Genomic DNA, 141,889 nt, shown 5'->3' on the forward strand with positions numbered 1-141,889 from the left:
GGACGAAATGGACAATATATATGACCTTTCAATAAAAGTATCAAACATGAGAATTCACTAATATTGAGACTTTACTATAGTGCGTAACAATTAGGATATATTTGTTTTAAAGAAAAAAAGCATAGGAATTTAGATACTTCATTAGGTTTGAAATGTGAAAATTAACAAACTAATCATCATTGTAATAGTAATATTAAAGTATGATGATGATAATGATAATGATAATGATAAATAATAAGAGGAAGTCCATTCAATTAGGTATATAAAATTATAAATACAGTATCCAAATCTAGAATTTTGGCTGTGGCTGTCTTTCCCCTATTTATATTTTTCTCCATTGAGAGGGAGACTTTTATTATTAATGTAGCCGTTTCATTAATATGAACGTTTTAATAAAAAAAATTATTGCGTAAAGTCCTCACTTTTTTGGATAAACATATCTCCAATCGAAAATGACTAAGCAAGTAATTCAAAAACAACCAAACATAACATGAATTCACAATCTATCATATGTCTAATGCCAACACACAAATCAACAAACAATTAAAGGAGCACACACACTCCTTCAAACTAGCATATAAAAAACATTGCCCGCACGGGCTTAACTCAGTTGGTTCCTGGGTGGTAGATTGTCCCTAAGCAGACAGGATCGAATGCTGGCAGCCGCAGTGTGGGAGTTTCACCACTGTGGTGGCTCCTTGTGTGCTGGTTACCAGTGTAAGTTCCTCCCACCTAATGGGCCGCTGAGGTACCGTGTTTGAACCCCTCCATAGCGATGTCGGGCCGGGTTATGGGGGCGCCTGGGGTGAGCGAATCACCTTTTGTCCCTAAGCATATAAAAAACATAGCAAATCCACGGCACTAAACAACAAAATCGAAGACAAGAAATAGGTCACTTTTTCGGTGGTCTTTGATTGCAACCAGCTTCGTTCTATGTTTCTTATCCGACCCGACCCGACCCGACCCGACCCGACCGTCTTAATCTTTTTGAAGCTCGTGTGGCAGAAACTATAGTGGTGTGTTTTCAACCAGTAGACTATGAATGTCTTTCATGTTTACATTGAATATAATTATTTATTAACTTAAATGAATTAGAAATATCGTCGTGGGAATTATGTGATAGAAATCCATGGGTTCCATCCTAAAACCAATTGATGATAGGAGGAGGGGCCCATGAGACTTATATACTAGTTTCAGTTTTATCTTGACACCGATGTGGGACAGTTATATGTTATATTTTTAGTTTCAATTGCCAACACCCTCCCTCAAACCCTTCAAGATGAACCTTGGAGGGGTTGGACTTTTTTCTAATCGATTGGACAATCGGTCCAATTTTTTTCGATCGGTTGGGACCACTTGGCCCAAATTTTCAGTCCAGTTATACTGTTGGGTCAGTCATTTTTTTTCGGTTTCAGCCTCGGCACTTGAGAGTGCCACTACCTTCTGCTTCTTACTTCTCCAAGTAACTAAGTTTCCACCAACGAAGGTGAAGTATCCTCCGGTGGATCGTTTGTCCATCAAATTCCCTGCCCAGTCGGCATCAGTATACCCGTGAATGTATAGGTGCCCATTCTTCCGAAACAGCACCCCATGTCCGGCAGTTCCTTTTAAGTATCGTACCACTCTCAGCGCTGCTTCCCAATGTTCTTCTTGAGGACTGTGCATAAATTGGCTGAGGACTCCTATAGCGTAGGCAATGTCTGGTCTAGTATGGGATAAGTAGATGAGTTTCCCAACGAGTCTCTGGTATCTTCCCCGGTCAGTAGGTTTTGCTCCTTTTATGAGTTGGAGCCCGTGATTCTGAACGATTGGAGTGTCTGCTGGCCTACAGTCCAACATTCCTATCTCTGCCAACAGATCCAGTACATACTTGCGTTGGCTGATGAAGATCCCTTTCCCAGATCTAAGAACTTCGATCCCAAGGAAGTATTTGAGGTCACCCAGATTCTTCATTTCAAATTCCGCAGCTAGGTGTTCCTTTAGTCGCTCTATCTCAGCGTCATTATCTCCAGTAATAATCATATCATCAACGTAAATTATCAAGCAAGTAATCTTCTCACTTTCTCGTTTGATGAAGAGTGTGTGATCAGAGCTACTCTGTTGATACCCATATTTCTTCATTACTTCTGTAAATCTGCCGAACCAAGCCCTTGGAGATTGCTTCAACCCGTATAGGGTTTTCTTCAACTTGCACACCTTCTCTCGCCCGAATTCTTCTGAGAATCCTGGTGGAGCTTCCATGTAAATCGGGTCTTTCAATTCTCCATGAAGGAAAGCATTAGTGACATCGTATTGGTGGAGGGGCCAGTCTTTATTCGCCGCGATGGATAGGAGTACTCTTACAGTATTTATTTTGGCAACTGGAGAAAAAGTTTCAGAGTAGTCGATACCTTGAGTTTGAGTGTACCCTTTCGCTACTAGTCGGGCTTTGTATCGTTCAATGCTTCCATCTGGTCTCCGTTTGATGGTGAAGACCCATCTGCACCCTACTGTATGCTTCCCCTCGGGTAGTGAACTGATCTCCCAGGTATGATTTCTCTGCAAGGCTTTCATCTCAACTAGCATCGCGTCCCTCCAATGTTTGTTTTTTCTGGCTTCTTCAAATGTGCGAGGTATTTCTTCCTCGTACAGTGCAGTTTGGAATGCCCTTGCCATTTTGGAAATGTTAGCTTCAGCAAAGCTTGCTATTGAGTATCTACTCCTTCTGCCGATCCTTTCAGGTGAATATCTTTTTGGAGGAATTCCTCTTGTGCTGCGTAGCGGAAGTACGTATTGTCCTGTGTCTTGATCAATGGTGGTTTCTTCCTCTGTATCAGGGGGGTTAGGTGTAACAATCACATCCTCAGAATATGTATCAGAGATTACCTCGGATTCCGGTGCGGTTGGATCAAAGGAGGATGGCACCGGAGGAGTCGAAGAGCTCGCTTCTGTAGATGAAATTGACTCATGGATGGTACCAACTTGCTCTGGTGGTCCCGTATGGAAGTGACTTGGTACATGCCACCGAAGGGAGTCGCTTTCTTGGGTCTCCCCCTGTCTCTCACTCTCCCCCTGAGTCCCAAGGTGGTAATAGAATTCTGTTTCGAGGAAGTTACAGTTCATGGTAGTGATCATTCTTTTCGTTTTAGGGTCATAACATCTATAGCCCTTTTGATTGATCCCATACCCTATAAACACACACTTAATTGCACACGGGGAAAATTTGGTTCTTTCTTGTTTTGGGACGTGTACATAGACAGTGCAACCGAAAATTTTTGGAGGAAGGGATAAAGCTGCAGGGATTTGTGTTAAGGTAGCCAGATGATCTAAGGGGGTTTTACGATGCAGTGTTTTTGTGGGAAGACGATTGAGAAGGTAGATAGAAGTTGCAACGGCTTCGGGCCAAAAAACTGGTGGGACTTTGGAATAAAAAAGGAGCGCTCGAGTCATTTCCAGGATGATCCTATTTTTTCTTTCTGCTACCCCGTTTTGTTCTGGTGTGTGTGGACATGAGGTTTGGTGGATTAACCCGTTATCTCTGAAAAACTGAGACATAGAATTATTCACGAATTCTCCCCCCCCCCCGGGTTGTCTGGCCGCAGGATTTTAATGGTTGTTTGGAATTGGGTCTGGACCATCTTATAAAACAAAATAAATTTATCAACAACTTCTGACTTATGTTTCATAAAATATACCCATGTAGCCCTACTGCAATCATCAACAAATATCACAAAGTATTTAAACCCTGAACTAGTGCCAATCGGTGCCGGACCCCATACATCATCAGAATGAATTAAGGAAAAAACAGTCTCAACACGTGTATCAGTGGGTTTAAAGGAATTACGGTGGCTCTTGGCCAAAACACACGATTCACAAGAAAAGTCTTTAGGAACAAAAAGTTTAGGAAATAAAGATTTCAGATAACCCGGAGAAGTATGACCCATTCTTCGGTGCCAGAGCCAAGTCTCCTGAGTGGTGGGTCCGTGAGCAAGCATCGCCGTACCATCGTGTCGAGCGATCTCTTCTACAAAATAGAGTCCACGGCGTTCAGTGCCACGTCCAATAATCTTCCCCGTCCGGATATCCTGTAAGAGACAGAAGTTTGGTTGCATTAGCAGGGTACAATTCAACTCTTTAGTCACATGACTAATTGACATCAATTTCTGAGATAAATTCGGCACATAGAGACAATTTGTAATCTGCACATTCGGGAATATTTCTATGGTTCCTGCCCCTTCGACTGGAGTTAACCCCCCATTGGCTGTTTGGATATGCGACTTATGGGTTTTATAAAGTTTCACGAAATCCCTTTTTATCATAAGTCATGGTATCGGTGGCTCCACAATCAAAAATCCAGCCAGTATCATCAAATTCATCACAATCTCGGGCCTCAAACGCATAAGACAAGTTTGCTAGGGGAGCAAACGAATTTTTACACACAATAGGGTCGAATTCGAGGTTTTTTCTAGTCTGGGGACTATTTTCGAATTTTTTCTTGGTCTGAGGGTCAGCTTTGAGAACAGGTATACCTCGGGGACTAAATTGAAATTTTGTAAACTTCTGGGGACTAAATAGAGAGGAATTAGAAATAGGGTTAGGGTTATTCTTCCCCAACCCTTTACCTCCGTCGTCTGCGCCGTTCTCCATTTTCAGCGACGCCACCATCGCCTCGGCCGTTCGCCCTCCACCGACGTCGCCACGTCGACCTCCGCCGGTCTGGAGGCCACCGGATTCAGGTTTTCGTTCCTGGAATGGTACTGGTTCGCGGTTTCCTTCCGCCCCTGTTCCATCTCGATTTCGTCCTCCTCCTTCAGTTCCGATTGCCACTTTGGCCTTTGCCGCCTTCTCCTCCTCCCACCAATCGGGATACCCGATCAATTGGAAGCAGGTATCTTTAGTGTGTTTGTGCATTCCACAGTGGGAGCACCAAAGCTTTGATTTATCCGGTTTGTTGTTTCCCCTGCGGATGTTGGTCTGACGCGGTGGCGGTGGTTGTTTGAGGTGCTGGTGTTGTGTCGGCCGGTGTTCTCTGGCTCCAAAGCCGAACCCTACTCCTAATGATGAGTCGCTTCCAGCAACGGCGGTGGGTGATTCGGACGCCGGTGACATGATTTTCAATCGAGCTGCCTCACGTTTCACCCATCCGTACGCCTCGTCGACTGAGGGATATGGATCCTCTTTGAGGATTTCACGTCTGACCCAATCGTACCTCTCATTCAGTCCGGTGAGGAATTTGAATAATCTCAATTCAGATTTGATGCTTCGATATTGTGAGACTCCTTTATCACAACAGTCGACGGTTTTGTGTGGGCACCGATCGATATCCATCCACAATCCGTGGAGTTTACTCCAATATGCTTCTAAACTTGTGTCTCCTTGAACAACTCTGCTTGCTTTCTCTCGCAGGTCGTAGATTAGATACGAGTCGGCTGAACTTGCGAAGGTCACGGAGAGCGTATCCCATAGGGACTTCGCCGTCTGATGATGCGCGAAATCGGCTATGATATGTGTCTCCATGTTATCGATTATCCACGAGAAGACTATCAAGTCTATCTCCTCCCAATCGGTATACCCCTTCTCTCCCGGTCGCGGTGGAGTCGGGGTTCCTGTGATGTGACGGTAGACTCCCCTACCGCCAATGGCCACCTTCATTAGGCGAGCCCATAGTGAGTAATTTGATCCGTTTAACTTGAAGGCCACGGTAACGCTTTTGCTCGATCTGATTTTTTCGGCTATGAGTTCAGTATCTGGTTTGGTTTCTGACATTTTTTTTTGCAGATTCTCGCCTGTATTGGTCGAGAAAGGTATTCGGGGCTATGATGATTAGTTCCTGAGCCTTAAACCTGCTCTTGATGCCATGTAGAAATCGGTGGTTTTATTGCTTACTATTCACCAATGTATTACACATCATATATAGACTAAGAACTTCACTATACATGGTAAGATATTCCCTCAATCAAATCTTTATAATTACATGGTAAAGATACTACGTAATCTCCTCATTTACTCCGTGATCTCCTCCTTGATCTTGCAGGATATTCCGAGTCTTTCTAACACTCCCCCTCAAGTTAAGTGACGGGATCTCCAAAACTTAACTTGCCCAACACTTCTTGGAAGTTCCTTGCAGAAACGGCCTTAGTAAGGATGTCTGCTAGTTGATCTTCTGACTTTACATATGGTATCTCCACTATCTTCTCATCAAGATTTTCCTTTATGAAATGCCGGTCAATTTCGATGTGTTTCGTTCTGTCATGTTGCACCGGATTCTCTGAAATGCGGATTGCAGCTTTATTATCGCATAACAGCTTGCAAGTCTTCTGTGACTCCAAGTTCAACTCCCTCATCAACCTTCTGAGCCATAGTATTTCAGTCAAACCACTCCTGATAGGAGGAGGGGCCCATGAGACTTATATACTAGTTTCAGTTTTATCTTGACACCGATGTGAGACAGTTATATGTTATATTTTTAGTTTCAATTGCCAACACCCTCCCTCAAACCCTTCAAGGTGAACGTTGGAGGGGTTGGACTTTTTTCTAATCGATTGGACAATCGGTCCAATTTTTTTCGATCGGTTGGGACCACTTGGCCAAAATTTTCAGCCCAGTTATACTGCTGGGTCAGTCATTTTTTTTCAGTTTCAGCCCAGATATACTGCTGGGTCAGTTAAATATGACCCACAGTCGGCGACCCGCTCTGATACCAAGATAGAAATCCATGGGTTCCATCCTAAAACCAATTGGTGATAGGAGGAGGGGCCCATGAGACTTATATACTAGTTTCAGTTTTATCTTGACACCGATGTGGGACAGTTATATGTTATATTTTTAGTTTCAATTGCCAACATTATGTATAATAGTTCATTGAACTTTATGTTTTCTCATTTTTCTTTCCAATTAAGTTTGTAGTTTGCGTAGTAGTACTATATTGTATTCTGGTGGGTAAAATACTAAACGTTCCTTCAAAACAAAATAGTACTACTACTTACTAATATGTTTAAGTGAACATTCAATTAAAATCCAAGGATTTAGTTAGAGGAAAAGATACGAAAATTTGAAGTCTTTAAAAATAATAAAAGTACAACACAATAGTCTATGCATTACAATCTAACTAAAACTAGTTGGTCAATTGTAGCTTCGTTTTTTTTATATAGTTTGTATATTAATATTTATAAATTGAACTGCCGCTATCAAATGGTAGAAACAATTTTAAAATTGACTGTTTACAAATTTATGCCATTGATATAAGTCACACAAAAATAACTTCAAAAATAAGCCACAATTTACCATGCTTTTTTTTAATTTGAATCATACAGAATTCGCAATTTCAAATGTATATCTCCACAATAGCCCAAAAATGTGAAAATAAAAATTTCAAGAACTTAAATCTATATATCATGCTGTTTTTCTATAAATCAGTACAGGTAAACACTGCCAAAAATAGAAGGTTGAGAGTAAGTGTAACAGCCTCTGTAGAAGGCAAGATTTACAAACAGATGCTCCAAATGCAAAGATCATCTTCCTGTTAGAGAAGAACCAATTTTCTGCATCAATGGATAAACCGGGCTGAACTCCTTATCCCCTCTGACTCGGATATTCGCAGCGTAATCGTCCAAAGTTGCTTTGATGCCCTTCCATATCTGATCCTCCCCTTGGGAATCCATCCACAACGAGTACTGGAGAGGTGTGAGCTTGTTTCGTTGCAGAGGAGACTGCAGTTCTTCCGGGCCTCTTGAGTAGAGATGGTGGAGTATGACACTCGGGGGAAGATCTTGAAGAAGTGGCGATGATCCCAGTTGAGACGTCTCAAGGAATAGAACAGGGCGGAATGCTCTGAGGGCTCGATATGGTGCACCTAGCTGCTCGACTGGAAACAAGTTCTGTGCAACTGCCAGCTCAAGCTCCGCCATGTCCCTGGCCATTCTCAGCTTCCCTGACTCGGACAGTGGCCTAACGAGCGATGCATGTCTAACGAAGAATACAAGGATTCGAGAAGCCATGCTCCTTACTAGCCTTGTGCATATAGTCTCTGTTCCAGCAGAGATGGCTCCAGAAGAAGGCAAGACCTTGGACAAGAACTCGGATCGGAAGTGATAAATACTTTTTTGCAGTTCTTCCATGTAAGGAGATGAATTGTTATCCATGGCAGCATCTAAGCCGAGAGTACCAAAATTTTGTTCGTGAATCTGCAAGATGCAAGACTCGAGATGCTCAAGCATGGCTTGAAATAAGGATGACACCGAATCACCAGCAACACCGTATATTGTGCCAAGAGCTGGGGATAGAACATCAGCAGCAATGGAGGGGAGTCCTGCTATCATGGATGTTACGCGTGTATGAACTTCTTGGAGATGCTGACACAACATAAAGTTCTTCTGCTGTGCATGGGTTGCAGGACCAGATATTTGGCGTGCTTCAGGGCCCGTGGATATCTGTCATCAAAATGTAATAGCCATGTGTAAGCTCAATAATAGTGGAGGAAACTAACAACATGCAAGTGGCTGATAGCACCAAATGCGCCAAACAAGATCTAACACACTGAGGAATGTCTCGACTGGCCTGTTCAAACTTGTTATACTCAATTTTCAAATGCCAAAACTCGAATCTCAAGAACCAATTGTTTGTTATTTGATTGCAAATTCTCCCAAATCATGAGCACAACCAGTTTGTTTAGATAAACATATATGCAGCTGGTTTCAGAGTAATGACTTCTTGCAGTTGATGAACTAGTAGCAAAATACCTCACAGAAAAGTCCAATTTCTGCTTCTACATGCAAACAAAGATCGAGAAGGCAAAAAGGCTCCTGTGATTAAATTTCACTGCCCCAGAAACTCATGTTTTAAGTTTCAAATTGCATATTTGTTACAGGTTTGTGATTTTTTAATTCAAATTAAATATATCAGAGTAAGTTTTTATCCTATAATCTTTTTGCTAAAATTAGTCCACATTACAATTTACAATATGTTTGACATGAACTAAAATTACTTCCACAGTTTGATTTTTAATAACAGATGTTTCTATCCAATAGAATGACATGTTTAAAATTTCACAAAAAAGCGCTAAATAGGAAGAGTTTGCCGGGATATCATATTATAAGAAGTTACCTGGCACTCTGCTCTTTCTGCTAGTAGAAGCAAAACTTTACTGATTTGGCGCAAGACGCGAAGAGTCAAATGTGCATCTGATTGAACGGCCTCGATCTCTTCCTGAATCCGAGAAAGGATTCTAGATATATGCTCTTTGGAGGGAACACTTCCACGGCTTGACAATGGAAATACAGAATTTACAAGATCTGACAGTCTACTCAAGCAAAGGGCTAAAAATGCTGTCTCAAAATTCTCAACAGCAGCTACCATTTGTTCCTTGCCCTCTAAAGTCAGTGCTGGTGGAACTCCTTTCACATCTGTATCTCGAGAGATTCTATCAAGAAGATTCTCAATCATTGGTAGCAGCTTAGGATACCCAACAGTGAATATTTCCTTGACAAAGCTCGATGCAGTGAAAGCAGACTTCATTTGGTTTGCAAAAGACTTAACTAACGCATCCCAGACGCGATCAGTTAGTGTCGGGTCACCATCCTGGGACAGCGTAAAAAAATTTGAGCAACACGCATAGATCAGTAGCAGCATAAACCAAAAAGGAAACATACAAAAACTGGTTATGAACCGCAGCTCATCTTCCCTCACCAAATTATAATTATGGATATGGATCTAGACAGCTACAGTGCCAATGTTCTATTAACATGATCTTATTCAGCAAAGTATTGATTCTTGGGGTAAGTGCTTAAATTCACGAGACATAGTTGCTTTGCAGGTCGAGACTATGTTTGGTGTCACCAGGTGGATAAGAGGGACGGCAAGGTAAGAGGTATACCAAAGCCCCCAAGTTGTTAGGTTAGGTCTAACAAATATAGTTAGCAGGGATGGATCATGGATGGCTACACTTGAGCATGGATTATCATTTACATTGCAAAATCGAACATTACTAAACCCCATTTCTGAAGCACATAACAAAGAATGCCACTCTAAGTTATGCCATTTCTAAGACAATGCAACTCATCAAGTCTAACATAGAAGGCCACTCTAAGTTATGGTATTTCTAAGGAAACACAATTCATCCAGTCTAATGCACAAAATAAATGCTATTAAGTTGATATATGAGCTAAATTTCAAGAACTGAAACAGAAAACATGTAAATAATGACTCATCTTCACTACCTCCATGACTTCATCCAACAACAGAACATGAGTGAACGGATCCCGCTTCTTCGATAGCACCCTCTGCAAGTGCCAAACAGCAAGCATTATCGAATGCAATTGATCCATACAACCACTCATCCTCTGCCAAAGAGCCTCCCTCGCCTTCACCCCACCCCCAATCTGAGGCGTCCCGTGCCTCTGCACCCCTCCGGGACCTCCACCACCATAAACCCCAGCGCCAGAAACCGCCTTCATATCCAATGCGGTACCCACACTCTTCACCCCCATTTGCTTATACTTGCTCACTAAACCGTCCACCGTCCCCCTCAATTCGCCCATATTGTAGAAAACCTGCAACCCTAACCCTACTTCGGGTTGATTCAAACTCTCAAGCCCCTTCTCCAATACCTTCATACCCTCCTCCCGTATTTTCGACCCCATCTCAATCACCCATTTCAATTCAGCATCGAGCACATCAATTCCCGATAAATGTGACTCGTTACAGAGTGTCAAAATCTCGCAATGCAATTGAGCCGCCTTGGAGAGATCCCATTTCGACGCATCAGGCTGCGAATCCACAAGCTGCCTGAGCTTCTGAATTAGGCGGAGAGTCCGGAGAGTGTTCTGAAGCAGCAACGAAGTCGAATGGAGGTTGTTGAGCTGGACGGTCTGTATAGAGATGACACGATGGGGATCGGAGAGCTCCGATCGCGCGCGGCGGAGGGAGGATTGGAGGGAGGAGATGGAGGATCGGAGGGAGGAGAGGGAGGATTCGGTGGATTTGATGGAGGAGAGCTGGTGGAGCAGATCGTGGTGGCGGGAGAGGACCTCGTGGCGGAGCTGAGTGTCGAGGAGGCGGAGGCCTTCCTGGAGCTTCTCGATTCGGGAGGCGGCGGAGCCGGAGGAGAGGGCGGAGGAGGAGAATTGGGTGGGATTGAAGTCGGGAGAGAGGAAGGCGGAGAGGATTGGATCGGAGGAGAAGCTGTCTAAGGGGGAGGAGGCGAGGGAGTGTGGGGTTGCAGCGGAGGAGATGGGAGTGGAGGGGATGGCGGTGGTTTTGAAGGTGGAGGAGCGTTGGAGGGGAGATCTGGGGATGGCCGGAGAAGCCATGGATCTGCGGTTGGGTTTGCTGTCGATTTTGCGTTTCAGTGATCGATTCAGATTTTACTAGTGTACTCAAAGCTGTAATACTTGTACATTAGAGCTAACTCGATGATATGGAATCCAAAAAATTAAGTTGAATAGGAAAAAATACTTTATACTCCTAATATTTCAGTGTACATAATCTTTTAAGATTTCAAATTGTATTTTTATGTAATACTACTGCTAATGTATTACTTTAATTTATCAGTGTCAATGCAATTGTATGAATTGTGTACTTTATGTTCATAATGTCAATGCAATTGTATGAATTGTGTACTTTATATTCAGGGGTGTCAGTTCGGTCGTCATAATAAATTATTAATAGTAGTATTTGATAATTCATTTAGGAGCTGTTCGGTTTGCAAGATTGTAACTCGAGATTAAATATGTAGTATGTTTGGTTCATGAGATTGAATCACACAACGCAATCCAAGATAGATAATCATGTGATGATTAGTCATAGTCAACCTCCTCCAAATACACAGCTTAATCATAGATTATATCTTGGTATTGTTTTATCTAGAAAACCGAACACCACTTTAGGATTTAGTTGTTCGATTATTTTAGTCGAAGGAGACTATAATGAATTATCACATGATTATCCATCTAGAAATTAAGTTGTGAAGATTCAATCTCATCAATCAATCAAAATACATATTTAAAACATGAGATATAATCATGTCAATCGAACAAACCCCCGATGGTATGATTTGTGTAATTTATAATAAATTGTTAAAATAAGTTACTTAGAGTAAATCAAATCACAGTATATGTGATTTCATTTCATTTCATTTATTTTGGAGTATTTGAAGTAGTCTAAGAATATACTACTCCATCAAACAATAAAAAGTGAATATGGCGCGTAATTGGGCTTGTATGCTGCTGTAATGGAGATCCCAGGGCCCAAACCCTTTGTTTTTTTTTATGATCCGAGACATATGAAGCCAAAAATAGAAATACTTATAACATAACATTCCTATGTTTTGGAAGATAATTGTAGCTAGTACTAAACCTTGGTGCATATTTTATAGGCTATAGTAGGCTAAGAAATAAGGATTTAGGAAACTTCTGTGCTTATAGAATGCAATTTTTTGGATGATTTGTTGTCATATTTTGCTTCAGTTTTCATAGAGGAGTTTACTTTTATTTGATATTAATCCATGGGTTCCATTTTTCTAGTTTCAATTGCCAACACCCTCCCTCAAACCCTTCAAGGTGAACTTGGAGGGGTTGGACTTTTTTCTGATCGATTGGGCAACTTGCCCAATTTTTTTTTCGATCGGTTGGACCACTGGCCCAAATTTTTAAGCTCAAATATACTGTCGGATCAGTCATTTTTTTCAGTTTTAGCCCAGATATACTGCTGGGTCAGTTAAATTTGACCCACAGTCGGCGACCCGCTCTGATACCATGATAGAAATCCATGGGTTCCATCCTAAAACCAATTGGTGATAGGAGGAGTGGCCCATGAGATTTATATACTAGTTTCAGTTTTCTTTTAACACCGATATGAGACATTTATATGTTATTTTTCTAGTTTCAATTGCCCACATTATTGATAAGTGTAATTGCATGAAAAATATAAGAGGACTAGATTAATACTATAGTAAATACTACTAATAAAGTGTGTGACAGTGAGTAAGCATATGAGCCCAATGATATAAGTGTAAGATTTGTTGAGTTTTTGTTATATACTGTATAGAATTTCTATATTAAAGTAAATTGAAATTGGACTTCAAATATGATAAGATTATCTATGGAAATTCCATGAGATGGAGGGAGTAAAAGAAAATGAATCCTTGAAATGAAATGAGATGAATAAATAATACTATGAAATAACATAATACATTAATAGATTATTCAGAATGATTCTTGAAACATTTGAGCGATGCTTGGCCATGTTTGGAAAAGATTCTTAAACAATGAAAAAGGACTACATGGAAGTAGGTGATGTATCGATAAAAAAATTGATTTGGAATGACATCCAAACATAGAATTGAAGGGAGCATCAAATTGCAAAGTGGGGAATGAACGTAAACAGGACAAGAAATTATAAAATTCTCAGATAGTATGCACTGCACCAATATGATACAGACCAAACAAGAGAGCCGATTCCAAAAGATTGGTCTGTTAGGAGAGATAGCTCATTTAGTCTATATACTCCACATCAGTTGTTCTCACAACCGATGTGGGAATTGAGTCTGTAACACAATATTTCAATGTGTGCTAATTTTTACTATATTATAAAAATATTGTAATTGGTAAGTGTAGTTATACATTATTTATAGAGGTCGAGGTTCATGACAGCCAAATTTGTCCTATGGACCCCATGGGCACATCTTTTCGGCATTCGCAATAGAGCCATCTAGGGCAGTTGTCTCATTGGTGGCTCTATTGCAACCACGGAAAAAGGCAGCGACCTATTTATACTTTCTATTGTAGCGCCGCGCTAGGAAGGCTAGACGGATGGGCGGTGGGCCACAGTGGCTGAACTTGCAGCGTGTGTTTCTCGCAGCAATTAATAGTTTTCGTAAAAACGATCATAACTTTCTCTACAAAATTTTGACTGAGGCGTGCAAAATATCCACAAAAGATCTTCGGAGATGAAGGCATTGGCTCCCTAGAAACGGCTATTATAAATCATCATTTTAGGCCCTATCATTTTTACACGTCAAACTTCATTCTTTGTTCATTTTGCCTTGAACCACTACATATGAGAATAAACTTCACACAATGAGTTTACAAAAACATTCAACGGGAAAAAGTCATTCAAATGTAATTCACATTAAAAAAAATCGAAACATTGACAAGTAAGCCGCAATAAACCAAAATTAACAAAAAAAAATACATTGCGAAATTACAAACAACACTTATCTTAGTAACATATAAATGTAAGTCGTAATTTATTAATTCATTATTTCAATGCCGCCACATCAGAGTAGTTCGATCAGATTTGGGATTTTAATTGAAACGATATTTATATACTTATTTGGCAGCACTATATTAGGTGGGAATAATATGTTCACAATTTAATTTTTTATAGATAATTTCAGTAAAAAAAATAGAAACTAAGAAGTATAGCATGTGCTTAAAAAAAACAAAATCAGTCTGACGAAACTCCTTAATTACATTATACATTCTTTTTATTACTTGTGCATAGTATAAAGTAATTGGCACAATTAATGGAGACCCCCACAAATTGCTGCATCTAAATAATTGAACACTACTTATTAAATACAGCTTAAATATACATGTCACACTCAGTTACCTGCTGTTGTACGAGCTACATTATGAGATTTATGGGAGTACATTATAACTAAGGCGTTTAAATTATTTTTAATCTGTATACATTGATAATTAAATGAGAACGAAATATTTTGGAGGATATTATTTTTGGAATTGGACCTTGTCTTTTTCCTCCTATTTAGTTATTCTACTCCCTCCATATATAATCAATAATTTTATTTTTCTATTTTCGTTCAAAAAATTAATTAATTTTCAAAAGTTAGTATTTTGTAACGTGACACATGTCATTTTTAAATACACACTAATAATTTCTCTCCTTATCTCTTTCATATTTTATCAAATTTACATTAAAACTTCTTTCGTCTGATGTTAAGACTATTGGTAACGAAAAAAATATTTCTATTCATGTTTTGGTGTTCCTTTCTATTGCTTGCATTCCGAATTCAATTGAGGTGATTTTGCATAAAAAACATTATGTAGCATAACTTAATTTAGATTAAAATGCCAGAAGGCGACTGCTGTCATTTTAAGGATATTTGTTAGTACTATCTTTTATTTAATTAGATCTTATCTAAATTGACTCTTTTAGCTCGCAAATTTTTATAATGGTGGCCCACTACTTATTGTTTTCTTATACCCAAGATGTCAAGATAAAGAGAAGTTATAAATGAATAAGAAATAATTTGGCCACTGAAAAACAGGTGAAAACGATTAGTACAATGTTAGATTATAGCATATTTCAGGCGAACATGTACGATTATATGTGTAAATGAATATATATATATATATATATATATATATATATATTGTAAATAAAAAATTATGTAAATGAACAATAATTATAAGACTAAACTAAAAAAATGTCCCAGGGTTTATCTCGCCCATAGTCCTTGGACTTTAAAAATATCGTCAGACATCCCTGGACTAAGGGTTTATCTCGAAAATGATCATTTTTCACTGTTTTCGGTCGAAAATACCCTTTTCGGGGGTTTTGGGAGGTTTGGACAATTTGGTCTTTTTACACTTTTAACATTTTAAATCTGATATTATTTCAGTTATGTACTAAATCTGATATTATTTCAAAATTATCATTCTTCTTCCCTTTTGTCATCCTTCACTTTGTTTCTTTATTTCAATATTAGATTTAATTTTATAAAATTAAATTTTAAATTTTGATTTTTAAATATCAATAATTTTTTTAATTAAAACATTAATTCATGGACACTATAAATATTGATTAAAACTATTATTTTTTGTTATTTAATATAATATTCACCTGAATTGAAGAAGTACAGAAAAATAATATTAATCATGATGGAAAAATAAGAGCTATTCTATTTAGCCTTCGTTCGGTTGTTATAATTGCTTGTGATTGAATATTATGAAGTTGACTAAAAATTTGATCCTACTAAAATTTTTATATAGGAGTATTTTTGTTGAATTTTTCTAGTAAATTTTGATTGTTTTCAAATTAATAAACGAAAATTATATTAGTCTTACATTAGATGCATATTTATTTCAGAATAAATCGTGTTATGTGATCTATTTATGATTAAAGCTATTAAATATTGATTAAAACTAAGGTGTTGTCATACCTTATTGATTAAATATTAGACATCAAATATTGATTATGACTATTATTTTTTGTTATTTAATAATTTTTATAATTAAAAAATCTATTGATATTTAAAAATTAAAATTTAAAATTTAATTTTGTAAAATTAAATCTAATATTGAAATAAAGAAACAAAGTGAAGGATGACAAAAGGGAAGAAGAATGATAATTTTGAAATAATATTAGATTTAGTACATAACTGAAATAATATCAAATTTAAAATGTTAAAAGTGTAAAAAGACCAAATTGCCCACCCCAACCCCCCCAAAAGGATATTTTCAATCGAAAACAGTGAAAAATGACCATTTTCGAGATAAACCTTTAGTCCAGGGATGTCTGACGATATTTTTAAAATCCAGGGACTATGGGTAAGATAAACCCATAATCCAGAGACCATTTTTGTAGTTAGCTCTAATTATATATTTGATCAGCTATGTATATGAAACATATTTTACGTGTATATATGATATTTTGGCATCAATATATTCCATTTGTAGTCAACTAATGTGACAGCAATTTTAATTCTATATTTTGTGTTATCAACCGTTGTGCTTATCTACTACTCCTTACCCTATGCCACAGCCCATGAGAGTTGATATTGTAATTGGATCATGTGGGTACCAACTACCAAATAATTAATGAATTAAAGTATACTGTTAAAACTAAATAAATTAAGAGTGATACTTTTGATCATATTATAAAGTATTTTATCTCTAAATCTATGAGAATGTGCATAAGATTATACGATTAGTACACAAACTCAAATTTATTATTTTATTAATTATTTATCAATATAATGTAAAATTATGAATATATCTCAAAATCGGCTATATTATAACTTCTGTCATATATTAACGACGATATATCTTAGACAAAAACTCCGATACACACACTTATACACGTTTACAATTATCATCTAAAATGTTTAAGATACTGATTGGATCGATTATCAATTAAGTAGATGGTTAATGCATAGTCTCGTATTGCACATGAGACTATCAACATTATAACACTATATCAAATAAATACTTTTGTAATTTAGTAAATGGAATGCTATATAGTCCTATTAATCGTAAAAAAGGGGGAATTCTTGGGATTGTAATTATTTACTTAACAAAGCCCCATCAATTTGGTTAGTTACCATTAATGTATGGATCAGTTCACTGAATTTTGAAAGTTTGAATTAACTTTGATTGGCCCAATAATTATTAAGATGTGTAGCATGATCGTGCAAGATGGTTGGACCTATAAACTAGGTGCGCCTCCACTCTAAAACTTACTAATATTCAAATTGAAATGCATATGCACAAGTACACTTGCGTTAATCAATATCACTATCACTTTAAAAAAAATACTACTCCTCCATCCCTTATAATTTATCACCATTTAACCCGGTACGAGTTTTAAAAAAATGAGTTACCATTATAATTTGTCATAATTTAACCCGACATGAGTTTGAAAAAATGAGTTGAAAAATTTAGTGACATGTGAATCATACATTTATATATTAGTTCTATAATAAAATGTGAGTGAGAGAGAAATGTGGAGTTCATTAAAAAAATGGTAAAAGTGAAAGGTGACAAATTTTTAGAGACGGACGAAACTGAAAATAAGTGATAAATTTTCAGGGACGGATGGAGTACTTCCTTCTCCCCAATTGATTAATAGTTTCATTTTTCAATTTTAGCCTATCAACGAATAAAAGTTTCAGTTCATTTTTACTATAAATGATAAGGTCTCTGTCTCACACTCTACTAATTTATTATATTCACATTTTAGTTATAAGTTATAACTAACATATATAAGTGTGGCCCGTATTCTACTAACTTTTTTCTATCCACCTTTTTTTAGCATTTTATAAAACCCGCGCAAAAAAATGGAACTCCTAATGGTGGACGAAGAGAGTATCTTTTTAATTTTAGTAAATTTTTAACTTTCCTAATTTGTACCCGTATAGTTTACTCGTAAATATTTAGTAGTGGATGGAGATAGTACGATCGTAATGGGTTTTTAGTTGTTTTTACTAGATTTATTTGGTGTAAAAGATTATATTACTCTGTTTAAATAGATGATAAGAAAAAAGGGAAAAAAACAAATATATACAATTTGAAAGGGTTTAATGGATAAGGTAATTTTTAAATTTTACTAAAAATTTAAAAGACTATTTTAATTTTCCTATGAAAACATTTGAGTGATACTATCAATTTCCATTTGTTAGCGAAAAAGTTTTACATGTATATAAAATGGTACTCTCCATAAGCTTCTCTATAGCTTAATCGTATTCGTTTTTAAAATTATTTCATTTTAGTTGTGCCATTTTCTTTTTCCAGTAAAAAATAATACATTTTCTTTCTCTTATTTTACGACTATATTCTTTTTTCATTTCCCATCCTTTTTCTTTTCTACTTTATTTTTTCTATACTTAATCTATTAAAATATTTTTTCTTAAATTCTATTATTTTTCGTTGTTTTTTTCTAGATTTAAGAGGACTCCAGACTAACTATATTTGAGTAGGGTATTATGGCACTTAACCCATTACAGTTAAATTAATAGTCTTGGAGTGATGAGCCACAATAGTTGGACTGCGTAATTAAAGTATAATTAAGAATGGAAATTGGTAGCCTTCAATTAATTAATAATTATTATTGATTAAGAATGATATAGACATATAAAGGGATTTGTGTGTGACACTTTAATGAATTGGTTATGCTTCAAATCAAAGACTTTGTTCCTTCATCCAATAGTTGCTGCCCTTCTTTATATCTCCATAATTACACCCCATTTCTTAGCTTTTGAACCATTGCAATTCGAATAATCTTTGAATATATCATATTAATAACTCATAATCAGAACTACAACTAGGAAGGTGAATTTATTGACATTGACTTTTTCTTTTATATTATAATCCAAGACATTATCAATAAATTGACCGTCCTAGTCACATATTCAACACCGAATAATAACCATAAATCAAACTATATAACAAAGTTTAAATTATTGAATGTAAAGCCTACAAATTCTGTGTGAAACACAGAGTTTTAGCTCTTGAGGCCATCCACAACGCTGTCTCTATACCGTCTCTTAAACCGTCTCTTAACTACTATTTGAGCACTATTTGAGGGCCCCACTGTCCTTTTTTCCTCCATCTCTTAACTAAGAGACGGAGGCTGCAACGCTCCGTCTCTTAACCGTCTCTATACCGTCTCTTAATTACTATTCATTCAATTTAATTTATAATTTTTTTTAAAACCCAATTCAATTTAAACAAACACACTTTATTAAAATTAAAACAATATTACAACTTAACATTAAAAAAGCGAAGACATAATTAAAATTCTAAAAAAATAAAAATGACATAATTTAATATTCTCCGCCAAAGTTTTCCCAAATGTGCTCAATTAGATCCTCTTGGAGTTGGGTGTGGGCGCGTACTAACCGTGCGGCGGCTTCCTCCCGGTTCCGATTGATGTACTTCCGGGAGCGTCGTGGGGGTGGTGCGGCTTCCTCCGCCTCTCGTCGTCGATCTTCTTCGAGTGATTGTTCCATTAATTGGCGCATTTGCTCAAAAGGATCCATTTGTTTGAGTTGATTGAAGATGGAAATTGGAGTGATAGAGAGGATTTGAGAGGAATAGATGTGTGTTTGTGTTTGAAATGAGTATGGAATAGGATTATTTATAGAGTAAAAAAATTAAAAATTTAAAAAATGAAAATAAATATTTAACGGTAATATTACCGTTTGAAAAAAAAAAATTTTTTTTTATTAAAAATCGATTTTTTTTAAAAAAAAAATGAATTATTGCGTCATCAGTGACGACGCCCACTCGCGGGCCAGCGAGTGGGCGTCACGCACGCATGGGGACGTGCCACGTGTCTCGGGCGCGTGGCGAGACAGCTCGTCTCGTGTCTCTCCGAGACGAGCTACGCGACGAGCCGGTCGCGAGCTGGAGACGAGATGGCCGCTGCAATGCGTCTCGCGGGGGTCTCGTCTCTCCGAGACGAGACGCGAGCCCGGCGCGAGACGCGTTGTGGATGGTCTGAAATTTTTTATTAATAACAAAAAAAATTGAGGATAAATTATTGGGACTCTACACTCTACAGTGATTTAAACCATATGGAAAAAAACAATAATTTGATTACACATTGATTAAGCACTGGTCAAACTTCACATATCTGTCTGTGTCGTCAGGAATTCTGTGATAACCAAACAAAAATAATTTACATTCTCTATACTTAGCATATGAATAACAACCTTACTTTAAATTTTTTATTTTGCAAATTATAATCATGAAATCAATTAATAATAAAATAATTCATTTTTCAGACATTAAGATCACTGTAGAATCATACAGAGATGACATCCTCAAAAAGGACAAACTTGTAAATGTAGCTCCTCTGCAATAGCCATAGATCTGCTCTCTCTCCTCTCTCTCTCTCTCTCACACACACACACACACACACACACACACACACACACACACACACACACACACACACACACACACACACGCATACACACTTCAATTTTTTTCTTTTTATCACATTCCACTTTTGTCTGGATTTCACACTTAATCCACCATTTTTTTTTCATATTTTCTTTCACTATAGCTATAAATGCAGTCTTTTACTAATCTCTAATCTCATTTTTGCTTTCCCTTTACTACTCTCTCTCTCTCTCTCTGGTTTTCCTCCATTGCAAACCAAGCAATTTCTTTACAGCTTTACTGATGTGCCTCTCATTTGCAAAACCCTACCTACCATTTCTCCCATCTAACTCTGATTCAAATCCCAACCAAATAAGGGAATAAAGATGAACTCTTCCCCTTCACAAAGATTGGATTTTTGGTCTGCCATTGTTTCCAGAAGTTAAAGAAATTAGCTTTTCTCATTTCCATGATTGTTAGTTTCACTTTTCTTGGCCCACTCCACAACACAACCTTCTACTTCTAAACTACTCCTTGCTCAGCTCCATCTTTCTTTTGTCATACTCTTTTCTCTCTCTTTTTTTGTGGGTTATTGGTATTTCATCTCTGCCTTGGCGCATCTACGCTCATTGTGCATCCGTTGAGGAAAAAAAGTACCCTTTCTTCGCCTCTTTGGATTCTCAAGGAGGAAGATCAGGGGGGTTGAATTCGGATCACTTGCCAAGGTCAGGTCTTTCTCAATTTTGACCTATTATCTGTGTAGATCAATGGTGGTTTAGCTTCTCTTTAGCTCTTAGATTTCTGTAATGCAGTTGATTGTGTTTCTTGCAATAGGTTAAATTTGGTATCCTTGAAAAGAAAGATGTGTTGATGTTGCTAACTTGTGATCAGAGTAAGCTCGTTTCTTGTTTGGTTTAGTTTGTTTAAGAAATTAGAATTCGAGCAGCATTGAATTTGTTGATGCTTTGACTATACTGACATCTTGAATCTTGATAGAGGGAAGTCTTACAGTGTATAATCATTGAACTCTTAGATGCACATTGTTGTATATTGTGTGTTTTCTGATAATGTGATGCGATTCTCGGATTTAAGGTCCTCGTCCGGGAAGTCTTACTGTATAATCATTGCACTCTTAGATGCAGATTGCTATATATTGTGTGTTTTTCTGATAATGTGGTGCGATTCTCAAATTTAGGCTTCAATGAAGTAGGCCCTTGTTTGGGACTTACTGAGTGCGGATTTACTTCGTAGTGCTGAAATATCAGGAATGGCTTCTGGAAGCTTAAATGCTGAGTTATCGAAGAAGTATGGGGCTCTGAAGCTTTGGGTTCTCATAGGCATATGTGTGGGTGCGTTTATAGTTCTGATTTTGGGGATCTTATCAATATGGATCATGTTCCAACGGAGATCTCGAAAAACCTTAGACAAGTACTCCTCTATATGCCAGATTCCTAACATCTCAAAAGATATCAGGGTAGATAGAGTTGAGGAAGAAAGCACGCGCGATCATCCAGAATCATTATACTTGACTATTAACGATAACCATAGTGATAAGAAAACGGAGAAGATGTTAGTTCATTTGGCTAGGAGTAAATCAGGTGATACTGATAATATCAGCCAGACCAGTTCAGTTTACCATCACGAGAGTGGTAGCCATCAGTCTGGAGACGAGGGGAGTTCTGGTAATACGCGTAAACAATCTTCAATGTCGTATGGAATTGCCATGCCGTCTCCTTTGATTGGTTTGCCAGAAATATCTCAGCTTGGGTGGGGCCACTGGTTCACACTTAGAGATCTTCAAATTGCAACGAATCGTTTTTCAGCAGAAAATATCATCGGGGAAGGTGGTTATGGGGTTGTTTACCGGGGCAGATTGGTCAATGGCTCGGAGGTGGCAGTTAAGAAGCTTCTTAATAATCTGTGAGTATCCTCATCAGGTTTTCGTATCTGAAGCTTGTGGAAACGGTCTGTTTTTTTAATAAATGACATCCTGAATTGCAGAGGTCAGGCAGAGAAAGAGTTTAGGGTCGAAGTAGAGGCCATTGGTCATGTTCGACACAAAAACCTAGTCAGGCTTCTTGGCTACTGCATAGAAGGAGTTCAGAGGTCTGTAATATTGTGTTCGGTTCTTGTTTTCGTACTTTTTCATGGTCCTTTTTTTTTTCTTGTTGGACTTTGTTTGCATATTGAGATAAGGTGGCATATCTTCTCTTTCAGGATGTTGGTATATGAGTATGTAAATAATGGAAATCTCGAACAGTGGCTTCATGGGGCAATGAGGCAGCAGGGCTCTCTAACGTGGGAAGCCCGCATGAAGGTTTTACTTGGCACCGCCAAGGCGTAAGTCAACACTATCTTTAACAATTTATACCATTAATTAGAGTTTTCTTCTCAATGAACTGCTGATTTCTGTTCGTTCCGATTCTATTCCTCAAAGCATCTACGTTAAATAATTGGAAAATGATAAATTTAAGTCTAGTGGATCGAATAACCATCTCCCTAACTAAACGGCAACTGTTTTTAATACTCAGACTAGCTTATTTGCACGAAGCTATAGAACCAAAAGTTGTACATCGTGACATTAAATCAAGTAATATCTTGATCACTGATGACTTCAACGCTAAAGTTTCCGACTTTGGTCTGGCTAAGATGCTGGAATCTGGGGAAAGCCATATCACAACGAGGGTGATGGGGACTTTCGGGTATGCTTGTCTTCAAAGTTTACTCGCTCCACTTCGGTTTTATGATCCATTTTTAGTGTAGTTTCTCCTCGTAACATCAGGTGTTTTTGCAAATTTCAGTTACGTGGCTCCAGAATATGCAAACACCGGCTTGCTGAATGAAAAAAGCGACATATACAGTTTTGGCGTTCTACTTCTTGAAGCCGTCACCGGAAGAGATCCAGTGGATTATGCACGTCCAGCCAACGAGGTGATAATTTAAATTTTTTTTGAAGGGTAAACATAGCTAGTAAATTCGGATGTATGCTAATTCAGACAGAATGACCGGGAAGCCAGCCCCACCCCCGTCGAGTAACAATCCATAATTGTGTCTGCTGCAGGTTAATCTTGTCGAGTGGCTTAAGATGATGGTAGGGCACAGGAGAGCAGAGGAAGCTGTGGACCCCAGCCTTGAAGTCAGGCCTACTATCCGTGCTTTGAAACGTGCACTTCTCGTAGCACTAAGATGTGTAGACCCCGAGTGGGAGAAACGGCCCAAAATGAGTCAGGTTGTCCGTATGCTGGAAGCTGACGATTTTCCTTATCGTGAGGTGAACCTAAATAAACGATTTTTTGTCAAATATATTTTCGTTCCATTGATTCGTCTTGATAATAGACAGTGTTTCGGTAGATCTAACTTTCATTAACTGCAGGATCGTCGGAATAGGAAAACTAGGACGGTGAGTATGGAGATCGAGTCGTTGAAGGAGGCTAGTGGCTCGACGGAGCTGGAAAGCCGGGAGGAGCCCTCAGAGAGCCATACTTCCAAGGCAATGGATTGAAAGTTGAAACTGACTTTTTTAGACATAATCTCTCTCTACCATTCACATTTGTTAAGTTTGTTTTCTGGGAAGATTCCTCCAGTGACAGACTGACTGAGAGCAAGCAGGCATGGCCCAGTTTGGAATCTTGAATCATTGGCATCTTGTCTCCAGGATCCCTCCAAAAATAACGAATATGCGCTCCTCGAGTCGAGCTAACATTGATTCGGTAAGCGTTTAGGGTTCTGGTGGGCGGACCAACGTGCCCATTCATTGTAAAATTATGGTTTACTATATCATTTGATCATTCAATTATCGACTTCGTTTTGTGTTTCGTTGGTACGGTTAGGATACTTTCGCGCTGATTCTACGGCATCCCTATTTATAGTTCACCTGTTTTATCTGCATCTCTTGTAGGAGTATGATTTTGTGCAGAAAGATTGTTCTTGCATTATGAGATTTGAATGTGCAAAGATGGGTTATAGATTCAAAGAAGCTGTACAATGTCTGAATTATGGCCCTAGATAGATTTACAACGGCTATGTTTTTTTTTGTTTTTTTGTTTTTGTCATTTGGAGTTATCATCATATATCCTATGATTCTAGTTAGGCCTATGAGTGTATCATATGTTTAGTTTCTTAGATAAGATAATAATAATAATATAGTACTATAAGATTCGAGAAGATAAGATTAAATTAGAAACTGAGTTTGAAAGAAGATTAAATTGGTATTGGTTTTAATGTTTTTTATTTGGTGGATAGGAATAAAAATTGAGTTAGGACATTCAAATGCATCCATCACAATTAGATTCTTTTGGATAATGAATACAAACCTGGATAAACCAACATCTTTAATCAAAGATTGTTATTCATCCGCAAATATGAGTACCATTATTTTTGTAAATTTTTTTAAAAAATATAAAAAAAAAGTGGATAGAAAAAAGTGAAATATGAGTCGCACTTACTAGTTTTAAATAATACGTGAGTGGAATGAATTAGTAGAATGTGAGTTCTATTTAACATTTATAATAATTATGAATCGAAACTCTTATTCGCGTATAGACCAAAATAGAAAAACGAGAATCCTATTGCGGACCGAGGGAGTATTAGTTAAAGTTTATTGATTCTAATTAAAATAAGTTAACTAAGTTCTTCCCCTATATTTTTGAAGAAATATCTTCTTTTGTCTATTGGATAAAAAATGAAAAATATTACTAGTATTCATTAATCATTATTATCCGCTCCGTACATCTCGAAGTCGATTACATTTCGAAAGGGACCACTCGACAAATTGATATGCTATTTTTTTCGAAAAAAGGGTTGTGATAACACCCATACATACATTATTTAATAATGACTCGTGTAAATTGGAATCTTGTACCTTGATACTAAAATTTTAGATCCGTCGTCATCTAAATTAATTATGTTGATGGTATTATTAAAGAATGTTTTGACATAAGTATTCATATGACAACCTTTTAAAATGACCAAAATAATTAAAGAAGAAACATGAGTAGTCATATGCTTTTAATAACTCAACTTAATTATTTATGAATAAAAATGTTTAAAATTCATCTAAAGATTATAATAATAATGAATAACTAGTTATTTGGCTGAGCTTATTTGAAAGAAATAAATCTGATTTTGTTTGGAAAATTCTATTTATTGCCCTTATTTTTGACAACAACTTTCATAGTAGTATAAAAATAAATATAAAGAAACTAATCTAATTTTGTTTGGGATTGGCTGGGCCAGGGCCAGCCCATTGATACAATCTGGAAACATTAACACATAAAATAACGAATTTAATTAATGGGCCAAAAATATTGTTGAATATGTTTTATTCGGGACTATAGAGGTAAAACTACATTTGTTAGTGCTTTTATTATTTTAAATAAGGGGTGGATTGAATAAAATGAGCTTAATCCCCTACCATTTTTCATCTTTTTCTTTTTTTTAATATTGTTGAAATTATTGAAAATTTTACTAGTCTTTAATTTATTAAGTTGATGCTACTGAAGACCAAATTGCAAGAGGCCAAAGAATTAATGAATGATTAAAATTGCATAAAGATAAAGAAACTTAGCTGTAAAAGACAAATTTAAGAGAAGAAGAAAAATGTGATTAAGGTTGAATAGTACTACAAAATTCTTTTTATAGCTAGCAATTATTTCACAGTTAATGTGACTATACATATATTATATATACAACAATTTATTCTGTCCAAATTCTGAACTTTTCATACTACAATAAAATTGAAGATATTAAATTAAATTCGGATGGATGATATAAAAAAGACGAAAACTTATGTGAGCGCACGCTCACCATGCACACGACCTATTGAATATGTCACTTTTAAATACTAATATTTATAATATTAAATAATATAATTAAACATGAAATACACGAAAACAAAGGCAAGAAAGTCACCTTACCAATTTGCTCTTTGCCTAACCAATTCATCTCCATGTAGAAATTTTGCCACATAAATTAATTTATATTTTCTAAATTATATACTACCAAAAAGATCACCTTCATATCTCCATAAATACAAATGTTAAATTTTCACCAAAAACACAAAAAAATAAATTTGTTTTAGCAATTTCATTAATTGTACAATAATATTCAAACTCATAGTGTTGAACATCACTATCCACATCTGTCTCTCTCTCTCTCTCTAGAAAAAAAATGATGATAGAAGAAAAAGAAAGGCAATAAAGTATGTCAAAAAGCACAAGCTATTCTATCTCCAGCCCACATGAAACCATAGTCTTTTTGTCCAAACTATCATTATAATTTCTGCTTCCTTAACCCCAAAATCCTCCACCAATCCTCCCTCAAATCCCATGTCTAATGACCAAAACAAGATCAATAATTCCAATCCATTCTTTGAATTCCACCATGATCATCATCATCATCACACCATGTTATCAGAAGGGTTTGCATTTCCCATAGTCACAGATCACTACAACCCTTTTATGTACAACCTCCCACAGCAGCAGCACCAAAACCCTACTGAATTTCATTTCCAAGGGTACAACACCCTTGATGCACCACCATCTCCTTGTAATACCACTAGATCAAATGATCTTGCTGCAGCTGGTGGTGGTGATAGTTTTCGTTTGACGCCTAATTCGTCGGCGTCGATTTCTTCACAGGAGGCTGGAGTTGAGGAGGATTCTTCCAAGAGTAAAAAGGAGGTTGAGACAAGAGCTTGTGAAGAAGGAGATGCTAAATCTAAGAATATTGTGTATGTTTTTGTTTAATTTTTTTTATATATTTTTGTTGATCTTTGTGGAAATTGATTTGGGACAGATTTAATAGTTGAGCATGTGTTAGTTACAGTTGAGGTGTGGACTTTTTTTTTAAAATTAAAAATGGTAGGTTTGGTGATTAATATTATTATAGTATATAATTAGCTTATTTTCAAAGCAGAAGAATAACATGCCAGATCCATACATAGCTTAAATTCTTAACAGTTTCCTACTTTAATTACAAAGTATTCACACATACATACTTGATTATTCAAAGCTAATGATATTATAATTTCCTGTTTTAGTTTAGTACTAAAACTTATTGTAATGAAAATGATGTGGGAGAATAGAAGAAACCCTAGTTAGTGCAAATGGTGGATTTGTGATCTTGCAATAGCAAATATTGATGAAAACATTATGTAGAGTGTATGTGTTTGATGAATTGATTTGTCAAGATTTGGACTTTGTGTGCAGCAAGGCAAAAGAAAAGGAAGTAAAAAAGCAAAGACAAGCTCGATTTGCCTTCATGACTAAAAGTGAGGTAGATAATCTTGAAGATGGATATAGATGGAGAAAATATGGCCAGAAAGCAGTCAAAAATAGCCCTTTCCCAAGGTAATTTGGTTTGATGAAAAAGTTGTTTGGTCACTATGTGGTTAGACATAACGTGATATGTTCGTAATTTAAGAGTGAAATAATGGATTTGAGTTGATGCACTACTTCAATTATCATATATAATCCTAAGCACATTTTCTTAGATTTAGAGTGAATTGTTATGGATTCTAATGTTGTTTTGTGGTGTAAACTAAAGCAATAAATATGTGGTTTAGAGACTAAATGTGATTTTTCTTCTAATAGAATTAGTATTTGTCGATGTATTCTCATGTCTGATCAGTAATTTTAGTCTTTTTATTGAGAGACCCGACAACTCCGAGTGATGACCTGAAAAGTGATCCAGTCATGACGAACTAGGGTGCTTAGTAACCAACTTATAGTGATAGACTAAGATGTGAGATTCATAAACCAAATGGACGTGACCAATGAGGATGTTTGGTAGCCAACTCGGAGTGGTTTATATAGACCATATCAACTCTCTCAACTCATAATATGTGTTATCTCACATAAGTTGTGTACCCAACAAATGTGGAATTTATAGATCAATGTGACTAATGAGTAGCCACTTTAAAGTAAGTGGTGGGCTGTTTTTAAACCACTTGAACTCTCTTTGCTAATTAATATCCTAATATTTTGGGATGCATTCTTATATATGTTTTTTTATGCATGTATTGAGTGGTTAGTCAATTTCAACTCATTTTTTGTTCAGACGAACATATTATTTTGGACCAAAATATGACTAGTGATCATGTATTTGTTCAGGAGTTATTACAGATGCACTAGCCAGAAGTGCATAGTGAAGAAGCGCATAGAGAGATCGTACCAAGACCCTTCCGTGGTGATCACCACCTATGAGGGCCAGCACAACCACCACAGCCCCGCCGTGGTACGGGGAAGCGCGGCCGCCGCCATGTTGGCCCCGTCTTTATTCTCGCCGCGGCCTACACCGGCATTTCCCACATTCCCTCAAGACATGTTATTCCCATCAACTAATGAGAGAGGCCAAACAAGTCCTGCCGCCTTCTACACACAACTGACTGATTCCGGCCATCACCAGCCGCCGCCGCCGCCTGATATTCCTGATCAATATAGCTTCTTAATGCCCGGCGCCGCCATGACTTCTTCTTTCTTCCACAAACCGGAGCCATGAGTATTGGTGAGAGAGAGCTTCTTGATTTTGAAGATTAATTGTATCTAATTAATTAATTAAGGGATAATTTCTTTTACTAGATTCTTGAATTATTGGTGGATTTGGTGAACGATTAGGGTAAGTGAGGATATTTTAATTAATGCAATTTATTTTGACTTACACGAGATTTGATTTGTAGCTATAAATATTGCACGAATCAATAATAGTAGTGCAACATTTCAAAATTGTGCATATATTGATATAATTCAACCGATTCCATATTCGGCTCATGAGGGCACGAAAATTCCACTATATTCACCTTTGTAGTTGTTGTGGAAAGGTTCCTTCTAGATTTGGATTCACTTTCGTTCTTCGTTCGACATTCATCGCAAGCGAAAACTGTCAAACCGCTTTTGACTTTCGATGTTGTCGATCACCTTCTTTACTGTTTCCGGCCTCACAAGTTATGTTTTCTAGGTCGGTCTTTGTAGCATTAATTAGCATCTATTTGGCTTGATAATTATGTTCTAATCTTTTTTCAAAAGCTTAAATGTTTTTTCTATATTTAAAACGAGTATTTGTAAATGTCCCTTTACATACTATTTTGAAATTTCAAAATGAAAGTGGAAACTAACTTTGATTGATGGCCAAAGTTACACTAGTCCAACGCAGTTAGTTAGTTAATTACTACTAACATTGACACTGACAGTGACAAAACAAACGTGTGTATGAGAAGATGAAATAGAGGTCTATTTAATAAGTTCTTATTTTAAAATTGTTTACTATCTATGTTGATGTACAGATATTCATAAGATTATAATTTAGTAAATTTGTTTTTATATTCTATTTTTGCCTTTTTGGCCGTATTATTGATTAGGGTGGCATAGATCTTACTACAACACTACAAACTATAATAATATGTACTCTCTCCGTCCCAAGGTAGATATCACACCTTCTTTTTAAGTTTGTCCTACAAGAGATGTCATATTTCTTCTTTTGAAAAAAGTTCTCTATCACATCAATTATAAAATTATATTTTCTCTCACCACTTAACACACAAAATAACATCTCTTAAAATCTCGTGTTATCTCTCAAGTGTGACATCTACCTTGGGAAGGAGGGAGTATAATTTTTATATTAATGAATGGAATTTCAATAATTATAAACTCAGATCATAACACATGGTTTGATTACTCGATTCATCAAGAGCTTGATATTGTTGACCCTTTTAATGTTACATGAATATATATGGGGACCAACTATCTACCTTTGTATATGTCATTTCTAAACACCCATACACATTTGTTGGGATAAGTCAATCATCAAGTCACAATTTTTATTTTCTTAAAGTATTCATCTATGTATTACTACTACCAATGTTTATTAAAGGAATTAAGGTCCGCAATTAGTTAGTGTAACAACTAACAAGTGAGTTTATAATTTTCGTTTCTTAAAAATTATTTCTAGAGCTAGTAATATATGAATTAATAATAGGGAAATAATAAATTAAGATAGCAAATTTGAATCAATACTGATGTGTTATTTAAATTATAGTAATATAGTAGAAATGATTCTATATTCAATCTATTATTAAAATTTGGAGTTTTAGGATTTATGTTATTTGGATAGCTAGTAATCTCATAATTAATGCCATGAAGTTAATTAGACAAGGATTGATGTGTTTAGTTAGCGTGTGTAAACAGATTAGTGAGAAGTAGTGACCATACCATATTCCAAGTTAGGTAAAAGAGCTTCTCAAACAGATTATATTCAAAGTAGCTTACCTACCCTATCCTTTGAACAAATCCCCCATACTTTCTAGTGCTTAATCATTACTAAAATATTGATTAATACTTTCATATAGATTAATATTGGTCGATAATCTGTCTTCCACATGTTATACTAATTAAGTAATTGCATTAAATAAAATGAATATAAAGGAGACATTGTTTCATTAGGAAAATGTGCGGTGGCTAATATTGGGTAAACTTTACTATTGTGGATTAGACTAAAACCACTCATTTCATGTAGGGGTGGGTCGGTACGGTATACCGTACCGATCGTGCCATACCGCATACCGTACCGGAAAGTACGGTATGACAAAATTCAATACCGATACCGTACCGAATTTTCGGTATACCGAAATTCCGGTATACCGGAAATTCGGTATGATATTTTTTGATACCGTTACCATACCGTTATTACGGTATACCGTACCGTGTTTCGGTATACCGTTAAAAAACGGTATACCGAAACACGGTACGGTATACCGTAATAACGGTATGGTAATGGTAACGGTATACAAAAAAATAATTGGTTTCTTGATTTGTTCATTTACTAATTGGTTTCTCGATTGTTCATTATTTTTTGCTATCGGTAATTCGTCCATCACTCTATTCAATTTTATATTTTGGTTAGCATGTTATCAAGTATCATATTATATTTGTTGTTGCCGATGATGTTGATCTTTAAGTATCTTTTATTATATATTTTTGGATTATTTTGATTACATATATTCAGAATTTTATCCCATAATCGTGGTTAATGATAAAATGAAGGTACTTATTGATTATTTTTGGCTATTTAGACCAATAGTAGTAATAATTGGTCTTATAAATAAAATCTCCAAATAGATTTACAAGTGTGATGAAATAAAGATTCAATTTTTTCCCCCTAGACTTTAATTTAAATCTATCATTATAAACATGCATACAAATTCTCAAAAATATTAACAAGGCACGGTCTTCCTTTGATTTGAATAAATTTTTAAAATACTAGCAAATAATATTTTTTTTTAATGTGAAAATACTAAAATTCAACATATATCAAAATTTGGCTCATTTGTTGGTTATGATGAGTATATTTTAAAGTTAAGGGTTTAGGATTTAGGTTTCAAGGTTTGGGTTTTTAGTGTATAGGGTCGCTATATTGCAATGAAATGAATCTCGACTAGAAAGTATCTCACCAGTGCAATATTAAATTATTGCAACGTAAACTTGCTCCTACAGTTATAACTCAACGGTTAATTCATATTTTCACAGATTTAAAATGCTTTTTAATTTTAAGTCTGATATTTAAATGTCAAGACAGTTTATTAAAATGTCAACACAAATATGTGTTGAAATTTTAATGTGATCGTATTGACATTTTAAAGAAAAGGTAGCATTTAAACACACTCTTGTGTCTATGTGGGGTTAATGTGATTGAAAAAATATAATCCAAAGTAAGAGGATGTCGAATATTCTTTTGTTTATCATTTCACAACTTTTATTTCACAAAATGAAATAAATATGAAGAAATTAAAATGACCCGTGCATCGCACGGGCGTGACACTAGTTAGTAATTTAAATTGGACATTTATTTCTCTTTAAGAATTAAGAATGACTGATCAGTATCCTATTTATTCATCCTTCAATTTAAGTAGTATATAAAATAAGATAGCATACAATGAATTAAACACTAATTAAATGATTTGATTCATTTTCAGCTGCACATATTTGTAATTGACATTTTATGAAGTGGGACGAAGAATAAAATAAAATTTTTAATTACTTTGTATATTTGGAATATGACATTACACAAAGAATCATATACTAAATGGTGTGAGTTAATACAAATTCTTTCAAATGTGCTCTGTTGAAACATATTCTCGATATCGTATTTCCAATCTTCTTTCGGTGTTATGTGCTATTGTGTTTATTATATTTAATAGGATGAGTTGATAAAAAAATAATTCAGGTTAATTTTGAATTTGTTTGAATAAATTATCATTTGAATGTTTAATTTTATTGTATTAATTGATGTATTAAATTTTTTTAATATAATATATATATAAATGTAATATATATATTACAACATATTTAATATTAATATATATATATATATATATATATATATATAATAATCTATCGGTATACCGGTATACCACGGTATACCGTGGATTCGGTATACCGCGGTATAGAATCCACGGTATACCGCGGTATAGAAAAATTGATACCGTTACCGTACCGAAACACTGCGGTACGGTATCATACCGTACCGAAAACTGCGGTATACCGAAAAATCGGTATTTTCGGTATTTTTCCGGTACGGTAAGTCCGGTATTACGGTATTTCGGTATAATTTCTCACCCCTAATTTCATGGCAGAATCAATTTTACCTTATCATCGGCCCATGAAGATCGATAAGCTCCATTAAATTCAGCCTCGGAGTTGATAATTGATTCATGGTGCGACAATTTTGTCCCAATCCCGAAGGGTTCATGAGTTCTTAGGCCGTACTTCACTTTGTACAATCCCACAAGTTTCATTTCCTGAATTCGCCATTCTATAACTAAAGTTCTACAATATTTTATGAACCGTACGCTTTCTAAGTGTGTCCGCTTTGACATTCATAATCATTTTTACATGTTTGACTTCTCGACTAGATTGCTAACATGAATTAGTATATTTGTCAATATCGTCAGAACAATCCCTTTTATTTCTTTGATGTGGGAAGGAAGGATTAGAGAGAGTTCTCACACTTTGCAAAGTTTTGTATTTATTGGGTATAGCCGTATAGAGCTAGCAATTGTGTTTCCTTAATTTGAGATAACAAAATTGGAAGGGTTTGGACACAAAATGTCACCCTATATATAGGGCTTAGATCGGGTCCATAAGGGTGACACTCCATAATGATATGATGTTGCAATGAGTAAGAGTGTCCACAATGGGGGAGCCGCGGCCCCCCATTGCAGAGAGCCGAGAGCCGGGGCGCAGGGCCGAGAGCCGAGGGTGAGCCGCGGCCACGGCTGAGCCGTGTGAGACGCGGCCCTCCACTGCAGCGGGCCGCGGGAATTTTTTTTTTTTTTTAATTTTCGAAAATTATTTTATAAAACACTACACTTCCATTCCATTTTTCCAACTCCATTTTACTTCCATTTTCCTCCAATCTTTCCTTCCAATTTCAATTCAACCTTGGAACTATGGATTCCGACGATGAACAATTCCAACAAGCGGTAGATCTGGAGTTCCAAAACCATGTTGCAGCGGTGCAACGTGAAGCCGACGAGGCGGAAGATGCGGCGGAGGCGGCGGCTGAGGCGGCGGCGGCGGTGGCAGTCCCTCGGCCATTTCATCATCGGTAATTTTTCGACCGTGATCATGCCGGGGCTGACCGCCGGTTGATGGAAGACTACTTCAACGAGAACGCCCGTTATCCGACAGAAATTTTCCGTCGGCGATTCAGAATGTCGCAACGTCTCTTCGTCCATATAGCGACGTGTTTGGCGCAGCGGTTCAGGTGTTTCAACTTGCGATATGATGCCACCGGCCGACCCGGCTTGTCGACATACCAGAAGTGTACGATGGCAATTAGACAGTTGCATATGCCGGGCCCGCTGACATGTTCGACGAATACCTACAGATGGGTGAAACGACTGCCCTACAGACGTTGAGGCAGTTTTGCAAGGGCATTAAGGATATCTTCAAAGGGGAGTATCTACGGAAGCCATCGGCTGATGATTGCCAACGTCTGATGGATATGCACGGGACTGTACATCATTTTCCAGTTATGTTGGGGAGCATCGATTGCATGCACTGGGAGTGGAGGAATTTGCCCGGTGGCTTGGAAGGGGCAATTCACTTCTGGTTTCAAAGGCCGACATCCCACGATGATTCTTGAAGCAATTGCTGATTACCGCTTGCGAATCTGGCACGCGTATTTTGGGGTCGTTGGATCGAACAACGACATCAACGTTCTACGATCGTCCCACCTGTTCAATGACGAGAGCCGGGGTGAGGGTCCGCAAGTTAGATTCATGGCCAACGGCACTCAGTACAACATGGGGTACTATTTGGCCGATGAGATATACCCTCGCTGGCCAGTGTTTGTGAAGACGATCCGACAACCCGTTGGGCCGAAGCAAACCTACTTCGCGAAAAAACAAGAGGGTGCTAGGAAGGATGCTTTTGTTTTTTGGAGACTAATAAAATTTATTAGACATAAATTAAAAAATATTATTAAAAAAGCAAATAAATTAATTTTGTTTTTTGGAGAGGGCCACATTTCGTGGCCCTATTATTTTTATTCATTTTACCATTGTAAAGGCCACAAGAGAGCCACAAATGGTGGCATGGCCACATTTGGTGGCCTTCAAGGGCCACCATTGTGGACACTCTACCATTTACTATCTTTTAATTATTGTTCTATTCAAATTTTAAAATTGATGTGAGAAGAAATGCTTGAGGTTCGTGAAGTGAAGGGGGCGATCTCCAACACTAAACCCGCAAGAATGGGAAGTACGAGCACCATCCTTCCACCTACATTCTAAGATGTCAAAGAATCGTTTCTTCTCAAACTCCTAGTTAGACTTGAAATCTTGGAATGTAATTTTTTTTCAGATGTTCCACCATGAAATGATATAGAACATGACTATCCAAAATTGTTTATCAAATTATCTTAAGGGAGTACCAAGCCTTGGATGAAAACCCACATTTGGTTATTTATGTAATGACCCAACTCTCAAACCGACGGTTGTTTTTACATACCAGTACAATCTTTTCAACAACTCTATTCCTCACTTCTCAACGTGTTTTGGATATTAACCAAAATATTGTTTGAATAAATGAAATATATTGGCTCATTGTTGTGTGTGCTTAAGGTGAAATGACTATTTTGAAGACACTTAGAGAAATATTGAATTACTATACTAGTATAAGGTCAAGGGACCATTCCAATATTGATTCATCATAACATATTATAATGTGTCCACATACTGATTTAAATCAATTTAAAAGCTCATTTCGATATTATTAATGTTACACAGTGTTCATGGTTTAACAAACTATCCTCAAACACTTTCTTGTGTTACAACATTAATATTGTAATCAATCACATAGAAATACTTTTAGCAAAAAAGCTCATAATTAAAAAGGTACATGATATTCAATTATCACAAAACGGTGTGTCTTTTTTTGTAGGGTTATTTTGCTATCACAAGTTGGAATTTTCCGTGGGGACTTAATGAAATGATTGATCTATTGATTAAACAACAAAGCAAATTCTATTTCATTTTGAATCGACAAACCATTTTTTCAAGAAAAAGGGAAAAATAGAAAATGGTAAGGTGAATATCAAATCAATAGGCCTAGGTGTTATGAGAAGTCTCCACTTCAAAATGTGGTCCAAAAGGGTAAGTATATTTCAGTGATGAAATTAGATTTTAAGATAGATACATGCCCCACTATATAGGAATTCAACCTAAACATATTTGATTGATTTGAAATAAAAGGCATAAATGGGCAAAACCCCACACATTTGTGCATTGAATCTAATCTCTTCTTCTCCTTTCAATCTTTTCCACTATTATTTTACTTTCAATTATTTCTTTGACAATTGAAAACAAATTAAAAAGGGAGACATCAATAGGGGTCAATCTTCTAATGATTTCCATTATTTTGCATGCCTTTCAACGATATTTAATTCGTTGCATTCTTTAAGCATATGGAATCAAGACCTTTTTCTTCCTATAAAAATGTTGAGTATATAATCTTTGACCACTATTTTGGGAATTAATTGAATAAAGCCTACACGAGGGGAGTAAAATATTAGCTACTATATTAATTTTTACTGAAATGCCTATTTAATCTAAAATCTGAAAATAATTACTAATATATACTTAGGTTAAAACACGAGGTTCACGTCATCGAATAAATTGAATAATTTTGTGTACTATTGTTGTCGATGAGTTGGCACAAACTCGTTATGAGCATTGAAGATCATATTTTTTTTGAGTTCATGTTAACATAAATTGTTTAACTGCGTGATGACATGAACATGATAAAAAATTTCCGATCTTCAACGCTGATAACGAGTTATACTCGATGAACATGAGAAAAATTTCCGACCTTTAACGCTAAACGAGTTGTACTCGTGAGCAACTAATCAACAACAATGGTATAATAATAATTGCAGTTTATAATACGTAGATGATTTTTTAAGGCTAATATAGAGGATGAACTTATTATAATGTCTCTCAAAATATATTGAAATCAAGGTTCATGTATTTGGGATATCAAAATATATCGAGAAATAGGCTAATTTGGGTTGGGCCATGGAGAAAATTAACTATCACTAATGTAGATTATTTATAAAAATGGTAAATACACAAATATCCTATTTTATAGGGTATATACTTTGATAATGGCCCAAGGGTGAGGATTTAAAAAATGATAAAAAAAATTTAAAAATATTAATATTCAAATTGAATCATACTATCAAATTTTAAAATTTAATAATTCAGAGTTTAATTTAGGTGGATTCAATTTTCGATTTTTCAATCCATTTTGGTTTGGATGAAAAAAAAACTGACAATTAAAAGTTTATCCGAATAATTGAAAATAAAAATTTAGAATTGTATAATTTGAGCTTTGTTGAAAGGAGATGATACTGGATTGCGGAGTAGTGGCACTTCAATGGCGGCCGCGTCGGAGCATTAAGACTCTCTGTAATTCGGCTTCTCCGTCTCTTACGGCGGAGCAGCTCCGCCAACAGCTCGATACTCTTCACAAGGAGGCAGACACCACAAGGATCAAAGGTCAATTTCTTCCCCTAAATTAATTTAATAAATCGCATTTCTTTTCCAGTTTATTTTTAAATTGGCTATATATTGGGCATTTAGGTTGCTATTGCATCGATTTGGCGTTGTAGCAAGCTTAGGATTTCCTTTAATTTTTGTTGAAACATCCTTAATTTGTGAAGGAACCTTCCATTGGATCAATCTATATATGATAAAATGGCTGAGATTACTAGGGCTTTAGCACTCCTTGACTCCAGGGGTTAGGGTTTAGCTAGCCAAGATTGGAACTTTGAGATAGGAAAAATACACAAGAATGTTTAATGTCAAGAATAGTTTTATTAGTTTTCTGGTATGTATAGCTTTCTCTGTGGAAACGCTGAGTTAGTTTGTATTGCAGCCAGTAATGCAAGGCTGAGACTCATTCGGTTATCCGAAGCAGTTGAGAAGATTAGACGGCAAGCAGCGGTTAGTGTTCAGACGGGAAAGGAAAATGAAGCAAGGGAGTTACTTTTTCAAAAGAAGAAAATCATGCAAGCCATGGAGAAGTTGAAGACTCGTATCGAATTGTTTGATCAGTTTTCTGTGAAACTGAATGAGGTATAGCTTCATATCTGCATTTGGGGGTGACTCCACTAGTGGAACAAATACATAAGAGTCTGAAACCTATGGATCAAACAGGGGTGGAAAATGCTTTTGTTGATCCCTTTTGAATAGAAATCATTTACCAAGAAAATTTGAAACGTGATTGAATATTTTGGCTGAATCAGACGTAATTCCAAGTAACATAGCTCTGATAGATTCTTTAGGCGTCTTGCATGTAGGGTGTGTGTGGCACTAAAACTTTATTTCCATTGGAAAGTAAAATGTGTCTGAAACAAGTGCATGGTAGTGATGGATATAGTATTTATTTACTTCCTTATTTAAGCATCAACATTCTTGATCAGTTGATTGGTAGAAAATCTGCATGTAAAGTTGATTATGAAAACTTGTTCGAAGCTCGTAACTAATTTTGTTCGCATCCTGTAGCATTGAGTTGCTAAAGCTCATTGCGCCTAGTCCAATTTCAGTCATAAAAAGCTTTTTCTATGATTCAGAAGATTAATTGTCGCAAATTGCACAACCATCCTTGCAATTACAACGCTGATTTTTCAGTTTGTGCAATGACAACAACCCGAACATTTAAGAGGTGATTAGTGGAAATACATTGTTCTACTGGTACTGTGGTGCATGCCTGGCAAACTTGGTTGTGATTGAAACTTTTGAACTGTAGCTGCAACTTAGGGTGAATGCAGTGTAGTTTTATTTGCAGCACTTAACTCGAATTCAAAATTCAAAATCTTGCATGATGTGAACTGCGGTAGAAAATCATACCACAATTGTGACAAGCCTTTTCGTTATATTATTAATCTGTCTCTTTTAGCTTAGTGTTTTATGTTTATTCTGGATTGATGGAGGTAGTTTTCTTTCTCTTATTTGTCTATCTGAAGCTTGGTCTAAAGAAAAAGATTAAGTTTCAGGCAATCTCCATGAAGGAAAGTCTACTTATTGGGAATATGACTCTGGACCTTGAGGTTAGTGAGTCCGAACCATCTAGTCCCGTTCGAATTGTATCACCGACAGAGGAAAACATTACAGATGACGACCTGCAATTGGATTCGGATAACATGGAATTCGAAGAAGATCAGGAAATGCAAGTTTCATCCGAGAATCAAAGAACCACCCACAGTGAAAATGGCTGTAACAGCCTCGAAGATTCTGTCAGTGAAAAAATGTTAAATGACGCTGACGACGTCCGGGATCCGAGGGAATCCTCAACTTATGAGGATTTCGTGACACACATAGATCAACAGCTCAAAAAAATCCAAGAAGAGCTTGAAACATTTGTAAGGGTTTCAAACTTGTTTCTGGAAAGCAAAGAAAGGCCAGAGTATTCGAAGGTACAACATGCTACGGAAATTCTCGAGGGCGTTTATCATATAAGAGAAAGGTAACTATAGCTCAAGATCTCCATATTTTCATTGGATCCTTTTTAAAAAAAATTTAACCTGTGTGCTTAACAGGATTGCCATTACCAAGCAAACAAAATGAGCTCTAGGTCAAATTGCCATTTTGATGGTCTCTTTTGTTTCAGAAAATGACATGATGAAGGTAAGTTGCCTCTTCTTTTTCTTTTCTGTTTTCTTTTCATTTTTTGGGGGTAACACTCTTTGTATTGTTTTAAGGATAATTGGAGATAAATATGTTGTATAGAGTGATTTGTGATCTCCAATATTTGATTCCAACTTGTAAAGAATAAGTTATTCATGACTTACAAAATTTTGATTATCTTATCAATCATAGAAGTAACTTCTGGGTTAAAAATATTCTTTATAAATAGAATCATACTGCTGTTTTCTTCTAAAGATGTAGATGATCAATATTTTTAAAATCAAATTATATGCTATTCTTTTAATATCATGGAAAAATGCCTCTATAAAAAGGTTGCTGATTTGATTGTTAAACTAGTGTTAGTTTGTGCTATGTAGGAAATAAAACTATTTTAAGAAAAATTGAAAAGTACATTCCTTCTTAAAAGGAATACACATCGATTTGAAAATTAAATTTGCTCCTTAGCTGTTTGATGTCTTCCTCCGTTTCCGTCTCCTATAGTAGATTCCGGTGAACCGGTCTACAACTTGTCTTTCATCACTTCCTTCCGGTGTGTCTTCGGGCACTTCCACTATGTTTTCCTTTCCCTTTCCTGATATGATTCCCGATGAAGATGACACAGTACCAACCCGTTGCAACGACTCCCCACGCTTCTGCAGTTCCGTCACAAGGTCAACGATGTTGCACTCGACTTTTGACATCATGCACGTCTTAAACTCGTGAAAGCTGTCCGGTAATGAGTTGAGAATGATATCCACCTGAGAAGTCGGGCCAATAGACCCTCCCAATATCTTAAACTCTTCCAACGAGGCCATCATTCCCCGTACATGGTCATGTACGGATGAACCATCCTCGAATCTAGAGTTCATTATCCGAAAAATCACCAATGATCTCAAAGGTCGATTTTGTGGCTCAAACATATCCGCGATACTATTCACTATATCCGACGCTGTCGGATAAGTATCATAGAGACATCGGAGTTCCGGTGACAAAGAGAATAGAACAATATTTATTGCCATGTTATTAGCAAAACTCCATGTGTTGAATTTGTTGGTGGTGTCCTCAGAAGTATTTGGTGCAAAGACATAAGGACATGGATTTGTTAGTACAAAACCAACTCCTTCACAATCGAGAACGAATTCTAGAGTTTTTCTCCAATTAAAATAATTTGATGAAGTCAGTTGATGCTCAGCTAGGAGTTCAGCAAGTGAATACATTGTAAATAGTAGGCTAAGAAGAAGAAAAAAATATTCGTCACAAACATTGTTGCATGCATGGAAACAAATCAAATAAAAAAAATTCATGTAACTTAAAAAACAATTTAAATCAAGTCAAGCATGTCACTCAAAACCAAATGAGATTTATAACAAATTTTTTAGGTCACATAATTAACATAATCTAGAAACTGCTAAAGTAACTTGGGACAGGTAGAGTATGAATATCGATTTGTTTTCTACATTAGCTATTACTATTTCGTGTTTGATATTCAGGACCAATATCTCATTTGATCACACTCCTATATGATGAGAATGTTTGATGAAGAATACTCCAACGCCAAAGATCTTGTTTAAGATGCTGTAAAGATCATCGATTTTACAAATCTAATTAAAATGAAATTGTATGGATCTAGGATGTGCATTTAGTTAAAAAAAAGGATTTAAAAGATATTACTCATGCTTAATAAGTGATTAGGATCTTACCCTTATAGCCTTGAGTTTGACGATAGCTAGCGCCTTCTCCTCAAGCTGATTCCTTCGATTCAATGTTCAATCTTCTATTCAATTTCAAATATAGCACTTTGACTCTTGTTTGGTGAGAATTAGAAAAAGGGTGACGAAAATGGGGAGGAAAAAAAATACTCAACTTGTGAAATTTTTTTACTATAAGATAAACCAATTTTCACCTCAAAATACACCCTTTTATAAGCCAAAATGAAGTCTTTAAAATCTGATTGTAAAACATCATCAAGATAATATTGGTTCATAATATAATATGATTCATAATTTAAAAATTACATTAATATTTCAAATTAAATATTACTGAATTATGATTCATAATTCATTTAAAATCAAATTAAGATTCTTTAAATTAATTTTTAATTTATAATATTATTATTGTTGAAAAAAATAATATTAAACACTAAATATGAAAAAAAAGAATCTATAACAAAAGGTGATATAAGAATTCTAGAAAGTTGAACACCTTTTCTTATTTTTAGAATTCTGATCACCAACTTCTTGGTTTAATTAAAAAAACTAACAAGCATCAAAATTTTTAAAAATTAAGAACGAAATTACTTTACCAAGCATAATCCTAGAAATACATATATATATTACAACTGGATTTCAAATAAGATAAATACTAAGAGCTAGAGTTGGGACAAATACTTATTTACGTATAAAAATCATGCAATTTAAAAAGACTACCCAACTCAAAATAAAGCGATAGCTTTTATTTATTGATTTCATTTGTTGCTCACAATTTTTCAAAAAGGTGCCAAAGATCCGTCCGACTTCAACATATTGTGTAAGTTCATTTCTAACTTATCTCCAATTAGTAGAAATGCTTCCCTTGAATGTGATCTTCCGCATGTAGCCGATTGAGCATCGAGCATGATAACCATATCGTATGTCACGTGCTGTTAGAGTCGCTACGAAGAGAAAAGATATATTGAGAATGTATATTTATCATTTTTTAAAAAATAAAATATTTTCTTGAAAAGTCGTACTTTCCAAAAAAAAGAAGGTAAATGATAAACAATTATTAATTGTCATATTCATCTTGTGTTGTGAATGATTATATATAGCTCTCCAAAATTAGAAAAGGAATAACGCATTCTCAAATACATTGCGGGTTGAAGAATTTTTTATTAAGAAAAGATAAATATGACATTTATTTATCTTTGTCTTTTTATTACCTCTTCTTTTAAAGTTGTTCTTACAGTTACAATTACAAATAGGTGTGCTTTGTACCAATACAAATAAGGGATAATATAGGATTAATTTATTAAAGGAGCTTGTTTAATTCTTATATACATATTTAGTTACATGATGTGTGTAATTATAACTGGTGTGCTTTAATTTGTAACAATACACATAGGGGTGTTCGGTTTGCAAGATTGTATCCGGGATTAAATTTGTAGTGTGTTTGGTTCCTGAGATTCAATCTCACAACTCAATCCTAGATGGATAATCATGGGATAATTAGTCTTAGCTAACCCCCTATGACTAAAATAATCTCATAATTCAATCATAGATTATATCTTTGTACTATTTACCTAGCCAACCGAACACCACCATAAAGGATTGATTAATTAAAGAGCTTGATTCTTATATAAATATTTAGTTAGTCAAGACATCTTCAATTAACAAATAGATCAATTTATTTGCTCTAAACAATAAATATTGCGATCCTTTTGCAAATTCATTACCAACATGGGCACTACTCAGTTCTATATTTCTCGTTTATAAAAATATTCGTATCCTATAAAAGTATCATAGATTTATTCTTATTATTTAATCCAGTTATAAGAAAAGTATAAAATTATGAATTTCAATATATAATTGTAGGTCAAATTTATTCCCCTTAATTAGTATGTAAAATTCTGAATTTCAAATTTTCAATATATAATTGTATGTCATTAACAAAATTTATTCCCAACATCCATATACATTTTAAGTAGGTCAAATTCAGAATCCCACTTGCCTTTCTCATCAGGATTCCCCAAAATAAAAAATGCAATTCGCATTTATTGATTTTAGCAATTTTATCTTTAGCTTTGAATCTTTAATAATTGTAGCAACTGTATTTCAGTTTTGTCAAACTTACCGGTTTTATCCCAATGTTTTCAATTTCTATATTGGAGTGACATATCCAAATATTTTCTAGTATCAATTTCTATATCTGTATTTCACACCAATTTTAGAATAACTTAAAAATAAATTTTATGCGCTAAATATTAGTAATATTTTTAAATTTGTGATTGACTCAATCGATACATAGTCAAAAGATTGAAATAGAATCTGTAAAATTAAAGAATATGACATAGAATCGATAAAACTAATTACTGAATATTGTTGATAAATTTGGGATGAAATTTGATTATCAATTTGAGTCAACCTTTTAAGAAAGGAAATCAGCCATTTCATGGCATAATGAACGGCGTTTCTTTCTTCGGATCATGGAATCAAATAATGGAAAAAAATCAAAATATATTTTTTCCAAACAATTTTTAAGTAAAAAAAATATATAACTCTATATAAACCACAACTCCATTATCTTCTTCCATCACTAAACACTCCAAAAAAAAAAAGGAAATGATAACTGCAACACTACTCTTGCTTTTGCTATGCTACATTGTGAACGTTTCATGTGTAGCTCTGCCACCGAAAGTCTTCAATGTGATGGCTTACGGAGCCGTTAACGACGGCACCAAAGACAACGTAAAGGTAAAAAAAGAAAAAAAAAACCTCGTACCATCTGGTACGAGGATGAAATTAGTTTTTTTTTTAAATTTAAAGGATCAATAATGGTTCCCCATTTAATCTGATTAAATAAGTTAACAATTGTACTTTTCAAATTTATTATAGGCATTTTCGGCGGCATGGAAGGATGCGTGCGAGTACGAAGGGAGAGGCAGGGTTGTGATTCCCCGAGGGGTGTATGCATTGGGTTCGATGATATTCACGGGCTATTGCAGAGGTACGGTGAGTTTCATCATCCATGGAAGTCTTAGAGCCCCGACCGATCGTAAGTCCTTTTCCACTGACACGTGGATTGGATTCCGATATGTTGAATACCTGACCATCAAAGGCGGCGGCTACTTAGATGGACAAGGCCATGTTGCTTGGCACTATAATGACTGCAGTACCAATTATAAGTGTGGCAAGCTTCCTGCGGTTAGTTTTCTCTCTCTTGTCACTCTGACTTTCTATTTTTTGTGAAGAAATTTGGGAGTGTTGTTTGGGGTAGGAAATGAATTTATTACATTAGTTTAGAGTGGATATATGAATATTGGATGGAATTGAAGGGTATTTTGGGATTAAAAAGGAATTTATTCACATAATTGTGTTTATGGGATATTAATTATTTGATTTGATGTAAATATGAATAGTCAATTGGATGATCTTGTGATTTTTTCTAAATCTATATATGTGGTCTTGGGGTTTTAGTTCGGGTTGACAATTTAAACATAAGGCATACTAGTAATAAATTATTAATAAGGCATAGCATATCAATTCTCTTTGTTTCTTTATGTAATTGTACATTCGATATTTTTGTATTCACATAACTCATTATCATTAATAATAGTTACTACTACTATTTTTGTTAATTGATTAGTTCTTGTGTAAATCTCTTGCCAAAGTAGTTTTTTATTATGTGATAGTATCTTTGAATCGGTATCTCATTGTTATTACGTTGTTACTGTGTATGAGTGAAGTGGGCTATGTTTGTTGCGTCGAGTGTTTTCTTAAAATATCGTACATACACTGTTTTCTTAACAAGTCGTGTTAGTGCTGAGTTTGTCGCGTTAAAACGGTTACGAACCCGACCGTTTTAGTTGTTTTTACAAACAATTATGATATTTACATAATTTTTGCAGTCATTGAGGCTTGATTTCGTGAGAAACTCATGGATCCACCACATCCGATCCATCGACAGCAAGAACACACACTTGAACATCTTCGCGTGCCACAACATCACCATCAGCAACGTCCGCATCAACGCCCCGGCCGATAGCCCCAACACGGACGGCATCCACATCGGCTCCTCGGCCGGCATCCGCATCCTCAACTCCACCATCCGCACCGGGGACGACTGCGTCAGCATGGTCTCGGGAAGCCGCAGCATCGAGGTCGCCAACGTCCGCTGCGGCCCCGGCCACGGCATCAGCATCGGCAGCCTCGGCCGCAGCCACGCCGAGGAGCCCGTCACCGACATCACCGTCCGCAACACCACCTTTGTCGCCACCGACAACGGCGTCCGCATCAAGACCTGGGCCCCCTCCGACACCACCTCCGCCTCCAACATCACCTTCCAAGACATCGACATGATCGCCGTCGCCAACCCCATCTTGATCGACCAAGTCTACTGCCCCTCTGGCAACTGCTTAGAGGTACGACCATACCTCGTTTATTTGAAAATATGTCTGGACTTATAAGTCCTGTCTACCAGACCTGACCATACCTCGTTTGTTTGAAAATATGTCTGACTTCTAAGGTTGTGGTGTGCAGGCTCAGTCGAACGTGGAGATACGGGACGTGGTGTTTAAGAATATAAGGGGCACGTCGAGCTCAGAAGTGGCGGTGAAGTTGCAGTGCAGCAGTGCTCGGCCTTGCAGGAACGTGAAGCTCGTCGACATAAACTTGCCGTACAGAGGCCTGAGAGGGAAGAGCAGGGCTGTGTGTGTTAATGCTTTGGGCTCTTCTTCTGGAATTCAAATTCCAAATGGATGCCTATAGCTCTTTCCTCTCTCTCTCTTTTTTAATCAGTTGAGAGAGATTTCTGCCACACTAGTTTCTTCTTCTAAGATTTTGAGTTATCATGTATATTTGCCTTCTATGTAGAAAAGAACCTCCTCTTCATCATTCCATGTTGTATTTCTGAGGATGTGTAGAATTAGAATTCAATTCCAAATGGAAATATTTTTTCCGTTCTCAATTTCATGTTACCACAAAAAAGAAAAAACATAATTATTGAACACATAACACAGATCATTATAATCTCATCTACATCAGACAATGCCAATTCCCAGCAGCTACAAACTCATGAACCTCCCCATTCACTTCAATCAAACTACAACCAGGTTCCTTCTCCATCTCCTTCCTTTCCTCGACCGCCTTCTCGAAATCACCCGACCCCGCATACACGTTTGGCATCAGCACGTGCGCGCTCGTCTCCGTCCCATCCAACAGCCTCAAGTTCCTCGCAGCCCACTCCGCGACCTCAACGCTCCCGCCGTGGTTCCTGCACGCCGCAAGCAGAGAACCCCACACGACAACGTCCGGTTCCATAGGCATACTCGCCACAAACTCGGCCGCCTCCTCCACCATCCCCGCCCTCCCCAGCGCATCAACCATACAGCCACAGTGCTCGATCTTCGCCTCCATCCCATACTCCTCTGTCAACAGCCTGAAGTACCTCCTCGCCTCGTCCACTCTCAACGAATGGCTCGAGGCCGTCAGCACAGCGACGAAGCTCACCCCATCCGGCCGGAGATTAGAACATTCGAGCTCATTGAACATATCAAACACTTCCTCGTAACATCCATTCGTGGCCAAACCTAGCATCATCGAGTTCCAACACGAAAGCCCTTTCCTCGGAGCATTCTTGAATGCTACTCGCGTGGCCTCAACGTCCCCGCACTTGCAATACATGTCTACGATGGCAGTAGCAACAATCACATTCATCTCAAGATCATTCATCTTGATGTAGTCATGAATCCATCTCCCCTGCTCAAGATCTCCCAATTCCCCACAAGCATTCAACATACTAACCAGAGTAAACTCAGTAGGCTTAATCATATTCCAAGAGATCTCATTTCTAAATGGGATCTTGCAGAACAACCTCCAAGATTCCTCAATCTCCCCACACTTCGCAAGCCCCATAATCATCGAGTGCCAAGCCACAACATCCCTCTCAAGACTTACATCAAACAGCTTCCACGCATTTTCAAGAAACCCCCAATTCTCATACATGTGAATGATTGAGTTCCGAATGAATGGATCCGATTCCAAACCTTCCTTCACGATTCTCCCATGAAGCTGAGCTCCATCTCCGGCCAGCCCCAGCTGAGCGTACGCCTTGAGAACGGAAGGGTAAGTGCGGCGTTCGGGGAGAATTTCCGAGCAATTCAGCGTCTCGAGGAAGAGTAAAATCGCAAAATTAGGGTCCGAGCTCTGGGAGAAGCCTCGGATTACGGTGTTCCAAGTGAATTGATTGGGTTTTTCGATGCGGCGGAAGATGGAGAGCGCGTAATGGAGGTCTCGGGCGGCGGAGAAGGCGAGGAGTCTGCTAGCAGCGATGGTATCTTTGGCTAGGCCGGTTTTGATGAGGCTGGCGTGGATTTTTTTGAGGTCTGTGATTGTTCGGCAGGTGGTTTCGAGAATGGAGAGGTGTGGGTGGTTTGAGATAAAGGTTGAGATAGAGGTTGAAGGTGGATTGAAGGAGCAGAAACATGCTGGCATTCGTCTCTTTCTCTCTCTCTTTGTGTGGTTGTTTAAATGAAACAGTAATTGCAGAAGAAGAGAGAAAGAGATGAATTGTGAGTGCTGTTGTTACCATGAAAGGATTGCTTCTGCTCTCTGTAAATGCTTGAGTTTATCGATGGAGAAAATTGTAGTTGCAGAATTTCAGTAATGGATAAGGTAGGATGGAGGAAGATAGCCTTCAGTTTGTCAGTTTTCTGTTATCACCGGTCATCAAAAATTACAAACTGTAAAATTTGTGTCAATTTTTTTTCTACCGCCGGTCATTCTTCAAATCCAACGGATATACGAGTACGAGGCATATTTTTATCTATCAGCGTCCACTATAGGAATAGTCCAGCAATAATCCAGCCACAAACTCCTCCTACCACATCATCAGTCCTAAAAATCCTTCTGCCACATCATCAAGACAAGCAAATATCCCAGCCATAGCACAGCCATAGCCTAGCCACATCACTCAAAATTATATAAAACAAATAATTAACGATCACACAACATACGGAATTAAATTTAAGACACAGATACGAGAAAATTTAATAATACTATTAAAATTTAAAAAAGTACATTAATTAAAAAAATTACAATAAAATAAAAAAAAAGTACATTAATTAAAAAAAAGTACATTAATTTTAAAAAATTCACTCCTTGTCTCCGTCGCCTCCGTCGTCGCCGTAGCCACCGTCGTCGCCGCCGCCTCCGTAGCCTCCGCCTCCACCCAAATCGTCACACATGCTCACGAGCAATGCGTGAAGAAAACTCTTCTCCTCGGGGTCCGTCGCCGCCCGCCATTCAGCTAACGTCTTGACCATCTGAGCGCGCGTTTGTTGACGCGCGAAGAATTTGAGATCCTCTGTGGACTAGCCAAGGGGGAATGCCGACTGGACCTCCTGGGAACCCCCGGTGACCCCCCCCTCCCGTTGCGCCCGCTTTTGCCCAGTCGGGCGAGGTTGACGAGCGAACGAACGAGGGGTGGGGATCACCGCTGCTGCCGCTGTAATCACCGGTGTAGTTCAGTCGTTGCTTCTTCGGCCAGCCAGCGTCGACACCTGCTCGAAACTTCTCGGGTTCGTTCAGCACCACAAAGCAGTTCCAGTAGGTGAAATCCTTATATAACCCGGGCTGGGGGAAGGTTTTCTCCGTTATCCTCCTGCAGGCATCCTCCGTTTGGCCACTGTTCTGCATGCGGAGGGCGTTGGTGTACAAGCCCGAAAATCGGGAGATCGCAGCCCTGATTCGGTCCCACGCCTTCCGGCAATCCTCCCTGGTGCATGGCCTCCCCTCCGGGCAAAATGTCTCGTAGGCTGCTGCTATTTTAACCCACAAGTTGACGATCCTCTGATTGTTCGAAGTGAGGGGATCATCGCAAACACTCACCCACGCCTTGGACAGCGCGACGTTCTCCGCATCCGTCCACCTCCTCCGTACCGAGCAGTCGTCCTCACCCGGCTGCGACGACTCGCCGACCCTCTTCCCCCTGCCCTTCTTCTTTGGGGCGTGACGACCCCGCACTGCTCCCCCTGTTTGAACGGGAGTATCCGGAACTCCGAGAATATCAAACCCCAACTCCTCTAAGGAAAAAGTCTCAAATTGCGTGAACTGCGCCTCCGTTGGGGTTGATGTGTGCGAAGAAGCAGTCGAAAAATCAAAACTGGGGCGATAGACGTTTTCCTCCCCCGGCGTCCCCTGCGTCGCCGGGACCCCTCCTGTCGGGGGCTGCATCTCCATCCTCCCCCCCCCCGGCATCATCTGCATCCCGAGCACCCCTCCCGGCATCATCTGCATCCCGGGCACCCCTCCCGGCATCATCTGCATCCCGGGTTGCATCCCCGGTACCCCCTGCAACGCCGACATACTCCCCCCAGCTGCCATCCCGGGCATATTCCCCCAGCTGCCATCCCGGGCATCATCCCCTGCCACGGGTACATGTTGTAGTACCCTGGCATCTGACCCCATCCACCTCCCACGGGTACCGGGAGAGTTTGAGACCTGCTCGTCACTGGAGTACCTTCGTTGTTGTTCTCCATTTCGCGTTGTTGCTCTTGTACAGAAATTAAGATAGAGAGAAAACTCGTTAAAACAAGTGGTGCGAATGAAAATGACGTGCAAAGCGCGTATATATAGTGTTTCGAAAATTAATAAAAAAAATCCGCTTGGCGATGCGCTCGGTGATCCGGACCCTACAATGGCGCCGAGCGGATCGCCGAGCGCATCGCCGAGCGCCCGTATATCGCCTAGCGCTAGGCGATTTTTTTTTTTGGAAAACCGCTAGGCGGTTGCAATGGTTCGCCGAGCACACCGCCTAGCGCCGTGGCTCGGCTAGGTGGTGCACTAGGCGCCATTGTGAGCGCACCGCCTAGCGCCGTGGCTCGGCTAGGCGCCATTGTGGATGCTCTAATACACACATACGATTCAACCTGAAGTTCAAGAATTAGGGCATCGATACGACGTTGTTTCATTTGTAATTGAAACTATATTGTATTGATTTCACGGCTTGCCATGTCGTATTGATTGGTACAATTGGACACTTTCAAAAATTTATAATTTTAAAACCACTTCCCTCAATAAACCTATTTATTTTAAACTTTTTCCAATAAGGCTAAACCAGTTTTTTTAATTATTCACTTTTAGCTAGCAATACTTGAATCCTATTTTTATTATTTTTACTTTACTAATTTTTCAATAAAATTCGTATTGTCTGTGTATGCTGTTTAGATTATTAATTGTGGACTTATGAGAAAATGTATTAATGCTTTTTAAAATCACAAAAAATAATTAAATGGGCCTGTAACTTTTTAAGGTCATTGGAGTAATGGGCTCGAGGAGATTTTATTTGGGTCTAAGATGTTTCTCTCACTTGGATTTGGGATAGGACCATTGAGCAAATGGACTAGAATTAACCTTAAGATGAACATCAGTATAATGTTGAAATACTAAATTCTCTCTCTTTTTTTAAGATTATAAGACGGTAAATTTGTGGCATAATATAAATTTTGCATTATTCATTTTGTACTGATTCCGTAGATATTTATGTTATAGTAAGATTAACCTTATTGATTAGTAGTAGTGTTTTGCAAACAGTCAACATATTTAATGAATATAATAAGTATATTGATAAAATACAGCCAACATTTACAATCACTAATTCAATTACATAGTATGTTTTCTTTTAATATGAATTCACAAGTTTCATGAGAGAGTTTAAATTTTTGTTTCCAGTTTTGTCCTTCCACATGAATATGTATGCAAATACAAATATTGCTTTCCTTTTAATCTCGACCATCTAGATCATAAATCCAACGCGAAAGGGATTGGCCTTAGTAAATATTAAAAAAATTATAAATCGAGACTGATTATCCGATTTTTTAGGACTGGATACTCAATTCGGGTATCCAGTTACCCGAATTCAATTTTGAATTGTATATCGAGTATCAATTTTTGAAAAATTCATGATCGGATATCCGCGAATGTCCGATTTGACAGGCCTACATGTAATAATAACGAACGTGATGATAAAAGGATGGCGCATAAGATGATGAAGGAAATAGTGTAAACTATACAAAATTCCCAGCAATTAAAAAACTCATTTATTTTATCACATGAGTTGGTAAACTATAAATTATTTTGTATACTAGGGGAGTGATTAATTGTTAACTCATCATTTAATTGCTAATTATAATTAATTTAAGACCATATGATTTTAGAAATCTTGTAGTCTACTATTTGTCATGTGTAATTTCATTTTACATTTTTTAATATTAAAAAAATAATAACAACTATCAAATTTAGGGTTTAGAAACATAATGTTAATACAGTTATGAAGTACATCAACACAAAGACATGACAATGTCAATACAATTTCATATTGACATTGTACAAGCATTGTATTGACATATTATGAGTCGTGTATTGATATAAAGCTGTTAACGAAATTTATGAAATTTTTTGAATTTATTTTCAAATTTTGACATCGGAACTTATGCAAGTGAGATCTCGTTAGAATCCTTATGAAATTCTCTTTAATTTGATATATGTTGTGCGGAAAAATAATTTAAATCTTGAAAGTTATATGCGTTTTAAAGTTATGAGATATTTTTCAAAATGTAGTTATAACTAATTTGTTGTAAATTGACCTTAATACTCTCATTGACGTTTTTTTGTGATTTTTTGTGATCGTATTGACATTTTGAGATTGATGATCGACCCTTGATTTAAATATCTAATGACTGTTATTTAATTGTAGTTAGCAAATAAGTATTGAATTAACCATATAACTCCCCTTATACTATATGTATAACAAAATTATGTGTTAAACCTACTTACATTATTTCCTACATGAACAAGTAAAAATGCAAATGCAGGAAGCCGGTTTATTGTCTTCTTTTGGGTTGCAAACATAATCAAGTATATTTCGACCAAATGCTATACCACAATTGCCTTGGCATTTATCACCGCCATCACAAGTTCCAACTTGTTTTGAACATGTGCAGATCCTTCCACTAACTGCAAGATTATATCAAATTTAATGACAAAGAGAGTAATTAAATAAAATATCATGCAAAAAGAATAGTTATAGCAATCGAAATATCGATGTAACAGTCAAAATTACACGTTGATTATCCGATTTACACATCAATTACTTAATCGACGTGTAATTTTGGCAGTAATGTCCATATTCTGATCGCTTGAATTTTTTTATGATGATGTATTCACAAAAATGAAATACTAAACGAAAATATTTTCAATAAACAACTCAAATAATAGGATAAAATGGACCACATCACCAACAAAGTCGGTGAAATATAGTACTTTAATTGTGTAAGGGAATAAAATTAAAATGTACATTTATTATTTAAGCATGGAGTAAGAAGGAACCTGATGATAAAAGGATGGCAAATAACAAGATGAAGAATTTTGAAGAGGTGGCCATTTTCTTTTGTGTATATTTAATGTTGGACTGTTTGGATATATATAGAGGAAAAGTGTAACGTTTAATTAATCAGTTAAATAAATGCAGAAAAGAATGTGTATTAATTACGATCAACGTTTTTTTAGACCGGTGTTTAATTCTTTCCGTTTAATTCTTCTAATTAATTTATAGTCAGTGTCTTTTTTGTAGGAGTGAGCAAAACACTCCAACCGAACATCCAATCCAAAATTTATTGATTTATTTTGTTTAATATCGGTTTGAATAAAGTGTAAATTTTTTATAAAATTCAATTTTGTAGTTTGGGTAATATTATAAAATAATATAGACAGAAACATTTTAAAATTTGAATATTATAAATAATAAGTATAATGACTAAATATAAATATTGATAAATTTAAATATTAAAATTAGTAGTAGTATTTTATTTTGCAAATGTAATTATTTATTAAAATATAGAATTGTATAAGTTTTTATATAGAAAGATATTAATTCTTATAAAAAAGCTATTGTTCTATTTTAGATAAAGTATATAATTTTTAATCTTGAAATTGAATATGATATAATATTAAATAATATTGAAATTCGGTATTTCCATTTGGATCAACTTTTTATATTTTTGTTGGATTTTTAGGTATGGTTATTCGAATGGTTCGCTTCGGTTTGATTTTCACAATCCAAAATTACATCTACTTATTTATAATTTATATATCAATCACAACAATAAAATAATAATCAAGGAATTTAATGTTATTAAAGACGCTAACTTGTGTGTTTAACTATACCACCTATACCACCAGCGTTCGTCATTTTTAAAGTTAAAAGAAAATAAATTTGTGGCATAATATATATTCCACTTAATTCTCACGGACTGAAAACCCATCAACTTTCACAAATTTATAAATTTTGCACGTTTCGATTTTGTTACGTTGTCATAAACGTTTATTACACACATATAGTCATAGAATATTAGTATACCTATATGTTTAGATGATAAACTAGAAATCCACGTTTAGTGTTTTTTTTTCTCATAATTGTGAGGGTTAGAGAAAAAAATTTCTCTAAACACCCATGCATTTTACAGTTTTATTTTTTTGTTATTAGACCAAGAGCTATTAAATCAATGTTCTTAAATATTCTTATTTTTAAATTTATTTAGTTCTAATGATGTACGAACAAAGTAATGAGATCCGAATACTCAGTTTTAGATTTTAATGGTCTCTTTTTGATACATTCTTGATACGACCACGCCCGGAAGGTCTATGACGAGGCACCTACATGAGGGAATCTCTATTTTCATTCGAAAAGTCATGCTGGAGGAGTCTACGAAGGTCGAGGAGCACGCGACAAGACTCGTGCTGAAATTTGAAGGCTGGGAGCTTCCACCCGGCCGTGTGCCATCCACTGGAAGAGCCAAGGCCAAGCTACTCCACCCAACCGGGTATCCATTCTGCCACCCGCCCGGGTGCCCCATCCAAGGCATGAGGGAGTCAGGAGGTTTCACCCGGCCGGGTGACTTAACACCACCCGGCCGGGTAGAGTGACGAGGACCAGATTTTGTGGGCCTTTTCCTTGGGAATTGGACCCTAGTATAAATACATTTTGATGTCGTTTTTTTCTTTGGATTTTGCTGAATTAAAGTTTCTTTCCTAGTGAGTTTCCTCTTTGAGGATTGTATCCAATTCCTTCCTTGAGGTTGCTTGGTTCCATCCTAGATTGATTCAAGTAGAGGTATGCATCAATGGAGTGTATCCATTGAGTAGTGGAGCCAAGGGGTGATAGAGCTATTGAAAGTTGACAAGGGTTGTCTCCATTCTTTTGGTTAAAGTCCTATGGTTGTAGCTCTTTTATCTCATCATTATACACATGCTTTCCATTTCTAATCTACCATCCTTTCTTATTTAGATTCAATTTTTGTGGTTGGATTTCTTTTTATCCTCTTATTTTTATTAAGAAATTGAAAATCAATCTCACAAAAATATCTAGATCAAACATCACAAATAAGTAATTCCTTGGGAAATGGATCATGAATTACATGGATCCACGTCAATTCTTTTGTTATTTATTGCAATATTATTTTTATTTCGCTACAGTCAATAGCCCACTTTGTTTCTACTTTAAAAAAAGCAATAAGAATGAGTAAATTATAGTAAAGTGAGACGAGGAAAATGAAATACTATAAAGCAAGCCTAAGTAGACTTTAAATATTAAATATACCTGGGGCAAACTGATCGTATAATTTAGTTATCTTTTGCTAATTTATCTTCTCTTTTCCTCGAAAAAAATTAAAATTCTACTGTCCTATATGGACAAACAACTATACTATAAATAATATTCAACGAGAAGGTTCATGTTTTATGTTCACTTCTAAACGAATAAAACATACAAAAATTAGTAAATTAATGACAGGAAATGAGATCCACACACACATATATTGACTTTATTAAACTATGAAGAGGGGACAATGAATAAAAATTACGTAGTCCAAGACATATTGCAATTATAATTGGATGAAAGGCATATGTGACAATATGTCTCGACTACTAAATTTTTAGTTTGCTATAGATGAGTAAAATAGATCATAAAAAGAAAAAACCAGACAAAGAATCAAGAAAAGTACTTATGAGATTTTTGTTGGAATGGAATGAAATGGAATGCCATCATTCAATTTGAGATTTTTGTTTCTAAAATATATTACTCCCTTCGTCCACTTATAATATCCATAAACCATAACTGAAAATAACACGATTTTTAATAACCACTTATAATATCCATAAATCATAACTGAAAATAACACGAGTTTTAACAAAAAGTTATGAGTGAATAATGGTGTGATTATAAAGATAGCATTAGCCATAATTAAAAATATGGAGTAGTATTATAAATTTATAATTCAGCATATTGATCTCCGGCCTAATCAAAAGACGATATGAGACTTAACATGGCATCTATACCGAAGGAAGTGAATCGAGAATGAGTCGCACCACACCATAAAATATGACTTTTTTTTTAATGTACATATGAAATACATTGTAAGTTTGTTATACTATATCCTATTTAACATATCTTTTTTCAACAATTGGATAGTAAAAACACCAATTAAAACATGTGAGTACTATTTAAACACTTGTAGTTCATGAATTCTGTTATGGTTTATCAGGTTCAAGCTCCAAATTACCAAATCACATCAAATTTCAAGAATCAGTCAAATTTTCCACTAAACATTTGGACATAACAACCCCAATCACAACAGTTCCAACTGCAAACAACCCTTTCCCAACAATAACAACAAATCCAACCCTAAATCCAACCCTGATTTAACCCCCACCACATTGAACCCTAACAATCCACAAATGACCACAAACTCACCCACTCCCTCGGGCCGGAGCTGGTGCATCGCCACCTCCTCCGTCTCCCAAGCCGCGCTGCAGCTTGCCCTCGACTACGCCTGTGGCCACGGGGGAGCCGACTGCCAGAGGAATCCCATCCCTACTAGCTGCAACTTTGGCGGCGCGCGGCCACCACCAGCACTGATCCAAGTAAGAAACCTACATACATAGAAGTTGCATTCAATCACTTGCAATTTTATTTGATGAGTGTTGGTTAATTTGTGCAGGTTATGATACATGCAAATATCCATCAATTAGGTGAATGTTACTTTCATAATAATAATATGTAACTTGTGACATTTTAATTTTATTGATCAATCAATGGCTTGATTTTGCAGCACAAGTTCATCTATGTTGAATATAACTAACTCAAGCGGATCTAGAGTTTTTGGAGGCGGTCGGCTGGTCGCTCCGGCTAGTTCAGCAGCTGCTAAACAGAGCTGCATCCCCTATTTTCACTACATAGCATATTTGATTGTTATAACATTATGATGGATTTGATTAAATATTTGAGATATGGGAGCCTTTTTGTATGATATTTGAGGGTTAATTTGAGGTAGGGCTTGATGTCAACTGGTGCTTATTTTTCAATCATTTGACATCTCATATTCGGCTCGAACGTGAAGTTTATTCCAATATCATGTTAGATTTACGGGCCTACCTACAATCTCATTCGTTGAAGCGTAACATATTGGTAAGTAAACATAAATTTAAAGGTCGTGTTACAAAGAACAGAATTAGACCTTTGGCATCGGGCATTAACCACTCTATCACTCGACCAACACACGCACACTAATGAGAATCTTGGTATGGAAATCTATAAGTAAAAAGCAGTCTTATTCTATGTGTGTAGATGAACTTTGACAATATAACTGAGTTGAGTAGAAAAGGTGAGAAAATAGAGAAAAGCGGTGAAGATAAGAAAAGCAAGAATCAGTCTAAAACCTGTGAATCCTATTTTGATAGAGGTGAGGGTGCAACATCAATCAACAAAGCAAATTAAATACATCAAGCTAATTCAGGTAAGTTCTTATTTGTTTGTTTTTTTCGCAGTTTGATAATTAGTCTATTCTTGTTAGGGCTTATATATCCCCAAATATTTAATAAAATTGTTTCTCAAATGAACTTTTTATGATTACTCAGATAGAAAAAGTGCATTATCATCTGGGTCCTTCCAAAAAAAGAGAAATAGCCGTGAATTAATCTGATGAGTTTTGCAAATGAATAGTGGAGTACTAGTAGATTATTTGACGATGGACAAAGTAATATTATGTATTTCATAAGTATGTAATTTTATTAACCACGTTACTCTTGGAGTATAAAAATTGAAACACATGTTCCAGAATTACTTATCATAAATTTGACAACTAATGAGTGCCAAGTTGATCCATAGACACAATTATAACGTGTCACATGTCACTACTCCCCACACCTTTGTGACACTAATTGCCCAATTTATTACACAATTATAACGGGTTCTCATAATAATTTCCCACTTTAATCTCAATTCTCCACCACCTACACACATGGACGAGCTCGAGCGGCGCCGCCTCCTCCACCATCCACTTCTATCCCCCTCCACCACCGCGGCCTCCTCACCGCTCGGCGACGACGACAACATCAAGCTCGTCTCCTCAAATTCCGCCATCTTTTCCCGCCTTTTTCTGGTGGCGATCATCGCCGCCGTCTCCGTTTGGGCGAACCGCGAAGCGTCCAAAGGCTTCGCCATAACCGTTGCCAACGAATCGGCCGACGCATTCCTCGCGAGCAGATTCAAGCTCTTCTACGTGTCCAACGACGGAGCCGCGCGCGCGGCGATCAAGGCGAGTGACAGCATCGAGAAGCTCCTCTTCCCCGATTCCGACGTGTTTAAAAAGCCGATTAAGAGCATCGAGATCAGATTAGTCGATCGGAACTTCACCGATAACGTCGCCGCCGCGGAAATGGACGGCGATCGGGATCGATTCGCGATCAGCGTGAGCTCTTCGGTCATGAGAGGCGCGGATTTCGATCGCGAAATGGCTCCGGCGATCAGGCGCGGCGTGGCGCGTGTTTGGCTGTGGGACGGTGGAGGCCACGCGCCGAGGAGTGTGGTGAGCGGCATTGTTGAATATTTAGTCGATCGTTTGGGTGATTCGGCGATTGGCGACGCGGCGGAGGAGTTCGAAGCCGCCGCCGCATGTTTGGACTCTGGAAATCCTAGATCGGTGGCGGAATTGCTTCGGCGTAGCCCTGGATCTGTCGGAAGGTTGAACCGAGCTATGAAGGAAGGGTGGAGCGATGAGAAATTGGGCGGCGCGTTGGGTTTGCCGGTTGAGAAACTGTGTGCCACTTCCGATTACGAGTCGTTAAGGTACAAATCTTCCAGCGTGTAGTACCATAGGCTGCTATCCACTTGTTCAGTTGTTATAATCGTGTACATCTGGCGTAGAGCGACAGGGAAAAGAGTGGGGAATGGTTGGAGGGTGAAGATGATATCGGACGGCTGAGAGTTTATATCGGGGTCTAATATTATGGTTTATTACTTTATTTATTATGGCAAGGACTTAAGGAATTTTGTGTATAAATGCAAGGCAATTCTATTTAATTATTAATTGTGTTAGTTATTTTATTTGTAACATGTTGGCTGTTTAAATTAGTAGTAGTAGTAGTAGTTGAATTGTATAGAGATATCGACTTACACGTAATTAAATGTGTGACATCAGTATTTTTTATTGTCGAAATTGTTAGCATGAGGATAAAAGTTCTTACAATCAGGCAAAACTCAAATATTAATAACAAATTCAATAAAGAAAAATTACGTCTGGAATGAAAAAATAAAATAAATCAAAATGAACAACATACATACTATGCCACCTTGTATGTGGTAATTTCTTTAGTTGCATGGTTCACAACTTATAAATGAATTTTCCATTTTTTATCAAGTATTTCTTTTTTGCTTACATAATTCGATCATATGCAGAAGAGAGAGAAAAGTTCACACGTATATAAATGTAAACTATACGTGATTATATAACAAGAAAATGTACAGTCTTTATGTGTACGTAGGTAAATAAGTTCAATAATTTGAAAGATATATCATTGAATAGTGATTTATCATTTATTTATATGTGGCGACAGGAAATAAATGAGAGCATCAGAGATAGTGGAAATAAAAGAGGATATCTGCATGCGTTTGAATAAATAAATTAATTGTTTATCAACATTATACATTAATTGCAACTACAGTCATGATTGCAGTTGCTAGCTGAATTTCCCTGCACTCACTGTATAAGATTTACTTTTTCCTTTTTTATTTTATATAATAAACTTATAACTAAGTGGCATGGCTTGCCAAAATTAACAACTTTTGTTTCCATTTAAATTTTTTAGCATATATAATTACTTTTTTATGCCAAATTGTTTTCCATGAGGACTCTCAATCTCTCTATTTTTTATGCTTGACACATATGTTTGATTAAAAAAAAATTGAACACTAAAATTGAATCATAATTCATTTAGAGGGTAATAAATGATCGAACATTTTTTTAGAGAGAGATGGATATATGGACATGGTTTTGAACTTTTGATGAGGGTTCGCCCATGTTTTTGTACCTAACTTGATATATGGGGTGACCCACTAAATAAATGCAACTCACTCAATGTGGAAAAGGAATTATTAATTTAATGAATAAAATAATATTCAAATTAAAGCACTAATTCGATTTATATATAGCACATTCTCATATATTTAGAGAAACAATGTTTTATATTGACTCATAACTCATAAGTCATAACAAAATAAGCATTAATCGATAAGTACAGAACTAATAACTAAATTAATACACACAATTACACAATCCTCTCACTGGCTGCCTCTTCAGCCCCACATTAATGTTACGTTGACTTTTTCCTTTTCCTATTTCTGACATTAATTCCATAATCATCGCTTCACAGTAAATCATCTTGAAAATTATACCCACTTTTTACATCCACATGAAACTGTGTGCATGTCCATTAACTTCTTAGGTTTGACTCCATTATAGCTATTTATAAAATTATTTGTCGCAGCTTTAAAAGTCAACAAAGAACCAAAAAAAAATTATCTGTATGTCACAACAAAATGTTCAGATCGTTTAAATGTAATACTATGGAGTATTACTATTGACACCTCAAAGATGATGATTTGAGTAGGTGTCAATTGTGATGAAGATTTCAAATAGTACGAAAATTTGGACGAAGTTATAAACTCAAATCTCTGAGTATCAAATTATATTCTTCCCGTTCCACAGTATTAGAGTCATTTTTCCATTTTGAGCGTTCCATAATATATAGTAGAGGCATTTCTTTTCTTAATTTATGTATCGAAAAGAAATGCATTCACTACTATGGAAGGAGAAAGGAGAAAGTATATAATTTCAATTGCGGGACGTACAATGGCAAACACCATTAAATTTCATGATTTTCCCAATCAAATTTTAAATACACTAAACTTATCATAGGTTTATCAATTTTATAATTTTTCGCGCCCTAACAATACATACTATTCGATAAACATCTCTCTCAGAGCATCCCCAACCATTTACTCAAAACTTAAACTCATTTTAGTGTAAATGTCATATCAATGATTCTACTCCAACCATTTACATTAAACTCAAACTTAAAAGAATATTCTCTATATTATGTTTTTTTACTAAAAAAATTTGAAAAACTTTTGGGTTTGAGTTTAGTGTAAACTTAAAGATAGGTTTTTTTTCCCAAAAACCAGAAATGAGATTGGTTTTATAGTACTTCCTCCGTCCCCGAATAAGAGTCGCTAATTTCCATTTTGGGTCGTCCCCCATTAAGAGTCACTCTTGATTTTTACCATAAATGGTAGTAGGCCTCACATTCCATTAACTCACTCCACTCACATTTTATTATAAAACCAATATAAAAATGTGGGTCTCATATTCCACTAACTTTTTCAACCAACTTTTTTCTACATTTCTTAAAACTCGTGCCCGGTCAAAGAGCGACTCCTATTAGAAGACGGAGGAAGTACTATATATTGGAGCTAATTACCTAACTCATTTTAGGTTTTAGTGGCACACACAAAAAACTCCACGACTAACAAAGGTGACATGGCATGGTTTATTTTTGTTTTTACTTGATCAGTTGCATGCCAATGTGGGAACAAAATAGTGTTTCCCAACCGTCGTAAAGATCCAAACACAACATATTTAGTTTACTAATCATTTCCAATTAGATGTAATTTCAAATTCACACACACAAACCAAAACATTAAAAGACTATATTCATATAAACTAGCCCAACATTAACATATTTCCACTCTAAAAATTCCAAAAAAAAAAGAAAGAATCATGCATTACATCATCATAACATAAATATATATGTATCAATTCTCAGTCCTCCTCTTCTCCGGCACGACGCCGTCGTTTCCGGCGAGCATCAAATACTTATCCCTCCTCGTCAAATTGGTGCACTCAAACCCTAGCGCCGCCCCCAATTCTCCCTGTATATAATTCGCCACCTCATGGCTCGTCCTCCCCCCGCCGCACGTCAGCCGCCTGGGCACCTTCCCGAGGATCCTGAGGCGGTAGACGGGCCGCGGGTTCATCAGGAAGAAGATCGGGTCGAGGCACTTCTGCCCACTCGCCGTCGTGCCGTAGAACATCGTCACCTCCGTGTCCACCGCCACCGGCACGATCTCGTCGGCGAGCTCGGCGAAGAGGGAGCTGAACCGGAGGAGGTACGGCTCCCGGCACGTCGTCCCCTCGGGGCACACCACCAGGTCCCCCTCCGCCAGCAGCCGCTGCATCGTGTCGCCGTCGCGGCGCCGGTCGCGCGTGAGCCTCACGGTCTTGATCGGCGCCATGATCTCCGACATCTTGCTCAGGCTGTAGGTGACGGCGGTGAGCGGCTTCCGGAGGGCGGTGCTCAGAAACACCGGGTCGAGGAGGGTGCGGTGGCTGCACACGTATAAAACGCCGGCGCTGCCGGCCACGCGCGGCGGTGCGTGGCCGGAGATGCGGAGGTCGATACCGGTGGCGGTGCCGAGGGCGATGGCGAGGGGGTAGGGGAGGCAGATGCCAATGAAGAGGCGGAAGACGGCGAGGAGGATCCCGACTGGGAGCCACACGAACATCGCGAGCGTCGCGGCGGGTGTCGGGAGGAACGCGAGGCGGCCGTCGTGGAAGACTAGGGGCTTCGGGTAGCGGCTTCTTGGCATTATGCTGCTTTTCGAGTTATTATCTTCTCGTGTTATAACATATGCTTCCTGTTTGCATAACAATTTACATAAAATTTAGATAAATTTATTAAAAAAATAAAGCTTTGATCACTTGATTTGTGTCGGCAAGTACTTAGACATGACAAAGATTACTAAAGAGTGGGTCTAGAATTTAAGTTTTATTTAGAAAAAACAAAACCAAGATTCTTTGTTGCAACGAGATTGTACTATAGTGAAAAGTACAAACATCATTTTCAATGATTAAGGAAAACATCAATCTTAATTTGACTCCAATCATTTATGTCAAACTTCTCAAACAATTTTGAATTTCATTATTTTTTAACTAATAAATCAGAATTCGACTAAACTTGAGCAATACCTTGCAGAGAGAGATCATGAAATGATCATGAAGCGTGGAGGCACCGATGCCGACATCGGGCCTCTTATTGCCGAAGAACTCCTTGAGAGCTCTATGCTTGACAAGCAAACCACCGGGAGAAACCAAGCCGGTGAAAAATCTCCCGGCGGTTCGCAGCTCGGTCCCAACGACCGAATCGACGTCAAGATACTCCTTCAGGAATCCCTCCACCATAACCCTCGGCACGGCGGTGAAGACCGCCTTCGATCCGGCCGATTCCAAGGCCTCAAAGGCGTGGAGGTTGAGGTTTTCGAGGTAGAATTTGGGGAGCACAGCTCTTGAAACGCTCTCCACATCCTTCACCCTCATCCCGCAGAAGGTGATGAAGATCATGACCTTCATCTCCGTGTCGTGGTTGAGGAGGAGGAGGAATGGGGAGGAGAGGAGGAGGAGGAGGGCGCGGAGGAGGCCGCCGCCTTCGAAGGCGACGAGCATGAAGTAGGGGAAGAAGGAGGGGGAGCGGAGGAGGCAGCGGTGGATGTCGCAGATGAGGGTTTGGGATTTTCGATTTTGGAGGGTGAATTTGGAGATGCTTGGGTGGTGGTGGTGGAGGGGCGGGGGCGGAGGGGAGCGGGGAGGGTGGTTTTTGAGGGGGGAAGTGTGGTGGCTCTTGAGCTTCACGGCGGAGAGGAAATGGTGGAGAAAGGAGTATGCTAGCTTGAGGAGGAGCATTGGGAACTCCATTGTTCTCATTGAAACTGTCATTTTTTTTGTGTTTTTTATGCTTTGGAGGGTTGTACCTTGGGATGGTTTTGGTTGTGTTTGTGCTTTGGAGGGTTGTACTCTGAATGCTACAAGAGCAGAAGTGATGAGGATGGAGAGAGATGAGGGGATTTATAGTGGTAGTTAAGGTGGTCTGAAGAGGGATGGGAGCGGGTGGGTGGGTAGGGTGAGTGGGGTGGGTGGGTAGGGTGGGGGGAGGTTGACCATGCAAATTTGGTTAGCCATACCGGTGGCATTTATTAGGGTTTCTTCTTCTTGTTCTTCTTCCTTTTAACGAAGTTACATAGTTTTTTCTTTTCCTAGGTGAGCAATATTGGGTAGGTCATATGTTGTTCACCTCCATCTTTTTTTTATGTTTGAAAAAGTGGGAATTTAATTTAACGTATGGGATTGTGTGTAGGTGTTTAAGTTAAAGCTACTTCGTGGATGGATCATTATTGATGTTGAGATAAGTTTGGACATATATTGAAATTTAATTTGATTTATGATTTTGTGGGGCTTTGACATTTTTTTAACAGGGCCAATAATAAGTTTGGTTTTATTTTGTTTCAGAGTAAATTAATTGCAGTCGCCGCCCATCACTAGCTGTTGACTTCTTGTTTTGAATATTTTTCTTGCTTTAACTATTTTTTTGGGGTAGAAAGTAACAAATTCTTAGGCCATCCACAACGCTGTCTCTATACCGTCTCTTAACTACTATTTGAGCACTATTTGAGGGCCCCACTGTCCTTTTTTCCTCCATCTCTTAACTAAGAGACGGAACCTGCAACGCTCCGTCTCTTAACCGTCTCTATACCGTCTCTTAATTACTATTCATTCAATTTAATTTATAATTTTTTTTAAAACCCAATTCAATTTAAACAAACACACTTTATTAAAATTAAAACAATATTACAACTTAACATTAAAAAAAACGGAAATAGGTATCTCCCCAAATCGGGTTATCGCAGAAGTAGTCGCGTACTAACCGTGCGGCGGCTTCCTCCCGGTTCCGATTGATGTACTTCCGGGAGCGTCGTGGGGGTGGTGCGGCTTCCTCCGCCTCTCGTCGTCGATCTTCTTCGAGTGATTGTTCCATTAATTGGCGCATTTGCTCAAAAGGATCCATTTGTTTGAGTTGATTGAAGATGGAAATTGGAGTGATAGAGAGGATTTGAGAGGAATAGATGTGTGTTTGTGTTTGAAATGAGTATGGAATAGAATTATTTATAGAGTAAAAAAATTAAAAATTTAAAAAATGAAAATAAATATTTAACGGTAATATTACCGTTTGAAAAAAAAAATTATTAAAAATCGATTTTTTTTTTAAAAAATGAATTATTGCGTCATCAGTGACGACGCCCACTCGCGGGCCAGCGAGTGGGCGTCACGCACGCATGGGGACGTGCCACGTGTCCCTGGCGCGTGGCGAGACAGCTCGTCTCGTGTCTCTCCGAGACGAGCTACGTGACGAGACGGTCGCGAGCTGGAGACGAGATGGGCGCTGCAATGCGTCTCGCGGGGGTCTCGTCTCTCCGAGACGAGACGCGAGCCCGGCGCGAGACGCGTTGTGGATGGCCTTATGTGCAATAAATGGAACTGGATTGGTTATGTTATGTATACTCCGTGTTTTAAATTGTACCTGCCGGTTCAGTTCGATTTAGATATAAAATCATTGAGCATTTTCACAGCCGTAAATCGGAAAAATTGATGGGTTCGACCTTGAATCGGCTTGTTGATTAAACCTTGAATGACTCGGTGACTTAGAAACGAACCTAATAATATCAACGATGACTTTAATGACTTCAGTCGTATCAATCTTCAAGTCAAAAATAAGATTAAAAGAGATGAATATTGGATAGTGTGTTTTAGGTTTATTACTTATGATATTTGAACTTGTTTGTGTATAAGCTAGCTAATTGACTTGTTGGCTAGGGATGTCAATTTAGCCCGCAACTCGTGGGTTGACCCGAATAGCCCGCCAAATTTATAGGGTTAGGGCTGAAAATTTCCAGCCCGATAAAATTACAGCCCAATTAGCCCGCACCCGATTAACCCGCAACCCGTTAGGGCCAGACCCGAAAACCCGATGGGCTGGCCCGGAAACCCGATAAAATTTATATTGTTCTATTTGTTTGACTCTAATTCGACACTTCATTGATTATTTTATAATACAGATTACTGAAAAAATAACTTTCCATTTTATATATTAAATATATAAATTATATATTAAGTTTTTATTAATATAATAATAGATAAATGAATTAGAAACTTCAAATTCACTAAAAATATATATTTAAATTTCTAAACATGCTTTAAAATTTCTTGATGTTTATGTTTTATGTTGCATAAATCTCAAATATTAGTATTTGATCATGTTAATATTTGAGTTTACGCATATATCTCAAATTTATTATAATTAAATATTTTACATTTTATAAATATAACTAATTTTCACTATTATTTATTGGATTGATCGCATGTTAATTTTATCGGTAGCAACCCGATTAACCCGATGGGCTAGCCCGAAACCCGAGCTTTTAGGGTTAGGGCTGAACTTTTATAACCCGAAAAAATAACAACCCGATTAGCCCGCACCCGATTGACCCGCAACCCGAATAGGGTTGGCCCGAAACCCGGTGGGCTGGCCCGATTGACATCCCTATTGTTGGCATTTATTGTTATTGAGTTTCAAGTTGTTGGAAATGTCTTTTTTATTCACTAAATTTTACAATATTTTTTTATATATAATAGTACTGTATTTACTTAAATATTTTATGAATTTGATACTCCATACAATATTTCGGCTTGATCAGTGGTTAGATTGGTCTTACCGCTAAATCATGAACTAAGAACTTCGACGATAGCTGACCACTCCGATTTTCTAAAACATTGTATTGAGTACTAGTTTGTTATTCATACTGCTATAATTATTTACACGTCTCTATATTTCTAATTTAATTGTATCTCATCTTGTGTAGTAGGCTTAGCTCTCTCTCTTAAGTGTAACTATTCTAGATTGCACGCTTAAATTGCGGAAAAATTAAAAATTCGTTAATAGTAGTTGGAATACCAACTGCATTTCACCAAGAATTTGAAGTTTGTTTCTCTTTTTTTTTTTTGGTATTTACCTAAAGCCTAGAGGAGATGACAAATTACTTGGAACAGTCGATGCCAAAATTGGGATGTTAAGGGATAAATCTTTTTTGGGTTGAAAAAATCTTGCAACGGTCGAGTTAAGAAAAATAGATCATGCAATAGTTGTCAATGAGTTTGGTGAATGTTCAATCATTCTATGTGAATGTAATGTCTGCATACCATTTGCATGCTCTCTCTCTAGTTTTGAATAGTCTTACAACGCGTTAAGTCACCTTTTATTTCTTTACTTCCCTCCAATAACATGTGTAGTGCCTTCGACAGTTCATGTGAAAAAACACGGTTCATCAAATTAATACAACAATGCAAACACGCGTAAGGAGTTACTATTTAGTGTAACAGAGAGAGAGAGAGAGGGAGTGTGTTTTGTTAGAATCCTAATTTGATGTTTCATGTATGAGAGCATGTTGAATACGAACAATAAAGAAAACGGAAGCGTACTTACGTTCACGTCGTTGATGAATTTCCGAAGTAAGGGACTCTTCTAAGTGAGTATATGTGCGAAATTGTAGAGATAAAACATTAGGTTCTTATATATTACGTTCGATTGATAGAAATGAGATAATATCAACGCATTTATATGTCTACATGTGTTCACATCGTCAGTGAAATGAGATACTTGCTACTTATTTATACTCTTGTATTTATATTAGAGGCGATTGATTGAAAATAAGAAGTTTGGTCAAATTCATCTCATTGTATTTATACTCTTGTATTTATACTAATGTTTTTACATATCTTAGAGACTAATTTGAATTTCTTCATCTCATTGTAACCTATCTGTTGAATTAATTCAATTATTTTTGTTTTGAAAGCTTTTATTCCAGGATTAAATATGTATTTGGGATCATGCGATTATATCTTACAACTTAATTATAGATAAATAATCATATGATAATAAGTCATAGCCACCATTCTTCCAACTATAATAATCTTACATTTTAATTTTAAGTGTAATAATATATGATAATTAGTTATAACAACTGAACAACATCTAAATGGATACTGAATATCCTTTATGTTCTTACGGGTAACTTTTTAAATATACTAAAAAATGCCTAGAGTCAATATTGGCAAATAGCTATACATATGAAAGCAATTTGAAATAGAAATATGTAAAAGTAATAAAATGTTCTATCCAAAATCACTATAAAAGAACTTAGGCATAGTTTAGGATTGACAATTTTGACAAGACACGAACACGCACGAAATTAATAGATTTAGGCCAAAATTTGTTGGGTTCGTGTTTTTATTGGGTTGACTCATTAGGAACTCCATAATTTTCAGTTGGATTGAGTTGAATTCAAGTGAGCAATTAAAATATTATATTATTATTATTTTTTTAAGAAAAATATATATTTTAGTTTTGTTCTCTATGTTAGTATAAATCTAGTTTTTGTTGTATAAATCATGCTTGAATAGTGTAAATCGCGGTTTTATTGGATGATTATTTATTGAACTACAATAGTAACAAGTTTTACTTATAGAACTCAAGTCCGGGTTGTCAGGTCCGGTTCGAGTTTAAATATAGCAAGTCGAATTTGTGTTCACACATGAGAATTTTTCTCCACCATGTCGGATTCAGATTAGGTCTTAGTTAGGCCATCATCAAATTGATCCAATAATGACCCAACCCACAAGATTTATAATGATCCCATCTTTTGTGTGTTATCAGGTTGGGTCGTAAGCATGTAAAATTTGTCACCCCTAACGATATCCGATTACCTTATAGTAGTATCTCTTGCATCAACTTTACATGGAATTCATGTATGAAATTATTTTACTAATCTAGATTCATACACCTAAAGTCATTAAATATTTTTATATTAACCCATGCTACAAATTTAATCCAATATCTTACAAAAAGTTTTTGTTATAATGGTCATAGTTGGCACTGATCATTGTACTTGATCCTTATCACTTTGACTTGCAATGTGATATCCTTTTCACTTAGGGGAGGCAATGTGAATATCTTTAATGCAGAAACTAATTAATTATACAGATTAAATAAATTGATAATTATCGAATATTAATGTGAGTATCTTCTTTTGGAAAGGGCCAGAAGAAGCAAGACGAAGTGTGAGGTGGGGCCCTGCTTGCGCCGTCATGATCCGAATTCCGGCGACATGGATAACGATTGACTCTCTTTTTCCTACAAGCTTCAAAGTTCAAACCTCTTTAAAAGATAATAATAGAAAGCATTTAAGAGAGAGAGATTCGGTGAACATAAGAACAAGAATGAGCTCTATATGCATCATGCATGCATGGGCATAGAAAAACCATTAATTATACAGCTGACCACAAATTAAAGGCTTTCACAAAGTGAATAAATCAATATATGTTGAAATATTTGATTCTATTTCTAGTAATTATTTAGGAAATTATGAAGATGTGGATCGACCTTGATTGATTGTTATACGTTTACAATGTTAATATAAAAGATACTAAGAAAAAGGAAAATGAACTTTAAGGACCGATGGTGATTTGTTATTGTTGTTTGGAACTTCTCCTTCTACTTAGAGTTGTGACGTCACACCTCTGTAGTGGAAGACGCTGGCAGACAATGTCATAACGCGTGTTGTCCATTTACTGGGTTGTTGTGTTTGTTCGTTAATTTGTTTTATTATAGTCTTAGTCTTGGATATAGTGTTTGTTTTTGTTTTAATTTATTTCTTAATTTATTTATTTTTTTGTTTTTTATGCAGAAAGATTTGTCAGCTCTCCAATTTTAGACTCCCATCATTTCTTTTATATCAAACAAATTGTAGAATATACTTGATTGAGCGTCCATCAATCCATTTGTATCACTTTCATTTTTCAGTTAACTCATAGTTTATGTACTTTAATTCAATTTTTATTACTACTTGTTATCAAATATTTATTACTTTGAATTAGAGTGTACGGAGTATGATTAATTATTTTAGATTTTATTGAATAACTATTAAAATTGATAATCTCAAAAAAAAATAATTTATATATATTTAAAATATTAGTATTAAATAAATAGTTGTGACACTAAATCTCATTATTTACTAGTGTTTCTTTTTCCCAAGCCCATTGACATTTTTAAAAGTAAAGAAACAAGAGCCCAAGCCTGTTAATTATCTCCAAGCCCATGGATATTATTCTCAAAAGCCCAATACAAAACTACAGTAATTCCAACCCACTAAATAATAAAACAATAAAAAATAAAATAAATATTTATAACTTTTATTTCAAAATAAGATTTCTAATAATATAAGAAATATTTCTCTCTTCTCACACTTTATCTGTCTAATTCGTTTCTCTTCTCAGAATTTCCGGCGAACTCACCGCCGCCGCCGACTCAGCCCCCTTTCTTCCTCATTCTCGGCCGACCGACCAGAACGTGAGCTCTTATCCGCTGCCGCTGTGGACTTGTCTTTGCGGCCTTCTTCACAGCCTCAACTCAGCATCAATAAGCCTTAATTCTACTTGTTCATCAGGTCAACTTTCTTAACGGATGTCGTATCTCCTTCTCCGAGTGTTCTTATTTTTACGAATTGAATTATGGATTGGAAGATTGGATTAATTAGATTTGTGAGATATTGTAATTTGAAGTCAAATTCTTTGATTTTGGCTAATTGGGGCTAATTGAAGTTGTGCATTTTGGTTGAAGCTTTTTGATGTACTAAATTTGACTGTGATATGTACGTGTTTATAAAGGAAAGTGATAACCAGAAATGTGTGACAAAACGCCCAAATCTTATGCTCCGATGCTTTATCTCATGCGTAATAACCGCTAAAATACAACAGATCTACACCAAACTCATGGCATTAGTAATACTTATTAATTGTTGTCAAACTTTGCTTGAATTTGATGAATGCATTTTGGTTATCTGTCAGGAACTATATGGTTATCGTTTCCAATCTAGTAATCTGAGTTATGAATTGCGTATTATACCATGTTTGGAATCTTATAGTATAGTTTTTTATTTCTTCGATTGAATTGCTGTGAGAAAGTCTTGACTGATTGCTAATGCTATTGTTTTGAATGAATGATCAGTTACTCCACCTCTTTTGTCACTGTGAAATAAGAAGCAAAGAGTTGAGCCATGTTTATTAGTATGTAGTTCTTGCAGCGCAGAAACAGATTTCTACAATTGCTAATTGAAAAATGATTCGTTCGTTAATCTGATTGCTCGCTTAGATTAATTAAAACAAGTTAAATCTAAATACCTTGCACAGCTCATGTTATGGGAAGTTGGGAACTTAGACAAGGCAACTAGATATAGACTACATTTTGATAGAATCACTGATGTATACATTTCTTAGAACTTTATAATCTAAGGGTGATAAATTGAGTTTTAATCTTCATTATGTTACCATTGATTATGTGTTAGCACTTAGCAATGCGATTCATACAAACTACTTGGAAATCCTTCAATGAAGGATGGACATGGTTTCATTGCTTGTCCCCCTGTTAACTTTATTATATAAAGGACGTCCAAGAAGTGCTATAGTTGTATTGGTGGTGTATTTATGGACTGTTGTGAATGATACATGTCATACTTTTAAATTTTTCCATTGGTTATTTGATGTGGTTTATTGTAGTATGTCACTACTAATAGCTAAATCGTTTCTCGAATATTCATTTACAACTGCAGGTTTCTAGTTTTCAGATGTTGCTTCTGAGGAAGTCAACTGTCTTTACAACTGCCAGAATACTTCTGTAGTGTTGGGTCTTGGTTCTGTACTATTTCTTCTCCACACACGCGTGTGCGTCGTCATAAAGAAATTAACATGCTGGCAGCTACCCAGATCCACCCTGTTATCAATGTTTCCAAAAGGTCCTTTTTATTTGCTTTATTTTGCCCCCTTTGTATTTCTCTGTGTTTCGGAACACGGTAGAATACTATATACAGTAATTTTTTAATTCCTTCTAACCTTTTTCCCTCCAAAATCCCTGCAGAGGAAGCTTTATTAATAAAAGTAATCCTGCAAGAGTTGCATCGTTGCGCTTCCAGTACCTTGCTGAGAAAGCTAGTTTTGCTGAAGGAGCTAAGACCTTGAAGCTTTTATCTTCTGTTCAACCGAGGGAGCATAGTTTTGTCCTGAACACAGATGGGCACACAAGTGTCTCCATGCAGGGAGAAGAAGAAATAAGTGAAGCACCCGTATTGAATCTTGAGTTGAGTACATTCTTGAGTACATGGTCACCTCCTCGGTACTTATGGAGAGGATTGTCGGTTCTAATTTTGGCAGGGCAGGTGGTTGTTAGAGCTATTAAGGGAAAGATTCACTGGAAAAACACTCTTCAGCAGCTGGAAAGAGTTGGGCCTAAATCAGTAGGTGTCTGTCTCCTGACAGCCGCTTTTGTTGGCATGGCCTTCACCATCCAATTTGTAAGGGAATTCACCAGATTAGGGCTGAACAGATCCATCGGTGGGGTTCTGGCCCTTGCTTTTTCGAGGGAGCTGAGTCCTGTGGTCACATCAATTGTCGTTGCTGGGCGGATTGGAAGCGCCTTTGCTGCAGAGCTGGGGACTATGCAAGTTTCAGAGCAAACCGACACACTGAGAGTTCTGGGTGCAAATCCCGTTGATTATCTGGTGACTCCAAGAGTGCTGGCTTCATGTATCGCTCTTCCCTTGCTAACTCTGATGTGTTTCACTGTGGGGTTGGCGTCGAGTGCCCTCCTAGCTGATAGCGTCTACGGCATCAGCATTAACATAATCTTGGATTCTGCACAGAGAGCCCTCCGAGGGTGGGATATAATCAGTGCGATGATCAAGTCGACTGTGTTTGGTGCAATAATATCGATTGTGAGCTGCGCGTGGGGTGTCACCACCTTGGGAGGTGCCAAGGGCGTTGGCGAGTCGACCACATCAGCTGTCGTCGTCTCCCTTGTCGGGATTTTTATCGCGGATTTTGCTCTTTCTTGTTGCTTTTTCCAGGGAGCTGGAGATTCCCTCAAGAACTGTATGTGATACATAGTCACCATGGATGGCTGCATCCCTTTGTTTGACACAAGCACTTGAAATATGATCAAAGTGGCATCTAGAATTTGCTATATTCACTGTTTGCATCTCTAAAGCTTGAGGCTTGAAATGTACAACACCATGTTAGAAAATGGTACACAACAGCAATTAATTTTACGATAAATGTGTTGAACATTTAAAAGTTAATTTCACGTTATGACCAAAAAGTATATACTTGTAAGAAAAACTTATCGTCCTTGGAAGTCTCGAAACATCCGATATCGCAGACATTTTGTATATCACTATTCACTAATACAGAAAATCATCAACGTAGGAAATATCGATAAATACTAATCTCCTAAGGAATATTTTCCATTAGAGATTAGTCTACACACATATGAAAAATAAGCTAATTTATCAAAGAAATTCTAATAAGAATATATCTTCACGTCTAGTGGTTTTATTACATTTATTCTAATTTTCAAATTTCATCAAAAAAAAATTTAGATTTTAATATTATAAACTAACTCTTTCAATTTACCAATATATCTCAATCATTCAGCTTTTATTACCGTGATTTCATTCCAAATGTGGAATCGTGACAGAAAAAAACCTATATTTTTATCCAAATCTCACAGAACACAAATATATTTTTGTTAATTTTTATTTTAGACACAATTATATGAACGAAAGAAAAGTAGGACCAGTCCGCCGAAAGCATCAGGCCCGCATTAACAGCTTTCTGAGGTCTTCGGGCCGGTCAGCCCGGCCCGAAAGCTTGCCCTGATAGCTTTATTATATATGCGGCCCATTGGCAAATGCAGGCTGACAGTGCTCAGACTTTCTTCGTTGAATTGAAGAAAGTGGCAGTGTCAGCCCCGTCCTACACGCTTAAAGAAGAGAGAGAGAACCCAAGTCATATCCTCCCCTACTCTCTCTGTGTGTGTTTGTGTGTGATTGAAAGGGATGGAGAGGACAAAGAAGAAGGTGCTGCTTTTCTACTGCGTGGAAGCTGAGGATTTGGCGCGTAAAGTTGCTGCTCAATCTAACCTCATCCAACTTCAATCCATTAACTGGAGGTATATCCAAATCCCCACCCTTCAGATGTTGCTACAAACATTTCTTCTCCTTCTTCTTATGGAAAAAGATTCGTTTTTTATTGTGTTAGCCTGCCATTTCCTCTGCTGTTGTATGTTGTAAAGTGGTTTATTGTTATTTTTTGTCCTTTCAACGAATTCATGTTGTTTTGTTTTACCTTCTGATAAAATTGATTTGAATAGTTTTGGTTGTTGGTATAAATCCCTTTTTTTTTGGCCTCATGCTTAAAAGATTTAGTTTTTTCAGGGTTTCACCATGAGAATTGATTAGTTTGACACCACATTATGCTGTATGAAGCCTCACTTTGAAGTTACAAAGTGTAGTATAGCCATTAGGATTGATGGTTAGATAAATTGTCTTAAAACTTATCTGAGTGAGAGGAAACAATTGTTCTCTGTGTTGATCTTTTGGTTTATGCAGGAGCTTTGATGATGGATTTCCAAATCTGTTCATTAACAATGCACATGATATTCGAGGCCAGCACGTTGCCTTTCTAGGATCCTTCAGCTCTCCTGCGGTCATATTTGAACAGCTTTCGGTCATTTTTGCACTTCCAATGCTGTTCTGTGCCTCCTTCTCCGTTGTATTGCCTTTCTTCCCTACTGGCTCCTTTGAGCGAATCGAAGAGGAAGGTGACGTTGCAACTGCGTTTACCTTGGCCAGAATGCTGTCTAACACCCCTGTCTCGAGGGGTGGTCCGACCAGTCTGGTTATCTATGACATACATGCTCTGCAGGTTCCTTTCTTTCACCAATTCTATTATTCATGTCTTTGTTTTACATCTATTCTATCCATTTCTCGCGGTATGTCTTTGCAGTATATTCGATTAATAGGAGAAAGCTACACATTCTGTGTGTTTAGTCTTTGGATTTCATAGTTTTACATTTCCTTCATTACCTACAACTCTGATCATCTGCTATTGGTGTTAAGCAAAAAGCCGGTCGTGTCTTTTATCCTTCAAGAATGCTAGTCAAGTCCGAATGATCTTAGTTCCTTACGAGAACTCTACATGTCTGAGATGGGATGAACATACTTTACTTACGTCCGCTCCTTCCTTTACAGGAGAGGTTTTATTTCGGTGATAGTATTCTACCTGTTTTCGAGAGTGGGATCCCACTATTAAAGGAACGGCTTCAGCAACTTCCAGAATCGGACAAGGTCGATGCTTTAGTTTGCTTGTTATACGATATTGTTGCTTTTCTCAATGATTTTGATGATCTGAAACACAATTAGGATATTAGAGCCTGTTGTCTGACTTCTATTTCTTTGCAGATAGTCGTTGCGTTTCCAGATGATGGAGCATGGAAACGTTTCCACAAGTTACTCGATCATTTTCCTATGGTTTGTCCTTCAGCGAATATTAAACCTTTTCTTCTTCTGCCTTGCGTTTTCTGATGCGATCATTTCATGTCCGAATAAATGGCCTTAGGTCATCTGCAACAAAGTTCGTGAAGGCGACAAGAGAATAGTGAGGATAAAAGAGGGTAATCCCGCTGGTTGCCATGTCGTCATTGTTGATGACTTAGTTCAGTCGGGTGGCACCTTGATCGAATGTCAGGTATTCCTCACAGCCCTCTTCTTTTAGTAGCTTGACAGAATTCTTGAGTTATCATCTATTGCCAAACAAATTTGTCATGGATTTGAAAAACATATCATTCAATCTGTTGCATTTGTTGTTTTATCAGAAAGTTTTGGCAGCACAAGGTGCAGCAAAGGTGAGTGCATATGTCACTCATGGCGTGTTTCCAAAGAAGTCTTGGGAGCGATTCGTTCACAAGAACGACAACGGTAGGGTTGCTTCGTTTCGTCTCTTGTTGATGGTACCTGAACGCAAATATACATATTACTCTTTGTGACAAGTTTTCGATGCATCTGCAGTTTCAGTGAAGGCGTTCAGCCACTTCTGGATCAGCGATTCGTGCCCCCTCACCGTTGAAGCCATCACCGGAAAAGCTCCCTTTGAAGTGTTGAGCCTCGCGAAATCCATATCCGACGCCCTCCAAATCTAAGGCCAGCTCGCCACGGTCACCGGAGGAATCAAATCCATTGCTGAACTATTGACTCTTGTGTTGAACTACAGAATTCACTTCCTATTGTTGCCAATTTAACATGTATGAAAACAGACAATCTTGTATTTTTGTGTAAGATCTATTTAGAGTATATTCTATTCAAGATTGAGTTTTTCAAGATCATTTTTTGGGGGCATTGACTTCTTGGTGATTAATGTCACAAATTCAAGATCAAATAAGGTGAAAACACAGACACAAACTAGTAAGTAACAAGATTAATGTCATAAATTCATGATTCCCTTAGTAGTACAATAAAGGAGCAACTGAGCTATACATTTTCTTTAGAATCTCAGCCAACTCTAGACAGTTCTATACATATAGCCAGAAAGGAAAACCAACTCAAAACAAAGATTAGATTGGAAAATGCAATTGACAGCTTCTTCTCCCACTGTTAAACCATTAACTTATGTCTTTTTTTAGTTTTTCGCCTCCGAGGATCGAGCATCCGTCACAAAAAGTGGACACTGAAGTGAAGAACACGGAACACTTAAGTAAACGCAAAAACTGTACAAGAGTCGAACACATACTCTACCACGAAAAGTGTTATTTGAATCGGTTGCTCCACGAGCATGTTAGCTTCCGTACAGCTTCTCATCTGGGTCGCTCCTTGGGCTGTCGAGGGAGTCCCCTATGTATGATCCATCTGGCTGGCGGACAAAAACGTTCAGATTGCTGGACGAGAAGGCCGCCTGAGTCACCAAAGACGACAGCAGGTTAGCAATTCGAATAGCATGACAAAAGGTGCAACTGAGAAATTTGTGCACAAGAGCATACCATATCGTCAGATTCTTGGCCCTCGTACTGGAAGAGAATTGGTCGACACCGCTTGTCTTCATTCATCAAACTTGAGTTTTGAAAGTGTGAAATGAGAGCGGCTTTTCCCTGGATTCTTGCATAAGCCAACGAAGCAACTTTTTCACTGTTGAACTTTTCCCATTTCTTTCCATTAAATGCCTTCAAAGACACGTTGCGCTAGTCAAATATTCGGATTTCATGGAAACAAAGGCGGTATGTGACCGGGGAAGAAAGCAAATACCTCAACGAAGGAGATGATGTGAAAAGGAGAAACCATATTGATGAAGGCGTATCCAACATTGCACTTATTCTAGATCAAGATAAATCAACAAAGTTAATACTGAATCGGAATTTAATATCGAATCACTGGTTGAGGGAACACTTTCTCTAACTAAACATGTGATTACCTTAAAGTCAATTGGCAAATAGAGAAAATCATATGCACCCTTGTGAGTTTCATCGATAGCTAGGAGAAGCATCTTCGAAGTGTACCTTCACACATGGATAAGAAGACAAAATAGGAAGTAAATAAGCGTTCGGAATACAAACACCACATATAAAGCAAGCATTACGGTTTCTTACTTGTTCGGGATGTTTTTAATCATCAAAGTAGTCCTAGAATCTTCACCATTTCTGATCTTTTCCAAATCAAGTTGGTATTGCCTTTTGTTATCCATTTGGCTTCCGCTATCACCCCTTCTTCGACCACGATCTATTGTTCCATCGTTGCTAGCAGATCCCATTCCTCCAAAATATACAGGTCCATTTCTGGACATTGGCATCATTCGGGAACTAGGAGAACCACTTTCAGCAAAATTTCCAGCATAAGCAATGCCTAGGTTGATAGACACGGGGACTCTATTCCCGTTAGTGTGGCTAAAATTTGGAACTCCATATGCCGCCTGATTTATGTACGACGAAGGCTCAGGCGAGTCGGGGAAAAAACCAAAATGTCTTTCCATCGGAATACCAGACGGAGCAGATCCAACATGAAGATGATGCGAACCGCGGAAAGAGCCATGCTGAGTGGTGTATGGGAAACCAACTCCCGGTGCTCTAGATGGAAACGGATGGCCTTTCTGCGAAGATGCCCACGCCGACGAACTAACATGGTCGGAGTGGATAGTGGGACTTCCCCACAGAAACTGAGGACCGGAAAGAGTTCCGACGCTGGATGGCTTGGAATCACTAAATGATGAAGTAGCTCCAGGACTTAAATTTATCATCGGGTCCGGAACAGAAAAGTGTTGCTGATAGGCTGCTCCGTGCGTGCCATTAGGGAATACCTGGTTCGAATGGCTTATGCGTGCAGTGTCTTTACCGATGGGTGAAATCTTCACAGGACTTGATACATGAGAAGGAAGAATTGAAGCCAAACCAGACAAGTGAGAGCTTCCTACAGGACTGAGCCCACCTAAAGTAGGCGACTGGCTGTAACCGTGCAAGGAGTTTTGCTCGACCGGGCTGCCAAAATTCGGCCAAATACCTGCGTAGACACCATGATTGTTAGTTAATAAATTAAAGTTGTAGGTGGAACTGATAAGGAGACCAGCCATTAACATGCCTGGGGGAGAGTTGCCTATGGGTGAACCGATTGGGTGTCGGAGACCTCGAGTTTCATCTAGTTCTTGATCTTGGCTCAGTTGCAGCATTAAGCTGGAGGAGAGTCATGATGAGTTAAGGAACCAAGATTCCAACTTTATGCCCAAAGCATGGTTTTTCTAAGAGGTTACCTGCGACGAGCACCACCAGGCCGGCTAGGTTCAAGCTTTATGCGCTTTCCAGCTATGTCACATCTGTTTAAAGCCTTCAGGGCCGCATCTGCACCTCTAACATCATAAAACTCGATGAACTTATGGTGTCGCTTATGTGGCGTTTCCCTTATCTACATTTAATTTAAAACGTATCCATTTCAGTTCATCAAATACGAGCAAACTAAGTAACATTTAGATGCATGTTACTACTTGACATGGTAAGAAGAATGTACCTCCTTCACTTCCCCATAAGCACCAAAAATTTGGCGAAGGTCGTCGTTGGAAACAGAAGCATCCAAATTGAACACCACTAAAGTTCCCTGATTCACGTCTTTTTCAGATGGATTGTCCTGTACATGAGGTATAAACAATTGAGCAAAACGTACAGCGAAAACCAAGAGAAGACAGGGGTTCAGACCTTTGGAATTGAAAAATGGATGTCGAGTTTCCTTCGCCTCAGGGGCTTATTTTGTAAGCCACGCATTGCACTTCGAGCAGCTCTGATGTCATAGTAAGATATCATCACAAATCCCCTATGCTTACATGCAGTATAAAGAGTTCTGATATCTCCATATTGCTATTCGGCACGAGCAGAAAGAAAAAGTAGAGCACAAATTAGTATTTGAGTGCTTTCCACATTTTAGTAATTTGAATCTTGTTAACCATACCTCAAAGAGAGACTTCAGTTCAGAATCTTCCACATTACTGTTGATATTGCGAACAAACAACGTCCTCGAAGGGTGCTCTCCATAAGGATGTTCTCCGCTGACGGATCCAGCAGCACCATTGGCGAAACCAAATTGTGTAATGCTACTAATGCCAATAGCGTCAGTACTCATCCTCGGTATTCCATTGACTGAATTTTCTTGATTTTCAGGTTCGATTTCCATTCCCCCTCCACTTCCAAAGAAATCATCGTCCAAGTCCTCAAGTTGAGTCGGCAAGCCAGAGAGGTCGAAATCATCCATAAGACCAGCCAAAAGTTCATCTTCATCACCAGGGAGCAAAGTTCCTGTCATACTCGGATCAATTTCTTTGAGTGGATCCAATGCTTCATCTCGTAGTTGTAGTTTGCTAAGGCTCGGAAAGCCATCATCCAGCGAAAGACCACTTGGATTGGATCCATTAAAGTTAACTACCAACAGAAACAAGCAAATCTGAGATTTCACCACAACATAGAAGAAAACCAAAATAACACCATCGGGATTTCAACTGCTTGCACTTACGCTTTCCATGCAAAAGGACAGGCAACGACGAAGAAAACAAGCTGGCATCACTAGATGCATGATATGCATCAGTTCTGCCAGGAAGTCTCCACGCGTTTTTTTCTTTCCCTCCAATACTCATGACTGGCTCGGGTTTGATGAAAATGTAGTCCTTCGCGTAAATGCTTCGTGGTGTATCAAATCAATGAGAACTCGTTAATGACCCCGGAACTCATATAAATTACTGCAAGAAACACAGCATCACACACTGGACAATCTTAAATCTTGTCGTGGCAAGTCAATAGCTACAGTTGATGTTAGCAATCAATAACCCGGGAGAATAAACCGGCAAAATCTTACTTTAAATCTCTTCAATGTGCTAAGCTAACCACACAATTTCTGGTAAATACGAGGAACAGCAAGACTGCCTACTTCTCACTAAACAAGACACCACAAAAACAGTAAATTAACACAAAGAAAAAGGAAAATAAACATCAATAAACCAAATAGAAAGGACAAAGTAATGGCCAGGGAGAAAATCAAGCTTTAATTAACCAAACAACCAAAAGAGGAATAAAACACAAGGCCCATATTGAAAACATCACGGTTGAGTTCACCGAAAGTTTACACTTATCAAACTGTATTATTAAAGCTTCCAAATTAAAGCATACTTAACTCAAGCTCTGATCAGAACTTGGTGCAATTAACACAACACATATTTAATTTTGGTCAACCATCGGTAACTGATGAACACTGCTATAAACAGGAAACCCATAAATTCCCCAAATCAAATAAACAACAAGTCCATGCCCAAAGAAACAATCTTGCAAACAACTAGGCAAATTCAAAGCTTTACTCAACCACATGCAACAATTGAACAAAATCAAGAAAAAGATTGCAACTTTACCACATAAAGATCGCAAATTTTCACTAAAATCCAGATTTTGAAATCACAAGACGGTTTTTTTTCTCCAAAAACGGACAGAGAGAGATGAGAGAGAGGGAAAAACCAGAACCATAACCAGAAAAGGAAAAATCTTGGGCTTGGTGGGAAAGAGAAGAGAAGTCAACAAGGAAGGGGAAGAGAGGAATTCACAAGAAGCTAAAGATAAACAAAAACAGAGCAAGAAAACGAAACAACAACGCTTACGTATAAGCAGAGGAATTGTTAACTTCCACTCCTTCACTTCCTTCTCTCCCGCCGCAACGCAAGTTAATAATGTTTGAGAAGAGAGAGAGAGAGTTGTTTTTAGAGAGATAAATAACACTCGCAGAGAGAGGGGAGAGAGAGAGGCCCCACAAAAGCCAAAATGGTCCAAAGGGAAAACACAGTGGGAAATGATTGCAGGGAAAGAGGTATCTGACAATCCTATACGATTATTAAAGTGAATTGAAATTACTCCCTTCCTCCCAAGATAAGCGACTCACCTTCCCTTCCCTTTAGAAATGTTTAACTGAGTCATTTTCATTCTTTCTCTTATTTTTTCTATCTACTCTATTAACTTTTTTACTTTATTCACTTTTCACTTTACTAACAAAATCTTATTTTCTTAAATCTCGTGTCGAAAATTTTTGACTCATTTATCTTGAGACGGAGGGAGTATAGATTTTTTGCTATGAAATCTTAATGGCAGAAACCTGAGAAAAATATTACCATTGCTTTCAATTCCATCTTCGGTAAGCTCTGTTTGGATTGTGAATATTAAATTGTATCCAAAAAAATGATTATTCATAAAGGAGTGTAAATAAATTAGGTTTAATGTTACTTGTAGTTGTGAAAATTAGTAAATTTTATTAAATTCAAGATTGAGTATGTGAATTAAATGAAGGTTACTCGTGAAGATAATCTAACACTGCATATTGCCGTATTACTATTATTACTTCATTGGATAAGGGTTATTAATGAAGATAATCTAACACTGTATATTGACGTATTATTATTTTGCTGGATAAGGGTTATTAATGTAGATATTCTAACATTTATAATGCCATATTACTATTTGGTTTGGTAATTTATATTTACCATATTATAAATTATTACCTGAAGAAAAATATATTATGACTTGGTGTGTGGTCGCTATCCGTGATGGTTTATGTGTAAATATTTTCTAATGGATAATAATGCATTACTTGAATTAATTTTTATTAATTGAAACACAAAGTACGATAAGCTGATGATAGGCATTGTTGAGAAATTACTGAGTCATCCAATATGTGAATGTCCTAATTGTATTATACTATTATATACGGAAAAAATATTATCATAAATTGAATGCCAAAAAAAATTGACTGAAAATGATCGTTTTTAATGTAACGAAGCAAAATCAATGATCATTATGAGTTTCTTTCATTAGTAATAGTAGTAAACTAGCGATGGAGTTATGGAATGGTCAACTTATATATATCTAGTTGGGTATCAATTATTGATCATATATAGTGTGATAAATGGTGGGTCTAGGTGGGGTTATGTGGGTCAATTGACCACATAATCAGTTAATGACGGTCGAAAAATTACGTTAAATTTGGTATTTGGAGCTGTCATCGACCTACTGTATAATAGTTTTGCCTTGAGTATTTGAAGTTGGGGTTTACTTTCGTTATTCTTCTGTCATTTATTGTCAATGATGATTCTCTTACAGGATTTGCGTATAATACCGGCTAAGACATTATTAAGTTATGTATAATACCGGCTAAGACATTATTAAGCTATTAACTATGCACGATTCTACGAGTTCCATTTTTAATTGTTAACTAGAGTTTTCAATACCAACTTGTTATAGAGTGCATTGTTTTTTTTTATCTAAAATAAAAACAAAAAAATAATATAAAGCCGTGAACGTTTTAGAAAGAGTGAATGGTCCCAAATGATTTTCCCATTTTATGACCATTTTATTCCTTTTTTTGAAGTACTAATGTCAGTTTCATTTATAATTAACGTCGTTTTAATCGTGTATGACCGACAAAACTACTTTGGAAAAAATATGCAAAAAAATTGGTAATACCATCAAGTTATAATTGCATAAAGAAATTTAGCCATTTTAAAGTAATTTTTATTTGTTTATGAAAATAACAATAATTAATTAAATAAAATAAGAATATTTTTGTGGACAAATAACACAGAAAATCGTATCCACTTTTTTCTTGTTGTATGAATTTTAATGATCATATACGCTTCACAATTATATACATAAGTTTCACAACTATCATTATAAACAATATCATTATACGTAAATACATTTACCATAGTGGAGCACTATAAGCACTTTTCACCAACATAAGTATTTCTTTATTATTTTTATAATATGCAATTATATATATAATAATATTGATATGATATACAAATTAATTACAAATAGTATTTTTATTATAAGAAAACTACATGATTAAAATCAAATCATAATTTACATTAAATCAAATCATAATTTACATTTAAAATTAGTTAGATCTTTTAGGTAAAAAAAGATTCAAACTATTAGAAAGTGGCGTGGTTTTAAGGCCATCAATAATGGGGCGGACGATAGCACGCTCGATGATGTCGCACCGCGGACGGCAGACGATGCGTCGTCCGCGCCCGACGCTTAGTCCGCGGACGAAACGCGGACGATAGGGCATAGTCCGCGTCATCGTCCGACCACTGTGGGCGACGCGGACGATGCAACGCGTTTTAGTTTTTTTTTTAACTTTGAAAATTTTGTTATATATATACCTCCAGAGGTTGAGCGATGAGTTGAGCCGGAAGTTGGGGCTTTTGTAGGATAGTCATTTTTTTATTTCTAACTCGTGTAACTTTTTTTTTAATCAATGAATTTTTTGTCGTTCTTTTAGTTAATCGTTGTGTTTTTTTAATAAGTTTGCATTTATATATTTGAAAACATTTAAATTAAATAATAAAATAATAGTAAAATGCTTAGGGCGCCCTACTGCAGGTGGAAGGGCAGAAGGATAAAATGCTGACGTTAAGGTGCATAGGGCGGGCTTTAGGGCGTGGCGCGCCTTAGGGCACCCCATTGTGGATGACCTAACAATGGATCTGCAACAATTTGTAAAAAAAACAATAATAAAACGAAATAGCTTCCAAACAAATCATAGTGATTTGCTTATTTCAACCTCGTTTAAGGTAACGACAAGCAATATCTGGCTGTATTATTAAAATTGAAGTGTTTAAGACGGCTTTGAATTTAAAATTTTGAAAATTTTATTTTAATATGTGGGATAAGTAGTTGATGAGATGATAACTTTAGGGATAAGATTTTTGGGCTTGAATTATAGAGTTAAATACGAAGAATGCCACTGGTTGGTATGTGAGCATGATTGGTGGATAGAGACAGGATTATGATTAGGGTTGAATTGAAATGTATTGAATTCTTTATTAAACCAATCCCATGCTTAGTATAATAATAAAAAAGTTATTTATCAAAGGAGTTGTGGTTATTTTATCAATGAAACTCCGCAAAAAGAGCAAAAAAGGGACTAATAATTTAGGGGGATTATAAAGATGATTAGGATTAGGGGTGGTCGACTAGTCTCGAGATTATCCAAATTAATTAGTTGATTAATTTTGTCATGAAACAAGATCAATATTTATAAATCAAATGCATTTATTTCTATCATTATCACTATATTATTAAGTATTGAGTCTTAATCATCCAGCAAATAATATTTATAAAATTAAATTTTAGTAGTATTAAATATGATGGACAACTTTAAGTTTAATTACTTTGCTCACGAGATCATATATATGTTGTCAACGGTATTTTCAAAATTCTTCACTTTTTAAATACCAATTGCACGGTTGGAAAAAAGTGACTAATCGTGTTACTTTAATTATTATATAGAAATATTAAGGGTGTCCAATATCTAGCAAACTTTCGGGGAGAGTTTTTAAAAATTTGTATTATAGTAAATTTTATAGGATTTATAATTTGGGTGCTAAAAATTTCTAGATTTCCTTAAATTAGGATATTAGCGCCCGCAGGGGCAGCGTAATTGGCAATGGAGGGGCCGATCTTGCTGCAATGAGCTGGGTTCAAATCCCACTACTGTGCGTGTAGTTCATTTCATCTCTCAAGCACAAATGTGAGGTCTTGGGAGATGGGCTTCTGACAGCCAGTGGGTTAAGGCCCCTTAACCGGCTACTGCGTACCCTGATTGAACCCCACATATGATATTGGGTCGGAGTGTGGGGGCAGCCAAGGCAACAGAATCACTTTTTTGCTGCAAAAAGGATATTAGTGTGTTGAAATTTGGGATTAGAGATTGTAGATTTATAGAGATAATACATATAGAAAAATTTTAAGGACGACGCCCATCTATATTAAGGGCATCCACTACGTTGTCCCCCCACCGTTCCTTAACCGTCCCTTAAACTACTATTTGAGGGCCCCACTGTACATTATTCCTCCATCCCTTAACTAAGGGACGGAACCTGCAACGCTCCGTCCCTTAAATTACTATTCATTCAATTTCAGTTTTTTATTTTTTTCCAACAAATTCAATTAAAAAAACAAACTCCATTAAATAAAATAAAATTACAACTTAAAATCCTAAAAAAATACATAATTAAATTTGTGGCAAAATAAACAACATTAAAAAAACAAACTTCATTAAAATTAAAACAACATTAAAATTCAAAAAAATAGAAAAAAAGACATAATTAAAATCCTAAAAAAATTAAAATGACATAATTTAATTTTCTCCGCCAAAGTTTTCCCAAATGTGCTCAATTAGATCCTCTTGGAGTTGGGCGTGGGCGCTAGAGTCGCGTGTCCTTGCCCTAATAGACAACCGTTCTTGTATTGACGGATGCGCTCCACTTCGCGGCGGACTACTTGCGGTTGAGCTTCCGGGGGATTCGGGGTCGAACCAATTTCCCGCCTCGGGTCCTTCGTCTTGGACAATCATGTTGTGCAAGATTATGCACGTATACATGATGTCGACCATGCTCTCCATGAACCACGAACGAGCCGGGGCTTTGATGATGTTGAAGCGCGCTTGGAGAACCCCGAACGCCCTCTCCACATCCTTGCGAGCAGCCTCCTGCTTCTGCGCAAAAAAGCCTGCTTTGGGTTCGCAGGCCTGCTGCACGTCTTCACGAAGGTCGGCCACTTCGGGTAGATGCCGTCGGCGAGATAGTACCCCATTTTATACAGCCGGTTGTTGGCGACGAAGTTGATGGCCAGCGCTTTACCATCCAAAACTTCGGTAAAGAGTTCGGACTGGTGGAGCACGTTTATGTCGTTGTTCGAGCCAGGGACCCCGAAGTATGCGTGCCAGATCCAAAGCCGGTAGTCGGCAACGGCCTCGAGTACAACGGTTGGGTGGGTGCCTTTGTGGCCGCTCGTGTAGGACCCCCTCCAAGCCACCGGGCAATTCTTCCATTGCCAGTGCATGCAATCGACACTGCCAAGCATCCCGGGGAATCCGTGCACTTGTTCGTGCAGGTCGAGGAGGAACTGACAATCGGTCGTGCTTGCCCTCCGGAGAAATTCATCGGTAAAGGCTGCCCGGACGCCTTTGCAGAATTTGAGCAAGCACATGCACCCAATTGTGTCTCCGATGTGGAGGCATTCTTCGAACATGTCGGCCGTTTGTCCAGTCGCAAGCTGACGGATTGTTGCAGTACATTTCTGCAGCGTCGTGTGGCTGGGACACCCGACCGCGTCGAACCCTTCTCGGAAGAACTCTTCCCAGGCCGCCAAAGTATTCGCAATGAGGAGAAATAACGGTTTACTCATGCGGAAACGGCGACGGAAGTAGGTTTCTCCCCAAATCGGGTTATCGCAGAAGTAGTCGCGTACTAACCTTGCGGCGGCTTCCTCCCGGTTACGATGGATGTACTTCCGGGAGCGTCATGGGGGCGGCGCGGCTTCCTCCGCCTCTCGGCGTCAATCTTCTTCAAGCGATTGTTCCATTATTTGACGCATTTGCTCAAAAGGATCCATTTGTTTGAGTTGATTTAAGATGGAAATTGGAGTGGATATAGAGAGGAATTGAGAGGAATAAATGTGTATTTGTGTGTGAAATAAGTATGAAATAGGATTATTTATAGAGTAAATAAATAAAAAAATTAAAAAAATTGAAAATAAAAACAAAAAGGTAATATTACCGTTTGAATTTTTTTTTAATTCGATTTTTTTAAAAAAATAATTATTGCGTCATCAGTGACGACACCCACTCGCGGCCCAGCGAGTGGGCGTCACGTGTGCGTCGGGCGCTCGACACGTCGCCCGGGCACGTGGCGGGACGTCGCGTCTCGAGTCCCGCAGCGACGGGCTCCGGGACGGGCTGGGGACGGGCGCAACGCTGCAACGCGTCCCGCGGCGGAACCGTCCCTCCGGGACAGAACACGAGCCGCGCGCGGGACGCGTAGTGGATGGTCTTATTACTCCATTGTCACGGTTTTTGTATTTTCAAGAGTTGGCCGATTCACTATAAAACTCGCCCATATAAAGAATTGTCATTATCTTCAATTGCTAGTAGAGGAGTATATTTAAATCCTTTTTAAGTTTTTTCATTATTTTCTTAAACATAATAAAAAAATATATCTAATTTAATAGTAAGATATGTAATAAAAAAAATTAAAAATAAATTCTGACATGAATTTTGGATTCTGGCTTAGAAACAAGGTTTAGTTTTTGGCTTGGGAAGTGAGTTTTTACTTATGGCTTTGGAAATGAGTTCTTTTTTAGGTTAAGGAATTCAATTTTGACTTTTTTGTTTAGGAAATGAGTTTTTTCTTGTGACTTAGGAAATGAGGTATGACTTTTGATTTAGGGAAAAAGTTACAATTTCTGACTTAGAAAATGAGTTATTATACACTTCTAACTAAGGGAAAAATTGTGAAATCAGATTTATCAAAGTAGTTTTTGACTTATGACGTAAGAAAACGAGATCCAAATTTTGGATTAGAAAAGAAGCAGTGATTTATGGATTTTAAGTACTAGTATTGATTATTGATCTAACATTTTCTTAATTAAATTAGTTAGCTAGTGATTGTGATTTTTTCAATAAACAAAATCACCATTAAACGTCACACACCCTCCTCCCCATTTCCATGCCGGTTTGAATTATTTAAATCCAAAAATCCAACTCACTTGTTATTGCTCTTTAATTGTAGGGTATATTTAAAGTAAGATCGTAATTAATAACAATAATTGTATTCTTCTAAAAAATTAAACTCGCACGAAATCGACGTCTGACATTAAGCATATAGTATTACTGCCGACACCCACAAACCAATAATATATCAATGTACAAATTTTATTATTGTATTGGATGACAAATAAGTTAATAAACCAATGATTATGAATACAAGTTAATTAAATTTAATTCAACTATCGTTTCTAAAGTTAAAACTCGATCCCTTTGTTTAATTGTTTAGACAGTGGCAATTTTATAATTATAGTGATTGTGAACAGACTCAAATTTGTTACAAAATCAAATTCATAAATATAAAAGCCCAATAATATGAATAGTAGTATGCGACAATTATGTTATGTCACTATTTTTAAACTGTGACAAATTATTAAAACAACACTTTAATATTGATAATGATGTTGTGTGGTTAATTTGCATTTTTATTGTTTTGATTTGAGCTTATACTGTAGCCATTTTTTATAGATAATAATATAATTGTATAAAATACGGAGTACTAGTTTTTAAAATGTGTAGCTATAAAATTGAATAGTGATTAAAGATGTATTATTTCTAATATTATTTTATTTTTAATGTATACACAATTTTTAATGGTAATAAATAACACGATGAAAAATATATGGAGAAATGTAGTGTATAAAGCCGATCCAGAAATTTAAATCTTGTGAGAAATATAAAACAAAACTAATCCGAAAATTTCAAGAATTTACTACTCCACAATCCAAAGCAAACCAAAAAATTTGAAATATCAATAAAGTACATACTACTTAGGTTCCAACATTTTAAAAAATATGATTTGAATAAAATATTTTATTCAAGTATTTAAAAATACATTCATAATTATATACACTAGGTTATAATACCTTTTCCTTGTTTTTTAATTTTAAAACACAAATCTGAACCGAACGAGCAACTCAAATTTTGAAGAATAAAAAATTAAAAATTCAAATCAAATTAAATATATTAATTTAGCTTGGATTACAAATATTTCATCCACTCAAAATAGTACTTATAAAATTGTTTTGATGGGCAATTTCGCCACCTGAATGTTCAAACAAATGTCGAGTTCCGATACACACTGCCCTAAAATGCAAATTAACAAACAAATCAAAATTGAAGAGTGAAATTGTAGGGATCAGACTTATTCCGGATTCACTAATTACCGAGACCTCTTTGGTCTTGTACAAGATAGCCCAGTCAAACTATCAACCAAGCGACTGATGTTACAAGAAATCTAGCTATTACAGTTGTCAACAAATAGCTAAATCAGAGAAGTAATCTTGGACTTGGAAGCTCCAAGATCCTATTGAAGAACCTGCACACTCAATACCCAAGTTAGTAACACAAGGAAAACAGATCCAAACGGATCTAGTGCAATATTCAAGGAAGATAACAAGAAACAACTGGAAACACCAATAGATCACAGAGAATAGCTCAGAGACCCGCCAATAGAGTAGATCTATTCATCCAGATCGAAGATCCAAGGGAGCACAGGAGGTTCCAACTGTGAATCACCTCACACACTAGAGAACAACCTCAAACGTCTCCTCTACACCGGATCTATGTTTCTAACTGAACAAATCTCACAAGAACACTCTCAAACAGAAACCCTAGTTTTCCAGAAAGTAAGCAACCGAAGTAGTTGTCTTCACAAACACTCACACAAGATCTAACACTTGAAAAACCATGAAAGATCACAGAGCAACACACAGGAAATCATCACACGGATGAAGAACACTTAGGGAATCACAATCGCCAGAGAGCTTAGAGAGAGTGTGAGAATTAGAGAGTAAAACGGCTAAGAGGAGAGACCACAACACTAAGAACAAAGTTCACAAGCTTTAGGAAAACCACCAGGTTTGCCTAATAGGCTCCAGAGGGGCTGGCACCCATTAGCCTATAGGACTTAATGCCTCCAGCCACTAGTCACCCTTACCACAGTAGACTAAGTGACTGAGGTCTTTAACCCCTGGGACATGCATCTATCCTAGGTCAAAATGTAAAAACTTAATGCAGAAAATTAGTTTTTCAAGAGGTAAGCATTTAGTACCCATGTCAGCTGGGTTCTTATCTGTATGCACTTTAGAAAAAAAAACTTCACCTTTTCTACAATATCCCTAATGTAATGAAACCTAACATCAATGTGCTTGGTTCTATCATGGAAAACATGATTTTTACACAGCTGAGTAGCAGATTGAGAGTCAGAGAACAAAAAAGAAGGATTTTTCACAAAATTCAGTTCAGAAAGTACTCTCTTTAACCACACTGCCTCTTTCATAGCTTCTGTAATGGCAATGTATTCTGACTGAGTAGTGGATAGGGCCACTATGTGCTGCAGTTGTGACTTCCAACTAATACATGACCTACACACAGTGAAAACATAGGAAGTGGTGGACTTCCTCTTATCTCTGTCATTAGCATAGTTAGAATCAACATAACCAGCAAGTTTGACACCTTCTTCACATTTAGAATAGCACAAACCATACTTTGCAGTATGCTTAAGGTATCTCAATAACCATTTCAAAGCTTCCCAATGCACAGGACCAGGATTGGACATATATCTACTCAAGCAAGACACAGCATATGCAATATTAGGCCTGGTGCTAACCATCAAATACATCACAGATCCAATAGCATTAGCATATGGAACTTTCTTCATAGCATTGATATCATGTTCAGTTTGAGGACAAAGGTCTTTACTTAACACAAAATGACCAGCAAGGGGCACTGAAACAGGCTTAGCTTCATGCATGTTAATTTTTTTTTCAGAATTTTGTACACATAAGGTTCCTGATGCAAGACAAGAGTATTTTCTTTTCTATTTCTGAAAATATTTATTCCTAATATTTTCTGAGCATCCCCTAAGTCTTTCATATCAAAATTCTCACTCAAGGCAGCTTGCACAACACTTATGGTTTTCAAACAAGGACCCATAATCAACATATCATCAACATACAATAGCAAGAAGACAGGAACATAACTAAGGTTCTTCACATACAAACATGCATCAAAAGTACTTCTCACAAAGCCCAATTTATGCATACAAGTATTAAACTTAATGTTCCACTGCCTAGAGGACTGTTTTAGACCATATAAAGCCTTTTTCAGCAAGCAAACATGATTAGGAAACTTGGGATCCACAAAACCCTCAGGCTGTCTCATGTATATAGGTTTATCTAGATCACCATGCAAGAAGACAGTTTTAACATCCATTTGCTTTAGTTCCCAATCAAAATGAGCACACAAAGTGAGCATCAACCTCACAGTAGTGAATTTAACCACATGAGCAAATATTTCGGTGTAATCCACCCCCTCTTGTTGAGTAAAACCTTTGGCCACTAATCTGGCCTTATACCTCAGCCCCTCCACCTCATTCTTTAGCTTGTATAACCATCTACAGTCAACCACAGAAGCACCCAGATGCAGAGGCACAAGGATCCATGTAAGGTTTATTTTCAGAGAGTTCATTTCCTCCACCATAGCATTATGCCATCTATCCCAGAACTTAGACTTTGTAGCCTGCTTGTAGGTTTGAGGCTCATCCCCATCAGATTCATGCACATTGAAAGCCAAATTAATCAAAGCAACAAGCCCTACATATCTAGCAGGTTTTTGCACATTTTGCCTTCTAGGCCTATCTCTGGAAAGCACATAGTCATTCAAATTTGGTGCATCAATAGCATTTTGCACTCCAGAAGGACTATTTAACACATTCTGGGCAGGTAAGGGATCATTTACATTCATAGGACTAGCATGCACATTGTCATCAGGTAAGGGCACATTGTTCACATTATCATCATGTAGGTTTCCCTCATAGGGTGTATCACTATGAATATAGGCTGGCACTGAGTTCCAAAAAGGTTGTTCCACCTCACTTGAAGCATCCACTGGATGCACCACATCAGTGGGTATATCTGTGGACTCCACCTCACTTGGAGGGTCACTGTTCACACTCTCTAGAGCTGAATTATTAGTCAATCTCAGACAGGGGAATTCATTTTCATTAAACACCACATCCCTGCTAATAATGACCTTAAAACCAGGCTCATCTCTTAGCCAGACCCTATATCCTTTGACACCCTCAGGATATCCCAAAAAAAATACCCTTTCTAGACCTAGGTTCAAGTTTGTCAGTCTTAGTATGCACAAAAGCAGAACATCCAAACACCCTTAGGTGAGAAAGATTCAAGGGTTTTCCAATAAACACATATTCAGGGCACTGCCCCAATAAAGGCACAGAGGGAGACCTATTTACCAGATATGTAGCAGTTAACAATGCTTCACCCCAAAAATTCTTTGACAATCCAGATTTTGAAAGCATGCATCTAACTTTTTCAAGCAATGTCCTATTCATTCTTTTAACTCCATTTTGTTGAGGAGTATAAGGTACAGTTTTATGCCTCTTAATTCCAAAACCAGCACACAAGTCATCCATTTGTTTATTACAAAATTCAAGACCATTGTCAGTTCTGATTCCTTTAATCCTCTTTCCAGTTTGGTTTTCATTCAAGGTTTTCCAAGTAGTAAATTTTCCAAACACATCATACTTATGTTTCATCAGAAAACACCACACTTTTTTTGAGAAATCATCAATTACAGAAAGAAAATAGACTGAACCAGAGTGAGATGACACAGGAGCAGGTCCCCAAACATCCATATGCAGATATTCCAACACATTTGTACTAACATTAGCAGGAACAGGTGTAGGAAAAATCACTCTATGTTGTTTGCCAAGCACACATGTGTCACAAAAGGCAATTCACCACAAACATCAGAATCAGACAGAATGGCATGTTTTTTCAGAATATTCAACCCCTTTTCACTCATGTGACCTAGCCTATTGTGCCACAACAATAATTTGTCAGATTTTAAAACATTGGCAGAAGCTTTATCACAAGTAAGATGAACTGCATTACAAACATACAAACCACACTTTCTTTGAGCCTTAAACATGCACATTGAACCTTTACAGATTTTCATACAGCCTTCCCCCCACTTGCCACTCAATCCAGAATTTTCAAGAGCAGTACAAGACATCAAATTATAGCATAGATCTGGAACATATCTAACATCCTTCAAATTCAGCACATAGCCATTATTAAATTTTAAACACACAGTGCCAATCCCAAGAATTTCACACTTCTTGTCATTAGCTATTGACACATAAGTATTTGAAACATGTTTTATCTCAGAAAACACTTCTTTGAAGGGACTCACATGATAAGTACATCCAGAATCACATAACCAGTCATTTGAAGTATAAAGACACATATGGGAGACATTGATATTCAACAAATCATGCACCATAAACACAGATTCATTGTCAGTTTTATATTTGGCCACATTGGCAATGTTTTCAATCTGAGAGTTATTGTTATTATGGTGAGGATGCTTATTCTTCTTAGGCTTGGTACATTCCTTTTTATAATGCCCAGTTTCTCCACAGTTATAACATTTTCTGAAGGATTTAGGGTCCCTACTGCTGGATCTGGACCTAAATTTCTTTTTGGAGTTAGATCTACCCCTAACATTTAACGCCTTGTTGGCAGTAGATTTTTCAGAACCCCTTTCCCTTAAGTCAAGTTCCTTAGATTTAAGGGAGCTAATTATCAGGTCAAGATGGGCAGAGTCTCTGCCATATTTAATGGCAGCCTTTACATCACTAAAGGAATCAGGTATGACATTCATCAGGGCAATGCTAGTATATTCATCAATGGTTTTATCACCAGATCTTTTAATATCCTGAACTAGCTTCTGAAATCTATCCACATTATCATCAATATCCCTAGACAAATCAAGCTTAAATTTGAACAGCTTTTCAAGCAAATACATTCTAGAGGACATGGAAGTTTCAGTGAACAGAGTATCAAGTAATTTCCACATTTCAGAGGCAGATTCCACATGATCAACCTTTCTAATCACAGAATCAGACAAATTGAGAATTATAGTAGCCCTGGCCAACTCATTCATTTCAGATTGTTTTTCTTGAGAAACATCATCAGACACAGTACCATCAACTGATTTGAAAACCTTTTGTTGAATCAGAATACACTTCAATTTTTGTTTCCAAATCATGAAATCATTTTTTCCATTAAATGGAACCAAACCAATAGGTTGAGACATTTTGGAGACAAGTTCAGCAAGAACACAGTGAGCAAGGTAAGAACACACAACTTTACACACAATTTAGAACAGAGACATACACACAAGGACAGAACACAGATTTTCACATAAGTTACCCAAGAACACAGTGAGTACATAAGCCACACATGTCAGACCTCAAGACCCTGACTGTCACGAGCAACACTGGCTAAGGCTATCCCAGCTCGCAATCACTCACTCTTGGAGGGCGCAGGGGGTCACTTAAGCAGTATAAGATGCTTGGTGGCCAGATGAGATGAGATCAGAGATCAGAGAACACCAAGAAAACCACGGAAGCAAGCAAAAGCACACAGGATAAAGACAGAGAAAACCTTAAGCCTTGCCAAGGCTGTCTACCAGCAGCAAAATTCCCAAACCTATAGTGGCACTAAACAGGAAACCAAAAAAAAGGAAGTTACAACCAATTTACCAGAGCAAACCCCCACTCGAGGAAGGGTTCCACTTGCCCACCTCCTTATAGCGACTCAGCGTGCCGGAATAGTCCCCCCGTGGCTCTGATACCACTGTAGGGATCAGACTTATTCCGGATTCACTAATTACCGAGACCTCTTTGGTCTTGTACAAGATAGCTCAGTCAAACTATCAACCAAGCGACTGATGTTACAAGAAATCTAGCTATTACAGTTGTCAACAAATAGCTAAATCAGAGCAGTAATCTTGGACTTGGAAGCTCTAAGATCCTATTGAAGAACCTGCACACTCAATACCCAAGTTAGTAACACAAGGAAAACAGATCCAAACGGATCTAGTGCAATATTCAAGGAAGATAACAAGAAACAACTGGAAACACCAATAGATCACAGAGAATGGCTCAGAGACCCGCCAATAGAGTAGATCTATTCATCCAGATCGAAGATCCAAGGGAGCACAGGAGGTTCCAACTGTGAATCACCTCACACACTAGAGAACAACCTCAAACCTCTCCTCTACACCGGATCTATGTTTCTAACCGAACAAATCTCACAAGAACACTCTCAAACAGAAACCCTAGTTTTCCAGAAAGTAAGCAACCGAAGTAGTTGCCTTCACAAACACTCACACAAGATCTAACACTTGAAAAACCATGAAAGATCACAGAGCAACACACTGGAAATCATCACACGGATGAAGAACACTTAGGGAATCACAATCGCCAGAGAGCTTAGAGAGAGTGAGAATCAGAGAGTAAAACGGCTAAGAGGAGAGAAAGAGATATAAATCTCACAGGAAATTGGGCTAGGGCAAGTTACAGGCCCAAAGTCATCTGAGCCAATTAATTCCCAGGCCCAAATGATATCCACCAATTATAACAGCCCAATATAACCAACAAAAATATTTGACCAATTGTGGTGCATTTAGAATTACATTACCGATTTTGCGTATACACACAAAATGTGACTGAATATAAGTAAAATAACGGACTAGAGATTTTGCCGACAATTTTGATAAAAAAATTACTACAAAATTTCAATTATTGATACGCATTCATTTGTGATGATTATTCGTTGCGAAGATGAGACCACTATCACTATATAAGGTAAAGTTTATCTGAACAAAAATTAGATTAAATTCGATATCTCTTTCGCTAAAGAGAAAATTAAGTGACTCGACTTAATCACGACCCATTTTTATAACTCTATAGTTCTTCTTTATCGGTAAAATATGATGCAGCATTTAATAATTTCATTCGATATTAAGTAAGTTGAAAATAAATGTCAAATCATGTTGATGTGACAAAAGTAGAAAGTGGAAGTTAAATGGATCAATAATTTTGGTGAACGAAGAAATATCAATTCTCGATTAAACGGACAAGTTTTGATCAAATTAAAATATGCTTAATTTATTCAATCAAGAATCTAACGTTTTAGGTGTATAAATATAAGCATATTTTCAAAATTTTGTATGAATTGTACAAGTATTATATTTTTAATAAAGACTCAATATCAATATTTCATGTTGGGATCAAATTATTTTATCTTTAGTCCCTTAATTAATAAATAGTCGGGCCTATGTGGTCATCGGAAAAAGGCAATTATCACGTGGTTAATATTCTCAACAAATAACTTTGTCGTATATAATTAATTACAAAAACCATAAAAGAAGATAGAGAGAAGCAAGAAGCCAAAAGTGAGGGAAAATAATAGTAATAACAAAATCGAAATAATCGAACATAGAAAAATATATTGCAAAAAAATAAATACATGACAGAGCGAGAAGTTGTTGTCGGTCGTTAGATTGTCCGATTATCAAAATATAAATGTTTACTTTTACATGGTTGTTAGAGTTCTTATTTGTATTAAAATCCCAACAGTTTTTTTCTTCTTTCGGAAACTTTTTTTGTTGGTCAATTTTCATGTTTCTTGCAGCATTGACTTCAATTTTTTAATATGTATATCATCAGGTATCAATAATCTTAGTAGTGAACAATACAAATTTTAATAAATACGAGAGAAAGAAAATAGAAGTATTGTTAGTTGAAGTTGAATACAAGTACTTCACTATATAAAAGAGAGAGAAAACTTAATGCTCGTCTAAAATGGAAAACGACTAATTTTTATGGATATATTAAAATGAAAAGGCAAGACTACGGGTGTGGATTGGAAGGAGTGAAATATATAGATTTTGAAATAATAGTACCTTATTCATGCATCTGATACATTTTTTATTTTTGAGACGTCTCACACTCAACTTAAATCATTTTCTAAAATAAAAACACTATTTTTGAGACGTCTCCATTTTTTATTTGCATGTTTCTTGCAGCATTGACTTCCACCTTTTAATATGTACTCCCTGTGTCCCGGATTAGGAGTCACTTATTGTTATGGCTCGGGTTTTAAGAAAGAATTGACGTGTGTAATAAATGAAGTGAGAGGGTGGAGTGTGTAATAAATGAAGTGAGTTGGTTGAAGGTGAGTCCCTTTTGACTTTTTGGAGTGTGAAATAAATGAAGTGAGATGGTAGAGTGTGTAATTAAATGTTTGATTTTTATTTTGGTTTATTTAAATGTAGAGAATGACATTTTTATGTAATTTTGACGAAGAATGAGGTAAAATTGTACGACCAAATATGAAAAATTTTAAATGTGACTCTTAAACTGGGACGGACTTTTATAGTAAAAAGTGACTCTTAATCTGGGACGGAGGGAGTATATCATTCGGTATCAATAATCTTAGTAGTGAACAATACAAATTTTAATAAATACGAGAGAAAGAAAATAGAAGTATTGTTAGTTGAAGTTGAATACAAGTACTTCACTATATAAAAGAGAGAGAGAAAACTTAATGCTCGTCTAATATGGAAAACGACTAATTTTTATGGATATATTAAAATGAAAAGGCAAGACTATGGGTGTGGATGGGAAGGAGTGAAATATATAGATTTTGAAATAATAGTACCTTATTCATGCATCTGATATATTTTTTATTTTTGAGACGTCTCACACTCAACTTAAAGCATTTTCTAAAATAAAAACACTATTTGTTGTAATTATTCCATTCCATACTACACAAAGTTTCATGACAAACATAATCTGAATGAAATAGAATAAGACGTAAAAGTACAATAAACGTTTAAAAAACTAGTACTCCCTATAAACTAATTGAGTTTCATGATTTATCTCAAGTTGGTACATCTTTTTCAGCTTTCATAGTTTCGATTTAGTAAATGGCCTCTCTTAATCAAATTGAACGTGACTGCCCATAATATGTAAGTACTATATACATTCTAGAAGGTAGTGAGCTATAATGCAAAAATAATTTGGTAGGAAGTGGTAGGTTTCACCCACTTCACTATTGCCAAAATTATAAGCTATCACCAATACTCATAATTCAATATATATACTTGCATGTGTCCTAGCAAATATTTCCACTTTAATAATTGAGGCATATATTTAGATCTTCACTTGTCTGTCCTATTACTAAGGGACCCTCACTCCAAACACAATAAGGTTAAGGTCCTTATTCAAGCCACCCCTTACTAATGTACATGTTTAAGGATTAAGACTAAAGACAACTACGATGAAGCCATTATAAGCTATGCTTTAATTAACACTGATCACAAAATAAAAGAATATTACTACATGCACATGTTTTAAGGATTAAGAATAAAGACAGCTCGGATGAGGCCATTATAAGATATGCTTTAAGTAACACTAATCGAAGCACTTGCCTGAAAAGGGTTAGGTTGGAGCCATTTACATACGTGGGTCCGACCGATAGCCATTTGCAAGGTGCGCCGTGGACCATTACGGACTATTGTGCATATATGCTAAGTTCTAATAGAATTAAGGCCTAATTGGTCGTGAACATATTACTACATGAACCACTTCATATACGGAAAAAAAAAACAATATTACTACTATTATTTGATACAAACCAAAAAAATCACAATTTTCATTTGAATGTGAAAGGCAAATATAAAAAAAAGGGATCAACTTTTCTACATTAGTAAGATGTTTTCGTCCCACACTCCCACTAATTGAGGTTGCAAGTCATCGTGAATGAGAATGGATCAACTTTATTTTATACTAATAAAAAAAAGTTAAATCCATAATTCTAAATCTAGCAGGAGATAATCCAATCGTATTAAACTCTAATCACTTCACTTGGAGTATTTCTCAATCTAAATAAGTTAAAACATTAACTAGAAGCAATAATCAAACATTTACTAGATAACAAGCTACAAAATAAGAATAAAGTAAATAAATCGAAAACTCAAATAAAGTTAGAATATTGTATATACCTTAAATAATTAAAAGTATCTCTAGTTACCAAAATGAAATAATGATGCACCACCCATTATATATAGTCCATTCATTATATACAAAGACAAAACCGCTAAAAAATCATTTTAATTTTCACTTAAAATCAAAACTTTAAAGCGTTATAACAGAAAAACATACAGACGAAAAAACACTTGGCTTAAAACTAAGTGACTAAGTCCATCTTGATAATTAGTTGGAAATAATAATTAATTTAGTCATTAAATAAGTAAAGACGTCGATAAATTTTCCAAACTAAAATTTCATACTAATCCCGTAACTGCGATTATCTCTAAAATCGTAGTATAATTATTAATTGTACCCATAAAGGAATTTAAAACGAATTCGTAAAATAAATAAATCATAAATTTTTGTTAAACTGTGAACAAACCTATGAATATTCAGTTAATTTTATAGTTTGACCAAATTTTATGGCTGCCAAGTAGAAAAGGTAATATAATATATGAATGAATTGTGTAAAGATCATATCAAGGCCTTCTTATCATAATGTATTAATTACATCATAATTATATCTATACTACTCCCTCGGTCCCACTTTAGGAGTCTCAATTTACCATTTTTGGGTGTCCCACTTTAGGAATCCCGGTTGAAAAATACCATAAATGATAATAGGCACCACATTCTACTAACTTTTTTCGACTCACATTTTATTATAAAACTAATATATAAAAGTAGGACTCACATTCTACTATTTTTTTTACCAACTTTACTTTACATTTATTAAAAACCCGTGCCAAACTTTAATGAGACTCCTAAAGTGCGACGGAATACGGATTAAGATAAAATAATATAATTAATGGATTAAAAATTAATTTCTTATTAATGGAACCATCAACGGCTCGGCTTATTCCTCATCTGTTTCAGACGTATTTATACACATCTCTCTCTCCAAAACGTCCAACTTCGCCTCTCTTTCTCTCTCTAGATTGTGTCGGTGTCGGTGTCGGTCTCGGTCTCAGATCTCCCCCCACACCAGCTGCTACAGCATAAAGGGTTCCTTCAGATCCACACATTCGGGCACTCTTTTACATTGTGCAAAAGCCCAATTCTGTATATAAATAACATTGGAGGGTTTTCGATTTATGGGAGGTTTTGTTGCGGAGGAGATGTTGTTTTCTGTCGCTTTTGCTCGTCTATGATTGCGGGCGAGGAGGCGGAAGAAGACGAAAGAGGAGAAGCGGTGCGTTTTATGATTGATCGCTTTCTCTTTGTCTTCAACGATAATTCGAAGCGTACGAGGTGGGACTGCTCCTTCGCCGTCCGTAGCCGCAGTCGATGGGGCAAATGCGGCTGAATGTGTGCTGAATCGTTTCCGATTGAGGTCTGGAGGAACGTTAATTGAATTGAATTGAATTGAATTTTATTTATTCATTCAATTCGGTATTTCGTAAGTGCTGTTGGTGAATTGAATTTTATTTATTCATTCAATTCGGTATTTCGTAAGTGCTGTTGGAAATTCTTCTTCGGGGGGAGATCTGAGTTTTCTTGGCAATGCAGCCTGATCAGCGCAAGAAAGTAAGCTCCTTGATTTTAGTGTGTGGCCTTATTTTGTTGTGTTATTGTTTACCTGGATGAAATTTGAGTGGAATTTGAGAATTAGTAGACTACTAGGGCTTGATGTTTATTGATTTGTATTAGGATTTGTATGTTATTGGTTATTGGATTTCTCATTTAATCAGTCGTAATGTTGTAATTGACGAGTAGCCAGTGTCTTTCCATTCTTCTTAATTTGTTCTTCTGTATCATTGAATAATTGATTTTATATGTCTATTGTTGGAGGTCTCTGATGGATTGACTCAATTATCGTCTTATGTGATAGATCTCTCTGTTTGGACATTTTTGTTTTAGGGATAAAGCATTCTTTTTTCCAAAAGTAACAGTTTGTCTGATTCTTACTGATTAATCAATGTAACAGATACTAAGCTCTTCATCCACTAGGTGCAGTGTTCTTATTTATATGATTTGTTGACTGCTAAATTTCCAATACCATACTATAATTGGAATTTTTACTGTGCAACAATAACGTAGGATCTGTTTGACCTATTACACAATATTACATTTCTGATAAACTAAAGTTTGAACAGTAAGCTTAACTTAATGGTCATTGTGTTGCAATAGACTAACATACTTAATATTTTATGCAACAGGGTTCGGCGGAATTGGAATTCTTTTCTGAATATGGTGATGCAAGCAGGTTTAAGATCCAGGAGATCGTAGGTAAAGGCAGCTATGGTGTTGTTTGCTCGGCGGTCGATACTCATACAGGTGAAAAAGTGGCAATAAAGAAAATACATGATATCTTTGAACACCTTTCTGATGCTGCTCGAATACTTCGGGAGATAAAGCTTTTGAGGCTGCTCAGACACCCAGATATTGTTGCAATAAAACACATTATGCTTCCACCTTCAAGGAGAGAATTCAAAAATATATATGTTGTTTTTGAACTCATGGAATCAGATTTACATCAAGTCATTAAGGCTAATGATGACTTGACACGGGAACATCATCAGTTTTTCCTTTATCAATTGCTCCGTGCTCTAAAATATATCCACACTGGTAAATCTTTTGCAACATCTCTTTCTCATTCCTCTTTGTTTTATACTTTTATATAAGAAATTCACGAATTTCATTGCCAATTGCCATATCTGGTTGTTACTAAGAACCTCTTACTGGGCACCGGAATTCAATGTTAATTTACTGCCTAAAAGTTAGATGGTTGTTAAGAAAATGCTTACTTTGTCTCCTGCTATGTGTCTTGGCTTGTTGTTCATTTGATGGAAAGATGTTTGCTGTCATGTCATACTAAATGGTTAATTGGTTAGTGTTTAATAGTGAGTTTGCGATAAGGTCAATTTACTATTTATATTTTTTTTTGCAGCCAATGTATATCATCGAGATTTGAAACCGAAGAATATTCTGGCAAATGCCAACTGTAAACTAAAAATATGTGATTTTGGATTGGCTAGAGTAGCATTCAACGACACACCTACAACAATATTTTGGACGGTATAAAATATCTCAAAGAGAATTTGCTGTGTTATTGAATTTTCACTATTTATCCATTTCTGATTTTTGTTCCGTGTTAAACACAGGACTATGTTGCTACAAGATGGTATAGAGCTCCGGAATTATGTGGCTCATTTTTCTCTAAGGTGGTTTTATAGCCTTTTGACAATCTGTTGATGAGAATTTCGTAATGGTTTGCTAAGTGATGTCTTGTAACAACAAATAGTGGTCGTTATCACCAAGCTGTTTGCTTTTATTTATTTGAAGTTTGACATCAAGCAATTTAGCCTATGTTTTTTGCATTCATAGGTGCAGTTTGTTCCCGAAGTCTATTTTTCTAAGAAATATCTCTCTCCATTCAATGACCCACCTTTTTTTATGAAGAGGGCTTAGTTTCGATCAGCACCATTACTTTTAGTAAAAATATTATTGATGTTTAAACTTCATGTTTATTCAGTATACTCCAGCAATTGACATATGGAGCATTGGCTGCATTTTTGCTGAGGTTGTAACGGGGAAGCCACTTTTCCCTGGGAAGAATGTTGTTCACCAGCTGGATATGATAACCGACCTTCTTGGAACACCTTCTATGGATACCATTTCTCACGTATGCATTACTTTTCCTTTTCATCATCAACTGTACCTTCAAAATATTTTAATTTCCTTAAATTAGACCTACTCCTGATATTATTTTTTCTTCTATTCTTTTGTTAGGTTCGGAATGAAAAGGCTAGAAAGTATCTTACAAGCATGCGAAAGAAGCAGCCAGTTCCTTTTGCTCAGAAGTTTCCAAATGCTGATCCTTTGGCTCTTCGGCTCTTGGAGAGGCTGCTTGCTTTTGATCCAAAGGATCGTCCAACTGCTGAACAGGTTTGCTATAACCTATCTATGTTTTTGCTTCATAGGAGATCAATTTGTTTAGATTCCTTCCTTTGTTACTGGGACCTTTTGCGCGTGCAAGTTTACTTATATTCTTTTTACACTTTCTCACATGATGATATTGTTGAAGCAAAAAGTTGTATGAATAAACTCTTTTTCTTTAGGGCATTAATCATCATTGATTTTTTGTTTTTTTTTTCTTTTCTTTAAATTACTATTAATGAATTTGCAGGCACTAGCTGATCCTTATTTCAAGGGATTGGCTAAGGCTGAGAGAGAACCATCCTGTCAACCAATCTCTAAAATGGAATTTGAGTTTGAGAGGCGAAGGGTGACAAAGGAAGATGTAAGAGAGTTAATATATCGGGAGATACTGGAGTACCATCCTCAGCTACGGAAGGATTATATCAATGGAATCGAAAGAACTAATTTTCTTTATCCTAGGTGAGTTATTTTGATGCTGTGCCTTTTTTTTGTTTGACTCCACTGGATTTGCTAAAATGGACATGTCTCTTGTGCAGTGCAATCGATCACTTTAAAAATCAGTTTGCTCATTTGGAAGGAAGTGTTGGTAAAAGTGGACCAGTGATTCCACTTGAAAGAAAGCATGCTTCCCTTCCTAGGTATTTATGCAAACCTATCCCTTTTTTCCCTTCCTAGTTTGAGTTATGGTTACTTCCTTCTTGGGTTGCCTTCATTATAACGGTATAGTAGATACACACACACACACACACACACACACACACACACATATATATATATAGCATACTACATGAATGCTATCCTAGTGTTGTGTGACTAAGGTCTGTTAGAATTCCCATATGACACCACTTCGGCTAGTTCTCATATTAGTGCTCGCATACAATGGTACAGGTCTTCTACCATTGTACATTCCACTAGAGTGCCTCCGAAAGAGCAGCCTGCTGTTGCAAACGCAAGGGATCGGCATAACTCTGAAGAATCAGGCAGCAAAAACTCGAGAGATTCTGAAGGGCCTCACAATAGTTTGTCAAGACCCTTACATCCACCACAGAGGATCGCACAAGGTACTTTCCTGATAGAGTGTTAATCCTACGAACTGTTATGCTTGTTTCCTACGTGATAGTCTCACTTCCTACATTTAACACATACGATGCACAGCTAAACCAGGCAAAGTTGTTGGTCCGGTGTTGGCGTATGAGAATCCTAATGGTGCCAAAGACTTTTATGATCCTAGAGCGCTGGTCAGACACACCGCACTCCCCCACCAGGGTATCCCCTCGGTTCATCCCAGTAGGAACGAGACAGGGAGGATGGAGAGACCGATGGGTGAGACCGGGAGAGACTATCCTACTAATACAAAACAAGCAATGAACTGCGGCATAGCTGCCAAGTTAGCCCCTGCTGACGTAAGTCACGTGACAATAGACATAGATACCCATCCATATTTTACGAGCCGAGCAGGGGCAACAAAGGTGGATCATCCCGATGACAGGGTCATCGTGGACACAAATCGGCTGCATGCCAAAGCTCAGTATGGCGGGCTTGGAGTCGGTGCAGCAGCATCGGCTAAAGTGGCTGTACACAGAAAAGTATCGGTGATGCAGTACGGTGTGGCTCGGATGTATTAGCCGAAGGTTTTATGTAAATCTCAGGTCTGTGCATAAAAAAAATGGTAGTGTTGTGAAGAGCGAAAACATGCAGCAATCTTTCTGCAACTCTTGGCTTTGGATGGTTAGGTCTGGTTAGATGTGAACAGTTCTTTTCTTCCTTTTTTGTCATGTGAGTAATAAATATGATGATAGTTGCAATTTCACATCTCAATTCTTGGCAAACTCTCTCTAATAAATACAGTATTATTTTTTTGTCAATTTTATTACATTGGGATGTTAATTATTTATATCAATGCCATGTAGATAATATAATTTTGATGCAATAACATAATTTTTTTAATGAAATTTGAAAATAACAAAGTAGTTTAAATAAATACCCCATATGAATTTATTGAAAAATGATGACGTGGCATAACTAACCCTTCTAAGCCAGCTAGCATTTAAATACTGAAATTAAATGTAATCAAACATGCAAATTGAGTGATGAACTTCTTCGTGAATTTCATCTAAACCCTCAACTCTCGAAGCAGTTTCTACTTTCTACTCGATCAGAATCTCGATCGCCGTTCCAGATCCGGTGAACTTACGTCGGCGTTGCAGAATAGGTGTGCCTGCTTTCTCATCTTCCAATTTCAGCCAGCGCAATTCTCAACAATGAAGCGGTTATAGAAAATATGGAAAATTCGTTTATTTTCTTTGTACTCTGTTTGGCTGCGTAGAAACGTAAACTTCTGATTCCTGTTGTTAAGTTAGATGTGGAATTCATTTTGGTTTATGTTAGAATATGGAAATCAAATCATATGGGAATCAAATCATGTAACTAAGGAAATGATCATGTAATTAATGTATAATGCTCACTATTTGGTAGCTGAATACTGCGATTCTTCTTTGAATGTATGTTCCTTTGACCTTTGTTATTCATCGTTTCAATATTGATTTATCAAGCGAGTAAATCGAACTATCTAAAAGAGGTGTTGTGTCAAGTATGAATAATTCCTTTAGTTTTTTGGTTATTTTGCTCTTAAAGAGATGTAGAAACCTAAACTTCAAATTCTTCAATTTCATTTGTATAGATGTTTCTTGATTAGTTTCTTTGATTTTCTGTTTTAATTGTCGTGTCCAGCGAAATATTTAACTTTTTGCTTAATATTTTCTCCTATCAATGCTAATTTGTATTGATATTCTACGTTAATTGTCTTAAAGATGGTAATCGAGAGAGGCGAGATGGCTATACATATTGAGAGAGTTTGGGAGTAGAAGAAGATTGAATATTTGTATATTTTTGTGTTGTGTTTTCAACGTTTTACACCCCTCATTATATAGGGAAGATAGTGTCCCTAATTATGGAAAACATATCAACCTATTCTAGGATACAATATTATTCACATATTCCTAGTCAATCAATTATTCCCCAAATTTTCTCCTTCTATCACTGATTCCTCCTTTAATTCTATTGATTTTGTTTGACACTTCCCCTCAAGTTGAGCAACGGTATCTCCGATACTCAATTTGTCCAAAATTTTCTTGAAGACTTTGGGATGAACAACTTTAGTCAAGATGCAAGTTGTTCTTCGGACCGAACAAAGGGAAATTCTATGATCCCCCCTCGAGCTTCTCCTTGATGAAGTGATGATCAACTTCAACATGTTTGGTTCGGTCATGTTGCCCTGGATTCTCTGCAATACTGATTGCGGCCTTGTTATCACAGAACAGTTGACTTTTCCGTGTAGGCGGAAAGCCAAGTTCTGTCAATAATCTCCTTAGCCAGATGATTTCCATTAGTCTACTTTTGATTCCTCGGAACTATGCCTCTGCACTTAATAGAACTGCCACCTTTTGCTTCTTACTTCTCCAAGTGACCAAGTTCCCTCCAATAAAGGTGAAGTAACCCCCAGTGGACCTTCTGTCAATAGGATTACTTGCCCAATCTGCATCTGTGTATCCTTCGATCTCCAATTTATCCTTCTTGGCTAAAAACACTCCATAGCCAATGGTTCCCTTCAGATATCTTACAATCCTCAACGCTACATCCATATGGTCGACTTGAGGTCGGTGCATGAATTGACTAACTATACCGACTGCATATGTGATATCTGGTCGGGTATGTGATAGGTACCAATCATTGGTATCGCTTTCGATCTGTAAGAGCAGCCCCTTCTTCTATCTTCAATCCATGATTAGGACTCATTGGAGTTTCAGCAGGTTTGCAATCCAACAATCCTATCTCTGCAAGTAGATCCAAGACATATTTTTTCTGTCTCAGAAATATCCCGTGCTTGGATCTCAACACCTCTATCCTAAGAAAATACTTTAATGCCCCTAAGTCATTCATTTCAAACTCTTTGAATAAGTTCTCCCTTAGGTTGTGGATTTCCTCTATGTCGTCTCCAGTAATAATCATGTCATCAACATAAATAATCAGACATGTTATCTTTCTATTCCTTCTTTTTTCTGAAGAGTGTATGATCTGAGAGGCTTTGTTTAAATCCGTGTTTGAACATTGCCTGGCAGCACCTTCCAAACCATATTCTAGGAGACTGCTTCACCCCATACAGAGTTTTTCTGAGGCGACATACTTGCCCGAGTCCGAAATCTTCAGAGAATCCAGGGGGGACTTCCATGTATACTTATTTGTTTTCCCCCAATTCACCATGTAGAAACGCATTTGTGAAATCGAATTGATGTAGAGGCCAATCCTTGCATGCTGCTACGGAAAGAAGTGCTCGAACAATGTCTAACTTGGCAACTGCGGAGAATGTCTCTTCATAATCTACTCCATATACCTGTGTGTATCCTTTGGCCACAAGTCTAGCCTTATATTTCTCGATTGACCCATCTGCACTCCTTTTTATAGTGAATATCCATTGACATCCAATTGGCTTCCTCCCTTTTGGCAATGTACACTTCTCTCATGTCTCATTTTTAATGAGAGCTTCAATTTCCTTTTTCATGGCCTCTCGCCAATGTTTATGTCTCGAGGCCTCCTCAAATGTTTGTGGAATCTCCTCTTCTTTATACATGGAGGCTTCAAATGCACGAGCCATTTCAGTGAGTTGGGTTTGTGTAATATTCGCCACCGCATATCTGGCCTTATTTTCTTTCCAGTCCTGAGAGTACCTCCGGGCAGGGATTCCCCTCGTGCTTCTATGGGCAATTTATATGGTGATTCCCTTGGGTGAGCATCTCTACCACTTGTTGACAGTTATCTCCACCATTCCTGTCAGGATTAGTATTCTCCACAATTACATTATCCATATCTGAACTATTTACCTTCGACATCGAAGATGGGGTTGATGGTTGAGCAGTGTCACCTAACTCCACGTTCTGTTCAGTGGGAGAAGACGGCTCGGCGGTACCACTACTTTCCTCTGTTGGACCGACTTCTGTGACAGGGCTTGACTTAAGCGTCGACTCTCCTCTGACTGGTTTCTCCTTTGACTAGGTAGCCAATTTAGTAGGTCACTAGTTATGGTCAGATGATATCTCCCCCTGACTACTAGATTGGTTGTAAAAGTATTCCCCTTTCACAAAATCACAATTCATAGTAGTGTGCATGTTGCCTGTAGTCGGATCATAGCACCGATACCCCTTCTGATTTTTTCCATACCCCAAAAAAACACATTTACGAGCACATGGTGAAAATTTAGTACGGTCATGTTTAAGAATATGGACAAATACTGAACAACCAAAGACCTTGGGCTCTAGGGAAAGAGAGGAAGATAGCTCGAAGTGTGTGGAAAAAATATCTAAGGGTGACTTGAAGTCTAGAATCCCAATGGGTAGGCGGTTCATGAGGTAGACTGAAGTGGCTATGGCTTCAGGCCAAAAAGTTCTCGTTATTTTTTACTCGATCAAGAGAGCTCTAGTAATCTCAAGGATGTACATATTTTTCCTTTCTATTACCCCGTTTTGTTCTGGAGTGTAGGGACACGAGGTTTGGTGGACTAGACCATTCTGTCGAAAAAAGTCTTGCATTTTCGTATTCATAAATTCTCCCCCATTATCCGACCTAAGGATTTGGATTTTGTGGTTATACTGGGTTTGGATGAGAGAGTAAAAAGTAGTGAATTTTTCAAACACGTCTGATTTATTTTTAAGAAATATACCAAAGTCATACGAGAATAATCATCCACAAATAACAGAAAATAACGAAATCCTTATTCCCCAGTAATTGGTGCCGGGCCCCAAACATCAGAGTGAATCAAAGCAAAAGGAGTTTTCATTCAAGAATTGTTCAACTTAAATGAATGTCTGTGGCTTTTGGCCAATAAACAAGTTTCACAATGAAAGGAATGCATAGAAGCAACTAAATTAGGATAAAGTAGACGAAGATATCCTATAGATGAGTGTCCTAACCGACGATGCCAAAGCCAAGACTGTCTTTCAGTTGGTCAGTGAGTCAGCATTGCAGTACTCTGTTGAGCTATCTCGTCCACATAGTACAACCCGTTTCGCTCAGTGCCACGGTCAACTATCGTCCCCGTCTTATATCCTATAACATACAAAATTGCGGTTGCATTAGTAACTTGCAGTTCAATTCCTTAGTCACATGACTAACGGATAGCAACTTATGTGACAATGATGGAGCATAAAGGCAGTTAGATAGGCATAAAGTGGGGGAAACATTAATGGTTCCCGCTCCTTGGACTGGCGCTAGGTCCCCACTGGCTGTTTGTACATAGGTTTTGCTAGTTTTCAGTTTGGTTAAGAAGCCTGAGGCATCAAATGATATTGTGTCGGTAGCCCCACAATTGAATATCCATTGGGTGTCTTTGGCATCTGATTGTGAGGTAGAGGAACATGCCAATGCTTCAAGGGAATTTTTGCACGGAATTGAGGGCTGAAATTTTTGGGTCTGGGGTGCAATTTGTAGAGTTTTGGCAGTTTGGGCGTTATTTTGTGACTAGCCATTTTTCTGGGGGTCAATGTGGTATTTTTGGAAGTTCTGGGGCTGATTTCGAGGTAATTTGGGAGGAGGGGGTTGGTTTCAGAATTTCTGGAATGTCTGGGGTGGTTTTGAGAGTAAATGGGGTTTAATATTTAAATTTGGGAATGTAGAGGGGTCAGATTGAGATTATGGGAAATTTGGGATATTTGAGGGAAATAAATCCCTTTTCTTTGTAACCCTAGCCGTCGACCCCAAATTGGGGAAACCTTAGCGCCGCCCTGTCCATCGTCGAGACTCACCGTCTCCTCACCGCCGGTGGCGAGAATCTCCGATGTATTACCTTCGGACTATGTCCTTGCCACAGAGACTGATGCGATTGCCGATTTCTCCTCGTTTTAGTTCTTGCCTCCACCTGCTCCCGATGGGCCAACGCCGCCCGCCGGTTTCTCGGCGTAGGTGGCTCGGTCCATGGCGACTGCTGCTGATGCCCTACTGCCTCCATTGTTTCAATTTGAATTTTGAGTTTGTCGGGCCTTCTTCATTTCTTCCCACCACTCTGGGAACTCATGGACGTGGAAGCATGAATCTTTGGTATGTTTCTTGCCTCCACAATGACTACACACTAATTTGGACTTGTCCCCCTCTTTCCGGTAGCCATGGTTGCGTGGTGGTGGTTGGTGATTCTGGGTGGTTCGACTCATGTTGAAAACGGCGAGGTCGACTCCTATTCCGGATTCTTTGGGTGGTTCCGGGTTCATCAGTTTGGCATTTACCACTTCTCGTCTGACCATTCCGTATGCCTTCCTTCCTATTAGTATTGGATCCATGTTCAATATCTCCCTTTTGATCTTGTCGTACTAATCGTCTAACTCCCAGACGAATTGGTACAGGCGATGCCTTTGAGTGTTCTAGTTGTATTTTTCAATGCTTGAAGGAGTATCCATTGGGTTTGGATCACGGGTGTCGATTGAAATCCATAGATCCTGAAGCTTCTGCCATAAATTTTCTAATGACAGATTTCCTTGTTTCAAAATATATGCTTGTCTGTGCAGGTCTGAAATTTGGAACTGATCGGCGCCGCTTCCATATGTAGTGGTCAGACTCTCCCATAAGTCCTGAGCCGTTGCATATTGGGATACCTCGTTCTCGAGGCTGGCGGCGATGTTGCTTATAATCCAGTTGAAGCAACAATCATCTCGTTGCTGCCATCGATCGAAGTGTGGGTCAGTCGGTGGAGGGGGGTCTGTGATGCACTTTTTATTAGCACTAAAAATACCTGCAAGTATACATGGTAGATCTAGTATAGCTAAAGGTCAGTACCAGGATATCGAACAAGGGAAATATAATTGCAACTGACTATCATGTACTAAGCGCCATATACTATCTAGAGAAACAAGAGATTTGGTTTAACTAAGCAAAAACAAATAAAATAAAGCAAATAAATTAGGCAAATAGGGCCAAGAATAGTGGTTTCACAATTATGGTTATACGAATTCCAACTACAACACCCTAGCACAGTTCATACTTCGATAGAACGAGTCACATAAGTTTTGCCCATGCGGCACAAGCGTAGATTACTAACACTAGGGGCGTCAATCCTAGATCCGTAACTCCCAAAAGCTCCTTAGACCCTTATAAAGTCCCCACTCTTAATTAATAGTGCCGTTTTAAGGGAAGCTAATTGTAGTGTCTACTAAGTGGATCTAACTTGCCAACCTCCTCTCACGATTATGTAGCAAGTTATATTAAATCATCACCGAATGTGTCACTCAAACGTGAAGTATTATAGAACAACTTAGGGAAGAAACGAAGTAAAAACAAAACAGATATTAAATAGAAAACGGAGTTGTATAAACCAACAAAAGTTATTAACACATCCAAAGAAGTCTTATAGTTTAGCTACTTATAGACAAATAGCAAAAACTACAAATTAAAGCACAAAACATAAAGAAAACGCAAATAAAACCCAATGATGAATTGTTGTACAATCTTTAGTCTTCTCTTGTCTTACTCCAATCTCCAAGAATGGTGATGGAATGATGGATGTGGGAATTAGGGTTAGAGAATGGAGGGGGAGCCATGAAGGCTCTCCTTTTTGGGGGCTATGAATTGGTGAATTCTATGAATTAGGTTATGGGGTATTCTATGAATTATATGAATCTCCAAGTAATAGTAAATATGGAATTTTCGTGCCCCATAGGTTAAGGAAAAGATTTTGCTTCACAAGGTAATGTCTTCTTTCCTTCTTTCAATTTCTGCCACCAACTCTGCATTTGACAGCTTTGCGCGACTTTGATAGAACAGTCATAACTTTCACCATAGAACTCCGATTGAGATGATCAAGGTATCACCGCGAAGCTCTTTCGAAGAAAAAGAGAATGACATGTAGAACACTCTGATCGGACTTCAGGACCGCCGGTAAATTGAGTTTGAACACAGGCTGTCGTGAGCGACCGGCCAAGCGGGCTGCTGTACAGTTCCAGAACTCTCTGGACTCGTTGCAGTGGCCGCTGGGTTGCGCTTCAGTTCCAGCTTCCAGATTTGACATTTTTATGCTCTTTTCAGCTATATTGCACATTTTTCACAAAACACGTCAAAATACCAAAATGGAGAAAATATGCAAATAATGGACATGTAATGCAACTTTGACACTCAAAACGGACCAAAAAATGGCCTTAAAATAGTGCAAAATCCGAGCGTATCAGTTTGTAACTCCGATATATGAGACGCCAGACCTTTTCCACCAATGGCTCGTCTTATCAGTTTTACCCATAGGTGGTAATTATCCCCATTGAGTTTGTCCGTCAGGCGCACCTCACCTAACGATTCCAGGGACGAAGGTTGATGGTTGGAGGTTTTCTGAGACACATTTAGTCTCGTAAATTCAACGAATTGCTCGGCTGAGAGAGTTATTGATTAGTTGTTGTGAGGGGTTTCAGATTCAGAATCTGACATCTTGTTGCTTGGTTTTTTTTCAGGTTTCAAAAGGTCGAGAAAGGTACTCAAGACCGTGATGATATTTTTCCGAGTCTCAAGCCCGAATAAACCTGCTCTGATACCATCTTAAAGATGGTAATCAAGAGAGGCGAGATGGATATACATATTGAGAGAGTTTGGGAGTAGAAGAAGATTGAAGATTTGTATATTTCTGTGTTGTGTTTTCAACGTTTTACACCCCATTATATAGGGAAGATAGTGTCCCTAATTATGGAAAACATATCAACCTATTCTAGGATACAATATTATTCACATATTCTTAGTCAATCAATTATTCCCAAATCTTCTCCTTCTATCGCTGATTATTCCTCCTTTAATTCCATTGATTTTGTTTGACAAATTGTTGTTTCCAGCAAGTATTTACTTTATTAGTAATATTTTCTCCTTTTTTTTGTTGCTTTAATTTTGGTGGTTTTAAGGATCAAAATGTCTGATGAAACAGCGATCAACATAGCTCAGCTGGTTGAAACTGCTGGGGATGACGATTCGCCAAAACTCTCAGTTCATCAAAAGATTAGTGATCTTCAGAGTGAAAAGGCGAGGATTACACAGCAACATGAAGATTACAGGAAAAAGATCGATGAACTGGACAAGGCGGTTCAAAAAGCTGACGAGTTGAAGAGATTATCCGAAGACTTGAACACGCGTTTGGGAGACCTGGAGAGGGATGTTGCAGACATAGATAGGGGTCAAGCAGACTTGGAGAGGGGAAAAGAGACTTTATGAAGAATTGGGAGGAAGTGGAAGAGATGGCAAGGTGACCCATGATGAGTTCAATGCCATGATTATAGAGATACACTTGTTGCTGGCTCATACTCGGAAACTGGAGGAAGATGAAATCAGTTTGAGGTGTGAATCAGACGAGGAGGAGGAGGAGATTCAGAGCCTGAAAAGGGATTTGGAAGTGGTTTTGGAAAGCAATAAGGTTCTGGAGAAGTCGAGGAGAGGTGTGGAGGAGACAGCTGAGCAACTTAAAGATAAAATGAGTGCCCTTGAGATTGGTTTGGCCGATAAGGAAAAAGTGATCACCGAGCCTGAAGCGAAGGAAATGGAGGTTGCATAGAGTTTTATCAATGATGATGGTAGTTTGAAGGAGAAGAACTGGTTGGTTTCTGTTGTCTCAAGAATGATAGAAATCCATGGGTTCCATCCTAAAACCAATTGGTAATAGGAGGGGTGGCCCATTAAAATTATATAGTGATTTCAGGTCTATGTGAACACCAATGTGGGATAGTTATAAGCCAACACCCTCCCTCACACCGGAGTGGCCCATTAAAATTATATAGTGGTTTCAGGTCTATGTAAGTGACTCATTAGAATTATATAGTGGTTTCAGGTCTATGTGAACACCGATGTGGGATAGTTATAATTTTATATCTAGTTTCAATTGCCAACATCCTCCCTCAAACCCTTCAAGGTGAACTTGGAGGGGTTGGACTTTTTTTTTCTGATCGCTTGGACAACTGGCCCAATTTTTTTCCGATCGGTATGACCGCTTGCCCAAATTTTAAGCCCAGATATACTGCTGGGTCAGTTAAATTTGACCCACAGCCGTCGACCCGCTCTGATACCATGATAGAAATTCATGGGTTCCATCCTAGAACCAATTGGTGATAGGAGGAGTGACCCATTAAAATTATATAGTGGTTTCAGGTCTATGTGAACACCGATGTGAGATAGCTATAATTTTATATCTAGTTTCAATTGCCAACAAAGAAAACACTTATTCAAGCACTCTTAGAAGCTCGGTTGTTGGGAGACTTTTGATTGTGTGTTTGTGGAGTTTGGTATATCAGTTTTATGTGTTTGTAATGTTTATATCCCACTTTTGACTATATTCTACCAGTCTTGAAATGAACTATTAGCTCTATATCACATATTGCCTATATTCTACCAAGTCTTTAAATTTGAAATATTATTACATTTGGGAAAAGTATTGCACTTTAAATGCTAATAGTATGTTTCTTGTTTCATGGTGTTTCTGTGATGGGAAGTAAATCGTGAGAGATGAATATTTACTATTTAGAGTGGAATCCCAAATATGAATATTTAGATAGCAAAGTGTATAAATGCTTCTACTTGGGTTGATTATGCATCATTTATGCCATATATTTTGCTTTTTCATAGGGTTTGATTATGCATTATTTTATGCCATACATTTTGCTTTTTCACAGGGTTTGATTATGGATCATATCTTCCCGTATTAATGCCACTCCTTGTGATGGAGAAACGCTATTTGACAGACTATAATATGACCAAATAGTGTTACTCTTTTGTGACGTCATCAACTTCTAATTAAAACAAAATTTCAAAACTATAAGAGCATCCGCAGCGGCGGACGTCCCGGCAGACACCGCAGATCCGCGGCTTTCCGACGACGTCTGTCGTGACGTCCGCCATTGCGGGTTCCCGACGGATGTCCCGGCGGATGTCCCAATTTTTAATTAAAAAAACTCTATATATACAGCTCGTTGAACTTCATTTCATTCGCACCACTTGTTTTAACGAGTCTCTCTCTCTACGTTTCTTTTATATATCCAAAATGGCTAGTGGTAGTGGTAGTGGTGCTGATGGTAGTGGTGCGGGCGGTAGTGGTGGGGGTACTGATGACGTACGCCGGCGAATTAAAGAACAGTTGTGGGCCGTTACGTCCAGGGATATAAACCGTGCGATACAAGCCCCCTTGCAGCCGGCGGTACCTTGACATCCATCGTCAAACTATAGTACCCCGGGACCACATCGCTGCACACCGTCGGTTGTATGAGGAATATCCGTAGCCGCGGTTTGGGGAGAACATGTTCCGGCAACGTTTTAGGATGCATCGTCCGCTATTTCTGCGTATCGTGGGCGCTTTAGAGCGTCGATACGAGTATTTCAGGATGAGGGAGGATGCGGTTGGTAAACTCGGCCACACGCCCATATAGAAGTGCACTGCCGCAATCAGGTAGCTGGCATATGGAGGTGCGGCTAACATGTTCGATGAGTACCTCCACATCGGCGAGACGACTGCCTGCGAATGTCTGATGTATTTTTGTGAGGGCGTTAGGGAGATATTCGGGGATAGGTATCTTCGGAAGCCTACCCCCGAAGATTTCCAGACTCTGATGGATATGCACGGGAGTCAGCACGGGTTTCCGAGAATGTTGGGCAGCATAGATTGTATGCATTGGGAGTGGAAGAACTGCCCCGCCGCCTGGAAAGGGGTGTTCACTACCGGTTTCAAGGGCAAGAATCCCACGATGATCCTTGAAGCGGTAGCTGACTACCGGCTGTGGATTTGACATGTGTATTTTGGAGTAGCCGGATCGAACAACGACATCAACGTCCTCCAGTCTCGCTCTCGCCCCTTTTCAACAACCAGTGCATGGGTGTTGGTCCGGCAGTCTGTTTCGTCGCCAACGGTAACCAGTACAATATGAGCTATTATTTGGCGGATGGGTTATACCCTATGTGGCCCGTCTTTGTGAAGACGATCAGATGCGCAACAGACGAAAATAAGATCTATTTTGCCGGTCGTCAGGAGGCAGCGCGCAAGGATGTGGAGCGGGCATTTGGTGTGCTCCAGGCTCGATGGGCGGCAGTGAAGGGTCCATCACGGCTGTTGTATATTGACAGGATCGATGATATCATGTACGCATGTATTATCATGCACAACATGATTGTCGAAGATGAAGGTCTAGCACTAACTGATTGGGCCAATGATGATGTTGATGCTGCCGGTCCAAGCCACGGCGTGGCCACCGCCAATATACGTATGGGGATACCCATGAAGAGGCCGATCGAGTCCGTGCATTTGCCGACATGCGCCAACGACAAGCCCATATTCAACCCCAGAACGATATAATTGAAGAGCTATGGACGCGGAGGGATCGTCGTTGATATTTATAATGTAATTTGTTTAGACATTTTTTTGTTGAAATGTAATTTTTTTATTTTTTTTATTTAATGAAATTATCATTGCACTTTCTCCGTCCGTATTCGTGTCGAAATTTTAATTCCGTAAATTGTTTAATTTAGTGAATTTGTATATTTTTATTACTGTGGATGTCCGTGGAGATGTTCTTAGGGATGTCCGTCATTGTGCAGTAGGATATCCTTATGACGTAGCAGTGCAGTGGGATATCCTTATGACGTGGCAGGAGGTATTTTTGGGAAGTCCGTCGGGATGTATGCTGGGACATCCGTCCTCTTGTGGATGGTCTAAGAGTTTGAAACATGTAGCGTTTATTGTTAACAAAAGACGCAAAATTACATTAAGTTGAATGCCATAAATTCAGCCAAACGACTGACTGGAGTTGTTCACTATATCAATATAAAAAAAACTACTAGCTTTTAAATTTCTTTACTTGTAATGTACGATATTCCTTTGATCATTTCTATCAATACACATATATGTTACATGCATATAAATATACTCAATTAGATAATTTTCCACAATATTATGAATTTTTATATAAAAAACAGAGGCTGTGTTTTGATCATATTAAGAAGAGAGTCAACATATAGCGATAATGCATAGTAACTTAGGAACAATAATCTTTTCTCTTTTGCAAATAAATACTAATGTTTTTCTTTTGTATTTTGAGACCATCAATTGTAGTATTTGATTAGCATATTCATTTTTTAAAATAGTATTATTTCATATATTAATATACTACAAAAATAGTACTAGTATTAAAATTAAATTACACTGTTTTGAAAAATAAATGGAATATGAGTACAATACATTAATCTTATAATTAAATGTAAGTGAAATAAAATAATAGAGCATAAAAAATTTATGTAGTATTTATTTTAATAAAAATAAAATACTAGTATTTTATTATTGGAACACTATTATGGGGGTGTTCGGTTTGCAAGATTGTATCCGAGATTAAATTTGTAGTGTATTTGGTTCATGAGATTCAATGCCACAACTCAATCTTAGATAGATAATCATGAGATAATTAGTCATAGTTAATCCTATATGATTAAAATAATTTCACAACTCAATCCTAAATTGTATCTTGGTATTATTTTATTTTGGAAACCGAACATCACCTAATATGATATATGAAACTTTAATGACCGATAATGATGCAATCTGTATTTAATTTAATACACCTTAAGAGCATCCACTATATGGGCGGCGCGCCGGCCGCCCACGAACCGCCGTCGTCGCGCCTACTTGTAGCGTGGGAAGCGTCCGTCCCGAGGCGGACGCATTTTTTGGGGCGGAAGGCCCATCGCCGAGAAGGCGCCGAGGACGCGCTGGCCTATAGTGCGCGGGTCATCGGCGCGCCGGCAGAGGCCGAACACTTTTTTTTAATTATTTTTGAAAATTTTATTATAAATACCACTCCTCCACACACATCTTCACACTCCATCCATTCATCCACTCTCAAAATTTTCACTCTCTAAAAATGCACGGTGGAAAAGACGAATCACTCGGCTTTGACGAATCGGGATATGGCGACTATCCTCCTTCTCAGCCGTGGGGATCGAGTCAAACTCGCCCTATTCAGAGGAATTTGGGTCGCTCGGCATTTGGAGATTACAAACCCAACATGAACGCTCTTAACCAACCGCGACCGGAGACCCATTTCCAATCCAACCAATCTCCTTTCACCGATGCAGATAGATTCGCACTAGAGCAGATGATGGGGTTTGTTTGAGTCCGGGATTACCAGATACTCCGCCAGCCCGTGTGGATACGCCCGTTCTGACGAGAGTCGGCGGGTTCGGTGGGGCGGGTGGAAGCAGCGGCAGGGGAGGAGGAGGTAGCGGCAGCGGCGGTGGCGAGGGCAGCGAGGCAACGGGGCCGGCGGTAAACGGTCCACGCACTACACCAAAGCGGAGTCCATTGTTGTGGCGAGGGCGTGGGATGCAGTCACATCGGACCCCATAGTGGGCACCGATCAGACAGAGCCTAGCTTTTGGAAGCGCGTCCTGTTGGCATACAACGAGTTCAATCCGAGAGGCGCCAAACCGCGTGACTCGGAACAGCTCCGCAAAAAGTGGTCTAGGATTCTGAGAGCCACCAAGAGGTTTGCGGGCATATAGGAGAACAACCCGCTCCCAATTCAACATGGAAGGCTGGCCGAAGTTCAACTCCTGGGAGGAGTATCTCGTTCTCGAGAACTGCCCGAAATTCAAGGCCATCTGTGAGGAGGAGAGGGGGACAGGTCCTGGGGCGAAGCGAACTAGACACAACATAGCCGAGGACTACAACAGCGGCAGTGGCTCGCAATCAATCGACCTCAACAACGCCCAAACGGAAGAGCCCTCCGCTACACACTCTAGGCGCCCACACCCTCCGGGCCAACATGCCTCTATCTGAGGGCTAGAGTGACTGCAAGTTCCTCCCGCCTCTCGTCGGCCGCGTCTGGATCGCGCATCTCGCAACCCGCCCCTATACCGCACTCCGTGGGCACTGGTCCCCACGAGGTCTTGCAGAGGAACCTTGATGTGCAGTTGATGAAACAACTGCAAGAAAACTGTCGTTTCTACGAAACCGCGACCGACCCGATCACCAAGGATATATACTACGCGCTCATGTGTCGGATCAAGGATCAGCTGGGGTTGTCTGGGGTTGGGGCAGCGCCGGGGGGCGGCGAGCGGCAGCGGGGAGGAGGGGAGGAGAGGAGGCGGAATCCGACTCGGCCACCGAGTAGACGGTGGCGGAGTTTTTATTTGTATATTTTTTTAAATGTTCGTTGAATAATTTTACCGTTTCCGTAATAGAACGAATATTTGGTCCCAATACTTTTTTTAATTATTTACATTCAGATAATTTTAATTAGAATTGAATTAAAATATAAAAATAAAATAAAATGAAAAGTGGTTTAAAAAAGTGTCCACTATTACTATAAACATTTTTTTTGTGGGCGCGGACAAATAAGAAGTGATTATGGATAAAATAAAGTGACGGGACTATTGGAAGTGTCCAAACATCCTGGTTTTATAACTGAGTATTTGAAAAGCGCATCATTGCCTTTTCGCACGTGCTACGCATAATTCAGTCAAATTGGTTTCAAAATAAATATTTTCCAATAAAAATCTCAAACCCTAATTTCGCTGAAACATTTCCAACTCTTCCGCAAGAATACGTATGCGTGCTGTGCTTCCTTGCTCTTCCAATTTCAGAGCAATTCTCAGAAATGAATTAATTAAATATTGGAAATTCCTTTGTTTTTTTGTTCGTTATTTTGTTCTTCACTGCGATCCTTTTTGTACTCTGTTTGGCTTTATATAGCATAAACTTCTGATTGTTGTTGTTAAGTTGGATGATGAATTCATTTGATGTTTCTTAATTAGTTTCTTGAAATTCTGCTTTAGTTGTTGTTTCCAGCGAAGTATTTGATTTGATTTATTCATATTTCTCCTTTTTTGTTGGCTAATTTTTCGGGGTTTTAGGAATCATAAATGGCTGATGAAACAATTGTCAACGGAGAATTTTCTGATGTTAAGTCCGTGGAAATTTCTGAGGGTGATGATTCCCCAAAGATTTTAAGTCTTACTCAGAAAATCAGTGATCTCGAGCGTGAAAATGGGAAAATTATCCAGCAAAATGAGGATTACAGGCAGAAAATCGATGAACTGAAGGCATCGATTGAAGAAGTGAGCGGTGAGATTGTAGAGGGTAAGAAAGAGTTGGGAGAATTGCGGTCGGAGAATAGGGCGTTGGGTGCAGTGGCAGCTCGAGCAGCAGATCTGGAAGGCGAGGTGTCGAGGCTGCAGCATGATTTGGTGTCCGCGATGAGTGATCTGCAGGAATCGAATGCTGAAATCTCCAACTTGAAGAGGGATTTGGAGGGGGTGATAGAGAGGGAGAAGGCGAAGGATGTTGAGTTGGATGCTGTGGGGAAGGAGAGGGACTTGTTGCTGGCTAAGGTTCGGAAACTGGAGGAAGAGGAAATCAGTTTCAGGGGTGAATCGGAGGGGAAGGAGAAGGAGATTCGGTTCTTGAAAAAGGATCTTGAGGAGTTGGAAGTGGTTTTGGAAAGCAATAACGTTCTGGAGAAGCTGAGGACCGGTTTGGAGAAGACGGTTGAGCAGCTGTCGGAGAAAATCAGCTCCCTAGAGACTAGTTTGGACGATAAGCAGAAGGTGATCACTGGGTTTGAAGCGAAGGAAAGAGCGGTTGCAGAAAGCTTTATCAATGGCGATGCTTTGCTTCACGCTGAAACGAGGGATTGCTTCAAGGAAAAGAACTGGCTGGTGGTCGGAGGTTTGACCGTTGCTGCAGCTGCTGTTGTGGGGGTGGCGTGCTACACACGTGCCTCGAGAAAACACTGATTTGAAGAACACGCGTAGATGCTCTGTTGCTGGAGGCAGTTAGAGGTTAGGATGATTTGAACATGAATCTACCCTGAATTGATGAGGATGAGTTTCAATTTTGATGTTGATTTTGTGTTGATGGAGCTTTGTTATATACTACCATCAGTTTTATGTGTTTGGTTGAATTTGTTGTGGAATAATGCTTGATGAAACTGCATCTATCAAGTGTTAGTTTCTATATTCCCACGTTGGCTGTATTGTATGAAGTCTTGAAATTTGGAATATTATTACATTTTAGAAATGCATTGCACTTTACTTGAGTTTGATTATGCATTATGCTTATAACTTTGATAATGATGTTATATTGCACCTCTTCTCTTGCTAAACTAGATGGATTCTTTAAATGATCATCCCTGTTTTGATTTGGCATGGTTGTCGTATTTGAGTGAGGACACGGGATTGGAGTCGTTAGCTGTCGTATATTTGGGGGTGTTCAGTTACTCGAGATTATCTCTTTTCGAAAGCCATCAAGATTTTTAACCCCTTTTAGGCCAAATGCTGCATATCACTACGAAAAAAGTGGAGTTTATCGACGGATTTGCTGTAAAATCACCGACCGAGAACTTTCCAGACGGGCGTTGGCGCGATGCTTGGCGCCAAAGTTCCGATAATATATGTAAAAGAATATAAACATATGTTGTTGGTAGGAGGGAATGGAGCAATTGGTCTGGAAATTGAAATGCATTTTAAATATTTATCATAAAGTTGCCATAATATATGGGATTTGTAAGAAACGAAATTATAGCTCCGATTATTCGAAGACTTAGTTCATCAAATTATTGATATGTAGCATAATGTTGAAACAAAATAATTAAGATAATAAACTGTACTAAATTATAGCAAAGCTGTAATAATATGTAATCCATTATTAATATTCAACATATATTGATATAGTTCTAAATGTGGGTGGGTGTATTGAATCTGAATATGCAAACTCTTGCAAATACGTAAATCAGATTAAGGAAAATAAAATAATAATAATAAAAGGAATATTTGTTGGTTCCGGAGTATAATGAAATCAATATATTATTAAGATTATTGTTGTGACATCAATTATAGGTATAAGGCCATCCAATACGCTGTCTCTATACCGTCCCTTAACTACTATTTGACCACTATTTGAGGGCCCCACTGTCCTTTTTTCCTCCATCCCTTAACTAAGGGACGGAACCTGCAACGCTCCGTCCCTTAACCGTCCCTTATTCCGTCCCTTAATTACTATTCATTCAATTTCATTTTTTATTTTTTCTCACAACTCAATTCAATTAAAACAAACACACTTTATTAAAAAGCACACAACATAAAAAAAAACACACAACATAATTTAAAATTCTGGTCAGGTAACTTTAAACCATACAAATTAAACCATAAATTTACCCCAATTTGCAACTGCCTCTATGAGCATTAGTTTTGGCATAATCCAATAAGTAGTCTCGTGGGACAATTGCAAACATGTAGTAAAATTACAGTTGAATTTGCAGGGTTTAAACGTTATGCGACGATATTTTCAATGGCACTTTCCCTTAATTTTAATACTTTAAAATATAACTGAATTGATATAGATATGCATCAATGAGAGCAATACAGAGAAATGGCTGCTGACATATTGGGTTCTCTACTCCTACGTTACATTATTTGAGATCTTATGTTGGAAGATCCTTCAACGGTAATAACATTTTTCAATTTCTTCATAAACAAGAAAACAAAATACTCCATACTTATACAAATGAGTTATATAACTATATCATACTGTAGGGTTATGATCACTAAATTTTGGAACTACGTCGGCCAAAAACAACGGCATTCCTAACTCATTCTAGAATTCTCTACATAATTCTTTGATATACTAAATATCTAGATTTGTCTCTATAAAAATCTAGATATTTTCTTAAATAATATTTATAATCTAGAGAATTCTCCTAAAATGTCTAGATATTTGTACAATATTTAAATATTTCCATTACAAAATCAAGTCTATTTATTACTCCACATTCTATCAGTATTTAACCTTGCTTTGAGTAACTGACTCTACTTCCATTTCTTGAACGCCCTCTGCATCCACAGCCAATTCTTGAACGCCCTCCCCATGAGCAACTGCCCGGTACAGGCTGCTGCGGTCGATGTAAATTCCCGAGAATTCCCAATCCGAATCGGATGTAGCCTGCGGCGTCTCCTCATAAATGTACACCGGAAGAAGCTTGAACTCGTCGCCATTCCCAGAATCCAGGAAGAAGCCTGAACTCGTCGCCATTCCCAGAATCCAAACTTGAACTTGAACTAGACGTGGATTGCGCTGATTCAGTGTTATAACACGTTAAGCTTAGCTTCGCAAATTTGACTGATAACAAGTCAATTTCATCGTAAATATGTAGATCTTGCAACTTCACGGCTAATGCGTCCATGTCGCTCAAGAAAGTTGACTGTGCGACGGCAAGCCTTCGAAACACATTATTATCGAAATCGGAATTGAAATTCCCGAAACCGTGATTCTGAGCTTAGCAAATTCACGATCTAAATGCTCCATCGCTAAGAAACCTTGATGGAGGAATGAGAGAGGTAGGTTTTCAGTAGGAAAAGTTGGGGAACTATATATAAAATTAGTCTGAATTTTAATCAAATGTTTATTTAATTTTGATAAAAGGAGTCCAAAAAAAGAATTTTATCCCATTTATTTCTAACATCTCATTTTCTCATTTTCGACAATTTTTATGTCATTTGCACTCAAACTAGGTTAAGATGAATAATTAAATAGAAATCGGATTCAATCAAATAACGGTTTATGGCTGAACCAACAAATTTTTTCCGATTCAAAGCATTATTTCCACTTATTTTAGAGCCGGCTGAAACGATCCATATCATGAAACAACTCACAATTCATTTTATATATAAAAAGAATTACTTTCTTACTATATTATATTTTCAGATTTTAATAGTATCTCACAAGTCCCTTATCCACTAACAAAATTTATAACTAGAAGTAAAAGTGGTGGGCCTCATTTATGCAGATTCGAATCGATTGTGTCGGCCCAACAAGAAGCCCATTTAGGTACCGGTCGTCACCTTCGCCATAAAATTAGCTCCATTTTTCCGATTATCCTCTCCACCTTCTCTTTCCCTCACGCACTACACACAGCGTACGGAACAAATTCTCCCACCATCAATGCAACGCCATCTTTGCTATACATAATTCCAATTCGAGATTTTATTGCCTTCCGTTTCCCTGTAAGTTTGCTCGCTTTTTTTTCCTGATTTTGTGGCAGATTTGGGTGTTTTCATGTGTAATTTGTGTTTCTTACCCGAATTCCGAATTCTGTTTTTTCGTTTGGTTTATTCAGAGAATATAATGTGATTGATGGGTAACGGGTCGGTATTAGGGTTTATTTTATTTGAGTTTCCCGATTTGACCCATCTCGCTATAGCATAAACGGGTCGGATTGTTCTCGTGTTTAATCGGGTTATACAATTGGCCTTGTTATTTTACATCGCAACATGTTTTGCCTCCAAAATCTCAATTTAAGCTGATTGTGTATAGTTTCTCAGATTCTGGAAGTGTTCATTTTTCGTTATATAATTTATAATTTGTTTGTTTCTTTTTATCTGTTATATGCGATGATTGATTTCAAAATGGATCCTAATGAAAAATTGCTTTCTTTACTAGATTGATTATTAACTGGCTTTGTTTTGTTTTTATCTGCCAATTATTGAAGAATGAAGTGATTTTGTTTCCAACGTATGACTTCATGCATTGCCTTTGTTGAGTAGGTCAAGTTGTGAGCTGATGGAGATCACAGAAGAAGCGGTGATTGTCAATTCTAGTAGGTTGAAATCTGTTGTATGGAATGACTTCGACAGAGTTAAAAGAGGTGAAACTTTTGCGGCTATCTGTCGGCACTGTAAGAGAATACTCAGTGGGTCGAGTACCAGTGGGACATCTCATTTGAGGAATCATCTGATCAGGTGTCGCAGACGTTCAAACCATGATATAAGTCAATTGTTGACGAGGGGGAAGAGGAAGCAAACCACCCTAGCCATAACCAACTATAGTTATAATCAATCTGCGATGAAGAATGAGATGGTAACCGTTGCAAGTACAAGTTTTGAGCAAGGGGCGAAAGTCAGAAATATGGGCCCGGGAAGCTTAAATTTTGATCAAAGGCGGAGTCAGCTAGATCTTGCACGTATGATTATAATGCATGGATATCCCTTGGGTATGGTTGAGGATGTTGGCTTCAAGACATTTCTTCAAAACCTGCAACCCTTGTTTGATTTCGTGACAGTTAATGGAATTGAGGCTGACTGTATAGAGATCTATAAAAAGGAGAAGCAAAGAGTGTACGAGGAGTTGGATAAATTACCCGGGAAGGTCAGCCTTAGTGCTGACAGATGGGCTACTAATGGAGGCTCAGAGTATCTATGCTTGATAGCACATTACATTGATGATTCTTGGGAACTAAAGAAGAAAATTTTGAACTTTTTGTCTGTTGATACTTCTCAAGCAGAAGACATGCTCTCAGAATTGATCATGACAAGTCTTAGGAATTGGGATATCGACCGAAAGTTATTCTCATTGACTATTGATAATCGTCTCACATACGACAAAATTGTGTGTAGAATCAGAGACCAACTCTGTCAGCACAGGTTCCTCATGTGTGAAGGGCAATTATTTGATGTAAGATGTGCAGCAAGTACCGTGAAGTTATTGGTCCAAGATGTCCTGGAAACTTCACGTGAGATAACCAACAAAGTTCGTGAAACCATACAGTACATTAAAGGTTCTCGTGCAACACAAGAAAAATTCGATGAGATAGTGCAGTTAGTTGGCATCAATGGGCAGAAATGGCTGTCTACTGATAATCCATTTCAGTGGAACTCGACGTATGTGATGCTTGAGGCTGCTTTAGAGTACAAAGAAGCCTTTCCTCAGCTGCAAGAACATGACCCTGACTTTTCAATGTGTCCTTCTGGCATAGATTTTGACAGAATGAGGGGCATTACGAGCATCTTGAAGTTCTTTCATGAAGTCTCTAATGTCTTTGTTGGTCGCAAACATGTCACTGCAAATTCTTATTTTGCTGAGATTTGTGACATTCATTTACAGTTGATAGAATGGTGCCAGAAGTCAGATGACTTTATCAGCTCTTTGGCATTGAAATTGAAATCGAAATTTGATGAGTATTGGAAGAAATGCAGCTTGATTATGGCTATTGCAGCCATCTTGGATCCACGATTCAAGATGAAACTGGTGGAGTACTATTATCCCCAAATTTATGGTGATAGTGCTCCTGATTGCATAGACATTGTTTCAAATTGCATGAAAGCTCTTTACAGTGGTCATGCTATCTATTCACCTTTAGCTGCTCACGGTCAAAATTCATCTTCTGAAACTAATGGTAGTGTTGTTAAAGACAGACTTAGTGGGTTCGACAGATATCTCCATGAAACCTCAGTTAGCCAAAACACAAAATCAGACTTAGACAAGTATCTAGAGGAACCACTTTTCCCTCGTAGTGCTGATTTCAGTATATTAAACTGGTGGAAAGTCCATGAGCCAAGATATCCTGTGCTTTCCATGATGGCCCGCAACATATTGGGGATTCCAATATCAAAAGTTGCACTGGAATCCCTATTCGATACTGGAGATAGAGCCCTCGACCATTCTTGGGGTGCTGAGAAGTCTGATACTCTGCAAGCTTTGATGTGTTCTCAAGATTGGATGCGCAACGAAGTGGAAGGTAGATGCCTTCTACCATATTTTTTTTTTGTAATAATCATGCACTTGCTGCTCACATACTCTGCATTTTGTGGCAACAGATCCCAAACCTCCCGTCTTTGCCTTGCGCAGCGATGCAAATTAACAAAATTCTGGTATGGTCCTTTATACATGTTCCAGCTATGTTTTAAAGTGAATTTGTTTTCAGTATTTTTATTCTTGTTATTTTGAAAATTGCACAGTGCAGATCTCCAACTAGTTTTCGGGCAATGGATGATTGTGACCTCTCATCCAGATACAAAACTAGTCTTCGTCTATTTATTTTGGCCGCCTGTTTCAATGGCGAGACGAAAGGATAACATGAATGGAAAAGTGGTATTCATGTATATAATGAGGGATTCTTTGTGTTTCACCTGAAGATGTATCTGATATGCAAGGTACTGCATACGTACCGGATTTTTGTCAGAGTTCAATATGCAGGGTGATATAGCAAAAGTTCATATTCGTTCATATGCTTTAGCTATGTATACGATCTGTTAAGATAAGGTGGATGGCAATGGTTTCCAAACTTTTTACCATTTTTCCAATAATTTATCCCATTGTGCTTAACGTAGAGGTTTATTTTTACATTCCTTTGTCAGTTTCTAAATGTGTATTTAACCTTTTTGTTTAGAGCAATGGCTGGATACTAGTTTACTCGTTCTTACAATTTGTACTTTTCAACAATCAATTGTTCGAGCTTCATGCTCCTTTGAGTCAATAATAAGCACTAGTTGTTACATAGAAAATACATGTTTTGATACCTAACAAACACACTTGTAAAAGCCTCGCAGCTTCTTCGTGGAGATATGCTTACAGTGCTCGATCACCTACTACAACATCAGAGACAATGAAAAGGTCAGTGCATATAACCCCACCCCATGGATGCTTAAGAATTATTGGAGGTGGGCATGGGCACCCAAAGAAGGTGCAATATTAGTGTGACCTTTCCACTCCATTGTTTTCTTGTCTGCTTTCGTTTCCACGTACCTTTCGTTGCTTCCTTATTTATGTTAATACAAGCACTATGATTGTGCACATCTGGGAGAGCCCACCACTCTTAACCTCTAAATGCATACACTTTGGTTATGGAGATGTTGCTCAAGCAAGGTGGAAAGTGGGGACTCCTTTTCTTTTGCATTAATTGAAATTTGGTAGTTTTTCCATCTTTTGCTATGGGGAAAAAATCCTTTTTGTGCTTAGCATAACTGTCTATCCCTATTATGACATTTTTGTTAGTGCTTTCTTTGTAGAGTTATGCTTGTGTATTAAGTATTTGACTTGACCATTTTTAAGATTCTAATTTTGCCAATCCTGGTTTTATGATTTATATCACCTGAAACCTGAAAAAAGTGTGATTTGGTTCTTGGTTATGACCCAAAAGATGTGAATGAATGTGTTATTTAAGTAGGTTAGACCAATAAGTATATCCTAGAATTAGCCCCTAGTATGATATTGGTTGCACAACCAATAAAGTTGAGAAAGAGAATGGGTTATTACCACTTTATGTTCTCCTTCTCTCCACCTTTCAAATAATTCCTCATCTCAATGCCTCACTATTTTTGCTTGCCCATACATCTCTTTTTTCTCTCTCACACAAACACACTAAATAGGAGTATAGTAAATGCAATGTGGCAAAGTCACTTTTTCAACCTTTTGTTGCATATGATTTTTGTGGAGTTATTATTATCAATACTACTACTATTACTACTTGCGTATGGGCAGTTTAGTGTTAGTTCTTTAATGATAATGAGTGTTGTATTCAATTAATTTGAATATGAATCACTAACAATAATTTTGTTGGTCGTTGCGTCTTTGTCATAAAAGTTAAATTCGAATAAAAATAAGCAATTCTTGACAGTTGTTCATAAAAAGTTTTTGGAAGTTTGAAGCTGCAATATTCCAAGTTAAAGACATTAAATGTTGTACGTATATTGCGATTTGTAATTAATGTATTTTACTTGAATTTATTTTTAATGGAAAATAATTCGATTGAATCCATGGTTAGAGAAAATATTTCCTAAGTCACACTCAATGTAGATCAACATTTGCATGATTTCCATTTACTTATGAAGCAATTTCCATTTACTTATGAAGCAAGCAATTCGAAAGGTAATTGTCCAAATCCATATGTTTAATTAAAATAATGATATTTGAATTTACTACGTCGATTAATGGCAGATTTTTCCGTCGGTAATTGGTTCGAAATCAGCAGTATACAAGTTGACCTACACAGATTTTTCCGTCGGTAATTGGTTCGAAATCGGCTATATACAAGTTGATCCACACTCGTTTTTGCATCAAAAACTAGTGTATTTTGCCTGTGATCATAAAAATGTTTGTTGATCTAGGGTGGTTATATAGATTTTTTTTAAAGAATATGATCAAGAGAAAGAAAAAGTTTATGCACATTCTTTAATTTGAGTTGCAATGGCAATTTCTCACTAATAGTGTTTTGCTTGAAATCACACGATTTTGACTTACGTGAATTTGTGTTAACTATATTAGAGCTAGCATGATTGTCTATATTAACCACCAAATCATTTTTTAGTCCCAAAATCTTTCTCCGAAATTGACAATGGAAAACCCTTGTGAAATGTAATAAAAGAAAAGATTATTTTATGCGTTACAAAACGACCGAGCCAAAAGATTATTTTGTACTAAAATTAAGATTATTTTAGCTTCGAAATTGTGAATCAACTTGAGTTCCTTCTTTCATTGTTTTTAATATTTATCTATTAAAGTTTGGATAGAAAGTTCCAAATTCGTTGCCCATACTTAACGCTATTATGATAGGGTGGTTAATACTCATTCAGAATTGAAAGGGGACACACTATCTCATTTTCTTCATTTTCAATGTGTTGTCATTTGTCATTTGCATTTGTAAATTATATCAATTTTTTGTAAAAATATGGCAAAATTCCGTTCTACATCATTTTCTTTGATTTCTTGCAATATTTCACTAAACATTCAACATATCGGCTATTAATTACACTACAACACCAACAACCTTTACTCTTCAATTTTACACCACTTGACATTTTCCACATCTAGCTTGTTGCTGAATAAGCATACACAAAACCTACGCGGAAAATGAAAAAATACGAGAAACTCTATTAAATTCAGTCTTCGCAGTTGCTGTGAATATTCCCATAGTGCGGCACCCTGTTTGCATTTGTTATTTGTCCGCCATTAATTCATTGTCAACAACAATTGCCACTTCGCATTTGCCTTTCAATGCTAGTGACGACCGCCACACCTTCTATGATACTTTTTATTGTAGAAAGGAAATTTAAAGCGAAGACGCAGGAAAACTGAATATTGTAATGTGTGAGAGAGTTTAATAGTAGTATTTAAGACAAGTGTGCACGGAATCGAAGCATGTGAAAATAGGTCGAATTCCAAAACAGAAACTTAACTATGACCTATACTGCACTTAACAATTGTAAACTAAAGAGGGCTAAAAGAATATTATCCTCTTCTTTTGTTTCATTGATTTGCCTTCTAGTTTTCGATAAAAATATAGTACTATTAAAAAAATAATTTAGTACTCTTCTTCCCTTTGAAGTTTTTTAGTTTTCGATAAAAAATATAGTATTCAAAAAATTAGTAACAACATACTCATAATTCTAATGATACAAGCGTGTGCGTGAGTGAGGTTGGATAGAAGAATTATACCCCTTTTTACTAGTTCAAATATAATCTTTTCATAAAACGTGGTCATTTAAAATTAGGCACGTTAAAGAAAAAAACTTTAAAATTAACAAAATTCAGTTTATGACCGTTATTTTTTTAAAGAACTTCATTGAGATAAATATTACTACTATTATTTTAGGAAACTAGATCTTTCTCTAAGTTAACACATACTACTGTTTTTAATTATTCGTGTTCTAATATTTGTAATATGTTAAGTAAATTAATAGACCCAAATTAAAGAAGTTCATACTATACCATTACCTAGCACTACTACACATTCCCTTTCATGTAAGTTTAATGTTGAAATGACGCTTAATTTTGTATCTAACTCGAGATCAAGTATCTCAATTGAGGAGATATATTCACGTAATTTTTTACTGCAACAATATGTTTATAAAGAGAGTTTTTTAAAAATTGCAAACTTTCTAGCCAGACAGGCTAGCTTGAAAAGCAAAGATTGAGTTAGTACCAAAATTTTCGAGTTCCCGAATATTCAACTTGATTGACCTAAACCGGAAAACACAGACCGGAACCGATAGATCTGGTCCCGAACCAAATAGATTAACGCGATTGACTTCCCTAAGTGAAAGATCTATTCATGAATCTCAATGTGGTTTTCTCCCTAACGCAAAACACTAACTAGCAATGTGATCCATATCTTCAAAGGTGCATAAATTACTTCTTCTTATTTATGTAAATTTTGGAAGGTTTTCACCACTGTAAAGAAAGTAAATATATTAGCCACTTGAGTGTGAAAAAAGCCCAAAATAACCTTTTTGACATGGGTTTGCAAAGACATGTCTGTTCCGAACTAGTAACATGTAGTGTTTAATGTGTAAGTTGGGAAGAAGAGATAATAATTGAGAGTGTAATTTGGTAATCAGGAGTAAAACACTCTTAATTCATCCCCTTTCTGCCTAGACTAAATTTGAAGTTCTTTTTACCACACAATTCTTAAACACAATACTGGAATAATTAATGGCGGATCCAGGTGGAGTTGAACTCTCAGGCCCATAAGGCCAGAGAACTTTAGTCATTGTAGTTGTCACAAATCCGATGACCTTCTTCACAGTGCAGGATCATACGAGTTCTGTTTACCGTGTCCGTCGCTCTAACATAACCACTTCTCTCATACTACTAGATAGCATGGATAAGTTGAGGCCACATACATTTACACTTTGTGACAAATTTGTATATATAAGATGAAAAATGAATCATGCACATAATTTTAAAAGTTGATACTAAAAGGTAAGCATATTCTATTTACATTTACACATTTAACACATAGCATATAGGTAGGCAAAGCTCTAAACTAGAAATAATTGAGGGTGTGGTTGAGAGGTCAATTTTGATAGCTATTAATATCTGTCTCCTGAAACAACTCATTCCCAATTTCTGCAACTCTATTTGTTCACAAGTATAGTATAGAAAAAAAACAGTGAATTTAGCAAGGAAAAGGAGAGATCTTGTTTCACCCTCTTCCCCATATCCTCTCTCTCAAATTCCAATTCCTATTGGTAATTAATCACACAATTGTTTACCTTATTTTGGTGCTATAATCTTAATCCACTCTCCAAATTTGTTTTGCTTATTTCAGCTTTCCAATGGATGAACGCAAAAATGGGAGAGGCAAAATAGAGATCAAGAGAATTGAGAACACCACCAACCGCCAAGTCACCTTCTGCAAGCGCAGGAATGGCCTTCTCAAGAAGGCCTACGAGCTCTCCGTGCTCTGCGATGCCGAGGTCGCCCTCGTCGTCTTCTCCAGCCGCGGAAGGCTCTATGAGTACTCCAACAACAGGTGAGTGTGTGATCAATTTTGTTGCCCTTTTTCTTTTCTTAATTTACATCCTTTTTTTCATGGTGTAGGGTTTTTTTTTGGGTGTTGGTTCACTGATTTAGGTTGATTTGTCTTTCTTGATTGATTTTGTGTGGGATCTTGTTTCCTTTATGAGTGTTTGTGTTGCTTGTTTGATAATCTTTCAAGATCTGTAGTGATGGTTGGGAATAAAAGTGTGCATAGTTAAAAACACCAGTAGCTCAATAGTGAGTTTTAAGTAAATTTTGAATCAAACAAAATGCAAGTCTTTAAAAGATCTATGGAACAAGCCCTGTAAATCATCTCTTTCTCTCTCTACACATGTCATTTGTCAGCCCTATAAATATGATGATAACTCTTATTAGCTGAGACTGTTCCTTAAATCAATGTCATTTCATCTAATCACAAGTTCAAATTGTTAAACCTAATTGAAACCTAGGGTTTAAAATTAAAAGCCATCAATTTTTGCACTTTGATTTCACAAGATGGATTTTACATATATGCCCTTTTTTTAAATTTGGGTGATTAAAATGAAAAAAAAAACCCAAGGGTTAGGGCAAAGGCTAGGGTTTGAAATGGCTTGTGTGGTAAAGTCGTGTTTTAGCCAAGGAATCTTCCGTCATTTCCGATATGACGACTTTCTTTGTCTTCAACTTTGTACTATTCTCTCTCCTCTCATCCATGTTACATCATCATCGCCACTCTTTTATCATAAACTGTCTTTTTTTATTTCAATATTTGTTGAAGCTGGAAAAAAAAGTGCTACTTTCATGATAAAATGACAGCTAAATCAACCTAGATTTTTTTTTTCTTTTAAATTACCCTTCCCACCTTTTATATTGAGAGAGAGAGAGAGAGAAAACAATAGCAAACTACACTATTTAATGCCAATATAATTAAGGGGAAATGGTGGTTTTGTTGTAAAATGGGAAATGGCGGAAAATGGCTGCTCTGAACACTCAACGCAGACAAACAAGACTTACTAAATGCAAACATAGATTCCTGCTGAGGATAAAAAGCAAGTCTTTTTTACTTTGGTGTGAAGAAATTGGGTGCAATACTGAGTGAATCGAGGCGGTTAAAAGGGTGGCCGTGGGTATTAACCGCCGGTCAGGGGCAGCGGCGACACGTGGCGGGATCCCACTGGGGAGATGGTTGAGCCAATCATATTGTGGGATCTCGTGCCAGCGTGGAAGGGGGGCAGCCAATCCCAGAGTCGACGAAATTAAGGTTGCAGATGGATGTGTGTGTTTTCACTTTTCACTGTGTGTTTGTGTTTTCATGTGTGGATAGTATTTATTTATTGCTTTAGACGTGTAGGCAGGGAATTAAATTCAACCCGAAACACATGTGTTAACCCGAATAGCTCCATAATTTAATAGGGTTAGGATGGAAATTTATAACCCCGAAAAAATCATAACTCGGTTGACCTTAAATCGTAGACCGCAACCTGACATGGTTGAAAATAACTTTGCAAGTTAGCCTGAAATTCAAAAATTTAGGATTAGGGTTGTAATTTATAACTCAAAAAAAATTGTAATCTGAATCACCTATAACCGAATAATCCGAGCATGTTCGCCCGATTGACACCCTACGTATGGTTATTAATGGTGTGGCAGCATGATATGCTTTGTAAATACAAGCTTTGGAATGTGCCACAAACATTTTCTTTTACATTTCTGTTGATGCCCGATTTTCCAACCACGAACCTCACCAAAATCAGCATGTCTTATAGTTTCTTGTCTATATGGTTGCTATCCAGCGACCTACTCCCATCTCCTATAACGTTACAATTTTCAATGAGAAAATTCTCAAGCTTAATCATACCATGTTTTATTTCCCACATGTGTATAAATTTGTCACCTTTTGCGTATGAATTAGAAATGGCGTTGGTAGAATTTGGTAGTTAGTCTGGATAGTGTTTTGTAGCCGTTGGGCACTTGTGCGACAGTATCTCTTTCCTGAAGGTGATGTTCAACGTGTTGGTTAGGAGTTCTGCATGGTCTGGTGCGCCATCTTGCAGCTTCGTCAGCCACTCGATCCACTGTAAATGAGAAAAGCTATTTTAAGTAATTCCCCAAGCACAAAAAATATATGAATTAATAACATTATTAATTACTCACAACATTTTTCAACTTTCGGCCTTAGTCACTTCCTCGAAGGATTTGACAGACACCGGTCGAAAAACGTTGTGAATAATTAGTAATATGATTCTACTATTTTTAGAGCTTGATGAATTATTTAAAATAGCTAATCCAATTTACAATGTAGTATGAGGTGACAAAGTAGCAAGATGGCACACTAGATGATGTAGATCTCCTAACCAATACGTTGAACATTTGTGCTAGTCACATTGCCTTCATGGAAGAGATATTGTCGCACGACTACAAAACTCTCTTCAAACTAACGACTAAGTTCTGTCAGTACCTTTCTCTAATATTCAAAGTGACAAACTTATACATATAATAGATGGTCATATCGCAATCCTAAAAAATAAGGAACTAGAAAACACATGTAAATATAAAGAAAACCTTTTTTAAAGTTGTCAAGACTAATTATCATGAAGCATGTCATGTTGCCTACACCCTATACAGTATACACCCCACATGTGTTAAAGTGGTTTTCACCAAGATGGCTCTTAATTATCACAAACTTGTCAAAGTCCCCATTAGCTGTGACCGTTTAATTCAATGTCAATTTTCTTAAACCTAATCAAAACTAGGTTTCAAAACTCCTCAAAATTTACCCTTCCACACTTTGTGAACTCCAGCTGAGTAAATGAAAAAATAAGGGCTAGGGTTTGAAATGAGTTGCATGGTAAAGTCGTGTTTTCAACAAAGGAATCTTGCGACTTCTTCTTTGTCCTCCACTCTTAGGTTTTTTGTACTCACCTCAACCTTTCTCTCCCTTCCATATTGCATCATCACCACCACCATCTATTTTAAAATTTTGTGAAAAATGAACTTTTTCTGCTAAGTTAATTTCCCAATTGTTTTATTGAAACAAGCTAAAAATTGACACCCAAATCACCCTACATATATTTTCTTGGATTAGCCTTGTCACATTTCACTTCTAGAGAGAGAGAGAAACAATCTCAAACTAGTGCCTTAATTATAAGAGGAAATTGGATTGTGTTGAGATGTAAATAGAGTGCATAGGAAAAAGGGCATCAATGGCTGCTCTGAGCCCCTCGGAACAACACGCAGACAAACGGGACTTGCTATATATAAACATAGATTCCTGAGAAATAGCTGAGGATAGAAAGCAGCAAGTCTTTCTACTTTGTTGGTGGGGGAGGAGCAATATCGGGATTTTGGGAGGGTCGAGGCGGTTAAAAGGGTGGTGGTAGTGGGTATTAACCGCCGGTTGAGGGGCAGCCCCGACACGTGGCGGGATGCTACTGCTGGGTTGGTTGAGCCAATCATGTTGTGTGATCTGAGTTGCGTCGACGAAATTAAGGTTGCAGCTTCTACTGCTTCCCTCATAAATCATAATCAATGGATAGATCATAGATGGATGGATGGATCTGTGCGTTTTTTTTTATTGCTTTGTTGAAATATGTGTGTTTTTTTTGTCTATTTGGAATAAACCCTACTGTAGCATCAAGTTAAAATTTTGAATTTTTATTATGAAAAAGGATTTTTTTTGTGAACTCAAATTTTATTATGAAAAAACAATTTATATTTATAATTACTAAGCTGGAAAATATATATAAAGAAATTGTAAACGAAACCGAATATATCAAAACAATTTGATTCAATTAGTATCATGAATTAGCAAATCAAATTTTATGATTTGAATTTGGGGTCAAACCAGACTGTAGACTCTAAAGTTTATCATCAAAATTTTGAATTTCTAATCGTGTCAGTTTAGCACCAAGTAATACACAATCTGAATGAATAAGATGTCATCAGCATACAAATGGCTTTTTTAAGGTGATCATGTACACTAGCTACTTGTAGCATTCTGCTGACATTCTGACATATATAGCATTAACTATTGCTATGAAAAGATATTCTTGATTAATTCATTTCTTGCATAGAGAGAGCCCTTGACTCAGTCAGGAAGCAACCTTAAATTTAAGATTAGGACCATGATTGATTGATAGGGTCACGAGATATTTAAAAATATTTATTTTGTTCATGAATATATGCATATGGAGTATCTCTATAACTTTCATATTAATTGCATGTCTTTTCGATTGGATATGGTTCTTTAATTGGATTACTATTATAGTAGTAGTAGTAGTAGTAGTAATAATAATGTGGTGACATTTGAATTATAATTAATTTCAAGGGATTTCCAATTTAATGAACTTGAAGTCCATTTGAATCAAAATCCAATTCTTTGAACCTGATTTTATGTGGACTAGTATGTAATTGACCTAACACTATTTGTAAATGGCTTTATGCTCATAAACGAATTGTTCATGGAAATTCTTGTATCTATCTGAATCAAGATCTCGATTCATGAATCTCTTTTTGGTTCAAGTAGGATTGTACTAGATACGTACAACACGTAAAAATTACTGTATAAGTTTTACGTACTAATAATTATATATGTAAAATAGAAAGTTTTTGAATAATAATTCTTGAATGTGCAATGGACTTTGTGTTTAAGCATTATATCATGAGGAATATACTAATATGACTTGGCTTATCCACTAAATTGTATCCCAAGATCTTAAATCATCTAAAGTTGATGATGGCTCTTCAAAGAGGTAAGATCATAGTAATTTATTTACTATACTAAAAACTGGGTTTTAACATAACTAATTTATTAGAATATTATGAAATATGAATGGATTTAGGTTTTGAAATATGAATTGTATGGATTGCAGTGTTAGGGCAACTATTGATAGGTACAAGAAAGCAACTGCTGATTCCTCAAGTGCTGTGTCCACATCAGAGGCTAATACCCAGGCAAGTATTAATCAATGTTCAAACTGATTTATCAAATTGTGTGTTAAATTAACTTAGCTTTGCATATTCAATTCCACAATGTGTTGTTATTTATTCACATTACCAGTAAAAAAAATAGTTTAATGAGGAATTGCAAGAAAATTAGCTAGCTAGTACAGTACAACAGTAGATTTTCTAGACTTCCTTGCATTATTTGTTTTCACAGTCTTAACTTTTTTCCTTCCTCTATCTTGAATTATGACCAGTTTTACCAGCAAGAAGCTAACAAGCTGCGCAGACAAATACGAGATATACAATCTTTAAACAGGTTTATAATTAGCTGTTTCCGACATGTCAGTTATATATAGAGAGATATGTTATGCTACCGATAAACGTTTGAGTACTGTGTAGACAAATGCTGGGAGATGGAGTGACAAGTTTGCCACCAAAGGATCTCAAAAGCATGGAAGGAAAACTGGAGAAGGCCATAAGCCGAATTCGCGCCAAGAAAGTAAATCATTCAACTCTTACTTTTGAGACAAAACATATCTAGCCATATCATATTTTAACATATCATGTTTTTTGTGCAGAATGAGTTGTTGTTTGCTGAGATAGAGCTCATGCAAAAGAGGGTAATTAATTAATTAATAAACAACTACTTTTTGTTGATTAGCATTTGCAAAAACTTAATCAATAATGTCTGGTTTTGATTTATGATCAGGAGCTAGAGCTGCATAATGCTAACATGTTTCTCAGAGCAAAGGTAACTACTTGAAATATAGTAGGGTTTGGTGTTGAGATATTCACATATCAGTTGTCCCGTAATGAAAATGTGAAGTAATTAAAAAGGATTAACTTAAATACTTAGCGAGCTGCTTATGATGCCACAAATTGGTTTTGAAACGAAACCTCATTAGGATTTGGTTGGTCTGTGCAGATAGCTGAGAGCGAGAGAGCACAGCAGGAGATGAGCTTGATGCCTGAGGGATCCGAGTACCATGAGCCCATGACTACACAGCCTTACGACATCCGTAACTTCCTCCCCATGAACCTCATGGAACCCTCCTACGCCCGCTCAGACCAAACCCCACTCCAGCTCGTGTATGATCCTCGTTATTATGCTTTCGTTCTTTTCATTATTAAGTGATGAAGTACTAATGGTTTTAACCAGTTATTCATGTTCATGTCTGCAGCTGAAAGGGCAAGAAATATTGGAGATGGATGATCAAGATGGTGTAATTTCCTATATATATCTATATATTGTTTATGGAAATTTGATGATCTAAAGTTAGGGGCTGACAGCAGTTTTCTATGTAAAACACTAACTACATTGAACTTGATGATGATGTTGTGGAATTAATCCTAACAAATATAAGCTGTTAATGTCCAATTAATTTAACTGTTATCAAGATGTTTTCTGGTACAGTTCTACAAGAGGTGAAGCATTGGCTTTTGATATATATGGACTTGCATTTTCTTTAATTTTTGGATATATGTATTTCTTTATGAAACTATGTCTCATGATTTACATTTAACACACCAGGGGACTTTATAAAATGCTATGCTTTTCTATCTCAAATTGTTCCATCCTCGAAAAGATTTTCTACTAAGAATACTCCAACTTTTTCCGTTCTATAGCTCTCTAAGTTTACAATTTTGATTTAAACTCATGTCGTTCACTAACAACGGTATTGGTAGGAAGAGATGGCATATTGAAATGAGAGATGATTGAGAAACAATATGATCTGCAGCAACTCAAACCAAAATATGCAAACTATAAAAGCAAGAATTAACAGAGTAGAGAACCATATTGATATTATACATATATAGATGAAGCTACAAATTAATATACAGTTACATTAAAATCTTCTTCACCCCTACTCTGGTTTTGTAGGTTAGAAATCTAGGCTATACACACATATATATATATATAGATATCTCGGCTTGCATCTTCTATATATATATATGCTATTATCCACAGAGGAGCAGTGTCTGAGAAGAGACTGAAGGCTCGACCTTCTTCCCTCTGCCTCGACCAACTCCTCCAGAGTTTAAACCGAAACAAATATCGGGGATATAGATACATTGATATATATATATGTGTATAAAACATCCTCTCAACTCGATATTCCACATTTTCTGATATGATGGTTCGATGAATTTATGTGCCTAGTCCACAGATGTCTTACCTCTGGTGACCCGATTTCGAGCCATGGCTTTGCCGGCCCACTAAAATGCACGACGCCAGCAGTTTCCAGGATCTGCTTGTCTACTAGTGGATACCGGTACCCCAGACCGGATATGTGCCACGAATGATCAATGGCGTGGACGTGATTTTCAAATGCAAGTAAGACCGGTGGAAGTGCTCCCGGATGCCATAGTTCAAAACCAGAATTGAGGCTCTGCAAAATAAAGAGGTTACGGAAAAGGAAGTAACATTAACACCAACAAAATAATGATCTAAGCATAAAATGGAGCATACTCACAAGTTTAAGCCACTGATGATACACTTCAGTGATATTGCTCTTCCTCCATCTTTGTAGATCAAAAACATTCACCCCACAAAGCCATCCACACCGATTTTCGTCTAAAATGGACGATATGATTAGATTCGTGAAGTTAAAATAATCCTTGTACTTTCGTCCGGGACAGCAGTCAGTTAAACACCATGAATCAACAACTGCAGCCACAACTTTCTGGTTGAGATCCAAGTCCCACAGGGGTGATAAGTCATGTTGTACTACGACATCATCGTCCAGGAACACAACTTTGTTCAGATCTGGAAACAGCTGTAAGATCCACTGATATGAGAAAATGGACATAAGATTATAGGAGTAGTCACAAACAGTAATTTATTCGAAAAACTACCTCGGGTAGATAGACACGGAGGTGATTCAAGAGGGAGACAGAGCTGGGACTTAGGACATCTAGCTTGTGGTAATTTTCATTCCCATATTCAAGATCCTCTGTCTTCATACTTCGGTAATTGTGATTCCAGATCTGATGATGAATTTCTAGCATCTCCTTAACAGCTACATTCACCTCATGAGGCCAATCGTATTGATGCAAGCCCTTGACTTCAACAACTGCAGAACCAATTGAGTTTACTGAAAACCATGCATGCATTGAAGTGTATGTCTTCTTATCAGTCACCACATGGAAGACCAATTTTTCGGGATTCCTTGATGTGTTGAGAGTGGAGGAGATAACCACAGAGGCAGCAAGGATGTTGTCAGTTAAAAGAACAACATGGTGAAAAGAAATGTCTGTGAGGCGGTGAATGTATTGCGGCAAAGGTATTCGAGAGCGTGCTGCAGCATTCACAGCATATTCCTCGGCCATTTCAAGTGAAAGGCAGTGGAGGCTCTTGGGTACACCACGAGCAGCTAAATGCCAGTACATAGATTCGTGCCACTGAGCTGTTTTTACAATGTGTTCCATCTTTGCAATCTGCGATGGGATAGAGAGTTAATGTGCAAGTCCATCAAATAGACTAGAGACGAAATAATGCCACAGACTAAGTCAACTTCATAATGCCATATCAAAACAGCTTCAGAAATCAAAAGAACAAGAGAATGTTGAGTGCCTCTTCAAGGAACAACATAAGTTTATGGTAATGTGGTTCTTATCATATTGGGAATTAGAAGATCAGTAAAGAAATATTGAGCTACGAGATTAAATATCTATCAGTTTCTACCATCCCCTTCTGCAAGTTTAGTATGTTGTTCCAGATGAGAAAAAGGTATGAATCTGAACCAATGTGTCATTCATATCCGTTGATACTTGAAGTACAAGTTTTGATTACATGAGCAGCTTTTCTCTTCAATTTCTGGAGGCCTTATAATTAATAACTATGTAACAATGATTTGACAACATACATACACCTAAAGCTTTTCTCTGTTGTGAAGAAAATTTACAAAATTCTCTTTTTCACACATGCAGTGATGCAAAAGATAACTGCACAATTTATTTGAATGATAATGCAATGGCACCAACCTCAATTAGAACACCATCACCCAACTTTCACTTATTTATAGTTGGTATATTATCTCAAAATGAAACAATACATTCTAAATCAGAGATGGTTGGCACTTTTCTTCACATTGTGGACATATAACAAGCACTAAAAAGAGTAGGCATTGAAGTGACAGAACATAATATTCAAAGCTTTTATCTTTAGCCAGCAACAAAATTTATGATCTCACATGTTGCCAATTATATTGCAGATGAAAGAAGTGTCCCTCTCCAAGAAAAACAAAACAAAAGAAGTTGACGTGAAAGAAGCGCACATGTGAGTTACTACCATGCTGCCGACCCATCGATGAAGTATAATACATCACATTCATCAAGCCATTTGTATCATAAACATAACATGTTATAACAAAAAAAGAAACTGACATTACAAAATTCTCATTCCACGCCAAATTTTTCCTTTCATCTCCTTATCGCCCGTCACTTGTCTCAATTTTTATATCCAGCAAGAAAACTCACAAGAACTAAAGAGGGATGGATGACTAAAGATTCATTATAGATAAAATTTGGTGAACTTGACTCAAAACAAAAACAGGAAAAGAAAGAAATGCCAAAATTTAAAAAGCACATAGATAATAAGTTAAAACTGAATAAAATAGTACACTAGCAAATTAGTGAATTACCATGGCCTTGGTCTTGAAAGCGAAGGCTTTTATGTCCTGTCTGTTTATAGTCATATCCTTTACAAGATCCTTGAATGAAACTGGGTCAAAATTAGAACCATCAACTGTACTAATTCCACCACCATTCTCGCTACCACTTGCCTCCTGCAAGGCCCTCGTCAGCTCTTCTCTGAGCTTTTTTGGCATTATTAAAGCAGAGAATTGTAAGCAAAAACCAAATAGGAACAAAATCATGCATTTCATTCACATGCATTTTTGCTTTATGGCGTAAATGTCTACGTACGTTGTACAAAAGCCTATAATCATTGCAGCCACCAATCATAGTGGAGGTGGGCTACACAGTAATTCTTGCACTAGTGGCTCGTGAAGGCTTTTTCTTCCTGGATAAAGTCATAGGCTAGGTACTAGAGAGGTCCTCTATTAGACTAGATCATGACAAAATGATAAAATACATGAAGATAAGGCAATCTTCAAATTCCATGCTTATATACTTCCTCCATCCACGAAAGAATATCTCATTTTATCATTTAGAAAAGTTCAAATGTCTCTTATAGATTTTTATATTCTGAATAAGTGAATCTTAAACTCTATTAAATCATTATACTAACATTATATTACAAAATTAATAGTAGTATATATAACTCTCATCGAGTCAAAATT

General features: G+C 37.3%; 16 protein-coding genes across 25 annotated transcripts in view; 11 read left to right on the forward strand and 5 right to left on the reverse strand.

The window, feature by feature from the left end:
* Positions 1–7,334: 7,334 nt before the first annotated feature.
* On the reverse strand, positions 7,335–11,375 carry LOC121742271 (conserved oligomeric Golgi complex subunit 5-like). The gene is made up of 3 exons (XM_042135366.1): positions 10,194–11,375; positions 9,082–9,555; positions 7,335–8,408 (listed from the first exon to the last, which is right to left on the reverse strand). Exons 1-3 carry the CDS (start codon positions 11,283–11,285, stop codon positions 7,491–7,493), a joined length of 2,484 nt encoding a protein of 827 aa, XP_041991300.1. The 5' UTR covers positions 11,286–11,375; the 3' UTR covers positions 7,335–7,490.
* A 9,373-nt stretch (positions 11,376–20,748) lies between these two features.
* On the forward strand, positions 20,749–24,419 carry LOC121741465 (probable receptor-like protein kinase At2g42960). 2 transcript variants are annotated; one of them, XM_042134226.1, is made up of 8 exons: positions 20,749–21,333; positions 21,799–22,523; positions 22,605–22,709; positions 22,821–22,943; positions 23,135–23,305; positions 23,405–23,534; positions 23,665–23,874; positions 23,977–24,419. In XM_042134226.1, exons 2-8 carry the CDS (start codon positions 21,871–21,873, stop codon positions 24,103–24,105), a joined length of 1,521 nt encoding a protein of 506 aa, XP_041990160.1. In that variant the 5' UTR covers positions 20,749–21,333; positions 21,799–21,870; the 3' UTR covers positions 24,106–24,419. The 2 variants fall into 2 exon arrangements, with proteins under 2 accessions (XP_041990160.1, XP_041990159.1); XM_042134225.1 differs by having other exon boundaries at positions 20,750–21,328.
* Positions 24,420–26,813: 2,394 nt separating this feature from the next.
* Positions 26,814–29,261, forward strand: LOC121741470 (WRKY transcription factor 28-like). Its single transcript, XM_042134231.1, has 3 exons — positions 26,814–27,333; positions 27,812–27,952; positions 28,715–29,261. Exons 1-3 carry the CDS (start codon positions 26,930–26,932, stop codon positions 29,100–29,102), a joined length of 933 nt encoding a protein of 310 aa, XP_041990165.1. The 5' UTR covers positions 26,814–26,929; the 3' UTR covers positions 29,103–29,261.
* Positions 29,262–37,345: 8,084 nt separating this feature from the next.
* Positions 37,346–39,999, forward strand: LOC121741471. Of its 2 annotated transcripts, none has more exons than XM_042134232.1 (4): positions 37,346–37,656; positions 38,036–38,235; positions 39,126–39,625; positions 39,699–39,999. In XM_042134232.1, the coding sequence occupies exons 1-4, from the start codon at positions 37,503–37,505 to the stop codon at positions 39,724–39,726; spliced, it is 882 nt and encodes a 293-aa protein (XP_041990166.1). In that variant the 5' UTR covers positions 37,346–37,502; the 3' UTR covers positions 39,727–39,999. The 2 variants fall into 2 exon arrangements, with proteins under 2 accessions (XP_041990166.1, XP_041990167.1); XM_042134233.1 differs by having other exon boundaries at positions 37,348–37,656; positions 39,156–39,625.
* Positions 40,000–44,163: 4,164 nt separating this feature from the next.
* Positions 44,164–46,284, forward strand: LOC121741468 (exopolygalacturonase-like). Its single transcript, XM_042134228.1, has 4 exons — positions 44,164–44,234; positions 44,376–44,684; positions 45,389–45,901; positions 46,020–46,284. The coding sequence occupies exons 1-4, from the start codon at positions 44,190–44,192 to the stop codon at positions 46,245–46,247; spliced, it is 1,095 nt and encodes a 364-aa protein (XP_041990162.1). The 5' UTR covers positions 44,164–44,189; the 3' UTR covers positions 46,248–46,284.
* A 126-nt stretch (positions 46,285–46,410) lies between these two features.
* Positions 46,411–48,172, reverse strand: LOC121741467 (pentatricopeptide repeat-containing protein At2g42920, chloroplastic-like). The gene has a single exon (XM_042134227.1). It carries the CDS (start codon positions 47,970–47,972, stop codon positions 46,515–46,517), a length of 1,458 nt encoding a protein of 485 aa, XP_041990161.1. The 5' UTR covers positions 47,973–48,172; the 3' UTR covers positions 46,411–46,514.
* Positions 48,173–57,744: 9,572 nt separating this feature from the next.
* Positions 57,745–59,029, forward strand: LOC121741472. Its single transcript, XM_042134234.1, has one exon. It carries the CDS (start codon positions 57,833–57,835, stop codon positions 58,679–58,681), a length of 849 nt encoding a protein of 282 aa, XP_041990168.1. The 5' UTR covers positions 57,745–57,832; the 3' UTR covers positions 58,682–59,029.
* A 2,533-nt stretch (positions 59,030–61,562) lies between these two features.
* On the reverse strand, positions 61,563–63,723 carry LOC121741464 (glycerol-3-phosphate acyltransferase 1-like). The gene is made up of 2 exons (XM_042134224.1): positions 62,897–63,723; positions 61,563–62,565 (listed from the first exon to the last, which is right to left on the reverse strand). Exons 1-2 carry the CDS (start codon positions 63,638–63,640, stop codon positions 61,684–61,686), a joined length of 1,626 nt encoding a protein of 541 aa, XP_041990158.1. The 5' UTR covers positions 63,641–63,723; the 3' UTR covers positions 61,563–61,683.
* A 6,322-nt stretch (positions 63,724–70,045) lies between these two features.
* On the forward strand, positions 70,046–72,941 carry LOC121741469 (protein TRIGALACTOSYLDIACYLGLYCEROL 1, chloroplastic-like). The gene is made up of 3 exons (XM_042134229.1): positions 70,046–70,257; positions 71,419–71,601; positions 71,724–72,941. Exons 2-3 carry the CDS (start codon positions 71,555–71,557, stop codon positions 72,739–72,741), a joined length of 1,065 nt encoding a protein of 354 aa, XP_041990163.1. The 5' UTR covers positions 70,046–70,257; positions 71,419–71,554; the 3' UTR covers positions 72,742–72,941.
* A 606-nt stretch (positions 72,942–73,547) lies between these two features.
* LOC121741178 (ribose-phosphate pyrophosphokinase 4-like) lies at positions 73,548–76,022 on the forward strand. Its single transcript, XM_042133874.1, has 7 exons — positions 73,548–73,811; positions 74,251–74,566; positions 74,893–74,988; positions 75,103–75,171; positions 75,260–75,388; positions 75,516–75,618; positions 75,709–76,022. Exons 1-7 carry the CDS (start codon positions 73,699–73,701, stop codon positions 75,837–75,839), a joined length of 957 nt encoding a protein of 318 aa, XP_041989808.1. The 5' UTR covers positions 73,548–73,698; the 3' UTR covers positions 75,840–76,022.
* A 77-nt stretch (positions 76,023–76,099) lies between these two features.
* On the reverse strand, positions 76,100–80,962 carry LOC121741177 (protein MEI2-like 5). Of its 4 annotated transcripts, XM_042133873.1 has the most exons (13): positions 80,804–80,962; positions 79,675–79,897; positions 79,117–79,583; positions 78,867–79,025; positions 78,682–78,798; positions 78,428–78,579; positions 78,259–78,350; positions 77,277–78,180; positions 77,102–77,186; positions 76,936–77,004; positions 76,674–76,853; positions 76,432–76,588; positions 76,100–76,363 (listed from the first exon to the last, which is right to left on the reverse strand). In XM_042133873.1, the coding sequence occupies exons 2-12, from the start codon at positions 79,793–79,795 to the stop codon at positions 76,472–76,474; spliced, it is 2,463 nt and encodes an 820-aa protein (XP_041989807.1). In that variant the 5' UTR covers positions 79,796–79,897; positions 80,804–80,962; the 3' UTR covers positions 76,100–76,363; positions 76,432–76,471. The 4 variants fall into 4 exon arrangements, with proteins under 4 accessions (XP_041989807.1, XP_041989803.1, XP_041989804.1 ...); XM_042133869.1 differs by having other exon boundaries at positions 76,100–76,588; XM_042133870.1 differs by lacking the exon at positions 80,804–80,962 and adding an exon at positions 80,561–80,774 and having other exon boundaries at positions 76,100–76,588.
* An 18,635-nt stretch (positions 80,963–99,597) lies between these two features.
* Positions 99,598–104,408, forward strand: LOC121741897 (mitogen-activated protein kinase 20-like). The gene is made up of 10 exons (XM_042134845.1): positions 99,598–100,243; positions 100,876–101,284; positions 101,607–101,734; positions 101,821–101,880; positions 102,192–102,341; positions 102,449–102,604; positions 102,846–103,057; positions 103,135–103,236; positions 103,487–103,659; positions 103,754–104,408. Exons 1-10 carry the CDS (start codon positions 100,220–100,222, stop codon positions 104,221–104,223), a joined length of 1,884 nt encoding a protein of 627 aa, XP_041990779.1. The 5' UTR covers positions 99,598–100,219; the 3' UTR covers positions 104,224–104,408.
* Positions 104,409–119,085: 14,677 nt separating this feature from the next.
* LOC121741998 (peroxisomal and mitochondrial division factor 2-like) lies at positions 119,086–120,650 on the forward strand. The gene is made up of 2 exons (XM_042135006.1): positions 119,086–119,178; positions 119,486–120,650. Exon 2 carries the CDS (start codon positions 119,495–119,497, stop codon positions 120,365–120,367), a length of 873 nt encoding a protein of 290 aa, XP_041990940.1. The 5' UTR covers positions 119,086–119,178; positions 119,486–119,494; the 3' UTR covers positions 120,368–120,650.
* Positions 120,651–123,503: 2,853 nt separating this feature from the next.
* LOC121811280 (zinc finger BED domain-containing protein RICESLEEPER 1-like) lies at positions 123,504–127,247 on the forward strand. Of its 4 annotated transcripts, none has more exons than XR_006052520.1 (5): positions 123,504–123,631; positions 124,172–126,141; positions 126,221–126,274; positions 126,367–126,556; positions 126,945–127,247. XR_006052520.1 is itself a non-coding variant. In XM_042212107.1 (4 exons), the coding sequence occupies exons 2-3, from the start codon at positions 124,188–124,190 to the stop codon at positions 126,262–126,264; spliced, it is 1,998 nt and encodes a 665-aa protein (XP_042068041.1). In that variant the 5' UTR covers positions 123,504–123,631; positions 124,172–124,187; the 3' UTR covers positions 126,265–126,274; positions 126,362–126,825. The 4 variants fall into 4 exon arrangements, 2 of the variants coding, with proteins under 2 accessions (XP_042068041.1, XP_042068040.1); XR_006052521.1 differs by having other exon boundaries at positions 126,953–127,247; XM_042212107.1 differs by lacking the exon at positions 126,945–127,247 and having other exon boundaries at positions 126,362–126,825.
* Positions 127,248–131,174: 3,927 nt separating this feature from the next.
* Positions 131,175–137,973, forward strand: LOC121741415 (agamous-like MADS-box protein MADS1). The gene is made up of 9 exons (XM_042134148.1): positions 131,175–131,371; positions 131,452–131,655; positions 136,514–136,595; positions 136,841–136,902; positions 136,986–137,085; positions 137,165–137,206; positions 137,296–137,337; positions 137,512–137,675; positions 137,768–137,973. The coding sequence occupies exons 2-9, from the start codon at positions 131,459–131,461 to the stop codon at positions 137,769–137,771; spliced, it is 693 nt and encodes a 230-aa protein (XP_041990082.1). The 5' UTR covers positions 131,175–131,371; positions 131,452–131,458; the 3' UTR covers positions 137,772–137,973.
* Positions 137,974–138,372: 399 nt separating this feature from the next.
* The window catches only part of LOC121741414 (probable galacturonosyltransferase 15), a 4,950-nt gene continuing 1,433 nt past the window's right edge, over positions 138,373–141,889 (reverse strand). The window contains exons 4-7 of one of the 2 annotated variants that reach the window (XM_042134147.1): positions 141,230–141,373; positions 139,443–140,024; positions 139,061–139,363; positions 138,373–138,976 (exon numbers count right to left, since the gene is read on the reverse strand). In XM_042134147.1, the coding sequence (XP_041990081.1) occupies positions 138,692–138,976; positions 139,061–139,363; positions 139,443–140,024; positions 141,230–141,373 (1,314 nt within the window). In that variant the 3' untranslated portion in view covers positions 138,373–138,691. Of the gene's footprint in view, positions 138,977–139,060; positions 139,364–139,442; positions 140,025–141,229; positions 141,404–141,889 lie in introns of both variants that reach the window. The other variant, XM_042134146.1, reaches the window with a different exon arrangement.

The sequence above is a fragment of the Salvia splendens genome, chromosome 7 (genome assembly GCF_004379255.2).
Source record: "Salvia splendens isolate huo1 chromosome 7, SspV2, whole genome shotgun sequence".
Taxonomy (NCBI): domain Eukaryota; kingdom Viridiplantae; phylum Streptophyta; class Magnoliopsida; order Lamiales; family Lamiaceae; genus Salvia; species Salvia splendens.

Coding starts and splice junctions, on each gene's coding strand:
- LOC121742271 (XM_042135366.1), bottom strand. CDS start 11,285: ATGGCTTCTCCGGCCATCCCCAGATCTCCCCTCCAACGCTCCTCCACC. Junction 9,556..10,193: donor TGTTGGATGAAGTCATGGAG/GTAGTGAAGATG, acceptor ACGCTGTCCCAG/GATGGTGACCCGACACTAAC. Junction 8,409..9,081: donor CAGAAAGAGCAGAGTGCCAG/GTAACTTCTTAT, acceptor TTTTGATGACAG/ATATCCACGGGCCCTGAAGC.
- LOC121741465 (XM_042134226.1), top strand. CDS start 21,871: ATGGCTTCTGGAAGCTTAAATGCTGAGTTATCGAAGAAGTATGGGGCT. Junction 22,524..22,604: donor AAGAAGCTTCTTAATAATCT/GTGAGTATCCTC, acceptor CCTGAATTGCAG/AGGTCAGGCAGAGAAAGAGT. Junction 22,710..22,820: donor TGCATAGAAGGAGTTCAGAG/GTCTGTAATATT, acceptor CTTCTCTTTCAG/GATGTTGGTATATGAGTATG.
- LOC121741470 (XM_042134231.1), top strand. CDS start 26,930: ATGTCTAATGACCAAAACAAGATCAATAATTCCAATCCATTCTTTGAA. Junction 27,334..27,811: donor GCTAAATCTAAGAATATTGT/GTATGTTTTTGT, acceptor CTTTGTGTGCAG/CAAGGCAAAAGAAAAGGAAG. Junction 27,953..28,714: donor AAAAATAGCCCTTTCCCAAG/GTAATTTGGTTT, acceptor GTATTTGTTCAG/GAGTTATTACAGATGCACTA.
- LOC121741471 (XM_042134232.1), top strand. CDS start 37,503: ATGATACTGGATTGCGGAGTAGTGGCACTTCAATGGCGGCCGCGTCGG. Junction 38,236..39,125: donor TTTCTGTGAAACTGAATGAG/GTATAGCTTCAT, acceptor GTCTATCTGAAG/CTTGGTCTAAAGAAAAAGAT. Junction 39,626..39,698: donor GTTTATCATATAAGAGAAAG/GTAACTATAGCT, acceptor TGTGCTTAACAG/GATTGCCATTACCAAGCAAA.
- LOC121741468 (XM_042134228.1), top strand. CDS start 44,190: ATGGCTTACGGAGCCGTTAACGACGGCACCAAAGACAACGTAAAG. Junction 44,235..44,375: donor GCACCAAAGACAACGTAAAG/GTAAAAAAAGAA, acceptor AATTTATTATAG/GCATTTTCGGCGGCATGGAA. Junction 45,902..46,019: donor CCTCTGGCAACTGCTTAGAG/GTACGACCATAC, acceptor TGTGGTGTGCAG/GCTCAGTCGAACGTGGAGAT.
- LOC121741467 (XM_042134227.1), bottom strand. CDS start 47,972: ATGCCAGCATGTTTCTGCTCCTTCAATCCACCTTCAACCTCTATCTCA.
- LOC121741472 (XM_042134234.1), top strand. CDS start 57,833: ATGGACGAGCTCGAGCGGCGCCGCCTCCTCCACCATCCACTTCTATCC.
- LOC121741464 (XM_042134224.1), bottom strand. CDS start 63,640: ATGACAGTTTCAATGAGAACAATGGAGTTCCCAATGCTCCTCCTCAAG. Junction 62,566..62,896: donor TCATGATCTCTCTCTGCAAG/GTATTGCTCAAG, acceptor TTATGCAAACAG/GAAGCATATGTTATAACACG.
- LOC121741469 (XM_042134229.1), top strand. CDS start 71,555: ATGCTGGCAGCTACCCAGATCCACCCTGTTATCAATGTTTCCAAAAG. Junction 71,602..71,723: donor GTTATCAATGTTTCCAAAAG/GTCCTTTTTATT, acceptor AAATCCCTGCAG/AGGAAGCTTTATTAATAAAA.
- LOC121741178 (XM_042133874.1), top strand. CDS start 73,699: ATGGAGAGGACAAAGAAGAAGGTGCTGCTTTTCTACTGCGTGGAAGCT. Junction 73,812..74,250: donor CTTCAATCCATTAACTGGAG/GTATATCCAAAT, acceptor TGGTTTATGCAG/GAGCTTTGATGATGGATTTC. Junction 75,389..75,515: donor GCACCTTGATCGAATGTCAG/GTATTCCTCACA, acceptor TTGTTTTATCAG/AAAGTTTTGGCAGCACAAGG.
- LOC121741177 (XM_042133873.1), bottom strand. CDS start 79,795: ATGAGTATTGGAGGGAAAGAAAAAAACGCGTGGAGACTTCCTGGCAGA. Junction 78,351..78,427: donor CCTGGTGGTGCTCGTCGCAG/GTAACCTCTTAG, acceptor ACTCTCCTCCAG/CTTAATGCTGCAACTGAGCC. Junction 77,005..77,101: donor ATTTGCCAATTGACTTTAAG/GTAATCACATGT, acceptor ATCTTGATCTAG/AATAAGTGCAATGTTGGATA.
- LOC121741897 (XM_042134845.1), top strand. CDS start 100,220: ATGCAGCCTGATCAGCGCAAGAAA. Junction 101,735..101,820: donor CTACAACAATATTTTGGACG/GTATAAAATATC, acceptor TGTTAAACACAG/GACTATGTTGCTACAAGATG. Junction 103,237..103,486: donor AAGCATGCTTCCCTTCCTAG/GTATTTATGCAA, acceptor ACAATGGTACAG/GTCTTCTACCATTGTACATT.
- LOC121741998 (XM_042135006.1), top strand. CDS start 119,495: ATGGCTGATGAAACAATTGTCAACGGAGAATTTTCTGATGTTAAGTCC.
- LOC121811280 (XM_042212107.1), top strand. CDS start 124,188: ATGGAGATCACAGAAGAAGCGGTGATTGTCAATTCTAGTAGGTTGAAA. Junction 126,142..126,220: donor GATGCGCAACGAAGTGGAAG/GTAGATGCCTTC, acceptor TTGTGGCAACAG/ATCCCAAACCTCCCGTCTTT.
- LOC121741415 (XM_042134148.1), top strand. CDS start 131,459: ATGGATGAACGCAAAAATGGGAGAGGCAAAATAGAGATCAAGAGAATT. Junction 136,903..136,985: donor GATATACAATCTTTAAACAG/GTTTATAATTAG, acceptor AGTACTGTGTAG/ACAAATGCTGGGAGATGGAG. Junction 137,207..137,295: donor TAGAGCTCATGCAAAAGAGG/GTAATTAATTAA, acceptor ATTTATGATCAG/GAGCTAGAGCTGCATAATGC.